The sequence below is a fragment of the Serinus canaria genome, chromosome 3 (genome assembly GCF_022539315.1).
Source record: "Serinus canaria isolate serCan28SL12 chromosome 3, serCan2020, whole genome shotgun sequence".
NCBI classification, from domain to species: domain Eukaryota; kingdom Metazoa; phylum Chordata; class Aves; order Passeriformes; family Fringillidae; genus Serinus; species Serinus canaria.
Genome location: NC_066316.1, coordinates 11,732,892 through 11,856,383, shown reverse-complemented (window position 1 = coordinate 11,856,383; position 123,492 = coordinate 11,732,892). Strand labels below are relative to the sequence as shown.

Sequence of the window (123,492 nt, the reverse complement as noted above, 5' to 3'; positions counted from 1 at the left end):
TGGGCAATGGGTTTGCATGAAGTAGATGGTGTGTATCAAGCTCATGATCCTGATGTATCTGTGAGAGGATTTCCTAGACTGACTTCTGGACTACTGTGCTTGTGTTTGGCTGAGCTGCCAGGTCTCATTCCTGGTAAAGGGACAGAGCTCAGCCAAAAAAAGGGTGACATGACATGCTGCAAGAATTTTGCATATTTATCATCAAAAGTGGGGTAGTATTTGCCAAAGAACATCCCTCATTTTTAGGAAATAAGAGATTCAGGACCCTTTAAAAAACATAATGAGATGATTTGTCATTTTGGAACATCATCATTCAGTCACTTCCATCGGGATGGGTTTTAATGGCTGCAATCCAGCACACAGTATATGACACAAAGCATTTGTGAAAAAAAATGATTCCTCTGAGTAGTCAGATGATCTTCCCAGAGATGAAGTGTCTTTTCCACTTTTCTCTTTCATTCTTCCTTTTCCTGGATCTTGGAGGGAGTGTTACTTGTGTTGAGTAATGAAATTTCCCCCGCCAAAACACACTGTCTTTGATCTCTCCTGTTTTATGCACTAGGGAGCTGATAGTTCCTTCCCTGGCTAGGACTGAATGAATAATCACCTCCTGTTGTTATTCACATAAGATTCTGATGCTGAAATGTGAAACTGATGACAGGGGAAATTATGGATAGAAGCATCAAGATTTGCTACTGAAATTTTATGAGCTGTAGGTAGGAAACATTTAAAGCACATCACATTTAACCATGGAGATTCCAAGCTTTTATAATTTCATGGGGCAGAACTGTGAGTTGTTTTTGAGATGGGAATGAAACCCAGACCACTCTCCTGGTGTTTTCTTTATCCCCACATAGCCACACACAGACACATAATCAGCATGAGAAAACCCTACCCATCCATGAATCTTTGTTGCAATTTGGAATGATGAACCATGCAAAAATTAGATATTCAAATCATGTAAAAAGTCTGTACATTCATTAAGATGTTAGTAAAAACCCCTGTAAAATCAGAAAATCTTGATTAAATTTTTTTCCTTTCTATTTTTTAACTCTTTTTTTTTTGTTTGTTATTTCAACATATGCAGCTTGTGATTTCTTTCAGGTCTTGCACTCTGGACCAGCATGTAATAATGTGCGCACAAAGGCTTTTTTTTTAGAGGAGAAGGAGAAACCCTAAAAGGTTAGGAAAAAATTAGGATTTCACATGTACTTTTGTGCAGGGATTTAAAAGCCACATCTAGTGCCATTGTTCCTTGTGCAGCCCGGGCAGTACAATACACAAATGCTGTTGTATGCAAACCTGACTCACAGGTCTTGGAGGAGCAGCCCATTGGCCCGTGCTGGCATATCCCAGGCTCCCAGACACACAAGTGAATTCAACTTTGTGAAAACAACTTTGAAGAACGCCTTTTTCATTATGAGGGGTTTCTCTTGCCCTCATTCCTGCCCTTTTTTACCTTGAAAACAAACCCTAAACCAAACTAACGCTTTAGTACAAACTCAGGTTTCTCTGAGCCTGCCAATCTAAACACACACAAATACCACCCAAAGTGACACTTCTGTGCAGGGTAAGGCAGGTCCACACAGTGTGGAACTGCAAAGATCCAGCACAGCTGGAGATGCCTCCTGCCTCCCTGCTGTGCTCAACAGAAATGGAAACATCACGAGATATTCTCATTCCTAGCAAGCCTGTGCTGGGGGAGGGCTTACATTGGCCTTCTGTCTCCTGTAACCCCAGGAGATGTGATTAATGAAAAAAGCTAATTATCTGTATTGCTATAACACAATTCACAGGAAAAAAAATTAATTCTACATATTTTTTGAAACTGTATGTAACCACTACTTAATTCTCAATAAGCAACTAACATCTCCCCAGAGTGAAGGGAATCTTTGCCTGCATGGTGGGAGATACCAGTTTATGATCTCATTTATTTCTTGAGACAGTTCTACATGAACACTTCACCACTTTGTTCTTCAAGAACTGATGAAGATGATATGTCATCTCTGGTGCTTGTTCATTGAACTAAAATAGGGAATTGGAAAGAATTTTCTTTTCATAAAAAACAAGTTTGCAAGTTATGCTGAAGTCATTATTCAAATTCACATACTTGCAAGTGATTAGCACACTGCCTCAGACACAAATTTATGCAAGCATTTCACTTCAAGTGATTCAGGGGAACCAAGGAATAAATAGTGCCATCACCATTTTTTGATGCAGGAGGGCAGTGGCCGTTTCTTGTGTGGAAAGTATGAGCAGATGAGGAGATCTCTGTTCTGTAAATCTGGGCCTGCATTTCACAGCAACCAAACTTGCTCAAGAGAATGAAGAAATCCCTGCGGAAAGTCTTGGTGAAAATGGCGTAGAGGAAGGGGTTAGCGCAGGAGTTGATGGGGTAAAACAAAACCAGCAGGATCTTGGAGTTGGTCACTGTGATGAGAGGAACCTTGAGCGAGGCGGATATGGCAAAGAAGGAGATGGGGGCCATGCAGAGGAAGTCGGTGAAGATCAGTATGGCCATGCGCTTGGCGATCTTGGTGTCGCTGTTGGAGGAGACGACGTTGGGGTTGCGCACGGTGAAGTAGATGCAGGTGTAGCAGACGCAAATGACAACGAACGCCAGCACGTTCAGCACCAAGAGGAACATAACGTAAGCCTGGGCAAATGGCGTCTCTATATCCATGGGCAGGCAGATGCTGACCTTCATGTAGCTGCTGACCCCAAATATGGGAAGGAGAGCGACTGTGAAGGCAAACAGCCAGCCAAAAACCATGACGGTCACGGCGTGGCGCAGGCGCAGCTTGCGGTGCAGCTGCATGGCGTAGGTGATGGTGTGCCAGCGCTCCAGGGTGATCACCGTCAGCGTGTACACCGACAGCTCGCTGGCAAACACCGTGAAGAATCCTGCAGCGTTGCATCCTGCCCCAGTCTGCCAGTCTATGGCATAGTTGTAGTACTGGCTTTTGGTCTGGATGTCTACAGAGGCGATGAAAAGCAGGTAGATCCCGATGCAGAGGTCCGCAAAGGCAAGATTGCACATCAGAAAGCGAGGAACAGTGAGTTTGTATTGACTGCTTATTAAAATAATGAGGACAACAGTGTTCCCAGTAATAGCTAAAATGTTGATGAACCATATCAGAACTCTCAAAATGTTGTATCCCATGATATCTTCACATGGGTTGAAAGCATCGGGTTTAGGAGAGCAGGCTACATTAACTACTTCATTGCATAAACCATAGTCAAATTCATTCTCTGCTGGGTCAAATCCTATGCCATAGTTGGAAATATAATCTTCAGCTGCAGACCTTCTCTGTAGTTTTTTGCCGGGCTTCTCCTCAAAGTCTTGCTTCACCTGAGATATGCTACATATTGGATGTAATTCAGTCCTGAAATTGTAAAAAGAGTAGAGTTGGAAGCTAAGAAACACAGTATGAAGCAAAAAACAAATGCAAAATCCTCCAGTTCCCATTAACAGCACAGTTTTTCTGGTTAGCTGATTATATAGATTACCCTGGAGCCTGAGATTAATAGTGCGGTTGGTCCCTATTTATAAAATACTACAAGAGCATGTAAATGACTTGGAAACATCATAAACTTCATGGGAAAGGAAAACCTAATGTTTGCCTAATGCTCAGGATGCAGTTATCCACCTGGATAACGCCCTCTGTAAGAAGCCTCCCTCATCTGAAATGAATTTCTCACCTAAGCTGTCACTGACAAGCACGGGGGGAATGCATGACAATGAACACCAGTGTGGGACTGAGCTTTGAGGAATGAGTCAAGTCAGCTAGGAATTTTCAAATTCCCTTCTTCCTGAAGGTTTTGACCCCCACCATCTTGTAACTCTGCCAGGGCACACAACTCCCTTTTGTGCTGTTCATTTTTAGTACCTCATATTATATTAGTGATCAGCCAGTAACACAAGTAAATAGCACAAATAAATTCATGCAGGATTCCAGAAAATCTCTAGATGACAAATGCCAACAGAAACAAAAGGCATAGGAGACCATTTTGCTTAAAAACTGTTTTTTACAATAAGTGGATTATAAATCAAGTGAAGTGAAGCAAAACCAAACCAAACCAAACCAAACCAAACCAAACCAAACCAAACCAAACCAAACCAAACCAAACCAAACCAAACCAAACCAAACCAAACCAAACCAAACCAAACCAAACCAAACCAACCGAACTTTTTAATGGAAACAGTAGTTGCATTTGTTTCTATCAGAAAGCATTTTAAAAACATTTTAAGATTTTTTAGTAGCACAAGTAAACACTAGCATTTTTGATAGTTTTGTGTTTGGCTTTATTTTGTAGAGTATTATCTCTGTGCTCTTCTCCATGCATAGACCTACAGAAGAAACAAATATTTTGGCTGATGATATAAAAATGATCAGCTCCAACAAGATCATAAATATCAAGAAATATCAAACATAAACAGGAAATGAACCTTCAGTTTTTACAACAGCTCTTTGGCTGCCTTAGAATTTGGTTGTCCCATGAACTTGCATCCACAGTTTTGGATGCAGACCTAATCTGAGTTATGAAATAAAACACTTGACATTTTGTTGTAAACCCAACCCATTTCAGCTCTGCCTACATTCAGCTACAAGCCAGACTGCAGTTTAGGTGTGTAATTTCTAAGACAGGACCCCAGCTTATCTTCCACCCTGAGTCTGAGTACAGTTGAGAGAAGAACTCTCCAGGCAAGTAAAGTTGAAATTTTTAACAACTGGTAGCAGCCTAAAAGGGAGAATTCTTCTTTGTAACCTAATTTTACCTTTTGACTTTCTGCACTCACTACATCTTCCGAAAATTGAGTTTAAAGGGTCTGCAAGAAAGGAAAACTAATGAAGGTCCAGCACCAGAAAGCGAGGGACATTTCCTATGAGATTCTGAACATCCTCTACTATTATCAATATTTTTTATCTTGCCTGTCAACTGAGTCAGAAAACTGATTTTCTGTGAGGTCAAATATTCACTATGAAGGTCACAGTAGCAATAACAAGGCATTACATTTTGCTGTCCTGTGTTCTACTCGCATAAGGATGAGTGAAGGGTCCAGAGTATTGATCAATATATCAACAGTTCTCTGGCTGAAAGGGAATACAGGCTTCCAAGGAGCAATAACAGAGAAAAAGTCCCTCATTTTTTACTGCATCAGGCACTTGGGGGTACCGAAAGCTACAACAATCGGTGGTTCTTTGAAAATGAACTGAGAGAAATGTTTGTAGCCAATCATTTCTCAGCATGAGAAAATAAAAATAAAAATAATAGAAAAATAAACTTTTTCTAAAGTTTTGGAAGCACTGCCTGGACCTAAATATACACCCAGGCAAGAGTGATTTGTAGGGACAGTTAAATATTTCTGATTATTACAATTCATTAATTCTTGCCTTATTTTTACAGCCAGTGTCCCAGATAAAAGCAGGGTCCCAAGGAATAAGGTGTTTCTCCAGGGAAGGGCATTGGCAAGTGTCCTGCTGGTTCCCTGTATTGGGAGCAGGTAAGATGAAACTCCCAAGGGAAGGAAGAGCCATCCTCTGATACTGACTCTTTATCATAATTTTGCCCTCTGTTTCTCACCCTTTGGTGCACTCAGAGCAACAAGTTAAAACATTATTTCCCAAGGGATGTGTGGGTCCTTGCTTCCTGTTGTGACCGTGGGTGTCATAATACAGTTAATTCATTCCCTCTCTTTGTAAACTTTCCTTACTGTTTAATATTATTTTGCTCAAGTAAACTAGGAAAATAAACTGCAGAAAGGGCAGCTTAGAGAACAAAATTGAAATTGGCAGAGTGCTCTGACAAAAATAAACAAAAATTACTACCTTGGTACAAGTTGTTATTTAAGTTGTTATTTTATGTGCCTCGTCTGGATCTGCTGGCAGCAGGATCTAGTGTGCTGAGAAACATGATCAGCAGAATAAATAGTCTTGACCTGTGTTCTGTAATAAGTCCTATCTCAAGCCAATCATGCTCACCAAAAAGTGCCATTAAGTGAGTTGTGAGCAGCTGATAGTATGTTGTGAGATGAGGCTGGCCCAAAGACCATTCCTGATGCTGCCACATTTTTTGAAAAAGTAGGATTTCAAGTGACAGCTCCTCCAAAGAATGATGATCAAGTGTAAGGACAGAGTCATATCAATGCCATTCTTTTGGGCAGAGGGTGATCTTTATGTCAAAGAAAGCCAAAATCTTGCTGAAGTTCCTAATGGCCGATGTCAAGTTGAGGGTTTTAACATCTGGCCTCTGCCCTATCCACACTTCAAGGATATTATTTTCCAGTCACAGAAAAACATGGGGGGAGTCAACATACAGTACTAGACTTCTCTTAAGAATGCAGCTTACCTTTCTTTAAGCCAGCACCACATTATTCAAACTACAGATCAATATTTGGCATGTAATCCTTATTGGAATGAGAAAAAAAAAATCAAAACTGTCTTATGTTTCAATTGTGTTTCTTAGACTGGGAGAACTGTGCTTGATGTGGGATCCTCCAAAACTTAGACAGCACTGTTGCTGTAACAGATTTAAGCTTTCCATTATCCCAACAGCACCTCTTTGCTGCTGCAGACAGTTTTTGGAGAGGTGATTGAGCATGATCCACCATAGTAACTTATTTTATCTAGGGATTTGAGGGCTGCAAAAGTCTCAAAAAGGGGAAATCAAACATGAACGGGCAGCAAGAAAGGGGCTCAACATCCCTGTCTTAATTCCTTCCCAGAGTTCTCATGTGAACACCAGCTGCTGCTGTGATCCTTAGAAATTCAATTCTGGGGGTGATGATCCTTTTTTACTCCCAGGACTACCTGGAAGTATTTTGTGAGCCAAATGGCCACAAGGAATGACCCTGTCCTGTGAAGGTGCACCACAAGCCAGGGCACACCAGGGCTCCCACCACCACCTGCTGCTCCGAGCCAAGCACAGCTCCCACCAAAGGAATATTGCACATTGTGTGATCAAGCACTATGCAAACTATTAATAACTTCTAAACAGCCTGAGCAGCCTTCAGTGCACAGGCAGCTTGTGCCAGCTGTCATGAAAACTGCTTTGAAATGAAAGAGGGTGTAGCTACTGTACGTGTGACTAATCCCTGCTGAAGTGTATGGTAATACTTTCAGTCTTCAAACCAAACACATGCATGCACTTTTTCTCTTTAATCTGGAGAGAGGATCTCAGTTTCACACCAATTTCACTACAAGAGACATGACTGTATGAAAGAAATGAAAATTTTAATTATGTTAAAAAGAAGCTGACAGGAAGGGTTCATCTAAATAATAGGTTCTCATAAAAAATTATGAGCATCTATACTTAATGTTTGGTAGAAAATACATCTGGTAACTATTAAAGGCATGGATAAATATGCTCAGTTTGGTTCTGTTGCCCAGGGAGGTACAGTTGTGACCAGACTTGCTCCAGAAGCAGCCCCACCACGGCATGGTGCTCCAGCCCAGCCTTGAACATCCACACCGGGGCTGTGAGAGCTCTTCACAGGTTTCTTGGCATTTCTTTGCAAAATTACACTTACCCAGGCTGTGCAAAGGGCTGTGTTATGTTCTCCATGCCTTCTTGCTAGCCAGGCTTCCAAAAGGCTTCCAAAAGTGGGGCTGTACTAAGGGGAAGTGAGTGCTGTGGACTTCAGTTCCATGTGTGAGAGTGTGGCATGGAAGGTTTTCAAAGCCCACGTGAGGGGAGTAGACACTGAGAGCTTACCACAGGGTCAGGACTATCTCCTCCTTCAATAGCAACTCTTACTTTGTTTTTGAAAAGTCCTGTTGCTGAATTTAAGGGGTGGATTCTGGGATTTGGGTGCTGATTAGGCCCAAGCAGCCCAGAAGCCAAATACCTTTGAAAATATGAAGCAGAGTCATATCAGTGTTCCTTTGCATATCCAGAACTAAGCATGATTTCACTGGGCTCTTTGGAAAATAACATTTTGCCACCAGTTCTGGGAGGACTGGACCCCATTTCTGCTTAGAAGCCACCAGGCACTGTGTCTGCATAAAACTGCACAAGTGTGTGAAAATGTTGCCTGCTGATCAACTGTTCTAGTGAAAACTTAGCATTTTGGATCAAAAATGGGTGATGGATTCTGTCAGATACTTCTGTCATCACTACAGTCTCCACCATCACACTTGCACTCTTTACACAGACTTGTAAACACATGTAGGTGATATTTATTAGCTATCAGCAAACTCAGTTATCTTCCCTTGTCTGGAGACAATACAATGCTAAAAGTAAAATAAAGGGCTATTAAAAGGTATTAAAATAGAAGCTACTAACAGTTTATACTTTCTCTGCATAGTTTGATTTTTCTTTGAAGTTTTATGCCACTTCTGAAGATGTTGTCTTGAATTGTAACAATGATTCATAATTGTTTTTATCTCATGACAAAGTCCAAGCCTTTCAGGACATCCAGTAAAGGAAGAATTTCAAACAATACCAAGGGTTTTTGTAGGTACCAGTTCCTCACGTTTTCCAGTGGCACAGATTCAGGAGGTTCATTAACTACTAAATGTGAACATTTCAAGACTGTATGACTGAGGTGAAAATACTCAATGAGAATCCCTGATACCTAAAGCCTCACTGCAACTTGGTAATGGAAAGTTAAAAACAGCCTGGAAAATTACCTTTGGAGTCTAAAAAGGCACCTTAGCCTCCCACCCTGCTCTGTTGATTTGTGTGAAATGGATCTGCTCAGAAAGCATGTCCCAAATTGCTGTGAATGTGAACTCGACAGATAATTTATCTGTGATGGTTGGGCAGTATCAATGCCCAGCATCAATGAAGCTTTCTGAAAGAAGAGTTTGGGATCACTCAGTGGTCCTGTTGCCCTCCTGGACTGATGGACAAGTGTTGACCAGTTTCTCCACAAACACAGCCTTCCCTCCAGTTACCTTCTAAAAGAGTTATCAAATATTTCCTGGTTCATGTCTTCAAGTCTCCAGGCTGGTCCCAGTGCAAGATGGATTTATGAGAGGTGAGGACAGAGTTGTGTCTGAGGAAAGTGCTGATGCTATCAAAATTTAATAATTCCCTGCAATGGAGAGGCAGTGCACTGTGTAGCATGCATAAACCTGTATGTATTGTGTAGTCATTTATTTCCATCCATTTACTCACCTGCACTGAAGAGACCTTTTCTATCCACATTTTGAGGAATTTTATTTAATTCACTATCAACTGCTGAAAAGCACCAGAAAGAAAAACAAATTAAGTCACTTACTTTTGTCTTTTCCAGTTTGTAAATGCACAGCAATGGCTAGGATAGGTGAAGTTTGCCTCAATCAAAGATCTAAATTTGCTTAAGTCAGGAAGCTTTTTTAAATTGTATGTAGACCTTGCTCTTAGCTTCTTAATGAGTTCTAATCCATGACTTGGCAGGAAACTGATTTTCGTGCTGGAAATATCCCTTTAAGAAAACATATGAAAATCTTAGTAAAAAGCAAATTTACTTCTGCTCAACAATGGACATGTGTTTTAGACTGTCCTACTCATTCTCAGAGCAGTGACTGGAAACAGATCAGCTGGAAATCTGCACTGAAAAGATGATCCAGTGCTAAATTGGGTGTTTCTCCAGCAAACTGAGCTAATATCCATTGCAAACAACAATCAAGTGGTGTTAGTCTGTGAGAACAAAAGAAAAAAAAATCCTATAATGTTCTGGATAAAAATTATCAGGCACATAAACTATTACTGCAATATGATGCTGGGTTTAGTAAATACTCAGAAATTGCAGCAATCATCCCATAAGACTGCTAAAGGACAAAAAAAAATGGCTGATGAAATCACAATAGAAGTTTGCTATATGAGCATCACATCATGGGAAGGCTGCTGTGGAAAAGGCAATAAACACAAAGAGAGAAGCTCAGATGTGGGTACAGGTTGGGGATATCAGATTTTGTACTCATTAGGAAGAAAAACATTAAAGAGAGACAGGAGTGGCATTGTTCAGGCTGCTAGGAACAAAAAAATCCCAACAAATCCTTCTGGGAGGTTTAGAAAACAAATACAGCAGAGACTGAAGCAAAGAAAGGGGCATGACTGCAGGAGGTTGGGGGAGATGTGTTTGTGAAGGCAATTACTGTGGGACAGGCTGTCAGAGGCAGTGATGGAGTCAGCAGCCATGAATGAACTAAAGAGAGCCTTAGAGGAGGTTTTAAAAGGAAACATGTTCTGCATGCACCTGATCTTGACTTGTGCCAGGCAAGAGAAGAAAGGGAAGCAGAACCAAGGCTGCTCAATCTCCAGGCTTAAAGATACTTGGAAATCCATCCCCATAGCTCCAGACTGTAGCAGCTGGGGCAAAACATCTCTTAATTTCCCTTCTTGGGACACCAACCATGTCCCTCAGAGCAGCTTCTTTCTCTGAAGAGCAAAGGTAAAAGTGAATTGCACAAAATCACTCTTCCTTCTTTAAGCCCTGTGATCTCACAGCTGAGACTGATCCAGGATGCAGTGTTTGCTGAGGCTGCTCTGCTCCTTGTTCTCCAAGAAAAGAAAAGATTTCTCCCTAATCAAGGAATTGGACTGACAGTATTTGCAGTTTTCTCCATGTCCTCTCAAAGGTACAGTTCTTTCAGTTCATCTTTGACAGTGTGATGTCAGGATACATTATTTGATCTCTATCACCCAACATGCACAAATTGTTTTTATTATTGCATTATTACAGGAGAGTGGTGCCATGTGAGGGGGAGACCAGGTTTTAGCAGCATGTAATAAAGTTTGGACAGTTGCTGTGTACCACACACACATTTGCACCTCTGTTCTCTGGTCTAGAAAGCAAAATTAGTACCAGGAAAGGGCTCTGCTGGAGTGCCAGCCAAGCCTAAGAGGTTCATAGCAGATGATAAAGCAGTTTGTAGAATTGGTAAAGATGATCTTGGTGTCCATGCTGTGCCCACAGCTGGGGCTTCACATCCAGGCTCTGAAGGAATGTGCCACCTTCAACAACTCTGTGCCACCTTCAACAACTGGACAATGTGGCAGCAGAGGAGCAAAGAGAAGCTCCACTCCGCTGCCCCAGCTGGGACTGTGGCTTTTACAGAAGACAGACTGGTGTATTCCAAAGTGCTGTGAACTTCTGCAGGGCAGGCTGAGAGAAGCCACACCTCTCACAGAAGAGGTCCTGAGGTCCTGGGCCTGTTTCTACAGGAGCTTAACCCATCAGCCTATGAGAAATTTTGGGCTATTGATTTCTACCTCGGCTGCTTGAAGAGGTAATTAGGCTGCAATGAGCAGCCTCCATTTCCCCTCGTGCTGACTACTGCCCTCAGTGCTCTCCTAATGAAAACTGTCCCCAGAGCATGTGCTCATGAGTCAAAAACCAAACAGCAGATTTCTGCTTAAATCCGCAGACAGCATCTCTCACGGCATCATTAAGAGAATGTGTAACTTCATAGTTCTGAACAAGAGCACAGAAAAAAAAATGTTTTTTTGGCTTGTTAGCTAAAAAGCATCGCTGCATCCAAATTGGTTTTACACTGTGTGGAAATAAATAAGAATAGGAATAGCACTTAAAAACATCTAAAAGTTTTCTGCATCTTTCATAATCCTTAAATAGTTTCAAAGATATTAAGTAGCTTTTCTGCGAAATTTTTTTCTTCTTATTTAAGAAACTTTTCTTTTTATGGTCATTATCCCACATAAACAGATGTGAGTTAGGCAAAGTGCTCTGCATACCCCTGTGGATTTTATTCAGTATGTCTGTGAAGGATAGCTATGGATACACCACTAAAAAGCCCCAAAAAGCAAAGGCAGACATTGTGCAGGTGGTTTAGTAAATAACTGCACTGAGTTACCACACACACCTCAGCGCAGAGGTTCTGTGGGATGCTGTTCTCTGGTTAGAGGCTTGATAAATTAAATAAACCTGATGAACAAGATTATAAAGTGGCAGGAGGAAATCAAACCAGAAGGCATCAGCAATTGAAATGCGTGTTCTTGTGTTATTGTTGCTTGGCTGTGAGTCATCAGCCTTGACAGCAGCCGGTGCGGGAACAGCAAAATGAATCTACCTTCTCCTCCAATCACTTCCCCTTCCCACTGGGAGTCTCTGTTGGATTAGCAGAAGTACTGACCAGCTGATGAGCTCTGAAAGACACCTACAGAAATGGCAAAAAATAGCTCCTGGAGCAGAAATCAGAGCAGGATAGGCGGACTGGGGAGAACAATTTTCTTCGTGCTTGTATCTGAACTGATCTCTGCTGCACTTCAGGGGCTCAGCTGTGGAGCTGGGGATCTACTGGAGCTCTCCTGCAGCCTCCACATGTGGGATTACCAATGAAGAAAAATAGCAAGGGTGGGATGGGCCACAGCCATGCCTCGCTCTGCACTGAGCCAGGACACAGCCAGAGGACTAAGGACACCAGCAAAGGCTGGGACAAGCCACGACAGCTCTGAGGAGAGCAGCAGACAATTAAATGAAACAGTGCAGCTGAAAATTGAAGCTATGAAACTCCAAGTTGGAAACAGAGTGTATATCTGTATAGAAGGAATATGTATAGTTGTGGGATTTGTTAGCTATTTGATTTACTGGCCTGCTGTCAATGCTGAAATCCTTTAACTCAAAATTTGATGTCTTTCCCAAAGAGAGATTCTAATTCAGCCAAGAGCTGTAAGTCTGAGAGAGGAATTAACTTGTGTAACTCTGTAGCCTGCACAAGGCCTGTGATTGGTGCTGTCTATTTGTGTTTGTGTTTCTTTCACATTACTTTAATATGATGAATTATAAAATAGAAGTTGGCATTAATTGACTCTATAACACTGGTTCAGGAAGATGAAGAGTTAAATCACCTTGATATTCATTCTATTAGAACTCTGCAGTCTGCAACACGGATTTGATTGCAGCAACAGCAAAAATATGATTTGTCCCAGCAAAGATATGATTATGGGTCAATCATTTCCACAAGTGAAAGCACATCCGTGGTGATGGATGAATAAGAAGGTTCTTCTCTCATGATCTCATCCAGGATAAAAAGGTAATTTCCCATCCACAGAATGTATTGGTAATGTAACAGAAAACTTTTTACACAAATAACTCAGTGTTAGAAATTGAACTATCAAATGAATCTCAACTACAGGCAAATCAATTTGATAAACCTCCAGAATATGATTGCATCAAGGATAGCCTGCAAAGAAAATGCACTTACTTTTCATTACAGGAAACAATGATTTCCCAAAGAAACACCTATGACACTACTGATTCAAAGATGCTCCAGTGCCAGTCTTTTCCAAAAAAAGAAGATGCTTTGAAGAAACAGTGGCAGTGGAGCAGAATGCAGCAAGCCCAGCTCTTTTTATCATAGGTGCACTGACCATTACACAGTGGAAAATGAGGCCTGTAGAAGAGCTCTGGACTCAACCCAGGGTTAATCAGACATTTTTTTCTCCCTCCTTTTCAGATTTGTAACCACTCTAGCATCTGTGCAAAATCTTCCCACAGCTCCAATGACCCCCCTCACTTGTTCAGGGTGACTTTTAGCCCTTTCTGGAATCAGTGAGATGAAAAAAGCACCTCACATCTCTCTTGCAACCTTTACATGTGGTGGCTCGTGCTCAGAAACACAGGCAGCTGTGCAAACTCATATATCTTTGGAGCCTGTGGCAAACTGTGGCTTGAGATCCATGAGCATCCTACTGCTGAATTTTCTACTGCTGAGTTCTCAATTCCCAGCTCATCACCCACCAAGGACATCCTGCTGTAACTGTGTGGGATGGATCTTGTACCTATCCCAATCCCCATCCCTGTAGGATGGCAATTTTCCTTCAGAATTAAGCTGCACAGATGCAGGGGCAGATCTTCAGTGGCAAGTAATTCAGATTTCAGCACTGAGAACCACTCACCAAGTCTTGATTTTGGCCAAACAGAAAACCAAAGACCTTTTTTTTTAGCCCAAAAAACAAAGCAGAATGACTCCTCTCTTGCGCAGTTTAATCAACTGTGGACACAAACCTGGATCTAAATCTCTCACCTTCAATACTCTCAAAAACTTGAAGACAAAGTAAAAATAAAGTTCTAGACCGAAATTTCAGTTATGGCTTCCTTTTTTTAAAAATTCAGAACTAGACCTCTGGTCTTGACCTCCAAGGTTTGCAAGAGGTTGAAATCCAGACTGGCATTCACATGTTCTTCTCTGACCTTTTCTAAGGAGTCAGTAATGAGAAAAATGTTATCCAACTGCTACTTACAAAACAACAGGTCCATTGGCTCCCTGGAAGACCTCATTTGGTAATTTTTCTAGGTTGTGATTGTCACTTAGATTTCTGAAAAACACAACATTTTATGCACAAACAATCTGAGACTAAAAAAAAAAAAATCTTGCAGAAGTTACTATCTTCATTTTTCAGAATTGCAAACAACAGAAATAGTTACAGCTCATCCAGGTATGTTCCATTAAATGCATGATCCTCAATGTCCTGAATTCCATTTTTATTGAGCCACCTGCAACAGAGAAAAGGAAAAGAGAGTTGTGTTCTTATTTATGCTCCATGACTAAATGTATGCACTTCAAAATAGGGAATCTCAAACAAACAAAATTGTTAAATGGACATTGAAATGGTGAAATTTCTACAAATCCTATCCTGTAAGACTCCAGTGGTTGGAGGCAGGCTTTGGAGGGGGCAGACATGAGTAGGGTGGATGAGTGCTACCATCAGAGATGGAAGCTGGAGTAAGTTCCAGAGTAAGGTCAAAGCTGCTGAAGATGTTGGCACTGCTCATGGCTCCACTAGGAAGGCAGCAGAGGAGCCAGGGAGACCAGAATCTTTCCTGTTGGTGCTGTCAGTGCCACTCAGCTTTACTCTAAGCAAGATGCTTTTGCAATGCTGGGCCACGGCTTCCCCTTTGCCAGTTATTAGGGAAAAAAGCCTGCCGTGTGCCATGGGCTGACATCCACAGCCAGGCAGGTGGAGGAGGGGGGCTGATGGTCACTGAGCCAGGCAGGGGGGCAGGAGGGGGCAGCCAAACTGCCCAGAAAGCAGGTGATTCCTCCTGCACTGCTGCCTTGACAAATTACACTCCCTGTCTGCTCTGCTGCCCAGCCCTGCCTCCCCAGGCTCCCTTCCCCAGGAGGAGGCCACAGGTAGTGAACCTGGCAATTGAAGCTCCTGGGGCTCTCTGCCAAGTTTTTACTCTGGTGCATTAGCTAATTAACGTTTAACGACCTTCCTTCTGTCCCTTCATGGTGCTAAAAATTTACATTTAGGTCAGTTATATTTATCATCTTTACGGTGCAATCTTTCATCTCGCCTTGAACGTCACTGAGCAGCTCACGCCCTCTCCAACAGGCAGTGACAGGGCTGATTGATGGCAGAAATGGCCTGATTTAATTAAACTGTCAGCCAACCTGGACTCTTTTCTAATTCACTTTGAAAGCTGAGCATACAAGTGACCCACTTATCTGAGGTCTGAGGTGGTGAGCTAAGGTCAGCACGGAAATCAGTCATGGCTCTGGCTGAAAGGATTGCTCTTTTGACCATGACAGGCAGATGCACACAGCTCTGTGTCTATAATGTCTGTCAGGCTGGATCAGGAGAGCTGTCACCATCCCCTTCACTTGCCAGCACTATTAGACATGAGTGAGCAGGCACGGAGGAGAGACAGGTCCCTGCTTACAGCATTTGAAACATTTATTATATTACATTGAGCTTATAAATTTGTAGCTGCCAGGCTGATAGATACGTTTTTAATCACACTATTAGCACTGGCTGCATTCTCTCACTGAACATGATGTTAATGCAATGAGATACTAAGGTCGTAAAACAGTCACTGTAGCCACACAGTGTGGACTATATACTCCTGTCACCTGGCTAATAGCACCTGAGTAGTAAAAAGAGCTAAAAAAAATTATCCAAGTCCCTAGACCTCATTATAGTACACAAAGATGAATTCCTATGGAGGCATATTCTCCTCTCACTTCAACCAGCATCCTTACTGACTCCACTAACTCTTACATAGCAAGGTGACAATGGAGGCAGAGATCAGAGCTTGGACATGGGGGCTTTTCCTTATCATTTCATGGCTAGAGCAGATTTTTAAAACCCCAAAATTCACCCAGTGCAAGAGGTCACTGTCCCTGAGGAACAGGAATTTACACCCTATTTCAGGACTGGAAAGATCTTACAGCCTAAGTTGCATGCAGACCTGGAAGCAAAGTGGATTTCTTCCACAAATTTCTAGCACTTCATTACCAAATGTCTCCTCAGCTCCCACCTGTGCTGATCCCATGCATGGCATAAAATTAAATCCAAATTACAGGTGGAAATATGCTTGGAGCCTTCCATAGCTAAGCCTTTTAAAATGGTTTCTCCCTAGAATGTGGGGGTTCAGTGGGTCCTGGGTGATTTTAATCATCTTGATATGCCTGCTTTTGCTAAATGAGGCTGCTGTGACTCTGCTGAGTTGCTGGAACTTCAGTTTTGTATAGAAAAATGGCATATTTGTGCCTAAAATGAACAAAGTTCACCACGGCACAAGGAAAGCATAATCAGGGACTCTCAAAGGGTGCTTGCAGGGCCTCTGTCATGAATTGGGCTAGAGTAAAGTTAGGACACTGATCAGGGTGCTGGAGGCCAGGTCTGCTCCCAGAGCTCTTGCTGCTCCTGCACACATTGGTGGGTGTGGAGAGCCCTTGACAATCACAGAATCACTGAAAATTTGGGCTGGAAGGGACTTTAAAGATCACCCAGTTCCAACCCCCCAGCCATGGACAGCAACACCTTCCCTAGACCAGCCTGCACAAAGCTCCATCCAGCCTGGCCTTCTGCACTTCCAGGACTGGCATCCACATCTTCTCTGAGCAACCTGGTAAAGAATTTCTTCCTGATATAAGCCATGAAACATTTTGGGGAGAAAGGGGAAAGCCAACTTCAAGCTGCTCAAGTGGCACAGAGAGATCAAAACACAGCAAAACTCTGGGATATTCATCTTGCCCTCCAGTGGTATCATGAAAACAAACACAGTATTTGTTGCGCAGTGCTTTGGAAATATCTACTTGAGAAAAGTCTGTGTGTATATGGGGGTGTGTGTGTGTTTAAAACTCCAGAAAAGTATGGAGAGCTTGTGCATAACTGATAGGGAAAAGGGAGAGATAAAGCCAAATGACTTGTGACTGGCCTCTCTTTATTATTGGTGGTCTGACCCTGCTCCCCCCAGAACCAACGTGAGCTCAGTCAATTCAAACCTCGCTTTTCTCTCTCAGTGTACCAGGTAAACCACATGGTGGGAATTTTTTCCAGTCTGGCCACTGGCTAAGTGAAAGGAAGGCAGCTTGTTAGCAAGCAAACAGTATGTTTTGATATACAGAGAGAAAGGATCAAAGAAGCCAGCTAGTTCATTAAAATACATGACTGCTGAAATCAAATGTAGAGCCAGCTAACCATGCGGCTCCAAACTGCATTGAGAACCCACTTGTACCAATGCATTAACATTGTGCACAAAGCAACCACATTTCCACAACATCTTCATACATTCTGCCCAAGTAATAAATGTCTTTGAGTGATGTGTCTGACTGTAAATATTTATGAGTCGTGCCATCCTTTTGAACACAATTTGTATCGCAGGGATCTGTAGCTGCAGGTGTTTAACCTTGGCATTGGTAATTACTAAATTCACTCTCTGATGTGCTTCTAAAATAAAGAGCAGGAATAGAAAACAGCAAAAAATCCCAAAAGCATTCATTTGTTTCATGGCAGGGAAACAGAATACAGAGATCTCAGGGGCAAGGAGAGATGTAAAATCTCAAATTGAATTTGGAGGGTGTATGAAAACATGCCAACTCCTGCTATCCTTGACCCTGTTCTGGAAAAGAAATAAGCTAACAAGGAGAATAATGAGTTTTCTATGTCTACTCACAGAATCACACTTTCAGAACTCAGGCCCATGAATGAATTTCTTTCAATTGTACGTATATTGATATTGTCTTGAATATCTCTGAAAAATAAAATACAATAGAAACTACACCTTTTTGTACTTCTATGAGCCTTTCAATACAATATGCTGCTTCAAACACAGTATTTTCCCCTTATATTAAATCTGAGGAAGTACTGCAGACAGAGGGTAATAACCAAAGTTTCCAAGACATTTTTCTCCCGCAGAGCGCAAACCTTCCTGATAAAGAAGGCTGGAGCAAAACACTTCCAACACCCCCATACTTTCCTCCCAAATAGGCTGAAGACATTAAAATGCATATAAGCTCAGGTCTATAACCCTGAGGTGGATGAAATAGCTCCTCCAGCAAACATACTCCCCAGAAAATGCAATTGGAGGGGCTGCGAGGCCACCCCTTCTCCCAGCCTCCCAGCCAGAAGGAGGAAAGCCATTAGCCTTTCTGGCCTGATTCAGCAGGGCACCTAGCAGCCCATGAATCATTCCCCAGCTGATGTCAGCAGGGTTGCTTATGAGCTTTGTATGTGCTTAAGAACTTAAATGCAGGACCCCTGTCAGTGCAATTTGTTGAATGGACAAATAAGAGTTTCTGTCTTTCCTCAGTTGTGACTGATACGAAAAAAAGGAATGTTCTGTTCTGGCTCAATATAGGCCTCAAAGAAGTTAAATAATGTTACTCATAATTTAGACTGGGGATATTGCTGTTTCCATGCTGTTTCTGTTGGAAAACACGGAACAAAATTAATTATCTGCAAAGCTTGAAATTAAGTGTGGTTCCAAAATTATCTCATGCTGACAGCTCCATACAGCCACAACTCTGCACTGAGTGACACACACACAGAGGCTTCCTTCAGCAAACTGAGGGCAGCAGGGGCAGGGACAGGGAGGGAACACAGCACCCATGCATGTGAGCTGTAACGCTCTACTAAAGCTCTGCCCTTTATAAATTTCAAGACCCATCTTTGGGACTTAAATATTGGCACAGCTGAAGCCAAGGGGAATTCTCTTATTGACCTCAGAGGGTCCAAGGTTTGAACTGAGGTCTAGTTTGGGACTCAATCAGTACCAAGGCCTATTTATTCTTACAGGGAAGTGAGGAGTGCGCCTAAAAGTTTAAAAGCTCTTGCTGGTGCAGGATGGAGTAATTCCTGTCTGGTTAAGACTGAGGATAAACACAAAGGTGTACAGGTGAAAGTCCCTGTAGTGCCATAGCTGTTGCATTTCCTTGATGGTTTCAAGGAGCAATGAACTGAAGTTCTCAGAATTACAAACATCAAATGTATTCCTGAAATGGATTTCTTATTTTATATGTCTGTACACTATATTCAGTCATCCCCTCTATGTTTTATATGCATTTTTATTGATATTAAAGGCTATCACTAAGATAGCCATTAATAATTGCAGGATTAATGTTTCTGCAGGTTGAGATTTGAGATCTTCTAATCAAACATCTGAAGATGAAGAACTTTGTCTGCAAATTAACAATAAATCTTGTCCAAAAGAATTTTTTCAGTTATACTAAGAACTGACTGAGAAATGCATGTCAAAATATTTTTCAGTGAAAAAGAAACCAAGTTTTCCTGATATGCATTTTTTCTGCACAAGAAAAAAATGCTTTAGGAAATTAACAACCCATTTTCACACAAAATTTTGCACAAATATTTTTTCATTGTTGGCACTGGAGTTTTCCATAGTAAAAGTTTTTAATTTTCTGGACCGTTTTAGTGACAGATGAAAACGGAAAAGGGTATGGTAGATAATCCCCTGAGTTTGGGTTTTGGTGTGGTTTGCTGCGTTTGTTGTTATTTTTCTTTTCTTTGTGATGTGGCCACTTCTGATGGAACTCAGCTCTGAGATCAGCGACTCTTCCCGTGCAGGTCAGAACATTTTCTTCAGGCAGCAACAAATTTCCACTGCCACCATCCTGGTTTGGATTTCAGCTTCTGAAAGAGGAGTCAAAGGCTGTTGTCTGTCCTCTGGACCCCCCAGACACATGCTCACACTGCAGCTAAAGGAAGAGTGGTCTGCAAAGTCAAAGTTCCAATGCTTTGTAGAAGGGAGACCTGGAGAGAACTGAGACCTTCTGACCATCAGTGCCTGCAAAATCACAATCAACACGCCACTGCAGAGCTAATAAATGAATAGATGGGGAATCATGTCTTGAAAGGTTTTGCTGGTGTAGAAGAACACTCAAAGGCAGCTTTCAAAAAGCAAAAAGCAAATGTTCCAACTTACAGCAAAACTTTCTGGAAAGAGTGAATCTTGTGGACAGCAGGTAAAAACCGAAGGCCAGTGTTTGATATTAACCTAAGGGGAAGAGAAGAGGAAGATTATTCAGTCTGCCCCTGGAAAGAAGGCAGAAATTAATGAAGAAGAAAGAATATTGAACTTAAGGTGGTTGTCACAAATGGCAGAGTTTAGCCACAAAAGTGGGGTTTCCCAGTAGGAAACTTGGCATAGTAATTTAAAAAGGTTTTTGCCCAAAGTACAAGCTGAATTCTGCCAACAGAGGTAAAGGGAGAAACCCTGCCTTGGATGATAACACAGTCCCTCCTGATGATCTCAGTAAATTGTCCAAATTAATTTCCCAACATATTCTAAGAAATCAACTGCACTGACACAGGATAATTATTTTCATGGAAGATGTTTTAAGACAAATGTATCAACCCACGACAATTTTAACCTTCTACCATAACAGAGGTCACATTAATTCCAGGGGAAATTAATTGATGAAAGTAGGAGAGAATTAGGACATTTTACTCCCAGCACCTTTGGTAGTGAGGAGCCAAACCCATGGGAACATCTCATCAGTTTGTGGAGCTGGAAATGGACCCAAGCCTCTGTCCTTAGACACCTCCACCCTCCCTCTGCACTGACCTTCACTGGCCTCTGCACTGCGGTTCCTGTCCATGAAACACCACCCCAGAACTGCTGATTCTGAAGGGCAAGCCTGTGCTCCCTGCCAGTGAGGTCACAGATGTCCAGAGAGATGGACCCCATCTAATTTAGTCACATTTTGTTACCCAGGGCAGCAGCAAGGTCAGCAAAAATGTGATGTTGCCATGCAGCAGGAGATGACTGGGGGCTGCTGATGGCTGGAAGGAGAGGTCAGTGTTGGAGGGAGGAGTTGGAGTGGGCTGGCCTCTGAACATCTGGGAGCTTTTCCCAGACACCAAGCAGTCTCATGTTTACCCCACCAAACAAAGCGAAAATGTGGATTCTTGAGAGTTTGATTTTATCTTTGTGTTTTTAATATATTAGAGGATAAAGAAGGTAACCTTTCACTGAGAATATTGGTTTCTTAAAGAACACAGGATATGTAAGGTTTTTTATCCTGGCACTTAGAACAACATTCTTTTATTATTAGATGTGATTTTTTTCCTTTTATTTATTTTTTTTAACAGTATCATTCCTGAATAGCTGAATTGTGATCAAAGGAATGGTTGAGACTGGAAAAAGGTAACATTGTTCATATGATGTTTTTTATGAGCCTAGATTATTTCAGGAGAGTTGCAGTTTTTCAGGTTTCATAATTTGGACTGAAACTGAACGCCTCCATGTGACAGCCAAATCCTACATTTGGGAACTCAGGGTGACACGTAAGTCCATAAAAAAGTCATTCACTTGCATAAGTACTGCTCTGAGCTCCCTGAGATGGTATCTGGGTGTCCTCAGATGCTGAAAAGCCAACTTTGATCTGTCTCATCTTGTAACAGAAAGCAATAGTTCAAATGCAGGGAAAAATTAAAGCAGTATTAGCGAATATTCAGGAAGTCAATTTGGGAAACTTGCTGAAATGTCAAGACTGTTTCATCTCAGGATTCAGAGTGGTCTGACATTGCAATAACTTAAAAATAACAGCTGTCATGTGTGACCAAGAAAGCTCCACAAAAATGCCTCTGAAAAACTATTACATATAGTTAAATGGAAAGCATGATTAATGAAGCAGGTGGATTATACAAGGCCCTTGTTACTTAAAACATTTCTGCACTTACACTTTGTAACAGGACTTCACCAAAAATAAAAATTAGAAGCAATCGGAGAAGAACCTGTAACTCCTCCTTACAATATTTTGAAATACTCTCTCTTAAATTACTGGAGATTTACAGGGTTTTAGTGGAAAGCTGCCTTTAAGTTTAAATGAATCACATGCTAAAAATTTGTGCAATCCTATTTTACAAGCCCCTTTTAAACACAAATGATGGCATACATTTCCCTTAGCAGGAAAATGAAGGAGGAGCCTCCTGCCAAGCAGTGTGTGGCTACTGCAGGGCAGAGAAGACATAAGAAGCTTTTCTTTCTACAGTCCTTTCCCAAGAAAATCTCAGTCCTCATGGAGCAGCAATGAAAGGTGACAGGGCTCTAGCATCTGCTATTCAAACACTGCTCCCAAGGTCAGCTTAATCCCAGCACATCAAAACTCCACACTGGTTGTCAGGGCTTTCACCATACATGGGAGAAAAACCATCGCCAATGCCTTGGGTTAGTTCTGATCTTTCCAGTAATTCCAAAGTGTTCAGGGCTCAATTTTCACTGGTGTCAACTGAGCAGCAGGAGATGTAGAGGGAAGCATCTTTGACAAATCACTACATATTGAAGTAAATCTACAGGTGGTACAAGGCACTGATTGCACAGAGGCACAGAATGGTGATTAGGAGCAGGAGAGGGTGTTCTTTTAATTAAATGCAGAAAAAAGAACTGAAAAAATATTTAGCTAGACTGCAGCCTAGATCTTCCCTCTCTTTTTATTCCTCCAGCAAATCTCCAGAGGCCTTGAAGTGGATAATCTTTTCAGAATGTAGATAATCCAACTTACTGAATATCTTTCCTGCAGGACAGCTTTGTCAATATATTTACCATACAATGTATACATCCTTAGTCACCTCACTTTAAACAAGTGTCCTCTTTAATCTGTGTTATAACTGAGACCCCCCCTTGCCATGCATAAACAGCTTGGTGAGAATATTTTTTATTTTTTCAGACTGCTGATGGCTGCTTTCCAAGGTATTAATTGTCTTCCTGAAAAGGCTTACTAGAGTCAGCACTTAGAAAAACAGAGCAACAGAATCAGTAGAGAAAAAAAAAATTTCAGAAACTAATTCCTGGGTGATTCTGGCTGCTTATCTCCAGATAGAGCAACTAGGCTGTTGTTTTGGGGTTTTTTTTTTGTGCCAAGTTGTAGGAGTTATTCTGACAAATCTGGGAACACAGTTTACCTCATCAATTTACTGTGGGTATTTGCTAAATTGCAAGCTCAAGGTAGGCAGAGATAAACACAGCTTCACTCAGGGAGCATTATCTTTGTGTCCCTTAGTCACACTGGTCACTTGATGGTGCTTGTGAGCCTGATTGCAGCGGGACATTCCCCTGATTCAGGCATCCCAGGCTTCTTAAATCTGCAGCCCCCACTTCCAGGGAAAGGTCTTTAACTGTGAGGCCAAAGGAAGGAGTGGAGCATCACTTCTTTTTATTGAAGAGTCAACTCCAAGAAAAGGGTCAGGAATTCTGTGGGGTGGGATGCACCTGCAGCAAATGCAGATTTGTGTTTAGGAAGCACCAGACAGGTCCATGTAGCTGAAAGACTTTGGAGTTGGGCTCTGCTTCTTTTGCAGGTAAAACCTATTGTTTTGGGACCTGCATTTTCCCTCCCCTCCAACAATCCAGCTGTATCACCTCAAAATTAACCTGAAAGGAGTGTTACATCCAAATCTTTGTATTGTAAGCTGAGATTGCTTCATACAGGACATGGACACCACTCAAAAATGAACCAAAGGACATGGATCACATACGAGAACTAATTCTGGAAAGAAAATGAGTTTGAAAAGCCATCACTACATTATTAAGGAGACTATGCCACAGGTCTCCCTAATGAGAGCCAGATAAATAATCTTGTACCCATGAAAAGGTCAGTGAGTTACCATTTTGAAGCAGTCTGTCTCTCTGGCATATACCCAAGAAAACCAATTAGCAATTCTCTTCACTGCTTCTAAAAGACTGGTGAGAAAGTTGAGGTTGCCAGTTTTCTAGAAGGTTTAGACTGTTCTGCTCTGTGATTTTTCAGCATTTTCCTCTCCTTTGTGTTTTTGCCATACTGGTAATGATGATGCAGGAGGCAAAGGGAGTGACAAAGGGGCTGGGAGGAAATGTATTTGTCTCCAAGTTGACTGAGATAAAAGCATATTAATATTCAACAGCTGGTGGCCATAATGAGCCCATGAAAATGATGAGGGGACTGACAAGGCTAGCTAGAACTTCTTGCCTGCCCATAAACATGACCCAGTGGCTATAAAACTATTTTTGTAGAAACACAGAGAAAGCCTTGCAAACAATGTGTTGCAAAGGTCATTAAACTAATGGGCTGTAGTACCTGGGCTCAATTTTGGACATTGAAACTGATTATTTATTTTTTCCTCTGAACAAAAACCACCAGTAAATATAATTTTTTTCTTTCTGAAAGATTTTCTGCATTGTGTTTTAAGAGTTCTGCTACATCCAGAGAGCTGTGCAAGGAATCAGAGCACATGTCTTGTACCCTGCCAGACTGTCCCCATAGCTGGGAGCTTCAGAAGACCCACAATGATCCAAGGATGGGCAGGTACCCAGGTCCTTGTGCTTTGAGGTGCTGGTTGCAGCTTGGTCTCTCTGCACCTCTTTGCACAGTCAGACAGAACCGCCTAATTAGTTATGTGACAAGATATTGACAAAACCATGTGCTATTCCTTCCTAACTTACAGCAATTAATGTGAAAATTAGGCAGTGATGTACAGGTTTACAAGTTTCCAGGTTTTACAAGTTTCCAGGTTTTACAAGTTTCCTTTCATGGCCTTAAAATTTTTATCATTTCTGCAATAGCTGTTCCACACAGATGCTTTACCCTTTTATGAATTATTTTATACTGTAGTCCCACATGTTTACAACCTTTTGCTTGTGTATTGTATAAAAATCCCCGAACAACCACCACAAACCCCCTCTAACTGAACAGAAAACCATCAATATATTAACCTAACCTCCTCAACATCTTCCCTGATATTTTCAGTATTGCCTCTTCCTGGCATGTCACAGGAAGGTGAATAGGAGGACCGGGTTACCTTTATCAGGTGGTGTTTTACTGCCTTCCATCAAGGTTTCTGCTTTCTCATTAAATTAACTATCCTACCCTTTCAAACAGCAAGGCTTTCTGCCTGTTCAGTTTCCAAAAGGGCAAGCACCAGTCAGTGAAGCCAGGGGATGGAGAAAATGGCATTTTTCCCCCAGAAATGTAGGGGAGAGCACAAAGAGAGGCGATCTGAGCATGTTGCTTTGAGTATGATGTTACTCAGCATCACTGCATGCAGAAAGTCCCCTGCAAAGAACTTTGTGTCCTGCTCCCAGTCCCTGCCTTGGGAAATGATGCAGCTCCACTGAAGCCAACAATATTGCACAGATTTACACCCCCAGCACATCTTCCTCAGCCCTTGTTATTAGAACAAACCTCACACTCATCTGTTCAGAAGCTCCCAGCCATGAAACCTGCACCTTTTGTACTCTCTATAGTCATGCAAGACTGTTTAGGGTTTTACCTCCTAAAATGAAGGCACAGAGGGGATGCAGCATGAATCCGTTAGTGGAGTTAGCACCAAAGATGGATTTTATGGACAGAAATCAGAGAAAAGCTTTGGCACAAGGATGAGCGTGAATTAAGGGGCTGTGAATAAGCTAGAGAAAATATTCTAGTTACCAAATCATTAAATTTCTGGAAAAGCCTCTCCTGGAAAATGGAGGAAAGCAGAGAACAGTGAAGAGCATCAGGAATTTCAATAGAGCACTTAATTAATGGATATATGAAATGTATTTGGGAACAAATAGGATACAGCAGCTGGAGAGTCTCTTCTAGCCCTCCATGCTCACAGGAGAAAAAAACCTTGAAAAGACTTCAAAATGCAGTTTCCTCTGATATCAACTAGAAAGGAAAACTAGCTGAAGAGTAAAACTAGGGGAACGGTCAGGTAGAAAAATCCTCTGTATTTTCAACCTGTTGCTTCTACAGGTCATAGGATTGCTGCTGCAGCTGAGTTTTTGCACAGGTGGAGCCTCTGAATGTTTGAGTCAGCATGCATGGGAGCGTGCAATGGCAAGTGCTCACAAGTGTTCAACATCCACTAGTGCCAAGAGAAAAACTTTCCTTGTTTCAGATATTTAAAGTGTGAGTTTACCATCACCTAGGATTTCTGTGTCCCATATTTAAATGCTCACTGTGTGTTCTTTGGTATGTTCAGATTTCTGCTTCAATTTCATGTGAGATAAATGTGATCTCATTCTTTCCACCCATCTGTACATCTGACAACTGTTCTGGGCATTTTACATGGGATAAACAAATGCTGTGGTTTTGTTCTTAGGTGGCCAGAGCTACTCAAAGACAGCAGTCACTGCTGAATGACTCAGGCTTGAAATGAAAGGAAAAAGTCACATGATACCTCCTCATGACAATGCAAATTTAGAGTTTTATTTCCCCACTGTCAAGAGAAAAATCTGTGTTTGAGTTATGCAAACACAAAAGTTAAAGTTTACCTAGGAGTCTGATGAATTCTATAAAGTGGGAATCAGTCAAAATACTGGGAAGAGCAAAAATCCTACTCCAAATCTAGACTCATATTCCAGTTCAATGAGGGTTTAAACTGTAATGGCTTCTGTAGTGCTAAACACACCTTATCTCCTAAAGTCCAAGTCTTAAATCTCAAATCTTAAAGTAAAAATTCGAAGCAATGCCCCTGGCATTTCTGAGCCCAGAATCTGTCAGATACTAGTGATTTTCAGAGACTTTAAACACTCCTTGGCTTACTGGGAGCTATGCCTATCAGACCACTGACCTGATTTCATACTGTCTTTATAAAATCTCTAAGCAGACAATTAAATGTTTCCATTTATGTACCCAAACGTAGAAACCATGACCAGGCTTCTCACATGAGTAAGGGAAACAAGGCTTCTTTCTTGTGCCAGTCAGGAAAATCAGACAGGGTTTAGGTGTTCAGGTGGGTGGACATGCAAAAGTTAAGCTGGTATCCTGCTGGGTGAATAAACTGGTATCCTGCTCACCATTTGAGTTGTATAAGCTGCCACCATTAAAACCAATGAGTTTTAAATGGAGTTCACTGGACTTCATTGGGGTTCTCACGCAGAGGAGAGATCATCAGTCACATTAAAGCCATGTGCTAAAAGCAGTGAAAACATATTTGAGTAACCAGCTTACTCAAATATGCACTGAATTACCACTGAATTTGGATGGCAACTCCACAGAGGCAGATGTGGCAACCACACAGTGCAAATCTCATTCTTGATGAGGCTGGCTGAGGAAATAAAGCTGCACATACAGCTTTATTTTGTATTTGGTATACAATTATTTTGTATCTGTATACACCTGTATATTTGTATTTTGGGGATCTAACCATCTCACAGCAGGCATTAATGAAGACCATGGATATAACACCCCCTTTGCCAAAGAAAAAGTAATCTGAATGTTTTACATCATGTAGGAGACACATAACAGAAGGCAGCACCGTTGCAAAGACAGATGAGAGATTTTATTTTGTCCCTAAGCTCCCAGGAGGAATTTCAACCTAAATTTGTTCCTAGAGAAGTAAGAAAGCTCCAGCTCCTCTTCTCATCACTCTTTTCAACCTGTTGCTTAGAAAGGCTCAGGGAACTTGTGTGTGGGACTCCTCTGTGGAAACTTTATCTTCAGCTTTTCTGAGGGCTGTGCAGGCAGGAAAATGTGTCTTGATAATGTGCAGCTGGTAGTGAGGAGAGGGAATCATCCTGTCTTATCACCCAAAGTGCTCAGCACCAGCTGCACAAACACACAGCTGTGTAATTCAAAGTGACTCTAGGAGTTGTAAAGAGCAAAAGATCTTACAAGTATCTGAGGCTTGGGAGGTGTTGGAAGGCATCTTTATCAATGTACACGAGGTTGTTGGCTTTCTCAATTCTTCTGTAAAGAGGAAATGAAACATCAGAGAAAAATATATCAATAAATTGATCTTCAAATTGTGTTTGTCCCACGATGCAGTGGAACAATACTCTGAGGTTTTCTTTCTGGCAGCAGAAGATCTGGATGATTTCAGGGAGCAGCCTACCATGGACAGGCAGACCCCACCACCTTTTGATCCTGGCAGTGTTCTGAGGATAAATTTTCTCCTGAGCAGATAAAGAAAGGGGCAGCCGGATAAGAAGATGGAAAAGACAAAGGGAGATTTCAAGTGCTTCTATAATGCTACAAATTCTTCCGTGCTTACCTGAACTAAACTGCAAAACCTCTGATGCTTGCCTATAATGAATCTTTATAATTGTCTCCTTTGCATTTAGATTGCTCATTACTTACATTTCATGTAGTTTGGGAAGGTTGGAAAACACATTTGCTTCTATGACCTCCAAGGCATCATTCTGTGAGATCTCTCTGAAAAATAATTTAGAAGTCAAGATATTTCAAGTTATGGTGAAGCAGAAAACGGAGAAGTGAAAAATTCACAAGGAACTTCTTCTCAGATTACTGATGAGTTTTAAAAACAAGGTGGATACCAGATAAGAAAACAGAAATGCTGATGAGTACAAGGGGCAAGAAACAACAACAGCCAGGAAGAGAGATCTGAGGCTGGAGTTTGTATCTGCAGCATCAGCCCTGCATGTCCTGCTGTCACCATTCCCTGTGCATTAGAAGTCAGGGTCTATCCATCATGGGCCACTGGACTTCTGACATTACTAATTACTGAGAGAAATTTAATGAAACCTTTTAACTCAGTGAAGAAAAGAGGGGGTGAAGGTGACTGAAAACAAAGACAGCTAAAAAGTTCCCAAGAAATATTACACTACTTCAGCAACAGGACTGCTGTCTTGACCCAGTGGGAAGAACAGAGACTAAAATTAAGCCACCAGCAGATGTGCCCTTGTTAGCAGCAGCTGGAGACCACACAAGTGAAGAAGTCTTCCACACCTTGGAGCAAACCTCATTTGACATGGTCTGTACTCAGTTAATGCCCACTTACAGCCAGAGAAGTGCAGACTATAAATGGCCATTTTTACTGCTCTCACCACACCAGAATGCATCTCCTGCTAGTCCAGGACACATCTTTCTTTGCTTCCTTAATCTGTGGGCTCAGGCTCTGGTGGAATTTAGAGCTCAGGATTTCCCCTGGTGAATCAAGTGGGCATTACTGCAGTGTCCCTTGTCCCAACCACATCACTTATCCTGGCACTGACCAGGAAGGTCGAGGTACAGACAGCCATGCCAAAAGATTCTTCACCGCCATTTTTTTGGAAATGTTGCCAAAATGTTATTTTCTCAGGCTGAGGTCAGCTGTAGGAAGTAAAATTTGTAATACAGTTGTAATTCAGTGATAGTGTCATGGTCTATTGCATTTTAATCATGAGGTAACTGCACACATCTTTGGAATGAAACCTTGGGTAAATAGACTGGAAATGAGATGACACTTGTTCCTGGATATCTTGTTCTTCTGAAATTATGATGGTTGCAAATAGATTCAAATAGGCCTGAGGTAAAACAAGAGATTGTAATGTCAGGTGCACAGCCAAAAAATAACCACAAAAATTAATCAGAGGAATATAAATGTATTCCACTCTCTTCTAAGCAAGAGCTGAACCATACCTGACAGATCACCTGCCCATTTGAGACAAGCAGAAGTCTTGTAAAAGAAGACATGTTTTTCACCTGACCTTTTCAGTTTTAAAAAATGCCTTAGGGGTTTAATATTTTTTAGTTTAATAAGATGTTTTCCCTTCTGTTTCCTCATGGTTATTTTAATGGAAGAAATCCAACTCTGCTCTGCTCCAGGAGCTCTAAACTTGCTGGAGAATAAGAAAACAAAAGTACATGAGGACTGACAATAAGTTCTTGGCAGGGTGCATTGAGATTTGTTTAGCAGTGCTGAACCACAGCTCACATGTGAGTGTCTTCCTCTTTATTACTTAATTCTCAGCAGCAACAAAATGTTTCAATGGAAACAGGGATTCCTTCATGCCATGTGAGATACACAGCCATTGCAAGGGATGCTTCAAAGACCTGTATTCTTTAAAAATAATTACAAGATGTAAGTGGAAATGTCCAGGAGAATAGAATAGAATAGAATAGAATAGAATAGAATAGAATAGAATAGAATAGAATAGAATAGAATGAATAGAATAGAATAGAATAGAATAGAATAGAATAGAATAGAAGCAAACACTCCCTATGAGGTATTTATATGACCATATAAAATTCATTTGCCTAACTACAGCCTCAAAGATTTAACAATGTGGGAGGTGTCTCACACTTTGAAGGTTTGGTTTGGTTTTCCTCACTCTTTTTGGGTGGTCAGGTGTATATTTGCCATTCCCCACAATCTAAAAATCAGTTGTCTAGAAAAAAGAAAATCTTCAGGAAAAGCATCACGTTTTATATCAACAAATACATTTAACCAGAAGATACTTCATGCCACTAAGAAGTTCAGGGAAAAAATGTTGCAGATGTGTTGGCCTTATACAGGGAAAAAAGGGTTATTAAGAAACCATAATACAGTTGTGACCTCACCCAGCAGATAGTGCTGCTGAGGGTAATAATTTTTTTATGATCCAATCTGCTATCTAACTTTGGAACAACTTGGATGACACAGCTTTTTTAATGGATTGCTTAAAAATGAATGTTTGTGCATCAGAAGAGTGTTTTGTCTTCCTGTGAGTGTGGTAGGTTATTGGCTTTGTTCTGATTCTAGAAATGGAAGATGCAGATCTGATTAAGCTGGGGCACAAGCAGGTCCTGGCACTCTGGAAGGCTTAGAGAATGCATGGTGAAGGAAAGGAATAGAGAGGGGGGAAGATAGGAATCTCCAAACTGTTTTTGCAAGATTAGGTTTTTAAAATAGTAGGTTTTTTAGAAATTGTGCTTTAAACAGAATTAAATAACACCTCTGTGAAGGGGCTGTCAGAGATGTGGGAAATGGCTTTCATTCTAGCATTCCCATTCCCAGGTACAACTGGCTTGGTTTTTTTAAACAGGTAATGGAAAGATGGACAAATATAAAAATGTCCATTTACAATGACATTTTTTTGTCTTCCAGCTGGAGCAAACCTCTTTTTCAGCTAATGAGGTTATGAGCATCTCAAGAGCAGTAAAAGGAACAGAAGGGAAAACTATCAGTGGCAGAAGGCAGTAACCCTTCTGGTGCTGGGCTGCATCCTCTGTGCTCAGGGGATTGCAGTGCTGAGGGAAATGACCCTCTGTCCCCTCCAATGAACTGTGTTCTCTGCTATACTCTCTCCAGGAAATCCTGGTGGGGATGACCTTACTCTTCATTGTTCTCTACAGATGGATCCCAGTTTTGGGCTGCACATAAACCTGACAGGGCTTTTGTTCAGGTAAGAAGGATAAATAAAACCAAACCATTCTGTTTAGGAGATCAGGCACGCACTGTGAACAATAGGCAGCACTAATCTGGGGTTTGGCTGCATAATCTGTGTGAACTATTTATTCATACCTGGCAAAAAGTGCACACCTGCTCCTGGAAATTCCAAACAATGACTTGGATACATGACATTAAAAGTGCAAACCGCTGCTGCTCACATCAAACAACCAACTCAGCAGACTCAGATCCTCTGTAGAGGAGAGCAAATAACACCTGAGGCAGCAGCTACAGAGAGAAAAAAAGGGATTGCTGGCTAGTGTTTGTGCAAGTGTTCTGTCTTGCAGTATAAATACACACAAACAGATGATTGCTCATAATGCAGATCTGATTATATGCCATCAAGAGAGAAGATAGGACTGCTATTACATTGTTTGTTTGGAATGAATGACACTATGAGTGCTACTGGTAGCTGTGGCAGGAAACCCAGCAGCAATCCCAGCATCACTTCTGCAACAGACAAGCCTTGGAGTAGATGGTGTGCAAAACAGTCAGGGGAAAATTCTTAAAAAAAAAAAACCCAAATATCCAAACCACCCAGTGGCTGCAAAGTGCTTAGACATCTGCCTGAGCTTAGTTTTCACTGCATGCAGAGTTGAAATCACCAGTGATCCTTGAAAGCATAAATTGTTCACTCAAATATAGCCTAAAAGATGAAAAAGCATGCAGTAAAGGCATTTTCCAAAGGCACAAAGGACAACAGTTTTTATTTTTCTGCAAAGACTCCAAGATGTGACATCACAAGATCAAGGGACCTCCTCTAATTTGCCACTAAAGCAGCAAACTGGAATCACTATTACCCATTCCCCAGCAACTGAGTGCAGTGTGTAATTTCCACATGTGACAGTCAGAGCCTGTGTTAGAAGAGAGGGAGATGGAAAATCATTTAATCTGCCTGCAAAGCTGCCCTTAGGCAAGGCTGGGGGTACAACTTCATGACATCTGTGGCAGAGCCCCGTGTGATCCAGAGGAAGGATTCCTCTTCAAACCAGCTGCACCCAGAGTGCAACCTGTAAAAATCAAGGTACATCAAAATGGCCTTTTAAACAATTCTGTTAGCAAAGGACTTAGAGTTCATGGCAGTTTTCTGAAGGAAAAGTCTCTTAGGCTAACCAGAGTCTTACAGAAAAAACAAGAGAGTATTAAACTCACAAACTAATGGTCTTGGGGCCAAGTGCCCCAATGTTTCCAAATAACAAAAGAATAATAGACTGGAATTTTATGTCTTTTATGACAGGAATTCCTTTCAGGATCAGAGTGGAGCATGCAGGGGAAGGGTACAAGGTAATTCCTTCTCCTGCTTGGAAACAGGACTGGTTTAAAAAAATGTGTGCTTATCTATGCATGCCTGTGTACAGATAACAGAGATCAGTGAGTGGTGAGTCGTGTCAAAAGAAGAGCAGAGCATACACCAGGCAGAAGAGCAGCCTGGACCAGCATTAACCCCTCCCATGGTGCCCAGGAATGTGGGATTTCCAGCAAGAAGACCTTGTAGTTCCTGCAGCAGGAATGGCAGAGAGAGGCTGCTGCCCACCTGGTGAGTTTGGCTGTCTGATGGCCACAGCAAATGTGGGAGTTTTGGATTTCTGCATTTCTTCCCCCCGTGGTGGGCTAGCAGAGGGCACTGCCCTGTCTGTCAAGGCTGCTCTGGTCCCTGCTTGGTGTGTGCACCTTGCACACAGATGTGGCACATGGTGTGAAGAAGGGATTTCACCCCTCTCCAGGCACACAGGACCTACTCTCTGGTCCTGGTGGTGATTCCATCTCTGTAGACTCCTACAGCCTTCCTTCAATTCCCTTCCAGAGCAGGTATGCACACAGGCCAGACACTTGATCTGTTCACCTTGTAATTCCTGTGATACATTATAATTGGGTATTTATTGGCTATTATCCTCCACACTTGCTGCAGTTTTTCTGTGGCATAGCTGCCCTGTGGATTCCCATGAATGCTTTCCTTTCACTCTGTGGGTACCTGAAATCAGCAGTGATACTGGAGGTTCAAGGTACAGATTCCCAGAGCAGGTGGCCTCACTGTGCTCTCTGCACTGCTACAAATCAACAGCATTGTGTTCATTTAAGGGAAAGGAGAAGGGATAAAAAGGCCAGAAATGCTGATTTCCCTCCCTTTCTACAAATATAAATACTCTTTAGAGCTGTTTTCCAGGTCAGTTTTACTCAGTGCTTTGACTGATGCCACAATTTATGTCAAACTTCACAAGTAAATGTGGTGCTGCCCAGGCAATCCTGCCCAGCATTCACTGGGTGAACCCCCACGGGACCTGCCTGAGACGTGTCTGAACTGAAAAATTAAACACCTGGCTACCTCTGTCCCCTCTGTGTCATGGATGGAGTGACTCTTATTTCTTCAGCCTGATCAGAAACAAGCCAGTCTAAAATCTACTTTTGAAAACTTCCCTCTGAAGTGACAGCAAAATGCTACTACATTGATTTAAACAGGTTACAAAAGAAAAGCCATTTTTCTTAAAAATATTAGAGACTTTTGACCTTTAAAAAATAGATAGTTGACACTTTCTCCTGTCACTTTTCCTTGTGAACATGAAAAACTTGTCTCTCTGCCATGATTTATTGAACACTAGGGAGTTACAGGGTAATATCTCTTAGCAGATATTGATGTTTCAGAAATGAAATCAAGGACTGACTCTTCTCATCATCTCTTTACTTTGTTGAAGACACACACACACACATGTGTTGTACTGGCCTTACTAAAGAAGTGGAAAACCCATTTAACCAACTGGACATTAATGGCAGCTCCACACTTGGAGTCAGATAGTGCATCAGTCTTTGAGGGAGGTTATCAGGAGGTGCCAATGCTGTGCCTTCCTGTCTTCTCCAAAGGGCAGGAAGCCATGTTCTCAAATAAATCCCTGCAGGCATGGGGAAAAAAATAAAATGCAAATTTCTGCACAGCAGACAGAAGCAAAGGGGATTTTATTTCTATCTGTGCTTTAGCACCATGCCAGCAATCCAGATGAAAGTCTGTGGAGAGTTTGGTTGCATCAAATTAATTGTCCATGTAAAGGTTTTAAATTGGTCTCTCTAATCTGAAAAAGCACATGATTAATCTGCAGAACTGGGACTGATAACAACCAGATCCAACAGACAGAGCTACATCCTTACAAGAATTGATTTTATAATCAGTACAGTTTGGGGGGACAGATATCTGCTCACACTCCAGCACTAAGGGAGTGTGTTATACTCCTTTCAGTTTATTGCCAGCAACGCTGAAAATGCATGAAACTTTTTAGGGTCAAACAAGAAAAAGGGGTTTGGAGGAAATGGCAACTTTCCACGGAAATCTGGCTCCACACAGGCAGCCCAGAGAGATGAGCCCAGAACTCAGTGCCCTCCAGCCCCTGGGACAGACATATCTGCTGCCCCCCACTTCAGGAATTACTAAATTTTATCTTTGGCTATGAAAGCTTGCAGGAAAGACAGAAAAATATGTGTAAAATAGAAACACCTGCTCAGTCAATGGCTCTTTTTCCCCTCAGGCATGATGGGCTCCAGAGGCTGTTGAGACCATGCTGGCAGACAAGGATGGGTGCTCAGCTGAGGAAGGGACCTTCTCTTTCATAGATACTGATATTCCTCACTTGTAACTCCTTCCATGGAAATGGGCAAGCAGCATTTATTGCCACTTATCTTTTATTACTCCTCTCTTGGCTTTAGTAGCCAGCTAATGATGAATAGTTTATTAAGATGACCTGGGGAGATGAAGGAATTACATTGGAGACAATCATTCAGGAGAGCAGCTGAATGAGGAAGTGCAGCAAATAATTTCTGGGAGAAATCAATAGGCAGACTTTCTTGGGCTGGGAGAACATGTGGCTTCCAGAGCCCAAAGTCTGGTGACAGCCTTTCCAAACAGATCATCCTGCAGCAGGTGCTCCCAGATACTTCAGCAGACAGTTTTGAAATGCTTTAAGGAAGCACACATTCATGAGAGGCCTCTGGAGGACCATTCATTACTAATTCCAATCCATTACAGAAACAGGAATGTCCAGAATAACAAGTGCCTCAGATAGGCACAATTAAACATTTTAGCTAAGCTAGGAAATTAGAAAAAAAATTATTCTTGCTCCTCAATTTTTGCATTAAAAATCCTCCCAGAACACTGAGTATTATTCACCAGAGGAAACCATATAGTTCATACACCCACTTCAGTGAAAATAAATCTCCATGACTTGACCCATCAAAGAAAAACATCAGCATTGCCTAACATTAAGCCCAGTTCTGAATACAAACATCATCCAACAGCTGCCAAAGATGCACCACATCTTTCAAATGTTCTCCTGAAAGGATTTACGTTTCTCTTATTCAGTGTTTAGAGTTCCCTCTGTGATATATTCTTTTCCAGCACAGAGATTTCCTTGTCTCCTCTTTTCTCTTTGCATTCATTCTTCCTTTCCACAAAAGCAACTTACTGTCCTTATGTTTTGTGCCAAGCTGAAGCCTTGACCCTACAAACTCTCATCCTTGAGCTTTGGCACCAGGCTCAGCTAAGATGGTACTGCATCAATGTTTGCATGATTACAAAAGGATATTCCTTTATGCTTCCAAAGTTAAATCCAAACCTCAGCCTTGCAACAGACTGCCAGAGGAAAAACATGCACCACCAAGAAAACAAATGCAACAAGACTTATTTATATAATTATGATATCATCATGAGCAGAAAAAAATACTGCTAACCCCAAATCTGCAGGTTCTCTGTTGGAGGATGCAGAGATGACATCCAAACATGGGAATCGCTCACAATCCCTCCCTAACCCTTTTGCCAAGTGGCAGCAAAGAGGAGCCTGAATCAAGACACCTAGAGTCCTATTTTACAAATAATTGAACAGCTGTCCACTAGGAAACCTTGGAAAATCATATGCTTCCACCTGAGTCACCACCCTTATCAGCAAATTCTGCAAGGCTGCACACAGATAAGGAAGTCTTAACAGGGGGAAGGGAAGGTGTCATAAAGCTTGGGCCAAAATTCACTACAGTAATATGTTTCTGTGCTTGTGTGTGAGTACACACAATATTCCAATAAAGGCAATAAAAATACTAAACCCATGGCCACAGGATGGTTCTTACTCACTGACAGCAGGCAGCAGCTGCCTTTCTGCACACCCACCCCGTGCCCAAGGAGGACTGCTCTGCACCCCACTCTGGAGAAGCACTCAACAAACAAAGGCTTTCTGCTCTTGTGGGGCTTTCACAAGGAAATCCTCAGGCTGGACCCAGCCCTTTGATGGGGAGCCCTCAGGAAGAACCATTCCATAGGAATGAGGCAAAACCCCTGAGAACCCAGAGGCAATTTTCAGCCACTTGGGAACAGCCTGTTCCTCCTGTGCCAGAGTACTTTGAACTACCTGGGAACCACTCTCCTCCCCTCTATCCTGGGGCACAGAAGGAAGTTTGACCTGCACATGATGCAAAAAGCCTTATTGGAATTGGCTCTTCCTACTTCATCAAGAGAAAAGAGGAATCTTCCTCCCTAGCCACAGCACTGAAGAAGGAGGCTGAAAAAGGAATGAGGTTTGAATAAAAAAAAAAAAAATCACGTTTTTCTTAGAAGTTGCTGTGTCTATTCCTTTGCTGGACAGTATTGCCTGTACTTATAATATTTTTTTCTGACTGACATCCTATTTTGATAGAAATAAAATGGAACTTCCAACATTTTCACAACACTCAAGCCTGGCAAAACCTTTTTGTATTTTCACTAAAACCCTCTGAGAAAATACTACTGTTAAAAACAATTCCTGAAGAGATCCCAAACCACAAAAATCACCATTTGGAAAAGTCATGGTGATGAAACACCCTTTAAAAATAAATAAATTAAATTAAATCTGCCATTTCTGATAAATATCATTGCTTTAGTTGAGACTGAAGAAGATTTCAGACTCTGCAGCAGAAGGAATGAAAATCCATTGATTTTAATAGTGGACATTAGCATTCTACATTTTAGAGGAGTGCAATTTTTCCTGCAATTTTGAATAAGTGCTTTCTCTAGAAAGCACACAGCTCAATACACAGAACACTGAAGTACACAAACTTAAAGGCAATCCTCTGACAGCAAATTAGCTCATATTTAAAGGACTGTGAAATACTGAACTAAAACTTAGAGGAAAATGAGTCACTGTTCGTTTTTCCACCAGATGGGAGAAAAAGCATGCATTTTTGAATTAATTTAATGGCAAAATGAAGAAACAAATATAACATAATATTATGGAACATGATCAGAATTCTCTCTGAAAGATAGTTTATCTTGAAATTATGCAAATTTGGACCAGATGCCTGGACAGAGGAGCATTTTTCTTACATGCAGAAGGATCCAGCAAACAGAGAGCAACCAGCAGCAGCAGCACCTACCACCTACTTCTACACAAAGGTGATAGGGTGGCATTGTACTCTTTCCACCTGTTCCAAGAGGGCTCTGCAATGTGGCTCTGGCCAAGAGATTCTCCAAGTGAATCCCCTGTGCTCCACCTGAATGCCTTCGGTGAGGACAGATGATGCAGCAGCTCAAGTACATTTTTAATGGGTTTTAATTTTTGTCTTTGCCCTGAAATCATGCAATTGGTACTTCAAAATGGCAGGGTCAGGACAGTGGCACCTATTTAACTTCAGGATCACACAAAGCCCCACATCAGATGTTTTGGATTTAGCTGATCCTAATGAATTCAAACATACTTCTATATTTCAATTTTTTTGGTATGTGTTTGCTTGTGTGTGTGTGTGTGTTTGTTATTGTTGGTTTTTTTTGGCATACAATTCTAATCAATTTTTTAACTTATTTTAAGTTAAATGAATGAACCTCTGTGAGCATGCAAGTCCCAAGAAGCCACACAGAGAATATTTATCTATGAGACCTGTTAAAAGAGATTAATGCTACAAAACAACTCCACTTCTGCTCACTTTTTTCCTCTGTGTGCTGCTAAAATCAGTTTGAGGTCATTCATCCACTGAAGACTGAGAGGGGCAGAGAAACTCTCCTGGAGTTCAGGGTATGACTTGGGCTCAGGGCACGACTCTCTCCCATCTAGACCTGTGACTCTCCCAAATCCATTCTGCCTCATCATTCAAAGAGTCCAGAAGGGTGGCACCAGGAAGCAAGCTCTCATATCCTCCTCCTTAAAAATGTACAGATGGAGAGCTGTTAGGAGAGCTCAGACGTGTCAGTGACATGATTACTCAGGAAGGTGCCAAAGGAGAAGAAGGAAGGCCCCACTAAACAGAATACACTTGATTTTCTTTTGGGTTACATTTAGTTAAAAGTGAGGTAATAAGACTTTATTGATGTGGGTGGCAAAAATCTTCCATTTATCCACAGATGAGGCACAGCATGGCCAAAGCAATCAAGCCTTCCCACAGTGCCCCACAAAGGAGCGTGGACACCCACTGAGACCCCATTTCAAAGTCTGGCCAAGAGAGGCTGCTGCTGCTGACAGCCAGCTGTGGCAGCCTCAGCCTGCAATGAATCACCATCTCCTGAGGGCACAGGCTGAGCTCACCCTCTCCTGGCATGCCAGCCATCAGCCTACCCAAGTGAAAATAAAACATTCATCACACACATGCAGACTGGATATGAACAAATGACCCAGAAATCCGGGGGGTTCCGAGTCCCATTACCCTCTGCCTGAGCCATTCTCCTGTCACACGAAACTTGTTGTGACATATTTTGTGTGGGCTGCTGGGTGGGGGTGGAGAACAACCCAAAGCCTACTTTGTCATTTTGTCCTAAAATTATAGATAACTCATTCAACATACAAATAAAATAAAAAAAACTGCCACGAAAGAGGAAAATGTGGTAGCAAGGGAAAAACTTCCTTGTGGTGCATTAGGTCTTCATTTGAATTCCAGCATACATCTGAATGAATTATATTTTTTAATTTGTTTAACTATGCTAATAGTCACCATGCACTGGTGGTTTTAGCAGTATTTTCTCTTTATATGTGTGACTCAAGAATTGCCATGGCAACTTGCTTCCTAATTAGCCCTCAGTTACTAACAATCAATACTATTAGACAAGGTCAGCGTTGGAGTAAGAGCTGGAGTAAACTCTACAGATTTTTAAAAAAGGCTACTGAGAGTGAATAACAGCAGGAAGAGGAAGAGAGGGCTCCTGGATGGTCTTCCTCAAGGAATGGTGGTCTTCCCCAAAGAACAATTGTTGCTCTGCCATTTGGCTGTCTCCTGTGAACCAAAGGAGTTGTGGCAAATGAGAGCTTTGCCTCTTGAGTGCAGAGAGCTTTCAGCCTGCCAACAGATTCACAAAATATGGGGAATAGAAGCACCCCTATGTGTGCAGATAAAAAGGTACCTTACTGTCACATTGCTGGGACTGATGCTGACTGCACAGCACCAAAATCAAGAACAATTACGTCCCGGATTTTTATCAATATGAATTCCATCTCCCTGTGTGGGAAAGGTGCCTGAAACCTGGAGACTGTCCAGCTCAGAGGAAGGTGCTGCCTGGGAATTAAGCCTGTGCAGTGCTTAGCTGAGGTCCCATTAGGAGGCCCTCTGTCTGGAGACCTGAGTGATTGCCCCTGCTGACACAATTCCCCCCGCATTTTCACAGCCTGTTCCAGTCGTTAACATGTTATCTGTTACCCTGAAAGCACAGTGCCTGGCAGCACAGTAGGATGGAAATATAATGTGCTGTTCAGAGCCACTCTGGGTCTGGGAATACAAAACAGGATCCTTGATATTGACAGATGAAGGCTTGTGAAAAACCACTTTACTTGTTAGTGTGTTTAGGTCTGCTACCAAGAAACACAGGCAAAACCAAGCTTATTTTTAAATAAACAGTTTGTGTTGTCAATTATGCCTGGGCACATGGCTGTCGCAGATGAACTGAAATCCATTTTCTTTCCTCTGTAGAAATTCATTGCCGCTTGGCTCTGTCCTCTGTTGCTCCCTGGAGTTTACTCCTCTGCTGCAAATGTGCCTCCAGCCTCAGCTCGTGGCACTGCATCCCCCAAGAGAGGGTCAGGATCAGGGAATGGAGGAGCCAGGATGTGGCACATGGTGAAAATGTAAAGACAAAACAGTCTGGACAGTGAGGGCACTTCAAGTCATGAGTTTTGAGGCAACGTGTCTTGACCTTCCTCTGCACAGGATGTCTCAAAAAAGGATGAGAGGATTTTAAGCTCAAAAAAGGCAGCTTTTATTAGAATATCAACTAGGATAATTAACTTCAAAGCAGAAAAACCTTATAGGATATTGGAAGAGAACTGGGAAGATTTTATATCCTCCCTTCCCGGACATCCAGTACTTTTGGAGGTTTGGAGTTCATAGAATCACAGAATAGTACAGATTGGAAGGGAATTTTCAAGGTCATCCAGTCTACCTTCCAGAGGGACATCCACTAGACCAGGCTGCTCAAAGACCAGAACAACCTGACCTTAAATGTTGCCAGGGATGCCTCATCCACCACCTCTCTGGGCAACACATTCCAGTGCTTCATCACAAAAAGAGCAAAAAGCTTCTGCCTTATATGTAATCTAAATAGATCCTCTTAAAATTTAAAACCACTGCTCCTTGTCCTGTCGGGACAGGCCCTGCTGAAAAGTTTGTCCCCTCTTTTGTGCAGGCCATCTCTAAACACTGAAGGGCCAAGTTCCCCCATGGCTTGTGGCAGCAAGCTTTGCTCAGACCTCCTGTAAATCCTGTCCGTCACCCCTGGGGCTGCTCCCTGCTCTCCAGGGCAGACCTTGAGTGACACATATCCATCTCTGACCTCCAACTCTCCCACCACTTGCAGCCCCTTTATCCCACAGAGGAAATACCCCACAGCCCTTCCTCCAGGGAGCTCTGCTGCTGCCAGCTCTCCTAAAGAGCCTCATCTAATTGGAGAGAGAAATAATAAATAAGCACGTTCTTTTCACTGCGTCGTGCTCACCCCTTCTCACAGCACAGATGGGGAGAGCAGAAATCTTAAAAATCCAGCACAAGAAACCTTGAAAATGTGGGGAATAAAGATGAAAAACAGATCACTAGAAAAACTCATTCCAAATAAAAGATAAGATTGACAAAGGGATTAGACACGTCTAATGAGCACCTTCACTTCATAATTACACTAGGAAGGATAAACACTTCCAGATAAAGATGCAAATCTTTGTGCTCTTGAGCAGAAAAGCAAGACAGAAGTAAACAATGCTTCCAAATAACAAAAACTGGTTTAACTCTGTCCCCACTTGAAATTCTGCATTATTCCTGCTTTTAGTGAAGAAACTTTCAAGCACAAGACAAAATTGAGAGACCATTCCTGGTGTTTGTGCTGAGAAATTCCCAATTTATGACATGCATTTCTTTTGCTCAGAGGAGGAAGCACCCTATGAGGTGGACAAAATATATTCTCCATGTGGATAAACTATCCCACAGTTGTTCCAGAAATGTTCTCTTGAATGTCCTCTTTCAGAAAGTGACACCAACAGCTCTCAGAGGTGAGGTTCTGAACTGAAAAAATCAAAAGCCTGTCCTTGTCCCCAGCTCCCAATCTTCTGCTGGCCACTCTGGAAAACTTACAGCTCAAACCAAGAGCTCTCCAGCTTTCTGCATTTCTCTCACAACCATTTGTAATTTCCATCTGTGGTGTTGGCTCCCCAAGCATTCAAAATATTTTCTGGCTTAGTATCTGTCTACCATTCTAAATCCTAGCAATTTAAATGTTTCCCAGACTACTCTCTAAGTATACAGCAGCACACATGGATGTATTTAAGTAAATAAGTATATATATTCTGCCATGTGGTGAGTAGTTTAGTCACAAAAGGTTCACCACTCTCACTTATTTTTAAAGGATCACACACATATATGGGAGTCTTCATTCAAACCAGGTTCCTGCTCTAGAAATCAAAACAAATATTCACAGTATTTTGTGAGCAAATTGTTCTTGGCTTGGTCACAAAACAAACAATGGGCAAAATGAATCTCTGGTTTTACACCTGGGATGAATTAGGGCCAGCAGAGCCTTTGATAGAAAAATCAAAATGCAGCTCACTAATAATGATAAAATGCTCAGTTGCCTCTCCACTGAGCAAAGGAGCCATCAAACTAATGATTAAATCCACATCAATCATTTGGCATAATAAAAATAAAGGCTGTGCAATATGATGTTGTCAGAGAATCAACATCTCCTGCTTAGAAAATAAATGTCTTGACTTCATCTCAACATTTGTTTTCCATAAATGCTGAGGTTTATATCAGCATTTGTGTAGTAATGGGAAACACTCCTTCATTGCAGCATGTCAATTCCACTAGCATTATTCCTAAAATAAACAGAAAAGCTGGATAAAATTAATATGGGAAGGTGTTTCTGAAATCCTCCTGAAATGGAATTGCCATTTCCAATCTGGTGCCAGACTGCTTCTTTCTGCAAACAATATTTAGTAGTGGCAACAATAAAAATTGAGGTAAAGCCCATTTAGAGCAAATTGGGCACAATTTCAAGGCGATCACACCTTTTGCATTCACTCACTGGTCCAGTTACAGTGCACTCAACAAAATTAATAGGAAAAAGTCCTATAAAAACCTTTTTTAATATTTAGAAAATACTTATTTTTTTCTTTTTTCTTTTTTTGCTTAGAAAAACCCTTAATTTTGTATTTACAGTTCTGTTTACAAGTCAGTACATTTTAATTCTGAATTGGATCAAGGAATTTGGGAGTTAATATGTAACAAACAAACAAAGGAGAACATATTTTGAAAATTATTTAGGGATATTAGAATGAATATACTGATTTTATCATGAAAAAGATAAGTATTTAATTCAGGACAACATTCTGACATATCACATGAGAAAAACCATATATTTTGCCATGTATGAGTAATGAATTATATTTGAAAATGTAAATAGAACTGGCAATTCTGAGTTCTTAGTTCTGTGGTATATGCAAATAAATTTAATAAATGTACCACTCTGACACCTTAAGAATTATTTAAAGTTAATTAGTAAATATGTATTTTTTTATATATACAAAGTCACTTAGATGGACATTTATTCTACCTTGAAATCACAAGAATCTCATCATAAAATACAACTTGAAACTTCCTTTCTTTCCCAATAGAGGGAATCTTCTGGAAGAAAGAGATGAAAACTGAAAAAGTGACAGATTTTGGGGAAAAAATTTTGATTTTGCCAGCATCCATCCTATTCTCTTGGAACAAAAAACCCACCCAAAAGCACCTGAGATGGATGTCAAGAAGCTGGCCAGAAAGCAGACATAGCAGCCTCCTCCTCAGCAAGCAGTGACCATGCCCAAAAAGAAGAAAAGAAGAAAGAATATGGGGTTAATTCTGCACCACAGGATGGCCATCAGCTCTGAGGCTCCTCTCTAGGTTTGCCAGTCACAAAAATTCATGCCTCAAATGCAAGGACCTGGACTGGGGCTGCCTTGCAATGGTCCAGGGGAAGGAAATGTCTCCTTGTGATGCTGAACCTCCAGCTTGTCTGGCACAGCTCCTTGCCCTAGTGCTGGCAGGGGAAGCCCACAAGTTGTCCAAGAGCAGGGCAAGCCAACTGAGAAATAATCTTACTAATTGAGAAAATGGTATTGATAATTCACAACATTTTCAATTGCAGAGGTGGTGTTTGGTTGGTTTTTTTAGTTGGATTTTTTTTTTTCTTCCACCGGGCTGAGACTTTCTTTAAGAGCTGTGCATTTCACCCTCAAATCTCATTTTGGATGAATGAGGCTACTTGAGAGCTTGCATTGATATATGCACAAAAGCTGTCCTAATTTAGCATGCATTTAGTTTTGTCTTTTTTGTTAGGGTGGAGGAAGGCAGAAGAACACTGGATCAAAGTTTCCTCCTGAACAGAGTGGGAATTTGCACAAGCATTTGCCCACTTTTCATGTTTTATGGATTCAGGTAATCTGAACAGTATGTCACTGGGGAAAGGCATTAAAGCATTTAGCATACATTCAGACAAGTTTGTTCCCTTTTTTCCTCTCTCTCTGTCTAGACAGCAGTAAAACAGGGACCTGAGATGATGATTCTCCCATTAAATACTTCAGTCTTTAATGCTGGCTTCACACCAATGCAGTTAACAAATAAAGATTCTGCTAACAGTTCATTACCACAAAGCTCAATCTTGCTCAACAAAAGCAAGTAATGACAAAATGTATTTTCTCTCTAAATTTATTTTATCAAAGAAAGCAAGCATCAAGATAGCAAACCACATAGAAAGAATTATGGAATACTTTTTTCTTGTGCTCTGTTGTGTTTCAATTAAAATATGCAAATGTTAGCGTGTTTTTCTGTGACTTTCTGAATGGAAAATTCAGAAAAAGTTGATATAGACACTATTAATTGATTTTACATTTCCTAGCTTCTTCTTCTAAGGGTTTTTACTTTATTTGTAATTTTGTTCCACCCAAGCATTAGAAAAATCCCGAGATCAGATTATCTTTCCCTGAAACGTGGCAAAACTGTAATTAAATCTCTGCTCTTTGACATCAGCAGTGAGTAACTCACATGGATAATAAATTTCTCCTTCAGTTTTTTTAGTTGTGCAAGGGCTGACAACAGTAACTGCAAGTGGATGATCCCTTCCACAGTGAAGCTTTGGCAGGGAAAAGCAGAATACCAAGTGATGATGCAGCAAAAGGTTTATGGATTGTAATAAAGCCACCCAGCCTTCCTTCATTGCTTGCTGTGTTTAGAACGCGAGGCATGGCTCGTTGTGGCGTGAAATAAACTGAATTTGGAACACCAGGCTTCCTGTGTTTTCACCCCAAACACAGAATTTTGCCATCCAGGGGGTGATGTTTCCAAAGGCTGCAGAAATGGAGGGGTGTCTGAAGGAATGGCAATGCCTGGAGAAGGAGAAGTACCCCAGCAGCTCACGGAGAGACAGCGGCACTGGCGCTGCTCCGCCCGGCTCCTCCACCACCATGGATACTGGAACCCTGGGAGAAGCTCCTGTGGCTGCTCACCTTCCACATGCCATTTGTGGGAACCCATCTCAAAGGGCAGAGGGGGCAAAAGAAGACTGGCACACCCTGAAATGCCCATCTGGCTGAGGACAAGCTCTCATATGTGACTTTGCTGGATCCATCTTGGAATGGACCAGAGGCCTGAAGTGCCACCAACCCCTCCTCTGAGGAACAGCCCTGCTCCAACCTGCTGATCACCATCAAACACAGACTGTCACCTGGGGTGGGGACATCTGGGAGTTGCAAGTCCAGCTGCAGGAGCCAGGAAGCCTCCTGTGATAGCTCCCTGCCTGTCTACCAGCCTGCTGACTTGTCCAGGGCTGCAGGGAAAGCCCCACATAACAGTAATGGCCCCATTCAAACATTTATCCTTTGGGATAACAGCCTGGATTTTCAATTTCTTTGCCTATGTTGGTTACTTGCCCTAATGTTTTTGAACAGTAGTCCTCTGTTCCCTGGGAGAAAATGCATAGACTAATTTAAATGCATTAAGCAGTGTACTTATTTTCACAGCCTGCCCTCAAGATGCTGAAAGTTACACAGGAGTTCCTATAATGTAAATTAGAATTTAATATCCATAGAGTTGCACCTTGAGAATATACCCTGGAGTATTTGCTACCAAAGGATGACTTTTACCTTTTTCAGTTGGTACTTTGGTACACAGAATGGTCTGTGTACCACTTTCACCTTAGGGATGTAAATAAATACTTTTATCAGCATGTACTATTTGACTTATATATCACAGCAGATCCTAAAAATCCACATTTTCCCACTTGCAAAAAAATAAAAAGCAGGATAATCCAAATGATGCAACCAAAGGTAGACAGCAACTCCTGCCTAGATAAAATTTCCAAATACTTTGGCTACACTTAATCATAACCATTTTCTCAAAACAGCTTTATTGAACTTATTTAAGCCCAGTCTTTTGCATATCAAATGAGGCAGCACACAATACCAGAAGAACTGGAGAAGCTGTGAAATGCTGAACAGCTTTCTTGGTAGCAGAAGACACAGCCTGCTTGTCCTTAAGCAATCCTGTGATTCCTGCCTCGCCCCTTCCCTCCCACGTCTTCGGGCTCTATGCTGAAAAGTGTCACAGAGTCACCTGCAGGAGCTTCATGAAGCTGACTGTAGGAGCACATGGGATGGGCTGGCCACTTGCTAGCCCAGGCAGGCTGATGGCTGCTGCTGAAGAAGGTCTGGATGGTGAATGCATCAATTTTCCAGGTTGTCATAACTGCTAGAGAAAGTGAAGTTTTCATGTTCTGCCAAATTTTCTAGGCGAGACTTAAAATCAAGACAAGAATTCTGGTCCTTCCCCAGCCACAGAAAGAGAGGCACCCCTTGATTCAAAATTCTGTCTTCTGGTCTCCATTGTCCACAAGTAACTCCTCTAAGTTTAGACAAAACATAAAAGGTGATCTCAGTGTGATCACTCAGTGTGATCCAGCTGAGTCAAAGGAAAGTGGGACTTGCCTTTTAGCCCAGAGGGGCAAGCAGGAGAGGTTTTAGCATCATCCCTCAGGTTGTTGTTTGTGAAATAAGCTGGTGCTTGTGTGTCTAGGTCACAGAGCAGCAGCATTTGTCCTTGGGAACTATCACTGGATCCACAGTCTCAACAAAGACTAAACCAGAAAATCTTGAATGCACTAAGAAATAGAGTAAATACATGATTCAGGGCTATTTTTCCTCTATCGGTTCATGAGGAAGCAGTAGATAGCTGCTGTCTTCCATGGGCAGAAAACTTTCCTTTCCAGAGATGTCAGCTCTGGTGGCTTCCCTCCACCCTAAAAGCTTAACTTTCCATGATGTGCAGAGCTCATTATGGGTTTAGCTCATCAGGCTCTGTTCTCCATACCATGGTTCATGCTCTTAAAATGCGTCTTTGCCAGCATCTGCTAAAAATTGCTTCCCTCTAATTACTCCAAAACAAAAACAGAGCCAGTAATGGTGCTTTTTTCCCCCTCTGTGACATCTTCTAGTTCCAGAAGTACTTCATCCTCACAGCTGAGTTTTCTTAGGCTGCACATAGGTTGGGTTTGAGAGCAAATGATGAACCAAAGCATCATGTTTTAGCTTAAACCCTTCAAAAAGAACAAATAACTGATGATGAATTTTCAAAGGGATTGTGCCTCAGGGTACAGACATGAAGCCTCTTTTGCTTGCACAGAGTAACACAATCAGATCAAGCTTCCTATAGATATAATGCCCAAATCAAGCCTTGTTAGATCAAGATTCACAAATCTACTTTGCCACCTCATAGTAACAGCAGGAAACTCAGAAACAGAGAGACTTGGTGGTGCTTCTGACTGCCTCTACCCCAAATTAAGCTCTTTCTGTGCAGGTTGAGGATGATACAGCAGCTGCTGAGCACATCAGATTGATTTTGCCAGGTATGTGCCTGCATGGGACTGCTTTTTAATTTAGTAACTGGAAGGTTAATTAGTTCTGGGAGTGTAAACAAGTTGGTTAAGCAGAAGTCCAGAAGAACTGCCACGTTCCAGTTGACTAAGACCTGGGAGTAGACTAAACATGTAGCAAAAATAACCAATCTGCTTTCCTGAACACCGATTTGCTAAATTGACATGAAGCCAGAGCTGTGCAGAAGTCGGAGAGCTGCTGGCAACAAGATGGCAAGGCTGTTCCTCAGACCTGTGGGGTTCTGAAAGGGTTTTCTGTAGGAAAATTCAAGTTGCCTGTTTAGTAAGAGAATCCTCTGATAATTAGAGCCTGTAAGTTTTTTTCCTAACTTTAAACGTTTTATTTAAGAAGCAAAGGTCCTTCTCCCAGAACATACTTCAGGAATGTTGTTGCACCATATAACAGTCTGCAGAGTGCATGTTTTGTCAGCAACTTAAGGAATTTAGATGGTTGAGAAGATAATGATCAACTAGAAAATTGTTCAAATGGGCTCCCACTCTTAAAAAAAAAAAAAAGGCAAAAGTATTCCAATAACAATATTGCCAAATTAAAACAAACAAACAAAAAAATTCAGGTGAAACCTAAAAGACTTTGTCTTGGTAACTAAAACTGGAGCTTCACCAGGGAGGTCAGATCAACACCTCCATGCCAACATTTACAAGTCACAGTAGTTTTTCCTTTATGAATCATGGTCATTAGTGTCCATTCTGGAAAGTCCTTGGACAGTCCAAATAGAAAAATAAATGAGACCTTGCCTGGATACTCTGACTGAAAAATATTTGACATTTTCTGGCAAAATACATATATTTAAAGGTCTCAGAAGCTTGAATGTTTAGGAAGATACTAAAATGCATAGTGAAAGAAGGAAAATATCAAGGAATTATTTTTCTTTGAAAACCAGAAAATTCAAAAGTCTCCATTCACTTTGAGGAGAAATATAACAGAGTTAGGATTCTGAGGGAGGACTCACCTCTGATTGAACCTAGAATCATCGAATCATTAAGGCTGGAAAACCCAGATATTTCACAGGATATTCTGAGTTGGAAGGGTCCCTCAAGGATTGCTGAGACCTCCAAAATCATCAAGTCCAAACTTTGACCAAACACCACCGTGTCAAGCAAACCTGTGGTGTCCAGTTGTTTCTTGAACACCTTCAGGGATGGTGACTCTACCACTTCCATGGCAAGCCTGTTCCAATGCCTTGAAACCCTTTCTGGAAATTCTGACATTCTCCCTGGTCCAACCTTGACCTCCCCTGGCACAGCCTGATGACTTTTCCTCTTGTCCTATTTTGCCTGGGAGAAGATGCCAAGCCCCACCTGGCTACAAGCTCCTTTCAGGAGATGTTCTGAGGATAACCAGTCTTTCTGTTAGAGGCTGAGGCAAAGAAGGCATTAAGTACCTCACTGTTTTCCTCATCCTTAGTGCCAGTGTTTCCCCCTTGGTCCACTAAAGGAATGAGATTTTCCTTGGCCCTTCTTTTGTCGTTAACATATTTATAAACTCCCTTTTATTTCCTTTCACATCAGTGGCCAGATTGAGTTCTAACTGAGCTTTTGCCTTTCTAATTTTCTCTCTACATGACCTAATGACATCCTTGTGTTCTTCCGGAGTTGCCTGACCTTTCCAAAGGTCATAAACTGTTTTTTCCCTGGGTTGCTGTGGAAGCTCCATGTTGGTTTGCTTTCCCACAGCTCACCTTTCAGCACACAAAGACACCACTTCTGTGCCTTTAAGATCTCCTTCTTGAAGCCTTTCTGAACTCCTTTGTTATTCAGGACTCTTTCCCAAAGGATTCTCTGAACCAATGTCCCAAACAGGCCAAAGTCTGCTATGCCCAAGATGGTCCCTGACCATCACATTCCCAACTTGCAGTCAACTGCCTCATTCCCTAGGGATGTTTCCAAAGAACACCATTTCCCTCCAAATTCTGGGCTTTAACACCCACCCTGTTCTCAGAGGCACACCTAGGAATGATGTATTAGTGATGAAAATCACGAGTGCAGCTATGCTGGACTGAAGAAGATGCTGTTTTTCTTCAGTAACACGTTCAGGAAATATTGTCACTCTTCATTTTTAGCCTACTCAGTTCTAGGGGAGCACACACATACACTACATTGAAGTGTCTCATTTGTATACATCAGGCCATCCACATTTTACCATATGGAGGTATCACATTATTAATAGCTGTTTTCCTTAAATAGCCTACAGTTTGCTTAATCTTTCTTTCTGTGCATGATCTTGCAAGAGTAAAAAGGCTTTCATACAAAGCTGTGTTTTTATATGCAAATCTATTATTTGATTACCCACTTTTTTTGTCCCTACATTATCATGAATATTTCTGATGAATGTTTTATGGGTTAGGTTTAGGATTTGTGAGCTATTTCAAATTTTATCTGTTTGCTATATCATCTGCAAATACCACAGTTTTGTTGACGTTGATTGGCCTCATTTACGTATTTATCACACTTTTATTTTCAAGGAAATTTTGCTATAAACTGACTGTCCTCATTTCTCCTCCATGTACTACTAGTAGATGGATGTATTTTCAAGTTGAGCCCATTTCCATACATAATTTTTTTGGTTAACAATAAATCACCACTTAGGAGCATCCCATTCAATGCCTTCATACACATCTGACATATGGTTTCTGAGTAATTAAAGATAACAGAAGCAGCTCACAATGCACTTTGCAGCCCACTTTGCAGTCCAAAGTGCTCAATGATTTTCCATAAGGACGAGGCTAAAACAAACCCTCACCACCTTCTTGCTAAATCCCTTATTCATGCAAGAGTACGAGGGAGAAGGGTAGGAATGATGCAGAGAAATGTCCTTTGGAGTTCTGCCATTGCACACACAGCACTGAAAAAGGTACTGAATTTTAAGTATATTTCCCCACTCCCACTCCCACTGCTCTTGGGTGAACAGCCTGTTTGTGATCCTCTCCTGTCAGGGTGCAAGTGCTGTTCTGTTTCTAAGCAAAATGGGATTTGCCCATATGTGAAATATTTCAGAGAAATCATACATGAGGCAGAATAGTGCAGGTTGGACAGTGAGGGTTATGATTTCTGGTGCTAGCACCAGCTAAGCCATAGATTTTCTGTTGTCAAAGGGAAGAAGGAAACATGTTACACAGGGTTTTCCCTTCTAGTGTTGGAACTGCAATGCCTCCACAATAGCATACTAATGAATGTAAGATACATCTGTTCATCAAAGTTGCTCATAATTGTACCTCCAGGCTGATCACTAAAACTCACAGAAATTAGCTGCTTACACTCTTTGTGTACTAAGATTTTTGTATCTATCACCTGTAAGAAAATTCTCTCATACATCCTGCCAGCTGCCTCTGAACGCCTACAAAAAAATCCTATTTAGTTAATTCATTAGTGAAAAGAGAATCAGCTGACCTAGTATTAACAGGAGCTCTTTCCTCCCTAATCTTTCCAATGACTTCATTCCAAAACTCACAAAATATTCATTTTCCTGTGGTCTTCTGCTATGGCACTTATTAACTGCAATGACACTCCATGCTCAAGCAGCCCTTTGACTGAGTACTGCCCAATTGCTGATATGAAAATGTATTTCTTGACAACATTGTTCTGGAAGGTGTCAATAAAAAAGGCATTCATTTTTTTATTTAAGCAGAAAGATAAAACTCTACGAAGCTCAGTGACAGGAACTTGCTCACAGGCTGTAAAAAGACTTGCAATCAGAAAGTGCTGCTTGGAGTAAAATAGTTGTTTCCTAGTAAATATTAACACAATACATACATTTTCTCTAGGTCAACAAGTCCTGTGAAAGCTCCTTTGGGAATGACTCTCATCTTGGTGAGGACAAATCTCCTGAAAATAGAGAAAACAGGGTGATTATTTACACAGCACAGGACTGTGCAGCAGCCTTGCCAGCACAGGAGAAGCCTTTCTCACAGCCACAAGGATGGTCTCCTGGCTGAAGGCTTTGGCATCTAAATACTGCTGTAACATGCAAAATTACAGCACAGCACTGGGACCCCTCAGGGGAAAAAGCATCATTAGTAGTTGCCATTTCCCTTTTTGCTACAGGAAGAAATCCAGACTTGCAGCTTCTCTGTTTGCTGAGAGGGAGCAGCATCTTTCACATCTCAGCTGCTCTTTTGAGTGATGCTCAAGCACAGGATGAAGCACCCCTGTGGAGCCAGACTGGGATGAGGTGCTTACTCAAGGCTGTAAAGTGCTCCATCCATGCTCATACAGGAAAATTCCTTGACCTGCTTGCTGCACAGATAATTTGAGGAGTCAGCTACTGTGTCCCATCATTGCAACTTTAATAACTTTATGGCTTCTCACCGTCTCTCTTCTAATTAGTTGATAATGTGCCACAAAATTGGGACTTTGGAATACTTGATCACACATGCACCAGTACAAAATTTTTATCATTTTTAAAGGTCACAGAATATGCTTTATGAAGAAAACCCATTCGAAATACCCATTTGAAATATTTGAAGTGTAAGGCTTTTTGTTAACCTAGAGTCATCTCCTTTAATCTCAATAAACAAAAAGAAAACTAGAAAACTTCTGACAGAACTCAGCAAATGGTATATAGTGTTTCTACTACTCCTCAGAGAAATAAGGTGTCATCTGCATGTTTGTTTTCTTTCACACATGTAATCATTGATAAGAATCTAGCACAAACAAATGCATATATTACCATGACCTGCTCATTACAAGCCATCAGATATTATTGGTTGCATTGGGACACAGTTGTTAAAAAGGGATTTTTTTTCATTATTTAAAAAAAAACACCCACCCAATTTACACACATAGACACATTACATACATGCATCACACCCTGGGATTCAGTTTCTTAGTCTGTTTTTTGTGGAAGTGGGGATGAATTTTTTCTGCATTACCTTGGAAGTCTTTTTTCCAGTGAGCATATCTGCCAGACCACCCCTAATTTTCATCATCAGATCACCTTTCAGCTCATATGCTGTCTCATTGTAAGGTCTGCAGGAGGACAGAAATGGGAACTCAGCCTGCTATTACCTGCTGTGCAGTCCTGCAAATTTTAACACAATGCCTCAAAACTAGAGACTTACTTCCTTACCATTCATATAAAGTATTCATGCAATCCTCATCTATGTTTTATTTGAGAGGATTAGCTGAGAATTTTCATGGGAGATTATCATGTTTTAATCAAAATTTTAGGGGGAAAAACCTATTATTCTGTCAGAGCACCAACGTGACAAGTTCACATTTTTTAATTGTAGGTCTTTAATAGAATCTACCCCCTCATGAGTTAATATTTACTTAAGCAGAAAAGAGTCAATGCACACCTCACCTAGTTCCAGAGATGTCATAGTGATTACACCAGGAGTGAACTTGGTCCCACACTTTTTTTAGACATTGAAATTTATGGTATTCTCAGTTGTGAAAGACGATGAAGTCAATTTGGTATTTCATTATTCTTGTACTATCGTTAATGTAAATGAGAAAGAGCTTCAACACACTGTCACACAAGAATTACAGTATTGAGATCATTATGCAAATGTTAGAAGGATAAAAGAGCTTCCAGAAAAGGCCTAACCTGGATTAGGCAATTTGTAAAACCCGACTGAAAACGGGGCTGGTGTCATGCATGCAAAGCTGGGGCTGTGCTTTCAGAGTGGATGGGCACAATGGATCCTTGCAGAACACCCAGCAGGCTTAGTGCTACAAAGCTGAACCATCAGGAAACCCTTTAACTTTGATCTGCTTTGAAATCTCTCTCAAACTCGGCTTTGTAGAAATGCACGCCTAATTTCTGAGCCCTAAAAAAAGGGTTTTGTCTGAAAAGCCACCTATCATTTTGTTATGGCAATGTGCTAAAATGAATCCTCTCTCTGCAGGCACAGGTCGTCAGGACATTTGCAATTTTTAATTAAGCACTGGCCTATGCTGTGCTTCACCACAACAAGAAATTACAGTCTGCTACAGAAACTAATGAAAAGAAGGGAACCTCATCCATAGATGGGGTTACTGATATGAGAAAAGCCACATCTGCATAAAACTAGAAATCAGACCTTGAGTTTCTTTGTTGAAGATGCTGATATCCTGTGTTAATGAGGTGCCAGAATTCAGGATCCATGTGTCTCATGCCCTGAAGCAGTTAAAACAAAATTGAAGTTTAATAGCTGAAATCTCATATTCCTCTTTAAAAAAATTAAGGTTAATTGTTTTTAAACATCTCTGTGTGAGCTATAGAAAGTCAGACTTAAAGGCATAACTAACAGTGAAAATTAGAATCAGCTACTCATTGAATTATCAGCTGTATAATGAATAGAATCTATTATAACTAGCCAAATTCTCTAGTGTCAATAAATCTCACCAATTAGTCTCCAAGAATCAATCTGTACTTAACATGAGATACTGGCTGTTCAGCACCAATTCTTTCTGAGGTACATGGAGAAAACAAATGGAAAGCATTTCCTAGGTTTTGTTTCTGGCACTATTTTAAGGTCAAATAAATGAATACATCCCACCTTTGCTCAAGCAGGCTTCATGTCAAGAGAAGCAAATAAAGAAAAGCTTCCTTTAAAAAATGTGTACTTAAGACAGAGATGCAGTGTTTGGTCCTAAAAATTGATGTTGGCAGGTAGGTACCAGCAAGGAAAGCACTGAAAGGCCTAAATATTCAGTGAATGGTGTGGAATTGAAAACCCAGAGCCAGGGGCCCAGCACAAGGCATGAGAAGGTCCCAGGAAGGACTCCAGTGCTGGAGCCACCAAAAACTAAACAAATGACTCAGCAGGAAGCGTGGAAAAGGAAACAAGCCCCAGATGATCATCCTGCATTGTGGGAAGGCAATACATATCTAGAAATAGAAAAATGGCAATATTAACTACTGTTATTCACTATGTAAAAGGATAGATTTCAGTCTGGCCCATTGCTTCAATGATATCCAGGACAGGTTTCTAAATCCTGACATAAATATCTGTTGAATGTGATTCTTGAGGAGTTTATTGGTAGGGACTGAAGCTGTCTGCTCCAGTTTTACAATCACACTCATACTTTCTATATTTCTCTGGACTGAACATCCAAAATTCCCACAGCTTTTTTCCATTTCTCATTTTTAATTTTTTTACATATCTCTATTGTATCATTTTCATTTGTCCCACGAATGGGTGTGAGTAAACTCCTCTATTATGAAGCTGCTAAAAGAATGTTACAATTTAAAGCTAGACCTGTCAGGATGAGGACAGAGCTATCTCCTATAGATTTGTTTATTTATATGGGACATTTAAACCTGATGTTTAAAACAGCAGCATCTTGGTTAATATGAAGCCACTGACACAGATGACTTGCACTTTAAACCATTATGAAGCACAAACAATAGAATTGCATCTTGATTTTGTATGGCCATGTCCAGTATCACAGAAATATCACAGAGACAAATTAATCTCAAAGCCTATAGAGGACATGATGCAAAGAATAGAAATCAGCAGATACTGCTAAAATGTTCTGGAAGAACTCTCTAACATTTCCAGTTATGAAGAGATTTATTGATCTTTTCTTAAAATAGAGTCTTCTTCAGCTGAAGTAGTTCAGACAGGCAGAGCATAAGACACGAAGGAAAAAAAAAATCTTTAGAAAAATTAACGCTCTCTCTTGCAGCCCCACATGATTCCAGTGATAGAAAGGAGATTGACCTCTTAATGAAAGGATGGAGGACTGGATGTCATTATTCAAATATCTGATGCTCAAGGTGTGGGTGATTAAAAAGGCTTGTTAAATTAGAAGATAAGAAAAGAGGACCTATACAGGTAATTTCTGCTAATTGTCTCTGAAAATAAGTGCAAAGGAAACCTGTGGAGTGAAGTCGATGTAGCTACACTGTGTTTGTGAGGTTAGCCATTTGTGTTCAGAATGGTGCATTTTACATGTTCATCAAAAGAATTCTCAGACCCTGGTCCTACAAGTTTTCCTTGAACAGTTAATATGGTGCTCTTTGGTATAAATTTTCCACCAGAACTTGCTCCCACATTGCTTTCGTGTCCCCTCCTCCCAGCCCCCTTCCTTGGCAAAGGCCTCCCCCTGCCACTGGCAATAACCTTGCACAACACAGAACTGCACTGATTATCAGAAATTGGACTGGTTAAAAAAAATAAAATAATTTCTGCATCATAAAGCCTGGCTGAGTTTAGGTCTTTCAAAACACTCGTTAAAACACATTTCTTAGATCTACTTAAGTCACACACAGTTAATCAGAAAAGTGTGTGCATTGTAGAATTATCTTCTCTGCCTCATGTAAATTGCAAATTCTTGACGTTAAAATGAACAGATACTATAAACTTTATAACTTAAAGACCAAAGGAAAATAAAATAAAAAGCCAAAAAGATTCGGTGACCATAATGCTAAATCACCAACTTTGGTTCCAAAGAAATAAATGTGATAGGATTTTGAAGAACATTTTTACTTTAATCTCTGAGCTAATAGACTGATGCTATCACCTTCTAATCCTCTGCAGCAATGTGCATTTTGTCAAACAAAGCTTTGCAATGAAATTTAATTTACTCTCTGTAATTCTTTTTGGTTGTTTCTTTGTTGTTTCTTTGTTTTTCCTTCTTGCTTTGGAGGTTCCTGCATGAGCAACAGATGAATTTTGCTTTACATCAGGGGAAGGCAAAATAATTCTATGACCTATTTAACGTGCTCTTGATTAAATGCACAAATCAACAAGATCCTGTATCCTGGTGGGGTGTTTTTTTTTTCTGTTTTTCTTGATTAGTCAATACAACAGTGAAGGACCATTTTGCTTTTCATGCTGTAATAGGAGACAAATAGATACTGCAGACCACATCCCAGATGGTGCAAATCAATTGATCTGTGTCACTTTGGCCCTAAACTTCTGTCCTAACTCTCACCAGAATGAATAATGAGATTCCTTAGAGCTGAATGCGATTTAATTTAAATTTATGAAGAACATTTGTAAGCCTCCAGCTCATTGAAATGGGTTCACACTGTCATCTGACTTCACTGTGACTAGGGCCTGGTTCCAGTGAGCACCTCACTGGGAAGGAGCATATGTAGATATATATGAACATTAAAGTACTTCTCCTACACATTTGCCTAGGTGGAAGATCTCTGGAATCTATTAAGTAGGTTGTAGGTGCTTTCAGACAAAGCTATGTTTTCCCTTTCCTAACAGCAGGCAGAGAGAAGTACAAAAGCCATAAATTGGATGCTAAACATCAGGCTTCAAAACCCATCAAGCTAAATGCAAAAAGCTTGGGTTTATTTGCTTTTTGGTTTTAAAGTCTTTAGAGTGCATTCATATCATGCTGCTAAGCTATTTTCAACACTTATAGGGCTTTAATTTAAGAACGGGAAAAGATTTGTATTAGTCACCTCAATTCCATGGGATTCTGAAGTAGGGACTTTGTAAAGCTGAGTAAAGCAGGATCATGAGGAATGACACAGGCAGTGACAAAAACCATCTCCCACCATCCTGCTGGCTCATCTTTTCTGGGAGATATGGCATTATCTTATGAGAAACCCAAAGCCAAGCAGAATATTTCTCTAATAATGACTATTCATGTAACTACAGATTCATTTCAAAGACTGGACCCTGATAGCTCAGGCACACTTGAATAATGGAGGAAGAGCTTTGCAATTCATTTGTTCAACTGCGACAGGATCCATGGATTTGAGTGTCTGAGAGGCCCTACTTCATACACATGCAAATGGATTTATGAGAGAAAGAGCATAATCCCTTGCTAACATGCACAATCTGGATTGAAGCATCTGATCACTGCATCCACCTAATGTGCTTAAGTCAGCTCCTCATCCCTTTTAAATGCTTGAGGAAGAAGTTATCTAGACAGTGCAGCTGGTTTATTCCTCTTGTGGGATAATAAAAGCTGGTAAAGGTGAGGATTCCAAGGAAAGTCTGGGCAATGCACATTTTATGAGGACAGAAAATGTAGGGTTAATCTGGGATGGAATGCGTTGTCCTTTCAGGAGGGCTACTTGGGAATTGCTTCAGGTCTGGGAGTGATGTAAAGGGCATCTGTGAGAAAGAAAATATTTTGGTATATGAGCTATTAAATAAAGTATTGTACAGACAAAGTAAATACAACTAGAACAGTGTTGATAAAATTATTAGTGATGTCCATTTGCTTTGCAGGTCTGAATCTAAAAGGAAGAAGTGGAGCAGCTGATGAAAAATCACTTCTTAATCTTTATCAGTGGCTTCCCATAAAAATCAATTTCCTTCTCTTTTTAGAATTAGACTAAAAAGATAATTAATAGCACTGATTGCATTCCTATTCTAAATTTAGTTAACACTTACCCAGTGTAATAATGCCCCCCAGCCACAAAAAGCTGCAGGGAAGCATTTCAAGATCACACCCCCAGTGCCCTGTAGGCTTTTCACAGGGTGCAGAGTGCCCACAACACCACAGCAGGATAACAACAGGTCTGTTTTCTCAGCAGAGCTGTGATGCTGCTCCCACAGGCATGCAGCAAATTTGCTGTGGGATTTGTTTTTCCCGGAGGACCTTGCTTAGGTCAGCTAATTAATTGCCCACAGTGCCCAGAGGGAGCTAACAGCTGATAGGGAGAGATAAGGAAACAGAAAACTATTGAGGAAAAAAAGAAAAAAAACCAACAAAACAACCAAGCATCTAAAAGCCTGTAAAAGTGGTCAAGCAGTGGGCTTGTAAAGCTTACTCTCCCTCCTCCCTGAGTTAGTTTTCCAAAGCCAAGGCATGTTTAGTCTCAGCACTGATAGCCTTTTCATTTCTGGACAAAGCACACACTGTGCTCAGCAGCGCTGCCTCATCCCCCAGGGCACAGCAGATAGCTTCCCCCTGAGGTCACACGTGCAGCCAGTTAAAAATAAAGCTCCAAGGTGCTTTTAAATAGCTCTGCTCGAATGGGGAGGGAGGAATCTGGGTATGGAGGAACAGGGAAAAAAAAAAAAAAAAAAAAAAAAAAGAGAAAATGGCAGAAGTCCCAGTCAGGAAAAGGAATCCAACACCAAGACTTTTACTCCTTAATGGTTCACACTTACTGTACTTATTTCAGTGTATTTAGGTTGGGCTGGTTTACACTGAGGCAAAGCTGGAGATGCACAAGAGTTGTGATTACTCAGATCAGCTGCCTGTATGCATTAACTGATTTGTAAAGTCCCTGACAATCAATTTTGTTGAAGATTTAGGTGCAAGTAGCAGTAGCTACACTATGATATCAGGTAAAAGGCAAAGCAATGCTGTCTGGGCAGGAAGGGTTTCCTCCCTGCTTTAAGCTTGCTCAGAGCTGTAGCAAAGCAAAGCTGGAGCCCTGGATTCCTCTACGGTATATACACATCCAGAGAAAAAAGGCACAAATTGCAGCAAACAAGTCCTCTTTAGGCCTCTGAGCAGAATCACAGTTATCATGTTTGCATCTGGGAAGAGTTTAACTGCTTGGGATGAGTTACCACAAAAAAGGCCAGCAGTAAGCCTGAAAGCACAGCTAAAATTGCTTCTATTAATGTCAAAGGCATGCTGTGAAAAAGTGTTCTGTGCAAGATAAATAACACCAGTGAATGAAGTTACCCTGTCTTAGTTACAGAGAGCCAGGAAACAGTGATTGCTTTATTTTTACAAATAGCTATACTTTTATTAGTTTTGATTATCCTGTAAGACACCATGCTACTTTTAGAAGAGCACATCCTTGTTCCTCACAGCTCACTCACAGGGGCCTTTGAGAAATGTACAGCATGTGATAAATGTACAGCTTCCTTATAACCTGACCTTGATATCTGCAACCATCTCTATGGTGAGGAGGAGCCATTAAAAATTCACTCACTCTGAGCAACATTCTTGGTGTTACATCTATTTCTGTTAATAGCTCTAAATTAATATCTCTGCGTATTTTCCTAACAAAAGGAGCACTGTACAAGCATTGGGTATTTTGTTCTTGCAAAAAGAATGTTTCACTTTGTGTTCTTTCCCATGGGCAGCTTGTCAAGGCAAATACAGCTCTGGAAAATGTCCACAGTCCAATCAGATGGGAAGATTTTAGGTATTGTCTTCACAGCTTTCTTTTGATGCAGGGCAAGAATAGCCATCCTGCTCACACACAGCCAGTCACTGAGACTCTTCCTGTCCCAAGAATGAGTCAAACAAGGGCTTACTTCACAGCAGGGGGAGAACTGGGGTTTGTTCATTGCCTGAGGTGGTACCCAAAAGGTGACAAGTGTTCTTTGTGTGTGGTGTTTCTGCCTCTAAGACTTTGGGACTTTCTATGTTGGCAGGCCCACCATACATGATGTTGTTTTTATGGACTGAGACAAATCCTCAAGGGACAAAATCCCTTCAGTTCTGAGTTGGGTGCCTTAGGAAAGGTAGAAGAGAAAAGGGAAGCTTTTCTGCAGAACTTCTTGCTGAGCCATCACTGAATAGCAAAACACCAAACATTATTTGTAGCTGTGACAATTTATCTTGATGAATTCATTAGAAACACCTAGAGTGCTTTTTATCTCCTTTCCATCCATATCCTCATAGGCACTCTACCTGTGCTGCTTCATAGGACACAGCTGGAACATCTCAGAATATTAATGAAATAAAAAGAAAGATACTCCCTGTTACATTCCCTGCTTAGCACACAGTCTAATAAGTAGCAGGGTCCCCACCAAATATTTGGATTAATTTGGATACATGCAAAGGCTTGTTTGAAGTTGTAATGAGATATTAGATACTCCCAGTGCCAGAGCAGTCAGAAACCATTTAGGAAGCAGTGCTGAGACACTGTACTCCTCTTTCCTATCTGAATATAGGCTTTGCAAAAGTAAATATTCTCTCTGCTATCTACTATGTGCTGTGCTTTCCAAAGAGCAGTGTGAGTGTCAAACACAACTAACTCAACTGGAATTTTTGGGAAAACAGCCTCTCTGGGAGGAGGGGTCCCAGAGGGAAACAGCACCTACTCTGCTCTTCCCAGGGCACCAGCCAGACTTGTGCTGACACAGCTTTCCTGAAGTACAGAAATGTACTGGGCCTGTGCCCCACACTCCTGCTTCTCCAGCACCATGGCAAGTGGAGAATTAACCTCTTTTTAATTACTGAAGCACACATTTAAATTTTAAATGCTTAAGTTTTGAAATAACATTAAAAGTGACAAAAAAATCCCCAACTTTGGTCACTCCAACATCATGCAAAAAAGAAAATCTCCTCTGGTCATACTTTCCTCTAATCTGAATTTCTGCTGAATCTTTCAGGGGTTGGCTCTTGGAATTGCTGCTGCCTGTGAAAGGGGGTGAGCCACAAAGCACACTGAGAATGGGAGAAGCCACGAGATGAAAGTGAGCAATGGGTTCCTGTAATTGTAAAAGAGCTCACAGTCCTCACAATTCAATGCACTTTGTACATTTTATTCAAGTCCTCTAAAAATTCCAGTTCACTGCCACTGCTCACCACACACTCCCAAATCACTGGTCCTCTTCCCAGTCACAGAGCTCCCATGAGAAGAACTTTTCTCAGCTCATCTCTTGGAGATTGCTGAGGGAAACAATCACAGGGATATCAGCTGCAGGTGCCTGCACTCTTCCAATATTCTCCTGCACCCTCCTGAGAGTATCTCTTCTCCCTCACAGTCTTTCTCTATTATTGAGGTCCTTTCCCCATAGACATCACCAATTTGATAGGGAATGAAAAAGCAAGGAATTCTCCTTACTCCTCCTTGTACAAAACAAAATAAATGATTACATTTTCCTGTTATTTTAGCAGAAATTACCTTGCCATTGCAAAAAGCTGAATTTATCTATCTATCTTCTATTAACCATGGATTTATTTTCACCTATTAAAATGATGCTCCTGACTAAATATAGCATGGCACCTTGTGTGCCACTAGCCTTAAAAATACTAACTGCACTATTTCCTCTAAGGCTGACAGGTCTCTTCCCAGTAATACCCAGGACAAAGCCTGCACTGTTGTCAAGCATGGATCTTTATTGTATTTGAAAGTGAGTGGTATTGTTTCAGAAATTGGCCACCTTGACCACACTGGCAACTGAAATGCTAGGTTGTGCTCAGAATAAAGAAGTGTTTCCTGCTTTCACCTTCAGACTGCTTCTCAAACATGAACCCTCCACAGAGCACTTAAAAATAATAAACATACATGGCCCTCCTAAAAAGGGTGATAGAAGAGTGAAATGGAGATGGGAGAAACTTGACCTGCTCATGGCACAGCTGCAGATTATGGAAGACCTCTAAGAAAGAGTTTAGCAGTTATGCCTGGGAAAACATATTCTTTGCAACATCTAACCTCAATGGATGAGACTTCTGCCCCCTTCCTACACACCCTTCCATCATATTTCTTGATTTGACTGTGACATCAGCTCTCTAAATGACTGTGATAGGCATCTCCTTGCATAAAACAGGGTAAAAAAAGGCATGTGGATGTGGCACTTGCTGATACCATCTAATGCTTTCAGCACCTCACTCAGACTCCTATTTCATCGCACAGAACTGGCTCCACGAGACACTACCAAAAATAAATGTGACAAGGACTCTTCAGCATACCTTTATTAAATAATATTAAAAGAATGTTTCAGCTCTCCACAAATTCTTTTCCTGGGTAATTTTGATAATCTTTGTAAAATCAGGCACAGGCAGTTGAACTGCCAGTGCAAAGTCTCAAGTTGTCCCTTGCTCCTCTCCCAGGCCCTCCTTGGGAGGTGACTACAAAGCAAATTGAGGCTCATAATATTCTAAATGCTTAAGGGTTTTGTATCACTTGCTTGCTGCATTCTTTTTCTAAAACTTTCCCTCTCTACTGTAAAAACAGAGGGTGCAATTCTGATCCCTTCCATCTCAAAAAGTGTATTTGAGTATTGGGAAAGGTAAAGAGGAGGGCACTAATGCTGATCAAAGACATGATATGGCTTTTGTAAGAGGAATAACCAATTTACTTTTTGGCATGGAAAGCTTGAAGGGATGCTAGAGGTCCACAGAAGTCCTGGAGAGGGTTGACAAGGACTGGTGCTTCAACATAAATTCCAGGCAACCCTCTGGGCTGGGATTATTTGGAGGTTGGAGTACTGTGTTAAAGTGTCTTGAATGCTTCTCTGATTCTTAAGCTACCCTTAGCAGCTCCTAAGACTCCCTATTGTGCACAGGATGCCTGATTCACTTACAGCCAGAGCTGATATTGCAGGGAGACAGCAGGCAAGGGAGAAGGTCCCTTCTACACTAAACTATGGCTAAAACTTGCCATGATCTGCCTTTGCTGGGCTGTAACCCTGTCTGGAGACCTGGGGATAAGGAAATTGGGAATAGCACAGCCTCAGCTGGAGCTGATGGGTCAAATTTGAGCTGCTGACCCTTTGCAGAAGATGCCATTTGGGCTATACAACATCTCTGTGAAGGTTTGGGGCATGATGATGTTGTAAACAAGCTGTGGGGAGAGTTTCTTTCTTACTGCACCTGAACAGCTGTGGTCTTGCTTAAATGTTGGTTATAGCAAGTATCCCATCAATAATCTACCTGTGGCTCCCAAGTCAAACAAAGATACCTTCTATTGCACTGCACAAGGCATTTCTAACCTACAGAGATACATTCAGCACCACTGACTCCATCTTGCTGTGCCCATATTGATTCTGAAGTAAAGCCCAGTGCTTCCAAAGCCAGACCAAGGATTCAGAGGATATTACTCTATATTACCTTGTGCCTGTTTCCTTCATGACAATATCAAGGCTTATGTTTTGCCTGATTGATTCCAGCTGATAGTTCTGACATGCTGCACAAGAAATTGGAGGCTTTAGACTGTGAGGATGACCAAGCAGACCCCAGCATGAAGTAGGAACTGACTAGGGTTTTTTTTTTTTACAGTGGAAATTATACATTACAGCAGCAAACACTGAAAGATGCAGTGGGCACAATATGCAGTCCCTGCACAAGCTGGACACTCAGAGAGCTTTGAACCAGCCAAATAACTTGGAGGTTAAAGATTGAAATAATTGTGCTAAACTGGGGGGAAGAAGGCCCAATAGCATCACTAACAAAATGCACCTACAGTAAATAAAATACCACAAAATCACTAAATGCTCATCTTTGCCCAGAAATTCAAAGCCAGCTTGGTGATGAAAAGTGTCTATCTCCTTAAGGTTCCTCTTTTAATCTGTCTGGAACAATAAGGACTTCTTTCTATTTATCTGAGTCTGAATAAAGGTACTTATTTTTAGAGAGCTATCAGCCAGGCCTTAGACAAACCTGTGCTTCCCAGGAAGTACAGGGAAAAAATTTCCTCTGCTGGCCCTTAGTTTAAGAACATGGTGACTCCCATGAACTCCAAGATGGCAAGATTGAGTGCTTTTAAGCAAATATATTTTTTTTCTAGCATAAAGGTAGTGCTTTGATTTAAGACAACAGAGAACAATGCACAGTAGGCCACCTTCTGAACAAAAACCTGCATGAAAAAGAGTCAGGTAAACTTTCATGAGTTCATATATCAGAAAAAGGAATCTAGGCATCCCTGCTTGCACTGGAGGTGTGAAACAAAATGCCTTTTCACTCAGAGAGAAACAGAGAACACGCACACACACACCAAAAAAAAAAAAAAAAGAAAAAAAAGAAAAAAAAGAAACAGAACTGAACTCTGCTTGAAAACAGAGTGAAAATAAATCGGCAGTGAATGGATTAGCTTCAGATCAGACTGCCTGGAGCAGCCTGATCTGGAACAGCAGAGCACTCAGGGCTTGTGTTTTTTAAATTAGTTTTAATAAATAGAATCAATAGCTCAGATTATGAAGAAGAACAAAAGCACAGATCAAATTGATCAAGGCTGTAGCTTATCATTATAAGCCAAGGGGTGTCTTCTCTTGTCTGAATGTGATAAGATGGCAAAAGAATCCACTTGCAGCTTTTCAGTATCTCTCCCAGCACAGCTGTACACAGAGCTGGATACTGAAAACACTCCAGGTTATCCAAACATAAACACAGACTCCCTTTCCTTTTCCCCAGAAGAAAAAAAAAAAACCCTCCAAAATAATAAATAAAACCCCAAAATAAGAATTATTTTTCCCTGAAGATCTAAGTAGGAATTTACAGGGAGAACAGAACAAAATAGATAAGCAAGCACCAAGCATCCTGCATTATATATGGGATTTAATGCTCAGGTGAAGAGATTCTTGGTCAGGTCACTGGAAAAATCTATTTCCAAGGAGTAGGTTAGGAAAAGGTGTTGGAGAACACAGAAGTTCTCTCTGACCCCAGTGCTCAGCCAAGGGTTATCCACTGGAGGGGAGCAAGGGAGGTGGATTAACTTCAATCAGGCTTTGGGCAATGGGAGGGGATAGGTGCACACAGGAACTTTGTTTTCCCCTTCATCCTTTTATTGTTTGCTTTGTTGGATTCTTTTTTCCAAAGGGATTTTGCTCCCAGGAAGCTGCAGTGTCTTACTAATGGGAGGACCTGGTCACTGAGGAGCTCCCCTTTCATCACAGGGGTTTTATCCTGGCACCTGATCACCCTTTCATCACAGGGGTTTTATCCTGGCACCTGATCACCCTTTCATCACAGGGGTTTTATCCTGGCACCTGATCACACTTTCATCACAGGGGTTTTATCCTGGCACCTGATCACCCTTTCCTCACAGGAGTTTCATCCTGAACACCCCAAGAACCTGCTCTGAGGAATAAGTGCCACACAGAAAATCAAAGCACTTAAACAACCCCAGCCCCCTTTTTTCTTCCCCTCCAATGAAACTTTTTGTTTAATTTAAGCAAAGTACAAACTACCAGTCCTGAATTTATTTTATCAAATGTAGTAAAACTGAAGAGGTTTTTGGCACACTATGGTGAGAACAATGCAAGGTGCTGATAACCTCTGCTAGCTCCCATTCACCCTCAGGTTGAAAAGCTGGCATCAGTTATGTGGGCTTTGTGCTCATGAATAGCACATAAGAATATTTTTTCATTGTTGTGGTTGAATTATAGATAAACAGCAGAAGTGGAATAGTAATCTTGTAATAATGGAATATATGACAGATGTACTACTGAAAGTCATTCACATGCTCCAGTGGTGAGCGTGGTTCAAAGCCTATCTGGAATAGACTTCCTTCTTTCTAATAAATATTCAGAGACTTTATAGCCTTCAAGGACATAATATTGAACATCTGACAGAAAATTCAGTGTAAATCCATGAACATTTTTTATTATGTTTTGATTGGAAGTAGATTCCTTAATGTTTATAGCATGCAGTGCCTTTGCCAGAAGACACAGAACTTTCCTGGGCAAAGTACCCAGTGGTTAACTTCAAGTCCAACAAAATAAACAAAATACCAATTATGATTCAAGCACAGGGTAATTTATTTTCTATTCAGTGAGGAAGAATTGATTTTCCCAGCAGTGTCACTTACACTGTAATGATTATTGCACATAAGACAACTTAAGAAAATGATGGAAAAAACAAATTAGATGGGCTGCAGATCATTGGCTTATCTTGACTGCTCACCTTGAAGAGAGAGTTAGGGAAACACAAGATACAGTACTGGATGTCAGGGTGCTTGAAGCCCCTGCTCTCCTTCTACCTCCTTGATGTCTCATATTAAAATTAAAAAAAAAACAACAAAAAAAACCCCAAAAAACCAACATTTCCAGCAGGGATGAAACAGCACATTTTGCCAGTCTGAGGGCATCTGCTAAATTAAAAACAATGATAACTTGCTGTGACAGAAGGTAATTAAAGGGTATAAGTTGTATAAGAACTTGGCTATTTCTAATGCTCTTATTTTATTCTAAACATCCATTCATGAGTCACATGAGAAAAACATTGCCACAGCTCCTTGGCTTCTGTTAGCTGACACTTCAGTGCTGATGATGACCAAGTGCTAAAGCAATGCAGCAAAAAGACTGAGCCCAATATTACAACACAGTCCAAGGGAAATCAATAGGAATTCTTCCACTGATTTTTCAATATGTATTGGACAGATAATTTATTGCATGCAGAAACCTGAATAATGGGAACAGAGGTTAACCAATCAGTGGTGCAGTGATAATCTCTTCACGCTGAGATGGAATTGTCCCAATCAGAGTTTCTAACAAAAAAAATGAGCTGGCCTCACATTCTTCTCTGGCGACATCCACAATCAGCCAACGTTCTGTACATTAAGTGCTGCACATCTTATCTAGCTGATAGAATTTGCTGCAAGAGGCTTGGTTAACCATGTTTGGTTTAGCTTAAGGGCAAGAAAAAATGACAGTCAGCATCAACCACTGAACCTGAAATGTCCCGCGAAGCTTCACACTTACCCTTCCAGAATCATTTAGATGTTCCCTCAGATTTATTTCAAAGGTCTGCAACATTACTCTAATTACAGCTTCCTTGCAGAATCTCCTATCCTTTTCCTCTGTTTTACATGGAAAAAAGTCTTTTAAGTTTCAAAGACTAGTTGGCCTTGCAAAAAAAAAAAGTGAGAATGCATGGATTTTGTAGCTGATTACTTTGTCAAGAAAATGTGCTGCTAATTTAAACCCCTTGACCTGCTGGGTTAGATTCAGTGCTTGTTATTTCAGCCCTTTTGATTATTTCACCTCAATAGTCAACTATTTTTTTTTCTTTTTGTGTGACATTCATATCTATTCTTGCAAATGGATTGTTCAAAGAGTAGGTATGATTGCATCCATTCTGTCTCACTTTCTCAGCTTAAGAAATGCCTCTGGCAATGAGAAAATGAACATTTGCTCTGAGTTTGACAGTTGTAAAGGATGTTTATTTCCCACGGCTTTGTTTACAAGGCTGCATTGTTTAAGAGAATATTCTCTGCTGCTTTTGGACTCCAGCACCTTCCCCAGCTCTGTTGCCCTTCTCTGGAGTCTCTCCACCCCCTCAATATCTCCCTGTAGTGAGGGGCCCAGAACTGGACACAGCACTTCAGGCGTGGCCTCACCAGTGCTGAGTACAGGGGGACAATCCCTGCCCTGGTCCTGCTGGCCACACCATGGCTGATCCAGGCCAGAATGCCACTGGCCCTCTTGGCCACCTGGGCACACCCTGGCTCATGTTCAGTGCTGCCAGCCAGCACCCCCAGGTCCTTTTCTGCTGGGCAGCTTTCCAGCCACTCTGCCTGCAGTCTTTAGCACTTCATGGGGTTGTTGTGGTCTAAGAGCAGGACCAGCACCTGGTTTTGCTGAACCTCACACTGTTGTCTCAGCCCATCTATCCTGCCTGTACAGATCCCTCTGCAGAGCTCCCTGCCCTCCAGCAGATCAACTCCCACCCAGCTTGGGGGCATCTGTGATCGAGGGTGCCCTTGATACCCTCATCCAGATCATCCACAAAGATATTGAGCAGGACTGGCCCCAGTACTGAGCCCTGGGGGACACCACTAGGCACCTTGGGTGTGGCACTGTTCACCACCATGCCCTGGGTCCAGCCATCCAGCCAGTTCTTACCCAGCCAAAAGTGCACCTGTCCAAGCTGTGGGCTGCCAGCTTTTCCAGAAGAATGCTGTGGGAGACAACATTAAGGACTGTGCTGGAGTCCAGGCAGTCTATATCCACAGGCTTTCCACGGGGGATGAGGGTCACCTGGTCACAAACAGGCTGGTCAGACAGGACAAGCCTGTCCCAAAGCCCTGCTGATGGGGCCTGGTTCCTCAGTTATCCTGCATGTGCTCTCACTGTGAGCACTTGTGATCACACTCAAGGTGATCTGCTCCAGAACCTTCCCCAGCACCAAGATCAGGCTGACAGGCCTGTAGTTTCCTGGATGCTCCTTCCAGCTCTTCTTGTGGATGGATGTGACAATGTCCAACCTCCAGGTGCCTGGGACTTCCCTGGTTAAGCAGGACTGATGGTAAATGAGGGAGAGTGGCTTGGTGAGCCCTTCCACCAGCTCCCTTGGTGCCTTTGGGTGAATCACATCTGGTGCCACAGACTTGAGAGTTTTCAGCTGGCCCAGAACATCACTAATTGCTTCCTCCTGGATTACAGGGGGTCTATTTTCTTTCCACCCCAGTTGGGGCGGCTGGTTACCCTGAAGCAAACTGGTCTTACTGTCAAAGAGGCAAAAAAGAAATTAAGCATCACAGCCTCTTCTTCATCCTATACAGCAAGCATTGAAAATATAGGAAGCCACAACTGAAATATTTTCTGCCTGTGCTTATGCTTTTTGATTTTCCTATCTCCTTCCCTCAAGGGTAATCTTCCAAGGCACACACAGATGTTTCAGGTGATTATCCTTTATCTGGCAGAAGTAGCCTCTCAGTGAGTATTGCTATTTCAGCATGGAGATGGCAGGGAATGATTAGTGATTGGTTTGACACTGTTTTCTTTCTGGGCAGTATTTTCCATCATCACTTCTTCAATAAGATCAGCAAGGGCAAAGACAATTCAGATGACCATGCAAGCTAGGCATAGCTTGGAAAGCCTGCTCCTAGGTAGGCTGGCAGATGAAATATGGGCAGAAGCTTCTATCAGGCAGCTCCTGAGGTTGGAAAAAGACCTTCCACTAGGGAGGAACTCAAAGCCATGGAAACTCCTACACTGATGCTGCACTTGATGTTGAAGGTGAAATTTAGACCTCCACATGGTCTGGGTGCACCTTTTTCCTTCTTTGGGCCATTTTTAGAAAAGCAGTTGGCATCTTATTGAAGCTCAAGGCTTCTGGGACTTTTGGCCTTCTAGGATTGAAAGCCATCCTGAATCACTCGAGCTCAGACTGACAAAACCCTGAGTGTTGCTATGCAACATAGGCTGAAGCCCAGAGCTGTTCACAGAAGCAGGGTACCAGCATGTGGTGTTTTATGGAAATCTCTAAACTCCTTTACACAATGGACATTGTAGAGATGTACTCTAGCTGGCAAGTCAGGCTAATAAAAATAGCAGTCTGCCACCCCACCAGATCAGAGGTTAACAAGCTTTCTGTGGAATGCAGAAAATCCTCAAGGAGACGCAAGCAGCAACTTCTGACCTGCCTCATTGCCTGTTTCAGCTGATAACCACCTCAGCCTGGAGGACACTCAAGAGATGAATCCACACCTAGAACCAAGGCCGGCTCCTGGCAGCCTCACACCCAAGGAGAAAAAAAGGCAAAGCCTTTCAAAGCCTTGAACAAAGACCCAGTCTCCCTGATTCCCAGCGTCGCCAGAGCATCTCTTCCAGACAGCGTCCACGCCTCTCAACAGACAAACAAAATGGCAAAGCCTGAGCTTTGTCTTGAAGCTACACACTGTCCCCACCAGCCCAGGACATCAGCACATGCAAGGAAATGGGAATCAATCCACTCCTCAGTGGGAACTTCATGGAAACCGCTGGCTCCTTGTCCAGCCTGTATAGTGCCCTGTTAGGCACAGGATGGACATGCTCTGATTTCTAGGGTAAAGTGTTCAAAAACCAACGTGATTTCTGGGGTGTGGGCCCAGGCAGTGTGCTCAGCCACACTGACATAACGCAGCAATAAAATGTGGAGAAATGAAGGAAGTCAAATAAATATTGTTTGTTATATGAATACTGTAACCATATATTAAAAAATTCCTGTTCATGCATTTATGAAGCTCTTTAGCTAAGGAGAAATATACAGAGAGCAATTAAACTCATAAAAGGGTGAGAACCTTCCAATTAGTGCTCCATAGGCAGCCCTACTGACCATAACGGAGCCAACCGTTGGCCATAATTGAAATACTCACAAAATCTCCACCTCAGCTCTCTTTAAATTACTGGCTGTAACACTGCTGTGAAGTGCTGCTCTTCTAATACAGTGACAGAAAGTGATACAAGAAAAGTACAGGAAGGAAGAAAGCGGAAAAGGTGATGATGCAAATGTACCAAGTCAATAAAAATGCATTTGAGGGAAAAGGCCCTGAAACTTTACACCTCGATATAAAAAAATAGCAGAGTTATAACTTTCTCTGCTGGGAAACAGTTATTAGGGAAAAAAAAAGCAAATATGCAAGAGATATTTTTTTTTTTTTTTTTGCTCTTTGGAAAAGGGAAACATTTTGCCAAAGGAGAACAGTTTGGTGAATTAGGTGAGGCTAAGCCACGGGGTTAAACCCTGTGCTCTTGGGAGATTGCTTGTGTCTTTCAACCCATAGCTTTGCTGTTACTGTAATGGATAAAATTTCGTTTACATACTTACCAGGAATGTTGTGAAATCTGTTAAGATAGAAAACTTTGTGAGCCCTAAGCCAGTTTTATCAGTTCCACGTGGCCTATTAAAACAATTAAAACCTCCCCTAATAATTTAAAACAAATGCAAACTTCAAAAAATTATTTCATTTGCGTGTTCAATGCCCATTTTATTTTTCCTCACAGTGGTTTCCTGCCTCCTGCAATAGCACAAAGTCCTGAATCTGCAAATCAGTGCAGACAGGTACTTCTGCACCTGCGACTTGTCCCACCGGGAAGCAGCAGAGCAGCCCGGGCAAGCAATTAGGATGTGTATGAACGCCTGTGGAATCAGACCCTGGATTTTCTTGTAGGATATTCCCTCACAGGGGCCACTAATGCTGATTTCAAAGGACTGGAGAATGAGGTCTGGCCTTCATCTGCCATGGCAACAATATACTGTAGATAGGAAATTGCAGCTCGTGGGATTCGGATGCAGCGAGCATTTCCCCAAACCAGTAATTCCACCTAGAAAGTTGTTCTGCCAAGGCAGTTCTTGGTCTGCTGTCATCTCCCAGCACAACCTGTGCTGCTTTTTATGACTCTTCACTTGCCAAAAATGAAAAGCAAAAATTTTCATAGCAGTGCTGTTGGCCAAAGAAAACTTTGGGGACAAGAGAAGTTTTGTAGCATCTACCCACTGTCTTTCCATGGGTTCATAGCCCCTCTACTTATACCTTCCTTGCTCAGAAATTTATGTGTGCCTACAAATATTCTTGCTGAGGCACTGGACTTCAAGGAAGGACTCTTCAGAATTGATTGCCTCCCAGCAGTTATCAAGAAGCAAAAAGTGGATTTGGTTGTTGGTGTTCTTTTTTTTAAACTGTGGAGATTGCAGAGGAAGCAGCACAGGTGGTGCTTGCACTGCAGGAGACAGATGTGCCTTCTTACCTCAGTGAATGTCTGTGGCTCTCACAGGCATGAATGTTTCCCACAGAATAGGATACCCTTTTACAAAGGATCTGGCCCTCAAAAATGCCTGTTGGGCTACTAAAGGCCATTAGCCTAGTGTGTTTATACCATGTGATGGTGGAAAAAAGAAATCAAAGCTTACCCTGAAGGTAAGCCCTGAAATCCAAACCTCTCAAAGCCAAGTGTAGGCAGGGCTGATACACCAGAGATTATTTCTAAGCACAAGACTTAACACAGAATATGAAACCATTAAAAGGCTTTCAAAGGTGTGTCCAAAAGAATATAATTATACATTATAATTCTTAGCCTGCCTCCTTTTTAGTGATCAAAACCAACCTCAAATAACCACAAATCACTTCTTCCCGTCCCATGCTCCTGGTTTGGGGAAAAAGGGACAGGCAGAGGGTCCCTCCAACCATGATGACTCTCTCATCTCAGCCTGGGCCATTTTAGGAGTTACAGCTATAGGTCCACGCTGGTATTTTCCAGTCTCATCCCCTTTGCCCAGGGCCAAACTGGCATGGGAAGAAGTTAAACAGAGACTCCCTGTGCACATACACAGGTGTGTAGGCACAATTCTTGGGGAAGGATCTAGTTTTGGGGTGGGAGGGAGGGAAGATGTCTTTATAAGTATCCCATGGTATCCCAAAATTTTGGAACGTAAATATATGACACCAGAAAAATCTCCGCTTTCCTTTCCAATCTTTACACAGTCCATCCAGTTCTTCATTGCATATTACTATTTCCAATTAAAAAAAATCTTCTGATCTTCATTTGAAAGTATATTCCCTCCTTGCTCCACTCTCAAACAAAAGATGAATGAAACACTAAAAACTTGGAATTTTTCCCCGCTGCATGTTTATGCACAGAGTGTTTTTGGAAAATCACTGAAGATTCACAGATTCTGGACTAATAAATATTTACAAATAAATTCCAATTAACTGGCTGTGTTTGGACAAGGATTCATATCAGAAAGTACATCCTCATGTATGTGGATATGGAGAAACTTGATGTCAATAGGACCATTCTCAGAATCATGCTCCATAGGCATTCACACACCAGAATTTCCAGGCAAACATGTTAAAATGCTGACCAGTAACAGCATTATTGAATAGATAAGAGAGTAAGCAGAGCTGAAAGCTTCAGCCTGCAGCTCACCCAGTGGGTATATGCTTAAAATTGAGGCTGTTCTATCTACAGGAAGATCTGAGTGTGTTACCTTTAAGGATACAGCATTATTTAGTTAGTCCAGGCAAGGAGGGAGGCTCAGCAAGCTCAATATACTTATGAGAAGCAAGGATTTGTTCAGCTGAGTTGGGTTGGAGGCTGTTTTCATTTCACTCAGACACGTATCTCCCTCTGCATATAATAACAGTCTGTAGGTTCTCCTCTAGCTACCCAGGAGCAAATGATTGTAGGTGGCTTGATAAGGTAGTGGGAGATAAAAAGCATCCCTACCTTCCAGGCTGAGCTCCTGAAAGACCTAAGGATGGTTGGAGGAAAACATTGAGCAAAAGTAAACAAACCACAAGCTTTTCTGACCCTAGACCCTCAAGATCAAAGAAATTACACCTGAGTAAAAGGCAGAAATCAGGCTCCTTATTATAGTGTATGTGAGAAAATTAGAAGAAATAATTTTCTATACTCTTATATGAAATCCATGCTTGGTCTGACCTATAATTTGAAATGAGTTTCATTTTAATGAATTAAATTTCACTGCTAATAAGAGCAGCCCAATCAAACCACGGGCAAAGTGTGTGAAATAATTTACAGATTTTGTCTGAAAAGGTCAAGGTCTTAAACAAAGAAAAGTTGCTTTTCCTACCAGAGTGCTTGCCCCTCACTGTGTAAAACTAATGGACTGCTATGAAAAATAATACCTGTCTTTTGTGCCTAAACTGTCTTGTTTACTGGACACACACACAGAGAGACACACACACACTCATTCCCAATCAGCTGCTGCCAAAATGAACAACACATGGCTGAGAGAGTTCCCCATTGCCAGATGGTGAAAATGAATTGAGTTCTTTCCACTGAAGTTAATGAAGCTATGACAATTTAAATTAACTGTGAGCCTACCCCAATTATCTGTTAACTTGCCTGCACAAGGACTTGGGAAAGTTAAGCAGAACTAACTAAACTAAACTGCCAGCAAGAGAGGAGACAGTGAGGCATGTTGAACTCTGCACAGGTTTCCTTGGCTCCTCAGTTGGATGTCTCACAGGTTTGCTTATTTTTCTTGGGCAGATAACTCTGCTTGCCTCTGCAGGACCCCCTCCTGCACACACACACTGCTGGCAGTTCGAGCAGCTCTCCCTTTGGGATGTATAGTCTTACTTATAATCCTCCTCTGGGCAGCTCTTTTCCTGTTTTTGTGGCATTCCTCATCCCCTCTGTCCCGTCACCCTTGTTAAACTCTCACACAAGCAGTGTTTCCAGTGACATGCCAGCCTGATGAGACCCCTCAGCACCTGCAAAGAAAACCCTGGAGCTGCACAGCAGACTTGCTTCTGCTGGCTTATCAGGTGACACATTTTATGTGTGACACTCTTCCAGAGAAATGTGATTTGCAGCTTTTAAAGGCACGTCCCTCTGGGGATGTCTTCTCCAGAAATTATCTCAGGAATTTATCTGGGATTATCAAGTATTTGAGAAGCTTTTTTTTTTAATTTTATTTTTTTATTTAAGTGGCATGGCCTGGGATATTGAGGGAGGTAAAAAGCTTTACTCTTCAAGACTGCAATGCTGATTTGAACCTGCTAAGAGTCTGACCTAGAAAATTAATAACTCAAATTCCCAAGATGCTAAACCTGACGGAGGAGCTGAAAGCACAACTGCATGGACAAATACAAGGATAACAGATGAACTGGCCTGGCTTGGTAGCTCTTAGAGTACAGCAGCTTGTACCCTGCTGGGTCAGAGCATCAGTGGCACCCACACACATACCCCTGTCTGCATCCCTGTCTTCATAAATACCCTCAGCTCCCTAGGTGAGGGATGGGAAGGCAGCTCAATGAAGCTGGGACTGATCCACATAAGCCCTTAAATGCCACTCAAACTCGTGAAAGCATTTCCCTAGAGCTCTGACTGTGCTCTGCTCTCCCAGCTGGCAGCAGTCATCTCTGAGTGATGCTCAATAGGATTCCCTGTGCCAAAGTGTCCCTGCATGGGATGAGAGATGGAGTTAATACATTGTAGTATTAGGCATGAGAAGGCAACAAAGTCTGAAATACAGTGTTTTACTTCTGCAGAGTGAAAACTGATGAGTTGTGAGAAACTGTCGTAAGGGGAGTAAATGAAGCCAGGAAATCATCCATACTGCTGAAGTGTTTAGCCTAACACACCATTCAGAGCAAAGGAAATTAACTGCTGCATGACACCAGCGAATTCATGACTCCTCAAATCTGCTTAATGATTCGTGTTCTTGCAGGAGAAACAAAAGACAGACCTCCCTCCTACTTTGCAATGTCCCCTAGGCTAACCAGCTTCCCCATTTTTACCACATTTTAGTTTAAAACTACTAATTTCAGACCTTAACAGGGCTTTTTTTTTCCTGCTGTGCCTCAACACTAACATTGGTATTTACCAGATCCCATCTCATGAATAACATTACTGTCAAACTCTCCTGGGTTTTTAACTATATTAATAACTTGAATGGGGAGACACACAAGATGAAGACACCATATTTGAGACAAGAAAATGTAACTCCCACAAATGACTACTTTAATCTTCCAAACCCTTTAGAAAAACATTCATTATTATCTCATTCACTAGGCACGTTTTGATTCTTTGTAGGAACTGAACCAGAACATATCTAAAATGTCTAACAGAGAGCCTTCATTTCAGCTCATCAGCCCAGGAGCCCATTTTGCCTGGTTTCAGATGTGTGTGTGTGTGTGTGTGTGTGTGTGTGTGTGTGTGTGTGTGTGTGTAACAGAGACTGCTGGAAAATCCAGAATTTATACACTGAGAGAATCCCTCTGTAGCTGACCCCAGGGAAGGGCATCAGCTTGGTACCCTCCCAATGCTGCATGCAAACAAAATCAAGTCTTGGCTTTCACTGTTTCCCTGCAAAAAGCTCAGTGATTTAGCAAGTCATTAAATTTTAAGCGAATGCACTTTCATTTCAAAGATATATTTTATATATACATACATGTATATATACATATATATAGACAGCTCTGCATCTCCAGACTTGGCCATACCTCTCTCATCCATGCATCAGGCTGCAGACCCTCTAAGTAAGGTGAGAGCCATGTGCAAGTATTTATTTATAGCATCAGGAGTAAGCCAGCAGAGTACTGCACTGCAAAGCAGCTTCCATTGTGTGCAGTATAATTCCTTGTGTTCAAAAGCTCCTGAAGGTTTAGAAATTGAATGTTTCTGTAAACATATATATATACATATATATATATACATATATATATATATATATATCTTTGGTCATTTATACCAGCCAAGGATGTGTCCTGCAGAGTTTATTATCCTTTTGTGTAATTTTCTTCTGTTTCTTTCTCTTCCTCTCTTATGATCTGCCTATTTCTTGTTATCCTCCCAGTTAAAATGTCAAATACAGAATCCAGCCAAAGCATTGGACCACTGCACTGATATAGACAGCAATCTTACAGCAACTCTGCTGCTTTCTGTTTCAAAGTAGGAACTGATCCTAAATTCAGGAAGAGAAGAATGTAACCCTAACAGATGCAAAGCTGGTTTTAATTAAAAACTAAAATAATTAAAAAGGCTTTAGTCAGCACGTAACACGTTCTCAATATGCTCTGCTGTGAAAACATTCTCATCTCATTCCTGAAAAAATGTGGATTTATTGATTGACTGTATGATTAACCACCACAAGACAGAGAGTTCAAAGCTTCATGGATTCCAATTTCCTTAGTTTACTTCATCCTCTCTTTGCCTTTCTTGGGCTGAGGTCAGTCCATCAGTATAAACACCCAAGCCAGAAGTGTAGCTGTTTGCAGGTTTCAGTGTAATTTCAGCTCTAAGTGTGAAAGAATAGAGAAACATCCTAATTGCAGCTGTCAATAACAGTGTTGCAGCTACAATTCACATCATTTGCAGCTTCTGAGGCTGGCAAGCACATCTGACTCACTCAGTACACAACACAGGACTTGCTATTTCTAGGCAGCTGATGTTTTAGGGCTCAGACATCTACTCAGCCTTGACTTGATAGTCTAAAGTAAATATCCTTGAGCAATTGTAAAAAAACACCTATGCAGCGAGCAAGTAAAAAACCCTGCTGTTTATAGTTGGCAGATGCTTGGGAGAAAACACTCTATATAACATAGCTCTAAACTGCTCTGACAATGGCTGAACTGCCTCCTAGAATCATGGAATCATTATGGCTGGAAAAGAACTCCCAGATAATTGAGTCCAGCCATGAAGCCAGCACCACCTCGTTCTCCACTCAGCCGTGTCCCCAAGTGCCACATCCACAACACTTACAGGGATGGTGATTCCACCACTTCCCTGGGCAGCCTATTCCAATGCCTGATGACCCTTTCTGGGAAGGAATTTTTCCTAATATTGAACCTAAACTGCTCCTGGCACAGCTTGAGGCCATTTCCTGTTTTCCTGTTACTTGGTACTATCTAAATGTTTCTGCTTAAAGTAGTTTGTTAAATCTTAAGAAGGATTCCCTTCTGTTATTTTTGTTTGCATTACAAAGCAAGACCTCTAATGAATAAATGAAATCCTAGTGAATACTGATGATGGATTACAAAACTTGACACTGGATTTTAAGGCTGGGATAGATCTTCAAAGAGCAAACTGCCTGCAGTTGCTGCTGAGTCACTCCCTGCTCTCCTCCCCCGAGGCAAATAATTGTTAATACTTGACACAGGTGAGCCTACATTTCCCATCTGAACTGCTGGTCTCTGGTTTCTAATGGATTGACTCCAAAGTTGTAAGTCAGAGCCATCTCTCAGGCATTTTGGCATGTATAAAAAAAATACCAAAAATTCTTCTATCCAGGCAAAGATTATAAAGCAAAGCAGCTAATAACCACAGCCTCCCCTGTAAATACTCAGAACATGCCAGCTGCAGAATGCTTGGAAATCTGCAAAAGGCAACGGACAAACCAAGCTGTAATTATCCTCCCATGAGATTTTGGCCTGTAAGTGAAAAAGTAGATGTGGCAGAAATTAGAGTGAGGGAAGCATGTGTATTCTGCTCCCTGCTCTGTTTCCATGAGGTAAGTACAGAATGGAATCACTCCCCCTGAGAGGCTGCCAGCCTTCCCTCTGCATCACCCTTGCTGCAGCAGGTGCTAATCCAGGCAGGAACAAACCCCTGCTTCCTGCACCACACTGCAGAGCTCACATTTCCCTTGGAGCCTAAGCTCTCTCTGTAGGGAAGCCAACCACAAAGAAACCCCTCCTGGCAGCTCATGGTCAGGACCAACACTCAAATGCTAAAAAATACTAACAATTAAAAAATTCAGCAATGGCAAAGAGAAAACTGATAGGGAGGGCCCTGTTCTTACCTTTATCATGAGTTTTCCTACCAAGTGTCTGAGCTGGCTGCCACATGCCAGTGTCCCAACTCCAGACACAGCTGTAGGGAAATAAAAACACGCAGCAAAGGGAGAAGTGCTTGAGGCTGATCAGGCTCCTGCTCCCACTCTAAAGCATTCACCAGCATGCTATTCAACACTTTAAAGGCACTGGGGAAGGACTCTAAGATAACTTAGGAAAGCTATCAAGATCTCATAAGGGAAGGTGAAGAGCTGTAAGTGTACTGAAGCGAACCCCTCTCCTTTATATTAATAAAATAAAAACAGGCTGCATCCAGACTCCTAGAATGAGCTCTTAAGTGAAGAAAGTACCTTGCAGGAGCTGTACATAGCAAGAAGCCTGTGCTTGTGTCCTGTACAGGGTTCTTAGACACCATGGCCTTCTGTACTTAAGCTGGTAGATGGATCAAAAAACTCGTTTCACTCATTAAGACTTTTGGAGAAAACATAAAGCAACATTTTCCTGCTACCAGGAGTGTGCCTGCAGTGTCATTTGGAGCAGTAAAACCTATTTTATCACCTGAATCACCCCACTGGGCACTCAGTGGAGAGATGCAGAGGAAAGCACTTTTCTAGAGTTCCCCTTTGATCCTGAAGGAAAAATCTGAGATTTATTTGTCACTTGATAGCTCTTCAGCTAATGTATCTGCCTTTGGTAATGCTAAGGTTTGGTATATTCAAAGCTACTCCAGGCAGTTTTCAAATTTTTAAGGCATGCTGAAATCAGTCCCAGGGCTCTACTAATGGAATGGGACCTGAATTGCTTCCTGAGAAACCAAAATCTGGTTTATTTTGAGAAAGTGAGAAGAGAATCAAGTTGAGAGATTCTAAATCCAGTATTTACACAGCGCTGGCAGAAGAAAGGATTTGTTTGCTGTCTTCAGTCACACTAATGTTGTATTCTGCCTGTTTCAGAGAATACCACTCGTGCTAAGAACCCACAAATTAGCATCCTCAACAAACTCTTGAGAAGTTAACAAGGAGAAAACAAATCCCATTTTACTAACAGGTGCTTTTCACTGATACTCTACTTCTTTGCAGAAATAATTAAAAAATGCTCTTGCTTAATCCCTAGAAGGCAGACCTTAGCTGTGTAATCTAAAGAAACAATCAAAGCAAAATTAAACAAAATTAGCTGTACATGCCTGGAGCACAGCGCGCTCAGGATTTAGATGACCTAAATCACAGATGGATTAGTTTTTCCTCTAGTTGTGAGAATGATTTAAACTTTTACTGACCTTTTGTGGTTAATTCAGACATTTCTCTCAAGTTTTCACTACAGTCTTAGTCAGTGAGCATAACAGCCCCTCCTTCTGAAGAAAACAAAACTTCTACCCGAGGAAAACTGTGGCATAATAACCATGGTGTGTAAAACTGGGATGGGGGTGTATTTTTCTTACTAGTGACACATCATTCTTCATTGTATCCTCCCTTCAAACTTGCCCCTCCACTTATTTACCAAAGGCTTTATCCAGGACTACTCCTTTTGGTCTTGCTTTAGGCTGTAACCATGCCAGATGTCTGTGGGGGTGTTGGCAAAGGGTGATATTTGCCTTCAAACTAATAAAATGAAAACAATCACTTGTAGTTAGATACTTGCCATTGCGCAAGCTGTTCTCTTGCCTGTGCTACTGACACAGAAAACAGCTGCCACACGTTATTTTTTCGTTGCTCATGTTACTTTTATGGGAAATAATGAGAAGCTTTAAGATAGACAAAACCCCTCCTCTATCTTCACATTGTTCACTCTCTCCAACCACAGCCATGCCGCTCCTGTGGTGGGGGAGGATCCCTCTCTGAATGTTTATCAGAGTCCTTTCTGCAATGCCTTTGAGATTTCAAAGGGAAAACATTAAGTTGCTTCTTGGCAAACAAGCACAAACCTTTGGAAAGCTCCTGCAGTACAAACAAACACTCATCATCGACTTGTTTGGGGCAGACAAGTTGCTCTGCACGTTCCGACAACGCTAAAGCAAAGCTGTAAAGAAAGCTTAGACTTTATGCTTCAAATTACTGTCACAGCACCAAGGATGCTTGTTTCAAATTTAGCCTGCACTTTGTATTATAACCTGCAAAATCCTTTCTTAACAGAGATCCTACAATGAGCAGGATCAGAGAAATGGAGAGGAGTTTCAAGGTGTGATTGAGTGAGCATCAGAGGAAGGGCTGTGCTCGGCAAAAAGCCGGCGTGGAGTCTCCCAGGTGGCTCCCTGCAAACCTGACCTTATCTTGCCAAGCAGCAGCTCCTTTGGAGAGCCAGCCACAAGGCTGCTGCTCCCAGCCACAGGGCTGCTGCTCCCAACCTCTCCCTCTCCCTACTTACAGCTCGGTGGTGTTGGCAGGGATGTCCCGGGGAACCTGGACCACCTGGCTCTCCTGGCAGATGAAGACCCTGCCCAGGCAGCAGCAGGCAGGATGCTGGCATCCCAGGCAGCCCTCCAGGAGCAGCAGCAGCAGCAGACAGGAGAGGGCTGGAGACATCTCTGCCTTCACATCTGTGCCCGTCCCTTTATCGGAAAAGGAGGAACGCAGAGACCTCCCAGGCCAGCTCCCGGGATGGAAGATCCGCCCCAAAAGCTGGGACAAACCATGTGGCTCTTAGGGGATGACTTCTCAGCAAGTTTCCCTTCCTGACCCCAGATTCCTTATGGCGTTGGAGCGGGGATAGAGATGAGAAATGCTGATTTTTCATGACACGAGTATTTTGTGTTTCAAGTGGTGTTGAAATCAGGAGACCCAGCTGTACTAATCAGGGCTCTTCTAACATGCTGGGGAAAGGTTCTTCCTTCTCAGCTACACTATTTTTCATGTCTTGCTTGGTGAGACCAAGGGACAGCAAAGCATTTTCACTTTCTACAGCCCAGACCCTTTTTGTCCCTGAAGGAGAAGCACTCTATTTATGGCACTATTTATGCTGCCATTCATAGATCCAAGGACCTCTGCTTTTGGATTTCTCCTAGGCAAAAGTAAGGTGGTATTATTTTATATAGTCTACTTCATGGGGTAAGGGCTCTATAGACCTGGAGCCAGAGCTAAATAACGCCTTTTTTTCCACAACTGTGTTTATTTTTCATGCAGTTGCTGATTCATCTCCTTTATTCCTTTGGCATCTTTATTGGAATCCAAAGAGAAGAAAACTTCACAATCCAAATTGTCCCTGTGGACTGGTAAACTAATTTCATCATCTAGAACAGAAATCCTAGAAATATTGCCAGACGACTATTTGTGGCACAACAGGAAGAAAACAGCCTTAAGAATATCATCAGAAGGCTTGGATGTTGAATCTTGTCTTTGAGTCCCTATTTATTTTTTTTTTTTACTTTTTTGACTGAGCTAAATTATCTCACTACAAATATTAATCCTTGAGGAAGGGGCCCTGTGAACTCTTTGCTGCCACTGAGTCAAGCTGCACCATGGCCATGGCCTGGAACCAGAGCTTCTCTACAAGACACCTGAAATGAGAATTTTGACATAAAGATTTTTTGGTGGTGGGTTTTTTTTTTTTAATTTGTTTTTTTGAGTGTTTGTTTGTTTTTCTTTTAATCTGTAAATAGCTGTTTCAGACAGGCAGAGCTTATAAATCATGTGCATTTTAAATAAGTGAGGGAGCCATGGGTGATTCTGTTGAACCTGACTCACATTTAATCCTTCCCATTGCTTGGAAGGATTTCCTAGTCTTGTTAATAGCTGCTGTTAGCTTGTTTGTCATAGTTTTTTAAATTGTTGGTTTTTTTCTTGTCTTTCATAATCAAAAAGCAGTAACAAATGTAATGGGACAAAAGACAACATCTTTTCTCTGAACTGTGTGACCAAAAATTTCTATCATTCTCACTTTTAAAACAATATAGATGTTTCTTAAGGGAACTAATCAAGATTTTAAAAAATAATTACAATAATTCTTAAACTTTAGACTTACCCCAGTTTTACCAAATATTTGGTTTTTTCCCCTCAGTCACTTAAGCCTACTCAAGATGAGAATTTAGATTCACATGGAAAAAAAAAAAAGTAAGGGAAAAATCATGACAATCTTTTTCTAACAATGTTAGGTTTATAATGAGTTGTAAGAGTATTCTTTTAGTTGTATGTGTAAAACAGAGTCCATTTCTCTAAGTTTCATGAGAAAGACTGTGACTGCCAGGAAAAAAGAATTTCTAAAACCTTACTGACCGACTTTTTCCTTCTCTCTCTGTCTTCCCTTTCCTTTGAAAGATCTTAAGCCTACAAGGTCTTCTGAAATAAGTAAAACCTTCAGCCACCTTCATCCTCAGTGGGATGAAAACTGCAGAATTGCACCCTATGATCAAACAAATTCCCATTTAGTTAAATTTTTGCTGTGGCCCACTGAAAGTTGGAATGACACACTTCGGGATTTAAACAAATGCCAGGAAGACAAATCATTTCAGGCTTTTGGGGTTTTGTCTTTTCAATACAAAGTCATAGACTAAAAGTAGGTTGAGAAAATCTCCAAAATATGAAATGTGAAGTTTCAGACATATAAAGGGTAAAAGAGTATTTGGATAAAAAGGAATTTAAACTGCATCTCTTCATACAGAAATACATCAGTATAAATGGTCATGGTATACTGATGAAATGGATAGTAATATTTATGACATGGTTGAAAAAGTGGTAACATTCTCTGAATGTCAAAACAATTTTCCTTGATAGGAAGACATCACAATTTGATTAAACTTGGGATTCATATATCAAACCATGAGAGTTGTTTCAAATGATAGCAATAATTCTTCTATATACAAAAGTCAGGGAGATCAAAAAATATCACAACTATTGCAAGGGATTTTTCCAATTAATTAGTGGAAAGCAAACCTATAATAAGTATGTTTGCTTTTAATACAGCTATTAAAATAGAGATATTTTAAAACATCAGGTCAGGCTCAGTAGAAAACCATGAACATAATGAACAAATATTGGAGAGAGGTTGTCTCTTTTCCATTTTTGTCTGGTGAGACCATTTTATCAGTGCAGTACACATTGCTCCACTTTCACTTACATCAGTTAAGAATGAGATGACAATTATTAAATAATATAAACTCCTTATCCAGACTGCAAGCTTCTCTTGTAACACTGCAGAGATAAGATTTTGATGGAAATATGCAAGTATCATTACATCCAATAAAATCAGGCAAGTATGCTAAACAGAACTGACATTTCATTCATACTGGAACAAGCACTAAATCAGGACCACACTAAAACTCCCTGAGGATACATGAACACTCAGAAGGATCTCTGAGTTGTTTTAAACATATGATCCAAGGTCTTAAAGAATAGATTCTGGTGTCTATTAATGTATTGAATTGGGAAACTCTGTCCTATTTTTGCACGTGGCTGTCAAATGTCACACAGCCTCATGAGCCCAGTCCCCTGCACTGATAAAGCATCTGGTGATCCTCTCACTCCCAGTTCAGGAGCACAGTTATCTCCTCTTGGGAAGAAAATTCTTATAAAAGAGGGTGGAAAAAACCCTTCCTGGTATCTTTCTGTGGAATTTGCACTCCCAAGTCGTTCCTGAGTGCCAGATTGGAGCTATGACCATGCCTGTAAAGCCACAGGACCTGTTGCAGGGGACCACCATCAGAACATCATGTGCTGGGAGCAAGCATGCACTGCCATTGAGATTCATGCTGCTGAATGTGTAAATGCAGAGATGATGGTGCTTTCAGATATTTATGAGAGCCTTATCTTTGCATCCATTTACAGAAGAACTATGCTCCAGCTGGCAAATTGGTCTTGAGAGTGTAAACTGTTTTCCTGAGTAAGAAAACAGAAATTTCCCCAAATTGAAGCACTGTAGCAACAGAGATGCAATTAGGGGAATTATGACAGATATTCAATGATGATGTTACACATTATGAAATTAGATGGTATCTGAGACAAACAGTTAATTCCAGGTTATGTAATCAACAGGGGATCTTTTTTTAAGATGGTGGTTGATAGGACTGGCCTCTAAAATCAGCACTGGCCTCTAAAATTAGCACTGGTTGAATTTTGCAAACACTGAGCCAGAGGAACCAAGGGGATCTGCAGACTCCATCCTGTGACCAAGCAGCAGTGCCTGTCCTGGGCCATGCTGTCACCTGGATGGATGAGGTTCCACTGGGAAATGAAATGAGCCACCCCACCTCTCTCTCTCTGGCCCTCAATAAACTCGCCTCAAAGACAGCTCTGAGTCCTTTCACTGCAGTGTTCATGTGGCCAGGTCAGCACCTAAATCCAGCTGTTGGATGTGTTGGGAACAGCTCTTTTCCTTAAGGCAGGAAGGTCACCAGGTGCTGGAGTGCATCAACCTACAGGCAAGCAAGTTCACAGCAGCATCTGCTTGTGTTTCTCTCCTCTGAAACACAGCATGACAGCTAATTAAGTAAATACTGTTTCTACTGATGTTTCCCAGCCTCAGAACTCTGTTTAATTACTGAATGCCTCTTTATCAGTGGCTTTGCTTAACAATAGGCATTCTCTAAAAATGTGTAGGCAAATCAATCACCTGCATGAACAGATGACATTAAAAACACATCCAAAAGAGGTTTATCCTTTCAGAGTGGATATTTCTTTCTCTTTTGAGGATTTCCAGCACAGGGTTTCTCCCTGTGGCTTTACAAGCTGCAATAGCCTCTATTGTCCTGACTGCCATGCTATGAGAAGAAAAAGGTGTTTTCTATCCAGAAAAGCTGGCAGTGTAAGCTGGAGCAGATCCTAAAAGGAAATTAGAGGAAATTACAAGAAAGGTCTTTGACACATCACTGATTTACCTTGTGTGAATGACCAACATGGGTCTTAAAACAGCAGATCATTGAGGCAAACAGATCATTGACCTGATAAAAAGATAATGTTTTAGGCGCTTTCCAGAAATAGCCATTCTGAACAGAACATTTTTAGCTTCACCTTTTTCTGCCAACGGGGATTATTTTTAAATACATTTGAATGGACAGACTTCATCTGTGCCCTCGGTGCCGAGAACATAAAACGATAAAGGAGCCTAATAAAAGCGGTATTATTGCTCTCAGTTCCTGTAGCCATCTGCTCGCATGAAACCTCAACTCCGGAGCGGAGCGGGGCTGAGGCAGTAAATCAGCCACCAGAGGGAGCGCATGGACCCGGGAATAGAACACACACTTCTGAGGCAAAGGATCCGAAATTGCATGGAATTATCCCCACGAGGATTTCCTGTGGCTGTCTGACTCTCGGCATCACAACTTGGCTGTGATGAGTCGCTCCCTGGTTAAAGTGCACCCCTGCAGAGGCCAGAGCTGCACAGCACATGGAGCTGTGTCCAGGGCAGCAGCAAGCAGCTGCACGGTGGCTCTTCCTTCCCTCCTGCTTGAAGACGAATTAGGATCTTGTGCGAACAGTCCTACCTATCTATTCAGCTCAGGAAGGGCATTGCCTAGCATGGAACGGTCTCAGAAACTTCTAATTTTTCTGCTGACACTTCTCAGTGAGCTTGTGCTCTGGGCTGGGGGAGCAGGGGAGTTTTATTTCCTCCTGCCCCGATACTTTTATGGCTTTGATGGCTAACCAGCTCCCACTCAGCCCTTTATCTGTGTGATTTTTCTGAGGCAATCTGAGGATATAAGCACCTCATGTATTTTCATAGCAGAGGAGACATATGCAAGAGGCAAGAGTGAAGTTAGAGAACAGTCTTTGTCACTCCATCTAGTGCTGCTCCTCGGGTTCAGGTCTGTTCATCCCCAGCCGATAATAAAAGACGCAGCCCATCTGCTGGGTTTCTATCACATGTCTGTGGAAGCACAGTTATAGAAGTACTTTTCTTTGCACTGTCCATGAGTGGGTTTGACTAGACCAAAATAATGCACAAGAGACACCAAAGCCTGCCTAGAATCACACTCTGCATCATATTTTCTCCTCTGACGCCTTCCCCAGCCAGCAAAAGGTACCTGAAGGTCAGGGATGAGAGGGAAGAGAAACCTTGCCTGACTGTGGAGTCAAGGAGCCCTGCCCACAGGCATCAATAACCATGCACTGCTCACGTCAGCACCAGGGGAAACCCATGGAATCCATCAGGGACAGGCAAACACAAAGCCCCAGACCTGTGGAGGACAAACTCCCTGCAGTGATGCAGGCTGGACACTGCCTGTTCAGGGAGCAGACCTGCTGGTAAATTGAGAGGTGTGTTCATTGCCCTCTACTCAGGACTTTTGGGCCATGTGGACAGCACAGCATCCATTCTGGGATGCCCAGCAGAAGGCAGACACCATTTAACTGAGGGAGGGCAGGGAAGAATCAAAATGGTCAGGGCAGGAGTGCTTACTATGTGAGCTGAAGCTGTGACAACAGGCCAGGGAAGGAGTGGCCAGTGGGCACCTAAAAGTAGCCCCTAGTGCCTATGAAGGGATGGCCTGTGGACACATAAAAATGGTCCCCAGTGCCTACAGGATGGTGATCAACAAGTGGACCCAGGCTCATGGCAGAGGTGGGAGAGCAAAACAGACTTGGGTTGAAATGAGTGGCATTCAGAGTGGATACAGGGAGATAATTTTTCACCTTGAGGACACTGAAGCAGGGGCACAAGCTGCTAGAGAGGTCATATTCTCTCCTTCCACAGAAGCTAAAAAGACCAGACTGAATAAATCCCTGAGCAGCCCAGTCTGACCTCACATTGAGCAACACGTGGGACCTCCCCAGGTCCCTCTTTCACCTGAATTCTTTTGTGGTTCTACTTATGGCTCAGGGAGGAAAAAAATCTCCCTAGGATGTTTAAAATAGAGACTGACTCTTCATGCTTTTCCTCAAACCTACACTGCCACTTGCTTTTGAGCATGGTTACAATATACCACTCAGCTATCAGTCTTTAATCCCTGAAGGAGGGAGAACTGTTTGTCAGCATAAACAAAATAGGCTGGCAATGCTTTCTGTCCAGCATTCCAAAGTTCACAAACCTGCCATTCAGGACAGTTCAGTGACAAACCTGAAGTTCTCACTCATTAGAATTCAAGAGGCTATTAATTCTTTCAAGTACAATTTATTATGACATAAAATGAATTAAAGAAACTTTAATGATGGCTCCGCCACATGCCATAATTATCATCTCATTTTAAAGAAGGAGAGCTGCCTTGCAGAGCGTACATGAGAAGTTTGAAAGATTGAAGCACAGAGATATCTGTGAAGAGAAAATTTTTTTAATTCCTGTCATACTTAAAATTGGCCTATAGACAGTGCTAACAGCCTGTTGTTTCGCCATTTGAAAACCAAATTTCCCTAAATTCACTCAGGTTGGGTAAGCATTTCCAGCATTAAAATACATTAAAGAGATCTGAAATGGAAATATCTTTACAATACACCTATCTTCTATTTTTTTTGACCTCATACAGCCTAAGAGAAACCATCTCTGCATGAGAAAAGGAAGAACTCAGCTGTGATTGATACATGAAAGACACTAAATATCCTTCCGGGAAATTAATTTCATTCTGACACTTAATAAAAAAAATAAAAAAATAAAAAGAAAAAGAGAGGCAAGAGTGAAAAATTAACATTTGTTAAGGCCTCTAAAGAAGATGCAGATGACTAACTAATCCCTATAGCAGATTGAAGAAGAAGGAGAAAGGAAAAAAGAAGCATTGTGTAATTAGAGTAGATTATTAATATTGATAGAAAGAGGTTAAAAAAGTGGCTCAATTTCTTTGCAGGAATAGTGTTTTGTGTACTTTTACCTTCCTGACAAGTAGGCTAAATAAGCTGCCTGAGGTGACAATTAGGAGCCCAAGAGTCACTGAGTCTTCTTTTAGCACTATACAGCGAGAATGAATATTGCACATTTGTTTTAAAGCATCCTTGAAGGTCATCCAAGGTTTTTCCTACTTTTGCTGGAGCTTTTAACAGCAAAGAAAAAAAAAATTGTTTTGCTTCATGCAGTGGCTGATGTGGAACGACATTAAAACCTAAATATTGTTCCAATCTCTGGCAGCCATTTTCCTCTTCCACTCTTCCCTGAGCTTCCTGCTGGGGCTCCTCAGCTGCTGCTGAACAGTATTGTTTCCCACAAAAAGATCCACTGGAATTAATAGGATTATTTATGGAACGAGGTTCTGCCAAACATGGCTAAAAAATTCAGGCTCTTCCCCTTAGCATATAAAATAATGAAAAATGACACATGCACTTAAAGGCAAGCAAATGAGCATTGAAAGGAAAGATGGGCATGTCTAAGTCTTTACACAGCTGTAACCCCGGAAAAAAATGAAAAAGAACAGCTCCAAGTTGCTTCAGAAAGCTCAGATTAGTGCTGTAAGACTGCCCAGTGATATATTAATCCTTGGAATAGTTGTCCTTTGACACCTCTTCTGTCAGGAAGCAGGTTATTGCATGGAAGGGGACAAAGAGGAGCTGCTATCCTTGATCTGCTGCAATTGCTCTCGGTGCAGAGGGAGCAGGTCAGGCCCAGATCTCTGCAAGAGGACAGAATAAGGTCCTGACATTGCTCTCAAGGCACACAAGAGAGTGGCAGGTAGGCTAATGAGATTCTGCAGACGATGAGAAAGAAGCTTGTCCATATCTCTGAGGTGCTTTGTAGTCCTCATTACCATGCCATCAAAGTGCTCCCAGCTCTAATGCCCGTTTTTGTCCCCACTTCTGTAGCAAAGACCTCCAGCACCATTTTACAGATGATGTCAGGGGAACTAATGGCACATCTACTGCCTGGGGTGGGTAGATCCCCTGGGGGGCAGCCAGAGAGTTGCAGGCTTGTGCACAGCAAGGATAATCCCAAAAAGACATGCCCAAGCTGGGAAGCTGGGCTTTGGGGTGCTGAGCTGCAAACACACACAGGGACCTTCTGACCTCCCCCTGGCCCACCTGCAGTCACTTCTGGCATCTTCACTCTGCTTCTCTGCACATCCAGCTGTCACCTTTCAATGCAGAGGCAGCCCTGCTGCCTGCAGGGATTCACTGGCATCCACCCTGGGAAGCTGAGGAAGGATGGAGAAGGACTGGGGTTCCTCCTCACATCCCAGCCAAGATCTCAACTTTCCCTTGTCTCTGAAACCCCATCCCCCCTGGCATTTCCACAGGATTTACTTGCTCTTCAGAGGATTCAAACAAACTTTACAAGCCACAGCTGAAGTCCCAACAGATGTACAGCTACCCGATTTGAAATCTGGCCAGTGTTCTGAAGACTCTGACCTGTGTAGGAAAAGCGAGTGCTAACAGATTTGTGTTTGCCTGCCCACCCTGACAGATTGCAAGTCTTTCACTCAGAAAGGCTCCTGTGGCTCCTACCACCCTTGTGACAATGCTGGGATGTCATTCACTGAGGGCTTGGAGAAGAAAAGTTTTAGATAGTGAAAGAACATTTAAATCTCTTGAGTGCTGTAAGCTAAAAGCAGAAAAAAAGAAGATACTCCACCACTTATTTCACTTTTCTTACCTCAATATATTTATTTTTTCTTATCTCTACTACAATTTCCTTACCCTTTGGCTCACATTGCATGGTTTAGTATGATATAATTTATCAACAACTGTTGTATGAGACCAAAAAACCAAATACTTTTGGGACTAAGCTGACCACAGTTTAGTCATAACAACCTGAAACCAAACTGCAAGACTGTTTTACCTTTCATGGCCACCTTCCTTTGGTGTTTTTAAGATGGACCACGAAGGTGAAACACAATCTGTTAAACACTGCCAGATGAAGACCAGACTTTGACTAATTTTTTTCTTGCCCAGATGAACTTCAAAGTGCTTGGAGACCCAAAACCTCTCAGAGGTGAGGTTTTAGTACCGTCTCTGAGAAAGGGATATGATTATACTTTACAAGTCTGTTCTGCATGTGCTCCAAGCTGAACAGAAATCTCATTAGGGCTCATTAGCTCATGCTCAGTGCTAGCCAGTGTTTCTCCTGATGGAACTCCTGGCTGGCCTGGCCTGTGGGTAAAGTGACGTGGCCTTTGCTAGCAGAGTAACATGAGGAGTCTCCACTGTCAGCCTTGGGGACATCAGTGTTGTTTGGCCACATACAAAGCAAGGGAATTTCGTTGTACAGCCTTCCAAACCACAGCAGCTCTGGGAAGGGGAAAGAAGGCACTTGGCCTCTATGCATGCCCTCTGTGGATGGAAATTCCCTTACAGACTCCCAGCTGAATTATCTGCCAAGCCTGGGCTTGCAGTGCTGCCTGTCCTTGGGAGCCAGCTGTGCTGGCTTGCTGCTGTGCAGGAGCAAAGGGGCTGGTATGCCCTCAGGATGTGGGGCTACTGCTGGGGCCACTTTAAGTGCCCATCCCTCTCCTGTGTGGCACTGTAAGTCAGTGTCAGGGAAGATTCATTCCCTAACTCTATTGACATTTGCCAAACTTTCAGGGTCTTCAATGTTTGTCCTTTCTCCCACAGCCCCCAAAACCCTTTCAGCATCACCACGGAAAAACCACAAAGCAAGGCTGATTCCAGTGGTGGATCCCTTGAGGAAATGTGGACATGGCATTTATACCTGCTGATAATGAGTGTGGCAATGAAGGAGATGGAGAAGTGCCAGCAGGGTAGAGCTCACGTCACAGAACATGCAGGGATGTCAGTGAGAAGGAGCCAGGCCATGCTGTCCTTGACTTCAGGGCAGCTGTGCCAGAGCACCACTGCTGAAGGTTTGGACTGCAGCAGCCTGGATAAACAGCTTGCCTCTGTATCAGAGCAGCAGCAGAGAGACATCAAAAAGGTGATAAATCTCAGAGAATGGTGGTAGGGATGTGCTGCTGGGCCCAAATATAATCAGCTTTTATGGAGAGCTTTCCATCGCTTGCTCTTAAGGCCTAATTGCAAGACATTATCTGGCCAAACAGAGAATGAAGTAGCAGGTAATAATGATTGCCTGCAGGAACCTCAGGTAGTGCAGCACACAAGATGAGGAGCTATTCTTACCTCCCTATTACCCAGGAGCTGATTCAAGGAGTAGTTACAGTTGTGCCATTAAGCCACTGGTCACCCTCATACATCTCAATTCAAATTCATTATAGGAGTGATTTTACCAAATGCTAGCAGTGACACTGAACTGTGGAAGAGGATTGGATTTTGAATGAGGAATAAAATGACTTACAAAGACTGTCTTTGGAGAAAAAAAAAAAAGAAATTAAAATATTTAGCTTCTGCTTGGTTTTATGCAAGCTCCTGGCATTAGCAGTATGCACACTCATGCATAAAGGAAAAAAGAAGGAGTAACAGTCAAGGCACACAAGTCAAGCCACTCCAAAGGTCTATAAAGCTTTTGGGGAAACAGAAACCCAGACCAAATATGCCCTTCAGGCAGGATATTTGTCCAAATCTAAAGCAACATCCGTGACAGAACACCAGAAAGTCATCCAGCTTCTGGGCAGAAAGCTTGCCAGCAGCAGCAGCAGCAGGAGAAAGCTCCCAAGGCTGATCATGGCCAATATTCACACTTTCACATCCTACCACAAACCCTGGTTTTCCTCACTGACAGACCACAGCTGTTGGAGGGAGCATTCTCTGATGTGTGTAGGAGAAGGTGACATTTCTGCCATGAGTGAAGGTGACAGCACCAAAGTTAAGCATCTGTAAATAGCTCCTATTTCATCTCTTTCCTCCTTTGTCTTCAACTGATCTGTCAGTGTCATGTGGCACATTTCTGACAGCAGCAGAAGAGTAAATACTATTTGATCCTACTTAGTTTTCTGATCCTGTGGTGAGATTAGAGCTCCAGATTCATTACAGAAAAATCAAACATTTCTCAGTTACTAAACTCTGAATCCACCCCATTCTGCAAAAAAGCTTGAAACAATAGATCCCACAGTCCCAGCTGTACTTGATTTCTCAGCTCAGCCCTAATGCTGAAGCCAGATGCCACCTACAAAGGGAACTGACTATGGCACAGCATGGGCCAGGAGCAGGCTGGAAGCAGAGAAAGGTCCAGTATTCAACTTTCTTCCATTTATTTTTAAGTGCATCTTCCCAGGAAGAGGATGGAGAGAGGACTGTAGAGAAGGATTAGCTCCAGAGACATCATTAGAACAGGAAGAGGGGCAGATGACCATGCTGAACCACATCAGGGAATGGTAGGGATGTTCCTTAGGAAGCTGCTGGCAGTGGCTGCTCTGTGCTGAGGGGAATCAGAGAGCCAGTGAGGGCAGATATTACAATTACACTGGGTAACTTCAGCTCCACACGACCAGTAACCTTTGCAAAAACCAATGGCAGTCACCCAGAGGGTGTGAGAGAGCTCAGATCAAGCAGTTGAGTTATTTGTGGTAATTTGCAAGCAGACCAAGCACTTAAAATATCCTCCAATCTATAGAATGGGTGCAATATCAATCCTTAAGATAGGGTTCCAGGGAGATCTGAGGAATCACAGGCCTGTAATCATGACAATGCTGGGAAACTTAGCAGAAACTGTAATGAAGGATGCATCCACAGAGCATGGAAATCTGCCAGAGCTGAGAGAAACTGCTAAGGGAAATCCTGCCTTGCAGATCCTTGCAGAAAAAGGAAGATTGTGTTATTTGATATTTGTATTTCCAAAAGGATTTTTGACAAGATTCTTCACCAAAGTCAAAAAGCCAAGAGAGAAAAGGAGGAGTTCTGACCGGGTTTGAAAAAATAAATACCTGGGGTCAAAATGAAGAGGCTGAAAAAAGGAGATGATCTGAAAGAATTTGGTACAAGTCTGCAAAATAAGAGTTGGCCTGGAAGTAAAGGATTAGAATCCACTTTTTTACTGTCTCTTTGATTCTAAGAGCTGTGGGTTATCACATGAAGCCAGGAGAGCTGGTTTTGAACACAGCAGAGAGCAGATCTGTAAAATTCCTTGTTGTTGTAGGTGCAAGAGTGGACACTGATTCAAGGAAAAATTGTGTGATTACCTGAAAAAGAGATGATTTGGGGTTCTAAATGAACAAGCCACAAGAGACTTAGGAAATCACCAGAAAGGTATGGAGCTGAGGGCTGAGAGAACATGAGGGGAAGGTATTACATAAGTTTGCCTGCTTTAGGTATCCATTTATGAGCACTTCTGGAGACAGAATAGCAAATCCTTGGTTTGAATATTGTCACCAGCATTAAGACTCCACAACAGCCAGTCCTGGCTTAAAGAGAATTAGCTGTCTTCAACAGCTGAAGTAGCTGAAAACTTTCTACTATGATAACAGAAGTATTTAATTTGGGTTAATCTGCAAAGTTTTCTCTTCAACATTCTCGCTGTTTTGCATAGAAGTTACAAGAGTGAAATATTCTGGAACTGACAATTCTGGAAATGGGAGACACTTTCTAGTAGTGAGCTCTTGAGTCATAGATCTCTGCTGCCTCCAGATTCATGTGAGGACAGTGGTGCTTTACTAAGAGTTGAAATCATTGCCTGCCAAGTAGATGTCTAATTTTATGAATTAGAAATGTTTTATACATAGCAAAATCACAACTCATGCTTAAACTTGGAGAATATTCCTGGGTTAGGGACTCCCACTGGCAAGGGACAGCTTGCCCAGTTCTGAAGAGATGCAGCAAAGTATTCCTTTTTCTCTTCTCTTCTCTGTTAAATTAATCTAATTCTGGGTACCTACAGCCACCAGACCCCTGGTCTTTTCTTGCATGGAGTAAATAAAGGAGAAAAGTGTTTCTCTAATCATTGACTTCAAGTTTGCTTGCAGAAGAAGGAACAGAGAGCACCTGAACCAGGAGGCAGAACAACTGCAGCCCTGCCTTAAGCAGCATTACTAGCAAATTATGGCAAGTGTAGAAATCAGAGCAAAATTCAGCTGTGAAACACCTAATTATATGTGTTCCCTACCCTAGCTTCTGTCACAGAAACACTGGACATGGCATGATTTTTTGGTGGTTTCTTTTTCCAAAGTGGTAGAGAAATTATTTTGCAAATTGTCTTTGCTTTGGAAGTTTTAATAAAAAAAATTCACTGTTCAGTGAAACATCGAGATAAAGCACAAAGAAAGATTTTTTTTTTTTTTTTTATTTTGGTCCTAAAAGCTGTATGTGATCATGAAAAAGAAAGAGTTGTTTTTAGGAATTGCAGAGTTCTCTGAAAGAAAAAGCCTTAGCAAGTAAAATGCTCAGTGGCAAATGCCTTGATTTGGAACTTCTGATGTATTTTAACTTAATGTTCTTTATGCTTTGATAATGATTCCATGGATTTTTGTGATTTTCCAAAATAATGCAGTGCTAGCAGAAAGAATTTGTGAACTACTGCATTTCCCTCCAGACCTCAGCACTCACCTGAGTCCTGCAATGCACCCAACAATCATGACATTTGCTGTGCTAAATAGGGACCAAGCAGCATGCTAGACTATGGGGTTTTGTACATTAATATTTACCTTAGGTGTTGGATATGGTTTGGTTAACCTAATTTTTAGTTAGTCTTCCAAGTCTGCGAGATTTGTCAATAAATGATGATGGTCTTGTGCACATGTGGCACTCCTTGTGTGTCTAACAAACTCCATTAGCAGAACACTGTCTGCCCACAGCCTCTGGGAAACTCTGTGAAAACAAGTTTGCAGATAAAATACTTCCCTTCCCAAGGATGCTTCAACTTCTAGAAGACTCCCTTGACTTGGATACATCAAGCTCTTAGTAACAAGGTTTTTGTGTTCCCTGAATCCAAGGTGCTCAACACTTTTTTATCAATCCTATTTATTTTGATGTTTCTCTATTAAAAAAATACCTAAAAACCAACAAACCACCAAACCAAGCACCAAAAATCCACAAAACCCCAACCCATAATTGAACTTCCAATAAAATCTGTCTTTTACATTCTCATTTTTTTTCTGATTTCTCACTACCACAGATGCTGAAAGCCCTGGCCAGCTGCAATTCCCACCTCCCAGAGGCTGCAGGATCTATCTCAGGAGGTACCACACTGATGCATGCACAGCCTCTGGATTTTTCACCTCTCCATCTTCTGCTTCTGGAAACTAGGGAGCTAAGCAGCACACAAAGGATCAGAGCTCCATGCTGTCAGCTCCATTTTCAGGGATTTTACTCCCTAGCTTTGCATACTCAACATTTTTATTCTTACGTGGTGCCCCTCCCGAGCTGCCTTAGAATTCTGCCAGCTTATGCACTTGGTCTGAACATGAATTGAAACACAGTGTCACAGAATCACATAACAACAGACTGTGATCAAAAAAAAAAAAAAAAAAAAAACACATTTGACAGGCAGAAAGAAAAGGAAGGGTGGTGACAAAGAGTTAATGTTCAGACTCCTCAAAAAAATCCTATCATCGGGGTTAGCAGTTTCTAGTGATTTTGGTGATTCTATTTAGCACTGAAAATGCTGTTTGCTGCTTGGCATTTCAGTGCTTACATAATTTATAGTCTATTATTTGATAATGTATTGAGGCAGGTTGTTGTCTTTGGCACCATCAAAGGTGTCTGCTAATTCACTGCTTGACCTTCTCTGCACGGATGTAAAAGGGAGGAGTGGTGCAGGGCACACTGCGGCACTTCCAAAAACAGCTCGCTGTTCAGACAGCTTGATTTGGCTGAACCTTACCTCCAAACTGCAGATTTGTTTGTCTCTGCTCAGAAAAGGTAGCAAAGAGGTGGGAAAGGAGTGTTTTAAAAGATTGGTGCATGCTGTTCTGTCTGGCTTCTGCAGACAAGGATCGTTTTGCACCCAAGGCAGTGAAAATGTCCTGACATTAGGGTGTAACTGGGCACATTGTGCTTCTACCTGACCCCATGTCCATGCAGCCAGAGGGGTCCTCTCCTGACTGTCTCCTTCTCATCCCTGAAAGAGGAGGAGATATGTTCATAGCCAGTATACATGGGGAAAGAAGGACTCTGCTTGTACATGGGAACATTTGTGGAGGTATTTCAGCTTTTGAATGCTGAACACAAACAGTTTGCATCCAGTTTCCCAAGAGGTTTAAAATGCCAGATAAAAGGGTTCTGCAGAAGTCCTCAAAGTGCTGGGAAAACCAGACAGGAATATCAGTCCTGGAGAGCACTTTGCTTCCTGCACTCCCTGTCATGGGGAGGACAGAAGGTGTTGCTGGAATGTCCCAGATGGAAGGGAGCTCCAAGGCTGCCCTCTGACAGGGGCCCAGCAGTGCCCAGCACACCCTGCAGTGACCAGCTGGGGGATAATTTGCCTGTGCCACAAAGTCCCAGTTCCTCAAACAAGAAGTAATGATTTTTAGGCACCAGCAACAACTCATTGGCTTCAGTTTGGACTGCAAAGCCAGAGACTTGATGTGAAGTTATTAAAAAAAATAAATTATACCTATATTACTCTGCTGGTGCAGGCTCACAGGAGTGAGCACATGAAAGTTCCCATGAAGTGGCAGAGCTGTCACCTGTCCCTCACAGGCTTCACCCTAACAGCCCACACTACACCTGCTGCTCTCCAGCTGTCCTAAATCAAAAGCACATTCCAATTTTTCTTTTCATTTTTGATTTCCACTCTGTATCTAATATTGGAGAAGAAAAACAGTAGAACAATGTACTGGGAGAGGCAGAGAAAATTTAAATAACTTTTTAGTGCCAAAATCATTGAAAGGGTTGATTAATCAGAGATGCCTGGTAGGGGCACAAGATGGAGAAGGCTTCATTGTGGCAGGGTTTTCTTGATGCTCTTTCCCCCAAGCATGACTTTTCTTTTCCCCTGTGAGCCACTCTTATGTTATGGAGAAACAGTTGTGAGCCACAAATACATGCTAACTGCAATTGATCAAGGACAAAATGAATAATTTACTTTCTGAAGAAGAGATCATCTATATTGCTAAAGACTTTTTAGGAAAGAACTTTTTCCCTGATGTTACAGCCATCCTGTTTCAGCTGCATTTACATGTGGCAAGAGTGCTGCTTTGTTTCTAAGCTGGCACATCCCAGCAGAATTGCCCACCTTTTTTTTTGTTTTTTTTTTGTTTTGTTTCAGTGCTTCTGATCTTAAAGAACATGAATTATTCACAAAGAATTCCATACATCTTCAAAACATTTCTGTTAAATAAAACTGCATGCTTAATTCCCCCCACCCTTGATTATCCACAGTGAGGAATAATGATTTGAATTGTTGAAGATGATGAATCCCTGGCAGATCTCTACACATGGCTACACCCACCCTCTTGTCTTTGTCAGACCTGCTGCCAGGTCTGACAGTTTGTGCTACTGTGGCACAAAAAAAAATTAATTTTATGGATTGCTATATTACATCCATTTCTGGGATAGCAGTATCAAAAGTTTTTTTAATAGTCAAAATAAAAAAAAAGCCAAAACCAAAAACAATCTAGTGCAAAAGTTTGAATAAGATCTGAGAATTCTCCAGAAAAGCAAAGATGCAAATAGCAAAACAAAAACAACTTCGCTGAACACAGAAAATGTATAGGAATAGTCAGAAGGTCAACAACTCTGCTGTTTTTCCTGATCCTCTTTTAAGCTCCTCATTTTAAGATACACATAAACTCTACAACTACAATTGAAAAAATGCACATGCAGTGTAACTAAATTCACCATTTACTTAAGGAAACCCAACAAACCAAACAGATTTTAAAACCCTTTTCCTGTTAGAAAGGTGGAGATTTTCCAGTGGGTGGAGAAAAGGGGGAATTTTTTCCAGAACAGGAAAATGACACACACACAGCTCCAGCTGCCTGCCTGTCTGGCACAGGCTGTTGGATGCACTGCGAGCTGCCTTTTCTAGAAAGAGTAAGCATGCTGCTTGCAGAAGTACTCAACACTCATGGAAATCAGAGCTTAGACATTGTCTGTGCCCTAGAGAGATCCTCCCTGCTCAGACCTGAAGTGCAAAACAGGAGAAAGGCTGAGGGAAGAACAGTGACATCCACCTATTTGTGGTGGGAGGGGTCTGAGCTGCATTTGCAGCACCCCTGAAATCAGCTGCTAAATCAAGAGCCACTCAGATTTGCCTCTTGTTTTATGAGAAACGTGTGGTGTGTGAAATGTGGGAAAGGCAGGCCAGGGAGATGCACAGGGAAGCAGGGAAGGGGATTAGCATAGAGTGACTGAGATCATTGGCCATGCTGAATTTCTAACAAAGAGAACCTGGCACAAACAGAAGTGCAGGGAAAGCAAAGCCTGTATTCAGATCTAGTGATAGATGCTAAAAGATAAAGAACTGAAAGCCAGAAGGGAGATGGGTATTAGCTACCACATAGGGAATAAAAAAGAAATTAAGATAAAAAACTTTGCTAAGAACAATTAAAGAAACACCAGACATCTGATAGAAATGCTGCATAAGCATTATGATGCCCCCCTAAAAATAAGCCAGAAGAGACCTATCATGTACTTACACAAAAAATAAGTAGCAAGAATTTTAAACTTTCTTATTTACTTGTAATTTTCAAGGAAACTCCCTACCAACCTAGGATCCCAGCCACAGGAGATTTATCTGAGTGCTTTCTCTCCAGAGAGGCACATCCAAATATTACCACACCATTTGGACCACTCAAGTGATTAGAAAAAACAGGAAAATCACAGTTTGGGGGTAAAAAAACCACCAAAACCAAACAATTAGGAAAAAAAAAAAAGAAAAAAAAAAAAACACCAAAAATCTTCATACACACACACACAAAGAAAGAGGTTTAAGTTAAAGAAAGCTGTGAGGCATGAGAAAGGGAGAGGTGCAAGGAGAATGTGAAATAGAGCCATCTGTAATCCCCAGTGCTGCAGCTATTTCGGGAAGAAAGGAGCGAGCAGAGCGTGCACAGCCCAAGGATGCAGAGGGCTTTAGTTCAGAGGATGATGTCTGCAGTGCAATTCCAGGAAAAGCAAGGAGTGTGTGCACAGCCAAAGCCAGGCACCTGTCACTCAGCTGCCAGATTTGCAGCTGTGCTATTAAAGGAATGTTTTGATTCCAGCTGGGCTGCGGTGCCAAATGTAATACTGCTAAAACAACAGTGATAAGCAGCAATCTTAGGCTGGGCAAGTGTGACCAACTGCAGGTGATGGAAAATGAGTCTTCTGAGGCCAGCTGGCAGCAGCAGGCTGTGGTTAAAAGCTGCACAAAATGAAATCTGATCTTGTTTAGGGTTTACACTTGTCTACAGAAGTATTGTATGAAGCAAGAAGCTTTCTGCAGAGGTGTCAATGACTGGGCACACCAGGCAGAGCTCGAGTCTGGTCCAAACAGCTGCTCAAAACAAAGGCAAAAGGAAAACTACAGAGGGACTGGTCTATTGTGAGGCAGCTATGGACTTTGGGCAGCAGTGGAGGCTTTAGAGTCCTGGTGCTCCTTAGCTAAAAATTTGAGTGAATGTCACCAGCGGCAAGAAAACATGGAAGAGCTTAAACTTGGGTAGAAGAATTACTCTGAATGGTCCAGAGGACCAACAAGACTCTGCCAGAGGACAAGGCAGTGTTCCTCCCCACTTGCTGTGCAGATGAACCTGCTGCCATCACAGGATTAAGAGACACCAGGATGTGAAGGTGCGCCAAAAAAGGCTGTGTCCACAGTGCAGGAACTAGCAATGTTCACATCAGCAATTAAGAAAAGGCAGGTAAAACCTGGCCCCAGATTTACAAAGATTATCAAGGTGAAAAAAGATGCAGCACAGTAAGGAGGGTGGTACAAATGCTCACTGCAGAAGTTCCCTGGAGGTGCCAGGAGAGGCATCAGAGCCATTCCCAGGCTGACTTACTGCAGCTGTGGCACCTTTACAAACAGATTTCTTCACCAGCAGCCTGTTTAGTTTGGTGTGCCTAGGGACCATGAGAGCATTAGGGACCATAATAGTAACAGGACCAATATTTAGTGCAGGAGTGCTCACTGCTGGCACTGCACATCCATCTTGCACCAAGGCAGCATCATTTGGCAGTGTATCTTACACTGGTCCTAAATCCCTTTTATTATGGAAGAGGATGGAATCTTAGTAGTACTCCAGAGATTTAAAAAGGTTTTTTGTTGTATTTATTGTACAATATATAATAAAGTTTCTTCCAGCATTCATTGGCTTTCTGACTGCCTAAATTATACCTTATAATTGCAGGATTTTGTTTTTTTTTAAAATTCAGATTTCTGTCTTTGTTGATTAAGAACCACAGGAGCTGCATACCTGAGAAACAAACAAACCACAGGCCTCTCACAGAATGATTCACTAAGGGAACCATTCATTACATTTCAAATGCATGTGAGACCTGGCATGGAGTCACAGAAGGAGGATGGTGAAAGTACTTCAGTGACAGATTAAAGAGACTACAGAACTTAAGAGCAATGATAAAGACAGCATGTGTAACCATAATCTCATGAGACCAAGCATAAATAATGCTACAAGTTTGCTACAGCATCTTTGCAAATTCTGAAATAGGATTTGTAGGATTCAGCCCATTCTGGTGTCACTGTTGGAATAGTTCATAAACTCTCAGGGGCCTTTCAAGACAGCTGGATAAGTACCTTCAATCTGAATATTCATGGGCTTGCTTTGAAGGCATGTGCTTGATTTAAAATCCATTTTGCTTTGGCGTTACACCACATTTTATGTTTGCATGGTACAGAATGGTTTTAACCAGTTTACCAAACCTCAGACTCCTGCATTAAACCACAGCACCAGCACAATGAAGCAGGGCTGCCTTCCTTTTGTGTGGCAGGAGGGACATCAGAGGACAATGAGAGGCTGGCAGGCTTGCCAAAATCTGCTTCCTTCACTCTGCACTGACTCTGGACTCCCTCTGCATTTCATGGTGTGACCTGCCATTCTCATTGCCATGCAGTAACTTGTTCCTGGGAGTTGCAGCAGAAGCATCTTTAGAATTCAGTTCCCAGGAGCTCCCCACCCTCGCTCGGCACAGCAACCCTCTGTAACTGAGCTTTTGGACAATGAGGAATCCAAATATCTGTGGCACAACAAAATGAAACAAATACATGTGAAAAAGAATTAAATGCTAGTGCCTGTGGAGGTGTTCTGCATGGAGACCTATGGACTTCTGGTTCATGAGGACTAAGGATGCCTCTGACAAAGCCATTTAATCCCATGCTGTTCCTTGGAGCTCAATGGGCTTTGTTAACCATCAAAGCAAAGGATGTAATGAATAATCCACATTATCCATTAAAAAAAACAAAGAAAGAATATCAAACTCCTTGACTTTTCTCAACCACTATGTTTCTTTTCTGCCATGAATGTATTTAATTCCTCGTGTGAAATTTTAATTATTACTCAAAAACAGGTCAGATGGAGTGAAGGGATTACAATTAATGTCTCTTTGTGCTAATGCAATTGATAATCATTAAAGAAAAACAAGAAAAGAAACAAAACCCCAAAGGTTTTAATCCTCAAACACACTATCTGGGTAGCTGGGCCACATCTGTATTGCATTTGGCAGCCCTCAATCATGGCATGTCAGAATCTGGACACAAATAGCTTTCCTAATCAAGCCTGACTGTCCTTGAGTGTGTCTGCAAATATTTTTCAGATAATCTGGAAGAAAATATATTATTAAAAGACCCATGCTTGATTTGTGAGCTGTTTGCTTTGGCTGTTGGCTGCTTCCTGCTGTGGGGGTGGCATGGCAGGATGGCCACCAGGAAAAGGAAAACATATCCTGTGTGAATTGAGACAGATAATGTGGCTCCCTGTATAAATAAACATTTGGCATGAGAGCCCCTGTGTTTTATAATATTTATAAATCTTTCTACTGGACAAGGCTGTGCAGGGAATGCTGTAATGACAAAAATACTGTCACTTGTGCTGATTATTTAGGCACCACTGGAAAATCAGATAGAAGGAAAAAATCCTAACATATAACAAATATTTTTGTTTTCTGGATAGCGTAAAAACAGAGAATTTACTAATGGAGTTCTTTATATTGATAAAACCTCCTACCAATCAGCACCTTTTTCAGACAAGAGGAGCCAGATCCCTTCCTGGACCCAAGAAAATGGTTGTCAGTCTGTTCATTTCATCCATTTGTTTAATGCCAGCAGAAAGTTTTCTGTACCCACAGGTTGTAAGGGGAGCCTCGTGTGCAGCCACACTGGTAACAGCTGTTCGCAGGTGCCAAGACAGGCTCCAGGCTCTGCTAAAAAGCTGTCACACAAGTGCCCCTCCTACCAAAATGACCAGCCAGAAGCGAGGATGGCTCAGCAGGACACCTGTCTGTGCCACAGCAGCACCAGCTCACTGATGAGTTTAAATTCCCAGCATGAACAAAAGTCAAGAGGCTCAAGGAATGAGAGTGAGATTTCCAAGTCACGTTGCCCAAGTGCCCCACGTACCCAGAACCAGCCAGGAGCATCTTACCCAGGTACAGCTGGACCTGCTGGAGGGTGTTTTTCAGAGAGCTCACTCACCATTTTCTCTGAAGCTCTCCTCCTTCCCCCTCCTGCCTCTAAAGTAAATGATGTCTGGCTGCCAGGAGCAGCAGAAATAACGAGAACATAATTTACTTCACGGGGACTATGGGTCACCAATTGGCTACAGCTGTGAGAAAGGTAAATGTGCTCTTAAACTCCATTACCAGAGATATTCCAATACAGATCTAATAGAAAAGCTATTCTGCAAGACATTCTGCAAGGCAGGCTGTATATAAACAGATAGTTGCTTAACCCTGTGTTTCCAGATGATCATTAAATTGCTCTGAATCTTGCCAATATTTGGGGAAATATTTGCAATTTACCAGTTTAGAATTCAAATAAAAATATAGCCTCATTGTATTTCCGGTCCTGAATACATTCTTCTTATGGCAGAAATGAAAAAATTGAGATTATTGGCAAATAGGGGAGCCTTACAAGGTAATAAAGTGAACATTTTAGTCAAAACAGCAAACTTAAGGATGAAATGTAAGTTTCACTACTTTTTCCCAGCAAGTCATGGCAAGAATGCTTTTAAAAGCTGTTTACCTCTTTCTACCCCAGCCCCTACCAGAATTAACAAACAAAATATATCACGTTTTGAACATCCTATGCTGACCTGACAAAGAAGAAAAGAGAAAAGGGGGGGTGTGTTTGCCATTTTGTTTTTTGGTTTTTTTTTAAATATATTATTACAGGACTATAGTATGGCAATCTGGAGGCTTCAATGGGAAGGTATTAAAAAAACCTGGACAATTTAAAGAGCCTCTCATTCTCTCCCCAGAAAATCATCTCCACCATGCAGTTACTTGCTGTAAGTTATTAGACAAGAGTGAAATAGAATTGCCTTCTTATCAGAGTGTAATCATTGCTTTGGTCTCAGTGACAAGATGTGGATCAGCAGTGTGCTGTGTGTATTCCAGGCCAGGTGTCAAAGAGAAAGGAAAAGCACTGGGAGAGTTGCAAAAACTGGATGTACTTGTTCTCCTCCTCCTCTCTGTCCTTTTCCTGGTGTTTTCCGTGGAGATGCTCATTCTCTGGGGATGCTTCAGTGGCCAGGGTCCCTGCTGGCCCGAGCCCTGAGGCACTGCTGGCTGTCACCTGTGGCACAAGTCACTCCACACACTGCTGCTCTGATGGTGACAGTGGCCCATGGAGAGATAAAATGTGACCAAAAAGCTAAGACCAGCTACATTTCAGATGCTGTTCACTGCCCTTTTTTTTTTTCTTTTTTATAAATCCCCTATTAATCTGCTGATGGTGGTTGCATTATTTTTCTTTCTCCCCTCATTTTAGGACAAACCTTTAAATTTTACTTGCCCTAATGAGCCAAATCTGCCCAGTCTCTTCTGTGCCACCAGCAGCAATACTGAATGCTGCACTGCAGGGATCACCAGGGTTTGTTGGAGCTTTCAGCCTGAATAACAGGATCTGTGTGTTCTCAGTGTTTAATTTTTAATTTCTTGCAGCCATGAGCAAGACCAGAAGGACTTTGGGAAGGAAACTTCGGGGTCAGCTTTCAATATTTGATGTTATTAACAAGCTAGGACACCTTCAGGAATTCCACCTCAGCTTTGAAAGGAAACAGACACAAATGTTAAAGTTGCTATACAAATGTTTATAGAGATGGCAAAGATATGCTGCAGAGCCAGTTTCACCAAGAAATATTGATTGTGTTGAGGCTTATGTGCTTAACTATTTCATTGCATGGATTTTATAGGTGACATTTGAAAAAGGTTAATGCATTCCTCTTATTTTGAGCTAAGGGGGACCACAGACCATCATATAATAAGCTGTCATCATATATATATATATACTGAGTAAAAGTAATTTTATAGAAAAATTTAAAACTGTATCAAATGTTAATACCTAAGTGAAAATACAGATTTTACATCAATATTTTTTGTTATAGTCCAGTTAATCTCAAGGCAGTGATAACAGGAATATTGAAGTGTGATCTCTTGAAAGTTTAAAACGAATGTAGGAAAGCAAATTTCATAACAACTGGCCTCTTTGCCTCATTGAAACAACACTTTGGGGTATATGTTCTCAGACAGAGCCAGTACACAGTGCTAAATGTTTTCCAAAGGTACAGTAAGTACCACCACTTTACAAGAATCTCATAATTTAGCTATTGATGGTAAAAAACACTATGAATTCACTTTAAAAAAAAACCCAAAAAACCATTACACAACTCCTCAGACAGAGTTAGGACCCTATGAAGAATCATCAGGTGAATGTGATTTTCAAAGCTCATCTACTGTGCATCACACATTTTCTTGCTACCCTTTGCAATTTTAACAAGGTACAGAACAGCACATCCTGAAAATTGCCCACTAGATCCTCTCATTCCCCACAGGCAGACTGTCTAATAAATTGTCTACACCAGCAGAAACACCACCTAGCCTAGCCAAACGTAGGAGCTGGCCAGGCTGACCCAGGTTAAAATGAAATTCCATCTTAACTTTCCTCCAGAGCAGAGGAAACTGGTGTCAGTCTCTGGTGAGGACTCTAAAGCACCGTGCCCATCTCAACATTTCTGGAGTCATTGACTTCAGCTCCAACCTGAGCTACCTTGCCAGAAGCCACTGGCATCATGTTTCAGGTAAAGCTGGCACGAGGGAGCCCCTGAGCCTGCTGTCCTGCAGGTTTTTGTTCAAGCTTTAGCCAAGAGAAGAGAAGGTCTGTGGAGGTCCTGCTCCCTTCCTCTCCTTCCAGCAGCAGGAGAGACACAGGGAAGGAGCATTGACTGATCCACGATGCCCAGGTGGTCCTCTGACAGCAGGGAAGGAATCTCAGTCTCCAGGCCATGCCCCCAGCCCTGTTCTGACTGTTCTGAAGCTGAGCTGATAAACTGAGATCAAGTATGAAAGTATGAACCTGCCAAAACAGGCCCCAGAAGCACAAGTTTCTGGATGAAAGCACAGCTAGTGATTAAAGGCACTGGCTCTGCTTTGCAAGGCAAGGCTTCAGTGTCAAGAAGTTCCTGGAAAAGGCCGTGAGGTTGAGCACTGATACCTATGTATACTTCTAGGATAAAATCCAATGCTCCCAAATCTGTCTGTCTGTGTGCCAGGACTGGCATTTAGCACAGCCCCAGTGACAGCAGAGCAGGGAGGAGATGGTGCCTGTTGGCTGAATTGGCTGTCAGCAGAGTTCATCCACTGCTTACTCATGAGCAGCACAGGAGCCTCAGCCCAGGTCTGGCTGATCCAATGATTAAGTTCACTTTTAGTTTAACCTGTGAGCCAAATTACAGACTTTATTAGCCTAGAGGTGATACCAGAAAAGTGTGGAGTTTGGGGGGTGGGATATCATCAACTAAATGAATCACTGTTACAGGAAAAAACGCACTTCTCACCCATGGTAGCACACATAATCTCTTGCATGTAACAGAAGCTTTGAAAATACTTGAGTTCTCCACAAAAAGTCCCTGCATCCCTCCTTTTACCAACTTGAACTGCTTGCACAGACCTCACAGGCAGACTATTCAATACAGGACAGCAGTCTCTGTTACTGCCTCTCTTCTGAGCAACTGCTGAGGTTTTGCAGAGCCAAATTGATGATTGTTATCTCAAATGACCTCTTAATAACTCTTACACAGCACATATCCCACAAAGTCCTGAAAGTCACCATTTCAGAAGCGTTTGCTGCACATATTACTTTTGGAATAAGGATCAACTTCTGTCTCCTGCAAAGTCACTGCCAGTCTCCATGATAGCTCACTTTCATCAAAAATGGAGCATTTCTTGACATGTTCTCATGTCTGCTACATAACTCATGTTGACTGCTTGAATTTTTTATATTGTAATCTAAATATGACATAAAAAATAATTTACAGTCAAACATTTCATTTTTACCTTCCCATAGTGACATTCAGCTTTCCTAGTTCTAACTGCCCATATGTCCACTGAGACCAATCATTTCTTACTGACAGATCCATTTTTGGAAAGAAATGAGAAAAATCTTTCTTGTGCCTTGCAACGTAGCCACGTGGAAAAGTTTCATCTCCATGCTCTTTCTGTCTGCAGCAGGCAAGTGCTCAAGGGAACAGATCCCAAGTCACTACCAGAAACCAAAACTGAATCTTCTCTTTGTACAAGTGTGGAAAATACCTGCTCTTGATGAACAGCAAACTTCTTGCAATGCAAGTGTGACACAAACAAGCTGAGTCCAAGCAGGTGGAGACTCAGGGCACATGAATGCTGGGACAGCTCAGAAAAGACAATCCACTGAATCCAGAGGATCTTGTTTTCCATCTCTGCCTTCTAATGATCCTCCTGGGTAATAGGTAACCTGAATTATGTTAAAAATTATGCTCTGTGAATTCCTCAGGGTATTTTTAGAGTCTGGGGAAGTGTGTGCACATAGGTGGGGAAGAGGAAGGGGACCAGAGAAAACTTTATTTTTCTTTTTCTTTAGCCAAAAAGAATAAATAAAGATTTTGAGGTTGTCAATCTTGAGATAAGCACGTATCAAGTATCTGGGAAGTGCCTCCTTGCCTTTCACAATTTCTGTTGAGTGCAGGATTGATTTCTAGGGTTTGGTACTTCTCTGCATGCCCAAAATTTGCTCACACACCCCCTCGGGAACATATCTATGACAAGAGAGAGAAATGGGTAGATACAGATGTATACTTCTAGGATAAAATCCAGTGCTCCCAAATCTGTCTGTCTGTGTGCCAGGACTGGCATTTAGCACAGCCCCAGTGACAGCAGAGCAGGGAGGAGATGGTGCCTGTTGGCTGAATTGGCTGTCAGCAGCGTTCATCCACTGCTTGTTCATGAGCAGCACAGGAGCCTCAGCCCAGGTCTGGCTGATCCAATGATTAAGTTCACTTTTAGTTTAACCTGTGAGCCAAATTACAGACTTTATTAGCCCAGAGGTGATACCAGAAAAGTGAAAAAAGAGGAATGTGATCATTACCCTTGAAGTCTGGCAAAAAATGCAATACTTAGAGAAGCCAATTTAGAAGAAGAAGAAACTTCTTCAGACAAAGTGAAAAAGAATATAAAAATTCTGCCTTTCCACCTGAGAATGAATCTGTCTCCATAAGACAAGTGATGTATCACAGCAGCACATGCAGCAGAAAACAAAACCAAGGGTAAAACACGATTGGACAAACCAAGATCCCAAGAACTGTATGTATTAGTTGCTGGTGGATGCTGAATCCTGCCATATCACTGAATGTTTAAGAATAAGTCTGTATACACACTCTGTAATTGAATGTCAAGAAAAATGAAAATATATTGTTTTATTGCTACTGTTCATTGATTTATTGAAGTGATTTATTGTCATTGGACACGAGGACCAACAAATCATTTTGCTGACACCATCAGCTGCCTTAACTAGGTTGTCAGTTCACGACATTAGAGGTAATGGATGGTGATTATTTTACTGTAATGGGTTTAATCAGTGCTTTGAATGACTTAGCAGTCGTGTCATAGTATAGCCAAGTCATCATTCATCAAGGCAGCATTTTGTTTACCAACATCATCTATAATTCATCTGATTGTTGACAATCATCAACAAATACCTCTCAGGCTAAGTTTTATCAGAAATGAAAATCTGCACAGCTGCAGCATACTAAGTAACACCAGTTTACAGCCAGAGGAGAAACAGGGGAAGGTGCTTGCTCCTCCCCGAGAAGAGGAGCTGTCAGCCTGAAGAGGCACTGCCAGCCAAGGCTGCATCCCCCTGGGCTGTGTTGCAGCCCAGCACTAGGATTTACAGCTTTCTGAAGCACACAGTGCTTGTTCTGTTGTATGAGAATGCTCCGAGTTGAATTCTGCATTACGCAGAAATTCGGGCTTATTTCGGGAAAAAGAAGTGCAACCAACCTGCTCTGTGTTCCCAACAGAGAAAAAAGTGCAAACGAAACCTGGTTTTCTCTCCCTGAATGGGATTGGATCCTATGCTTATTTGTGCTTTGATTGAGTTACTTGAGGAGAATTCCAAATCCATAAAAATTCCTGTTAACTTTCTGGAAAAGGGTTCACTAGCCAAAACAGTATCATCTTAAGACAGGCCTTTAGATCATTACTTTCTTTTATGGATAAGGGTCAACATGCAAATTGCTAAAAAATTTTCATATTGAGCTGACAGGGTAACAGTTTAATTACCCACAAAGTCAGATTATTAATACAAATGACTGGAAATTTTATAGAGCTCCAGTAGTTTCCCTACTAGGTTTTAGTGCAACCTGTTCTGTGACATTTGCATCAACATATATTCTATTTATCTACTGGTGCATGGACAGAGAGCTACTTCAGATGTAGCAAAAGCAGGGTATCAAAGTTCTGCCTTTCAGACGTGAGAAAGACCCTGGCTGTGTAAAAGACAAGTGGCAGCTGTTCCAGATATCTTAGTGGAAAAGGAAATAATTTCAAAGTTATGTGAAAACATTTTACATTTCAAAACCGTATTTGATTATTGTGTATAAATATGTAAAGGACCAGCAGAAATGGAGTTTAAAGAAAAGATATTTGAAAAGAATGTTTAAAGTAAAAATAATCCTCTTTTTCTTACTCCATACTCAAGGTTTGCCCTACAGATCTTAACAACTATGGGAAATGAATGCATTTTCTGAATAGGTGGATCAGATTTAGAGAGTGCAAGTAGGATAAGGAATAAAAGTTACCTTCAAGGCCAACAGCAGACACAAACCAGTGCTCCAGCCCAAAGACTAGAGCTGTCTGCTGCATCCAGAAAAAAAAAAGCCTAAAACACTACAGAAATTATTAAATTACGCCTTGCTTGTCCTCAATAAAATATATTAAATGAAAAAAAAAATATTGTATGAGCAGATGTATAAGCACCCATACCCACTTTGTCATCAAAATTGTGAAGAGATACAGTGAAATACAGACAACACCACATAGCATTAGGAATAATCATGCAAATTAGTAATATCCTGGCAGTATCCTAGACTGGGATATCCATGGATTAGAGATGGTCTGCAGTGGGGAAGTTACTTTTATTGGAGTTAAAAGGAGATTAAATAAGTCCTTGGAGATTTCTTCCAACCCTAATAGTCTTTCACATGCAGAAGTGAACAGGAAGAAGTGATAAAGAAGCCAACAAATGTCATTACTATAACATGGAAAGATACCAATACTGGTGCAAGCCCAAGACTACAGAAATCATCCTCAGTAAGGATTGTTTAATCATTTTAAAAGCAACTGATATTAGTGTCACACAGAAAGTACAAGACAAGCTCCTAAAAAGTTTTGGAAAACTCCAAATTTACAGTCCCTAAATATTAAGGGAGAATATTTTCACAGAACATGATCTTGGAAACTGAAATACTGCATTTATTAGTATCCAGGCAGTGTCTTTATCAGAAACTCCTAATTCAGTCAGACATTGCATCCTTAAAATTTTGCAGTGTTATTACCAAAGTACCTTATTCAGTATTGCAAGATTTTTGAACTAGATGTCTTCTTGGAAAGGCTTTTTCACAGAATTGAGTTTGCATTAATAACATGCTGGATGTTCCTTTATGAGTTCAGCAACTCCTGTGTCTTCTAAATTTGAGGCAAATTTAGCTATGTGGATACAGTACCTGCATTTAGGATATGAAAGTGAAGCTTAGATGCTCTAAGGTCAAGGTTTGCTGACGTGGCAGGCATCAGGGTGCCTCATCACAAAGAATATTCTGCTTAGTGTCATGACATCTATCTAAAAAGCAGTTGCTAGATCTTTCAGGAGAGGAAGCAAACCTTAAATACATGCAAAGAGAGTATCTCAGTCAGAGAAGCTCAATAAGTGGTCTATCCTTGAATCTTTTCTTGATGAAACCTGGTTTGGGAAGGAGTTTTTGGGTTTCTCTCTGGTTTGGGGTTGGTTTTTTCACGAACTGGCTGAAAACTCAAATCTGATTGCTGCCAGGAAAACCTTTTTGTATAGAAACATTCCCTTACTTCCACCACCTGTCATTGCCCTTGGATGCTCTGACCAAGAATTAATAAAGTCTCTCAAAACTGAGGAAGAAGAGGTCTGTAGAGTCAGAGAGTGAGCACCTACAGCTTTCTCCCTTGGTATTTCAGAGGTGGTGAGCCAGCACCCACAGCCTCCTTTTAAAGGGACATTTTCTTTGCAAGGTGTTTTACTGATGCCAGTAGCAGCACTGGGCATACTAACAGCAAGAGAAACGAGGCACATGAATAACAAGTGCCTTCATGGAGCTGCTTCATGACCCTGATCTCAGAGCATGCTCAGATATTTGGTAGAAACCACGCACACAAAGTGAACTTTGGGTTTGGAGTTAGTGTCCCTCTAAGGGGACATCTCTCTGGCAAGAGGTGCTGTTGTAGGAAATGCTTGAGTAATGCCTGCACTGCAGGCAGGAGAGGGGGCAGCAGAGCTGCTGAGCTTTAATCTGCACATCTCCAGCAGTGCCAGCACCGAAGATCCAGCAGCACTGGCTTCAGCCAGCAGCACATTAGCAACAGACTGAAGCCCACTCTGCTGTGTCTTCATTTATCCTCATGTTTCAGCAAGTCTCCAGAGAGTGGTGGGGGGCTGTGAAATCCCTCAGCACAGGATTGATCTGAGTGTCTTGCAGAGATAATTCACACGTCAATACTGTTAACCATTTCATTTTTTCTTATGAAGGGAGGGAAGGACGATAACAAATCACATTGGAATCTAGTTTTGAGCTTCCAGCAAACTCAACAAATCAAGAACTGGAAGCTGTACTCAGCTGAAGAAAATGGTAAAGGGCATGTTAGGGAGTCAAATCTGAAAATCATAGTATGGACAGGCAAAAGAGATGTCAAGGATCAATTTACAAAAAACAAAGATTTTCTTCCAAAATGATGTATCAATAGAAGCGTGTCTGCTGAAGAGTTTCTAGAAGCAGCAATTAGTCAAAGGGCTTGTGCTTTATTAGAACAGTGAAATCAATGCAGTCAGTGGCTGCTAGGAAATAATTGAGAGATGATATATAGCTTCTCCACAGGAGAAAAGCCAGAGCAACTGCCTCAAACCAAAATGTAAACAAGCAAGATTTTAGATCAGAAAAGAGTAGGTTAGTGGTAGTTCACTAAGAGTCCTGAAAGTAATCACACATGGAAGTACTCCTAGCTTAAACAGGCTTCATACACACAGAATCCTGAGTAATCCCTTAGCAGATCAATGGAAAACTAGACCAGCAAATCTCACTTTTTATACTAAATGAACTAACAAAAATGGTAATAAAGAAATAAGCAGCACACAGACAAATAAATGCAACACAGCAAGGCCAGGACACAAAGCCACATCTCACAAGGGTATTCAGGCTCTCTTTTGAAAGAGATGATAAATGGGGATGACGCCATTTCAATAGATCTTCTATACTTGGATTTCCAATGAGGTTTTGACAAGTTTTCTTATGAAAGGGTTTTAAAAAAATTAAACTGTATGGAACTACAAGGAAGGACTGCAAGTCATTTATCCTTTCCAGGATAAATGAGTTATTAAAAGGCAGAATGTAAAGAATGAAAATAGGAATTTTCATAATGTAGGGAAGTTAAACTGCAAGCCCATATGAATCGTCCCCAACCAATGCATTTAAAGCTCAGGCAAGGAATAAAGAGTGAGGTGACAGAATTTTTTTATGATTCAAAATTATTCAGGGCACTAAAAATGAAAACTGATTGCAAGAAGCAGCAGAATGATCTCACAATGCTGAATGATGGGACAATCAATCAATGTCAGGAGAAATTTAAAGAATAACATTTGAGGGAAAAATAGTCTCAATATATATATAAATGTACTCTAAATTACCTCCAAGCCTTCAGGAAAGATCTTGGAGTCATTATTGATAGTTCCTTGAGAATGTTAGTTCATGGATCAGGAGCAGTGAAGAAGGAAAACAGAACAGCAAGAATCATTAATGAAGGATGAAAAACAGGAGCAAAAACATTGTTATGCCACTTTATAAACCCATGGTGCTCCCACAGCTTGAATTCTGCATGTCTTTCTAGGCACCCCACCTCTAAAAGGATGGAGCAGCAGAAGAAAACATATAAAGACAACCAAACAGTCCCAGAAAAAAAAAAATAGAATCTGTACAAAGAAGGATCACACAGACTAAGGGTTTTAAACCTTGGAAGGCCACAGTCAAGGAAAGGTAGGAAGGATTTATGTAAAAATGAGGAATATCACTGCAAAGGAGTTTAGAGAACAAGTTATACATTATGGCCCAGTTTGATTTGATGCTTCCTAATTTAAACATTATCAGGCAGCAGAATAAATCTGGGAAAAGAGAGCAGATTTCTCTTTTTGACCACAATCTATAACTAAAGTGTCAAAATTAATTGCCAAGGACACTTGGGGATCCAGCACCTAGAAAGGTAAGAAACAATAGATAAATTGAGGAAAGGACCAACCTGTGAGGGCCTGAAAGGTGTGACTAAGAGAACAGGCTTCAGCTGCAGCCTGTTGTGGCATCATAAACTCATTTGCTGCTTCTGCAGTGAACCCAGATCTCTTTGCTCTCACTGGGATCTTGCCTTTCCCAGTTGACAAATTTTGACTTTTCAATTTGAAATATGATTTCCAAATACAAAAAGCATAGGGGTTGAGATGGTAGCTGGAGCCCTTAAATGTAACTAAAATAATGATTCAGGTTTGGTGACAGAAAGATGTCAAAGTGGTGCTCACCCAGAAGATTCTTCTCTAGTTGCTGCATTTACCTGAATCACCACTATATACATATCTATATATGTATAGCTATATGGATATGGATATACACATAAAGAAGCAAGATAAATTTTTTTGCATCCTTTTGTGACTCCCACACGCAATACCCATCTTAACCCTGTTGAGGAAACATGCCTGAAAATTGAACCATAAACTTGACTCTGCTCCTCTGATCAATATAGATCATCTTGCACTCTACTTTGCTGCATTAGTGTGAGGGATACAGCAAAACCTCAAAAATGTCCATTAGAGTGCAACATATCCTGATGCACATAGAGGGGCAGAGATTCTCAAGCCTTCCCAGTCCCTTTGGAAACTGCACTGGACTTCAGCATAGTGGTTCAGTGGCCAGCTTGAGAGAAGAGAATGATCATATTTTTACTTTCAAGTAAATTTCATGCTTTCAAGTTCACTCAAACAGAATGAGGGCAAATTGAGCTGAAAAACAAAAAGCAAAGATCACCTGTGAATCAGCTGAAGGAAGCTCCAGCTCCATCCTCCATGGAAATTGCTCTTTTTTTCCTCATTTTCCTGAATTTGGTGGCAGCGACTGCACCAAGTTTGTAAGCAGATCTGCCTGGCTTAATAATAATACACTGGCAAAAAGAAACACATTCTTTCTCTGGTTTTTATTGCCTGCAAAATGCCATGAGAGTTTCAAATTCAAGCAATCAATGTGAAGGAGAATAGACCATAAAAGCAAAGATTATTGCCTCAGAAATAGCTCTACTTTCCCTATCTCTCAATAACGAGGCAAGAACTTTATGGAAGATTTGACAGTGTCTGGTGCATGGTATAAAGGAGAAAGAAACACATACATGATTTGATACCAGGAAAAAAAATTATTGGATTTTACACAGCTTGCAAGAGAGACCTGCAAAGAGCAGCCTCTTGTCTTTGCAAATAATGCTCTTGAGTTAAAATCTGATCTTAACGCTTCTATTCTGCACTGAGAAAATGAAATGCAACCACCAGAGAAAAGTGCAAAAAGTCAAATGTATTCCTGCAAAAAAGCAGCGTGCAAATTGCATGCAAATGAGTTTTCATTTTCTAAGAGCACATCTCCTCCCATTAGAAAAGGAAAACTTAACTGAAAAGCATGCTGTTCACATGCTGCTTGTAAGCTATTAAGGTAGACTGAAAGTGATGCTCTGCAAACTCTATTTTAATCTGTTTTTTGCTGATGAAATACACTCCAAGACCTACTTTCAAAACATACACAGAGTTAATTTATTCTTCAGTATGAAGCAGAGAGAGAATCTGGGGTGTCTTTGATCATGAATACATACCTTGTTATGAAATATATGCCAGGTGCTTAGATTCAGAGGGACTGGGTTTTTGGTCAAACTCTGTCACTAGAATATATTTTCTTTACCTTGAACATTTTAAAACATCAGTTATCAAATTCCTTCAGAAATTATTTCGAATATATTGGTGCTGGTTCAGATATTTTTCTTTTTACTTTCCCGTTATTATGCATATGCCAAAACTACATCAAACTCAGCTAGACTACTGATATGAATTTCTTATCTTATCTACTCTGGAAATGCTTAAATAGCAGGTATTTAAAATCTCAAACATGCAGCACAAATAGAGACAGCTTAACATAAAAAAACCTCTACCTTCATTTCCTCAGACCAAAATGACTGAACCTTCACTAACAGCTGAAGCTGCAGTGTCCTTAAAGATATTAAAACAAAGCTGGGAAGAAAATTGTTACTGTCCTCCTGTTCATGGTGTCCATGCTTAGAGTGGTATGCCAGAAATAGCCATATTTTAGAACTTCTGCTTTGCTTTTTCAAAACTGATTTCTTATTTGGAGGAGGGAGGGAAGTTTTAATAATGTGGTTTTTTTTTTTTTTTTTTTTTTTTAAACAGAATGAAAGCACTTATTGACATACCAAGGTTCACCAGAAAGAGAAACACACACTGGAAACAGCTCTGCCTTGCAATGCAAGACCCTTCAGAGGCTCCTCATGCTCTAAACCAATTTTTGAAGAGATTCTGTGTTTGAACTCATTTAGATCCTGCAGCACTGATGGGTGTGAGGCTCTAATGGCTGGAAAAATCTGGGACATAAAGCGTATGGGCCATCGTTCACCATCTGCGTTACGGGAGTGGCAGGGGGGATGTTCTGGAAAGCAATTTATCTGTGTGAGCAAACTTGGGCAGTGTGGCAAAGAGTCATCTGACAGCCAACCTCACCAGAGATTAATTACAGTCCAAATTAGAAACAAATATGGTAAATGTGCAACTCTAATGGCTAAAAATTTCCTCTCTTTTCAAATATGTTTTTCATGTTATATTTTGGGACACAAACATAATATCAGTCTCAAAATATCCTCGTTCCCTTTTTAATATAACATTTATTCTGTTATGTTGATTTTTGTTCATCTCTGAGATGGAATTTAACAGTAGATTAGATCACTTTAGAGCTTTTGTTACTATGGTAACACTGCACTGCTGTTATATTTCTTCACCTCCAATCTTGATTTTGAGGTGAGTGGCTATATTTATTCCTGTCCTTTACAGGATCTCAGTATGATGGAAAAGCATTTGGTAGAAGAAAAATGTTAGCATAAGCTCCCACTGTAAGGTGGGGAGTCCACAGTGGCTAATCTGTCCTGAAGGTCAAGTGTGCAGTGGGTTAAATGCATTCACTTAACTTTTAAAGTCTTTCAATTCTAAATTAAATTAAAGGACAGGTGAGTAAAGTTTGTGCTGGTCACCCTTGAGTTGCCTCTCTGAATAACTGAGGAGCAGTATGGCACTAGAGAGGTGTTCTGAGAAGAGACCAACTCCAGCTCTTCTGAGAAATGAGACATTTATCCTCCAACACAAAGATGGAGAGAGCCAACCCAGCAGCATCAAATAGAAGTTGCTTTAAGCACCACAAAACCTTCTCCTTCACTGAAGCTGCAGTCCACGCTGCAGAAGTTTCCTGCAGAGTAGGACCACAAGTTGTGGAGATTGTCCACAGCCCCAGAAAGCCCAGTTGTTTCACATGCAGCTCAAGCTGCCCACGTGCTGCTGCTCTGTGGAAAATTAATTTCCCACCTGTCTGCATTGCACCTGGCTTCATTGGCCTATAATAGTGGGTTCCTCACATGAGCACCAAGCATTCACAAAAATACAGACAATATTGGAAGCCAGGTCCATTAAAAACATCACCTGACATTTCCCACTGGAGAAATTTCTTTCATATTGCTTATAATTTTGGTAAGCCAATCTGAAGCTTAAAGATAGGATGTTTATCCATGGAATGCTTAGATGTGCATCATAGGATGATTTGGAAGGACCCTCAAAGATCATCTAGTTCCAGCCCCCTGCCATGGGCAGGGACACCTTCCACTAGACCAGGTTGGCTCAGAGACTCATCCAGTCTGGCCAGGAGCACTCCCAGGGTGGGAGCACAATCTCCTCACTCTTCCTCTACAGAAATAAGGAATTCTCAGCTGAAGAAGCTTACAACACAGAGAGCCTTATGAATAAAATTGCCTTTGGGAGGCAGGGCTTTCTCTCAAAAAATTAAGGCAGTGCAAGGCTGTTTTCTTATGAAGCTATTGCCAATGCTGTTAATAGTCCTTATAGGCATGCTTATATTTTCAGGGGAAATTTTAAGAAAAATGTTTGGGCAATTTTTGATGTAGAATTATAGTAAAAATACAGTTTTCCCATACGGCTTTTGCATGGCACGTGTCTTTCATCATCTTGCAAAAATCAAGCCAAATTCTGTCAACTCAGGAACGCCTAAAACACAGAGCTCACACACAGAGGTAAGGCTCTTCCACCTTCAAAAAAAATCCTCTCTTCCCAGCCATGTTAGAACCTTACCTCTCAAGCTCCATTCCCAAGGGAGCAGGCAGCACTATTCCATCCCCTCCAAGCTCCCAAAAATCTCGTGCAAACCCCTTCGCTTTAGGCAACAGGTAGGATTAATTGCCTTTTTAATTAGGCAATGCAATTACACCTGCCGAGTTCTCCCAGCATCCACAGGGTGGCGAGCGTGTTCTGTGCTATCAAATTAATGGCTTTTGGCTCACAAGGTCACTTCCCACAAATAAACATTATGTACATCCTCTCGAAGGATTCTCTGATTCCTTGTCTTAATGCTGAAAAATTGAGGGATTCATCATATCCCACCTGCGCCTGATTTTTTTGCCATTAATCTAAATCCTCACTCTTAGCTCATTTCATCAGTTGGTCTCATTTCATTTTTCTCCTCATCTGGCAACGAGTCCAATGAAAATTATTGCATGATGTCATGCAGGAATTCATTTCGACCCAGCAATATTTTTAGGGTTTGCAGGCTACCTCTCATAAAGATATCTGATTGAATAGTAACTGGTAAACACTAAACTGCATATCAAGTAGCATAACTCACTCCAGCAGCTCACTGAAGCTTCATTGGGTTTGTCCTTGAGGCAATGAAAGTAACTACTTAATATTTCACCATCTCTTTGATCATTTTTATAACATTTAGTCACCAAAGAACAGTAGCTGAAATGTAGCATCTGCTTGTCAAAAAAAAAAAAAAAAAAAGAAGAAGAAGAAGAAAAAAGCATATTTTTATTTTATTTTTTTTACCTTCTCTTTCTAATGAGATTGATTGAGACATAAAGATGACAGGTATTTGCATAGAAGCCAAGAGCAATTCCACAGGAACAAGTGAATCTGCATTAGTAATAGCAGCAAAATAATGAAAATACAGAAATCATTCAGAGCACAATAACAGCCATGGTTGCATTTAACAATTATAAGAGAGTGACTTGATCATACCTGGGGAGGAAGGCAACATTCTTTGGGGATTAAAGCATGCTGGCAATTTCTTGCTAAAGATGACAGCTTGTTTTGCCTGTGACTTGTGTGATTGTTTCCCTGTGTGGCTGTAAATTCTCTCAGAGAAGACCAGATTGCAAAACTCAAGCCCACTTTGTGCAGGACCAAGAAGTGTGCATAGGAGAAGAGGAGAATGAGATTTTGCAATATTCACTCCTCCTGGATGTTCACAGATTTTCCAATTTGGTTTTAAAATAAAAATATATTAGCATCTAGCTAGGCAAACTTAAGTTTACATATAAAGTAGGCCAGGTTGATCTTGATGGAGTGAGAGAACCTGTCTGGAATAAAGATGATTATGCTCTACAGGAAAAATAAGAATGGGCAGCTTATTTGGGATGCAAATACTTTGACATTTATTCAGTGCTTTACTTGGCATCAGCAGCAGAAACAGCTCCTATCCCTTCCTGTACCACTTGACAGAGACCTCAGGAGAAAAAGCCAAAAATACTGAAAAAACCAATTGCTTGGTGTAGTATTACTGGGCAGAAAGCTTTGGCCCTAGAATCAGAGTACCTTGACTTTCACAGCCCTGAATCAACACTTGGGCTGGTTAAAGACATGTATCTCTCCAGAGAAGAGTGTGATGTGTGCTGGTAGAGAAAAATTCAGTTCACTCAGTACACATATGCAATTTTGTCACAAAACTGGACAAAAAAAAAAAAAAAAAAGAAAAAAGATCTATGCTTTCCCAATCTTTGCTTTGAAGCATCAGATTTGCATTTGGGATCAGTTCTAGCTGGGGAAGAACTTTTGTGGGCAGCACGTGGCTGGCTTCTATCCCCATGTGAATTAAACACTGCAGCACTGGTAGGAATTGTCTCCCAAAATCTCAGGGGCACAAAAGTCATAGCTCCTGTCAGAACACTCAGGGTGCAAACCCATCCTTGCATGCTGGGCATCACCAGCACTGACATTCAGCAAACAGAGAAAGAAGGTTCCTGGCCAAGAGAAGACAAATCCTGTCACTTTGCTAATCTCCAGGACAACTCTGGCTCACAGGAGGCTCCAAGAAGTGGAAGCAGCTACAAGTAGGAAGCTTGCTAGAGGTGGTGGCTGAATCAGCCATTGCACACTCAGTGCTGGAAGATCTTCCCAAACATGCCAGCCCTGGAGGGAACATCAGGAAAAGTTGGGGTGGGGAACTGAAAGCCAAGAAACACAAATGTTGTGGTATCCCTTCAAGGGGGGGGTCAGTGAAGAAGCTGAGAAGCAGGAGAAACAAGAACCAGCTCACATCTGTGGCAACTCTTTTTTCTACTCCTGGTAGAAATTCAGCCTGTTCTCGGAGAGATTCAGATGCCCTTGAAGGGAAAGAACACCTTGAGACTGAGGTCTTTAACCATTTAAATGACTCTGTCCTGCTCCTGGGGCAGGCAAACTCACTGGGCAGTTTGCTAAGTTGCAACCAAGCCATCAGCCATACCTCCCCTGGCTGTCTGTCCCCATGAGTTTCAACTTGATATCAGCAGGCAGGGACAGACAGAAATCCTCCTGAGGTGGGGAACTCGTCACTGGGGTGCCAACACTGGGTAACCCTGGGAGAGGGAGCTCACATGTGCAAGGGGAGCTCAGACTCTCACAGCTCTCCTTCCTCAGGGTCTGGCAAGTCCCTTCCTGCAAAGAGACTGGCAGTGCTCACTGTGCTGGAGTCACTACCCCAGAATGAGCAAGACACAAAACTGGCTCTTTGACTTTGTCCCCTCATTTAGCAGATCTGGTGCAGCAGTGTGAGCATTGCTCTCCTCTTCCCCCTCCTCTTTGGGAGTGTAGCAATAGGTTTGTGCTGCCCTGTCATGGTGTTTCAAGCAGACAGTCCCATTTTGCTGGGAGAGCAGGAGCAGCCATTTCCTCTTGGATCTGCAGGGTGAAACTCAGTTGTGTGCAATTCTCTCTCAGCAGAGAGATGCTTCTGGCTTCACTGCAAAATGGCAGCTTGCTCTTCCCAACACAAGTGCATCTTAGCCACCTCCATAAAACCCTAATGGCCAGAGAGTGCCTTGAGGAACTTACCTGGAGCCAGAGAGATCAAGTGAAGGGTTCTTGTGGCTCTCCTCATCCCGCCGTGTCCTCGTTAAAAATGAGAGCGATTTCTTCTCTCCAGGGCTTGGCAGAGAGTTATGTGAGACTCATGGGCTGTGCCACATCACCCCCTGCCCCACAGCAAACACAAACACACTCCATCCAGCACAGGTCATCTGCTAACTTGGCTGCTTGCTGAAAAGTTTTGCTTCCACTAAGGAAAAAGTATGAACTCACCACCTAGCAGAGTTGAAGATGACAGTGCCCTCCTTAAAAGGATTTAAATCAACCAGTTCAACATACTAAAAGCATGAACTTTTTCCTGACTAGGTTTTCAGAAGGAGCTAATTAGACCAGACAAGCTGGCCAGAGCCCCGTGCTGAAAACTCATATTAGACCAAGCATTTTATAGGAGGTTATCAGCCAGAGCCCATTACCAGGAGAGAGGAGAATCAGATTCCAGTTCTGTTCAAACAGAAACTTTGAGGCCCACTAAGAGGACAACCATGATATTCTGTCTGAGGGGAAATGATAAAATGATAGCATTAAGCCAGAAGTCCTGAAATTGCTAATTTTTTACTCTTCCTGGTATTTCAGGTACTTTATCATGTGTGAGGACAAAATCTGCAATTTTCCTAATTACTTTTGATTTCAGAATAGGCCATTCTTTTCCACTGTAATATTTTTCTAGGTTCAAGCACACAACAACAAATAAAGCATCAGCCATGTGTCTGGTCACAGATGAGGCTGTGTCCTTTTGGTGACACATTTTGTCTAGAAAAATTTGGCTGCCTTCACACATTTTTTGATTGGTTTTATTGCGTTTTCCTTTAAAAAGAGATGAATTCTTTTGAGGAATTAATAGAGACTTACACATGTCAGATCCCCATATGCTGGAAAGCAGTGGAAGTCAGGAAGACTAAATTGGCCAAGTAAAACCCAATATACTTGACAGGAGAAATGGTGTAGAAACAATCTAACATACCTTTCATTTAGACACATGCTTTTTAGTAGATAAGTAAAATTTTTCTTGATCTCTATTTGCATTTAGTCCAAAAAGATTCTATATTTATATATGTGTATGTGTTTATGTATATTTTTGCATTATTAAGGTGAAGAAAATAATTTGCCTTCCAGTATTTATTCTCTTCTTCATTCTGTTTCAGTTTTGTACTGCATGTTCCCTTGCTGAGGACATTAAATTTCTATTCATGTTTTGTTCTTCAGTTTTGGTGTCCTTGCAGCTGATTCAATACAAGGATGCTGAAGAAAGAATAAGAGGATTTTTTATAGTATTCCTAGCTGATAATAATTAAAGTTGCATCTAATCACATGATTAAAAAAAAAAAAAAATCTTGATGTTAAAGAGAGTCTGAATGCGAGACATTTGAATTTTAGTTGCGAGTGTTGTCTGCTGATTTGATGGTGTTCTTTCTGATACAGACCAAGCCTTCAGGGGAGAATCACCCTCAATGCATCAGACACCCAAATGTGAACCATTCAGCTTAGAGGCCTTTTTATGTAAGAGCTACTCTTACCCAGCTAGTGGGAGCTGTTTCAGTCCATTCATCCCTGGAGTCTCAGAAGAGAAGAGGTTAAGGGAATTTCATGCTGCTTAGTTACTGGCAGCACAAGGCCAGGGGCTGGGAAGCCCATCTGCAGCAAAGTTCTCTGCCACAGGCCCTGTGGTCTTGGCACTTTTTTTACATGGCTTGAGGAGCTCCACGAGGGTGATAATAAGATGAGCTGCAAGAAGCTGGATGCCTGACCCCACACTTGTGCTGCTGTGTTTTACACACCAGAGAGGTGTTAATTATAAGCAGAGAACCAGAAGGGCTGAAGTGTCAGGTGGAGATGTTCTCCTTCTTGAGACCAACTTTTGCTCTTTGACAAACATGTGCTGTCGTGCCATGGAAAAGAACAAGATACCTCCTTCAAAAGGAATATTTTGGGCCCTATCAACTTATGGATGGGGTTGCCCTGACTTAATGAACCACCCTCTCCTACTGAATCCTAGGTGTGATTCAGTGTTGAAATTTTATGCTCACTTCACATAAATTACCATGCTTTGAGTCAAACTAACTATTATTATAGGCTTCCTTTCCTAATCTTTGATTTCAGGGTAAAACTGTAACTCACCATGGGTTTAAGAGAAAACCCAAGTGCCATAATTTACGGTTAAAATTTTTGCCTGCCTCCTATTAGTTCCTCCATGTATAAACCCACCCCTCTCTTGCCAGGATCACCTGTTTCCTTTCCCCCAGGACATAGATTTTGCCTTCCTAGTCCATGGTGACTCCCTGGGGATTGCCCCCACAGAGCTGACCTTGGCACAAGTACTTGCCTCTGTGTTCTTTCAGAAACTGGGCCCCCATTAGCTTTCAGAAAGCTCTGTGTCACTCTGTGTACTACAGACAAAGAGTTAAAAGAAAAAGTACATCATAAACCTCCCAAAAATCCCCCTTTGTGCTGCACTTATCAGCTGTCATCATCCATCACCCGTTGGGTATCCTGACACACACAGACACAAATTCAGCTCACTGCCTCCATTCCAGCCTGCCCCTCCTCGTTAGCCTTCACCCATCACACACCAGGACAGGCTCTTTATACCCTTTTCTTGATTGTTTGTCTGGTGTCTAGAACTGACCAAGCCAGCACATGCAGTCTTCACCCAGAGGAAAAACTTTCACCAGACAGCTTGACCCAGAGAGTGATTTAACTACTCGTTTGCCTTAACAGCCAAGAGCAAACAGAAAACAAAGAAATACACAGAGCACTAACAAAAGCTTCTTCTAAATTATTTTTTCCACATATCACTAACATTTTATTCCTTTAGCCAAACAACTCGAGATGAACACCTTTTAAAAACACTGCCTAGGGTGTTAAATCCTGTCCTGGTAAGCCAAGTTTGTCAGGACCACTCTTCTGCATTTATACTGAGAGGTTCAAAGTATAGCTGAAAGAAAACTGCCTCTATTTCTAAAAGATGCAGGCTCTTGTTGTCATGGCCTGTTCATGTTAGATTGCCATGGGTGAGTTTTTATCTGTCTGAAGTGTTCATAACTGAAGAAAACCTCGAATCAAAACTGCATCTTCAGCTTAGGTTTCAGTGAAACTGCTCATACAGAGTTGGTGAATTTTCAGGATGCTTGACAAGTTTGCATAAAATTGATGCTGCTAATGAAACCTAGAGGTCTGCATATAAACTTCAGCAGCATCCCTTCTTTTCATCCTCTCTTCTAGGCCAGTTTCTTTATTACTAAATCTGCAAGAACATAATTCAAAAGACATTTACATTGCTGCATTTATATCAAGCAATGCAGCTGTCTCCTGAATTATCCACTTCAGAGAATATTTACAGAATAGAGGGTAAGTACTGGCTTACCAAAAATCTGATGTTTCTTTTGGCACAGATGCTGTGGTGAAATGAGACCTCAGTGACTCTGGAAATTGGAGGTTCGGTAAATTGAGTGAGTTTTGGTAAGTTACATGCCAC

At 41.6% G+C, this 123,492-nt stretch overlaps 1 protein-coding gene across 1 annotated transcript; it reads right to left on the bottom strand.

The window, feature by feature from the left end:
* Nucleotides 1-1,895: 1,895 nt before the first annotated feature.
* On the bottom strand, nucleotides 1,896-80,756 carry FSHR (follicle stimulating hormone receptor). The gene is made up of 10 exons (XM_009093679.4): nucleotides 80,559-80,756; nucleotides 51,452-51,523; nucleotides 28,242-28,316; nucleotides 27,777-27,851; nucleotides 20,123-20,194; nucleotides 17,855-17,932; nucleotides 14,375-14,443; nucleotides 14,191-14,265; nucleotides 9,227-9,412; nucleotides 1,896-3,386 (listed from the first exon to the last, which is right to left on the bottom strand). The coding sequence occupies exons 1-10, from the start codon at nucleotides 80,714-80,716 to the stop codon at nucleotides 2,159-2,161; spliced, it is 2,088 nt and encodes a 695-aa protein (XP_009091927.2). The 5' UTR covers nucleotides 80,717-80,756; the 3' UTR covers nucleotides 1,896-2,158.
* Nucleotides 80,757-123,492: the final 42,736 nt, after the last annotated feature.

Bases quoted from the DNA above. Each gene is read 5' to 3' on its own strand.
- FSHR (XM_009093679.4), bottom strand. From the start codon at position 80,716: ATGTCTCCAGCCCTCTCCTGTCTGCTGCTGCTGCTGCTCCTGGAGGGC. The intron at 14,444-17,854 runs GTGAGTAGACAT...TCTCTGTTGCAG, and splicing joins AGTTCTGAAAGTGTGATTCT to GTGGCTCAATAAAAATGGAA. The intron at 3,387-9,226 runs GTAAGTGACTTA...TTACAATTTCAG, and splicing joins ACAAACTGGAAAAGACAAAA to GACTGAATTACATCCAATAT.